We start from the raw sequence: 119470 nt of genomic DNA on the forward strand, positions 1-119470 counted from the left end.
AGATGCATTGTATTGCTTCAATTTACATTAAGGTAGTAGCAACACTATTTCATAGTAAATTTTTCATTATATTGTTCCACCACATAAGAGTGTAAGGTTATTATAGATTAGACACCAAATCGCGTAGCAAAAACCCCACAACATCTGAAGATTCAAAGTGATTTTATCTTAATTCCCTGCAAACTGAGATGTTCAGAATCATGCGTTTCAGTGCCCCCCCCCCCCCAAAAAAAAAAAAAAAAAAAACTAGAGATATGAAAGGCTATTTTTGTAGATTAAATTAAATTATTAAGATATGAGAGAAACAATAATTGCTGACCTACCTCTCCTGTAACCAGCCCTTGGTTAGACACCAGCCTGGGCCCTAGTTAAGACATTAGCCTGGGCCCTTGGTTAGACACCAGCCTGGGCCCTTGGTTAGACACCAGCCTGGGCCCTAGTTAAGACATTAGCCTGGGCCCTTGGTTAGACATCAGCCTGGCCCTTGGTTAGACACTAGCCTGGGCTCTTGGTTAGACACTAGCCTGGGCCCTTGGTTAGACACCAGCCTGGGCCCTAGTTAAGACATTAGCCTGGGCCCTTGGTTAGACACCAGCCTGGGCCCTTGGTTAGACACCAGCCTGGGCCCTAGTTAAGACATTAGCCTGGGCCTTTGGTTAGACATCAGCCTGGGCTTTTGGTTAGAAACTAGCCTGGGCCCTTGGTTAGACACTAGCCTGGGCCCTTGGTTAGACACTAGCCTGGGCCCTTGGTTAGACACCAGCCTGGGCCCTTGGTTAGACACTAGCCTGGGCCCTTGGTTAGACACTAGCCTGGGCCCTTGGTTAGACATTAGCCTGGGCCTTTGGTTAGACATCAGCCTGGGCTTTTGGTTAGAAACTAGCCTGGGCCCTTGGTTAGACACTAGCCTGGGCCCTTGGTTAGACACTAGCCTGGGCCCTTGGTTAGACACTAGCCTGGGCCCTTGGTTAGACATTAGCCTGGGCCCTTGTTTAGACACTAGCCTGGGCCTTTGGTTAGACATCAGCCTGGGCTTTTGGTTAGAAACTAGCCTGGGCCCTTGGTTAGACACTAGCCTGGGCCCTTGGTTAGACACTAGCCTGGGCCCTTGGTTAGACACCAGCCTGGGCCCTTGGTTAGACATCAGCCTGGGCCTTTGGTTAGACACTAGCCTGGGCCCTTGGTTAGACACTAGCCTGGGCCCTTGGTTAGACACTAGCCTGGTCCTTTGGTTAGAAACTAGCCTGGGCCCTTGGTTAGACATTAGCCTGGGACCTTGTTTAGACACTAGCCTGGCCCTTGGTTAGACATCAGCCTGGCCCTTGGTTAGACACTCTGGGCCCTTGGTTAGACACTAGCCTGGGCCCTTGGTTAGACATTAGCCTGGGCACTTGGTTAGACATTAGCCTGGGCCCTTTTTAGACATTAGCCTGGTCCTTTGGTTAGACACTAGCCTGGGCCCTTGGTTAGACATTAGCCTGGTCCCTTGGTTAGACACTAGCCTGGGCCCTTGTTTAGACACTAGCCTGGGCCCTTGGTTAGGCATTAGCCTGGGCCCTTGGTTAGACACTAGCCTGGCCCTTGGTTAGACACTAGCTTAGACATTAGCTTGGGCCCTTGGTTAGACATTAGCCTGGGCCCTTGGTTAGACATCAGCCTGGGCCTTTGAATAGACACTAGCCTGGGCCCTTGGTTAGACACTAGCCTGGGCCCTTGGTTAGACACTAGCCTGGTCCTTTGGTTAGAAACTAGCCTGGGCCCTTGGTTAGACATTAGCCTGGGCCCTTGTTTAGACACTAGCCTGGCCCTTGGTTAGACACTAGCCTGGGCCCTAGTTAAGACATTAGCCTGGGCCCTTGTTTAGACACTAGCCTGGTCCTTTGGTTAGACACTATCCTGGGCCCTTGGTTAGACACTAGCCTGGGCCCTTGGTTAGACATTAGCCTGGGCCCTTGGTTAGACACTAGCCTGGGCCCTTGGTTAGACACTAGCCTGGGCCCTTGGTTAGACATTAGCCTGGGCCCTTGGTTAGACACTAGCCTGGGCCCTTGGTTAGACACTAGCCTGGGCCCTTGGTTGGACACTAGCCTGGGCCCTTGGTTAGACACTAGCCTGGGCCCTTGGTTGGACATTAGCCTAGGCACTTGGTTAGAAACTAGCCTGGGCCCTTGTTTAGACACTAGCCTGGTCCTTTGGTTAGACACTAGCCTAGGCACTTGGTTAGAAACTAGCCTGGGCCCTTGTTTAGACACTAGCCTGGTCCTTTGGTTAGACACTAGCCTGGGCCTTTGGTTAGACATTAGCCTGGGCCCTTGGCCTGGGCCCTTCGTTAGACACTAGCTTGGCCCTTGGTTAGACACTAGCCTGGGCCCTTGGTTAGACATCAGCCTGGCCCTTGGTTAGACACGAGCCTGGGCCCTGGTTAGACACTAGCCTGGGCCTTTGGTTAGACACTAGCCTGGGCCCTTGGTTAGACACCAGCCTAGACCTAGCTCTACAGTAAAGAACTACTACCTTTGCCTGCCAGGCAATGAGAATTTTATGAGAATTTTATCCGATAGCTATAATTTTCTACAAAAGCAAGAAGATCAGTTTCGCTTGAAAACGCACTCTCTTCAAACAAAGAAATATTTTTAACCCATTTTACCCTCAAAAGCAACATATTCAAACCTTATATATCAACAACATAGCTCGTTCCCTGCTTGAAATAACTCAAACCCGGGATGCGTTTAACGTACGGAGAAATTCTACAAAGTTCTCTAGCGGAACATTTGCGCCCCTAGTTTCCTTAATTTTTAGAGTTCATGGAGTTATCTGGTGGTCAGATGAGACTGATGGCAGGCTATGAGATGCAGGACGAACCTCTGCCTAGTAATACGAGCGGGTTTTGTAGTATTGATGAGGATGAGCTGGGTGCTAAGATGAAGCGGTGTGTGCGATGTGGCGAGACGTACTGTAGTAGAGGCTGTCAGACCAAGGATTGGAAAGAACACAAAAGGATATGCAATGCTGTAGTTAACCAAGAGATTCCGGCTGATATGGTTACTAAGTGATTCATGGTAGCATAGTAGCTTCTAATTTTAACAACGTTATAAACAATAGAAATAAGTCAGTTTATTGCAAACTATACTTTATTCCTTAACAATAGTTGATATACATAATGTGGTACCGTACCTGGTATTTTAGACGCTTCTGTGACATCATGGCCCTATTGTAAACTTTACAGTCGTAAACTTGAGAAGGTTAATCTAGAGTTATGTCTATCTTATTAAAAAAAAAAATATATCTATCATCAGCACAATCCCATAGGTAACAGACCTGAGTACAGACTCATGTGCGTAGACCTGAATACGGACTCATGGGCTTCCAGGGGGATTTGTGCCACAAACGCAAACAGGCATAACCATAGTGACCTTTTGGTGAGGTACGAATTTACTCGAAACAGAAAATAGGCAAAATTAAAAAAAAAAACATTATTTTGAGAAGCCGAAATCTAGGGTTTAAATATTGAATACTGTATGTTAAATTACAAGCTGTTGGATTACGAGCCAAAAATAAAATAAACGGCTAGTGTTAACATAAAAATGTTCTTCAATCTCACTCAATCTGTTGACCTTGCGCTAAGAATTTCCCAGCGTCCGCCTTGCTACAGGCATAGAAGCCCTCGCGGTGATAGGCCCTGAAGAGCGACTTTGTGAAAAACGCGTTTGCGGTGGAATGGGATGGGAATGTCCCACATATCTTCTCCGAAAACCATTGTATGCACTTTTTATCACTATGGCAACATTCACAACAGCAACAGGTCAGTCTGTTAACCTCCTCTTCTGTCAGTGGAATGTCTAAGTTTTGGTGAATCTTCTCTTCTTCTGTCCCCCCTTTTGGCTGGGGCTGCTCAGTTCTCACTTCATTCAGGTCACCCGTCTCTTCACTTTGACATGATCCAGGTCTTCTTGGTACAACAAACAGAATTTCACCTTCTTTAGGATCATTTCTGTACTTCACTTTGAACCGAAAGCTTCTTAGCTTTTTCATCACCAGATTTTCCTTGATCGCCAGTATGACGTCATTTCCGTCTTCATCCAAAAAAGAGCAGTGCAATCGATCGCGCGCTAACTGCAGAGCCCCTAAGAGGTCGTCGCCGTACTTTTTCTCGTCAGAAATGCAGCTTCCATCGATCACTACGATCCTCTTGAGACGCTTTTTAAGGAGGGGAAGGAGAGCGAGATTTTCGAAATGGCCGCCGTCGCTGAGGCGTAGGATAGGTGGAGGAATGCTGCCGTTAGTGGTGACGTTCATGAAGCCTCGCAAGAAGCGTACGATGAAGATGTGGATAATACACCACCTGCGACGGGTAGAATACTAGATCATTTTACAAACTTTTCAATAGATAATAAGGGTGCTGCATGTATAACCAATTTGACAACGTCTATTGATGAGAATACAACTCAAAAGCAGTGGAACATCATGGCATCTACCCATACTATACTACCTCTCCCTCTCCTCCCGAAATAAAAAAGAGACATTTTGATTTACATCAACAAACCTTGGTTGTCAAACTTCATAACGTGACAATTGTAATCAGGGGTTCCTGTCCAACCTTTCAACATTTTGTAGTTAAACTGAAAACCCCGTTACGACCAACACTGTTTCTGCTTTGATTCACATCTAACGATTTTGTTTGCCTTGAATTGTATAGACTGGGCATGACGTAATCGTTCTCATAATAACTGTGTTGCTAAGGAACAGCGCTTACCTGACAAGAGGTTGTGTGGGCGGCGAGACGGCAATCCCAGCAAGGATAGCTAAAATACCGAAAAACACAAAGACTCCGAGGGCAATCCACGACTCGCCATAGCCAAGGAAGAACGGGATGCTGAGACCAACCAGAGGGACACCTAACAGCACCTCAATGAAGCATGGGAGAAAACACTACAAGCAAACAACAAAATGGTGATAAACTCAGAGTGTTTACAGCTGAGCGTCAACCTAGGTTAGTTTTTCGTTACGTAAACCCCGGTTAAGAAAAAAACTTGAAAATCTAACCTTGGTTGATCGTTCAGCTGGAACAGCACCGGTGATATCAATTTGAATTTTGAAGTGAAATTGCTGCTGCGATTATTGTAATTTTTCTGGCCGTTCTTGTTATTCTGTGCACAGGTCACCCAAGCACTCGGTTTGTATTCTAGTACGTTAAAGAATTTGTATAGTGATGAAAAAATGGGAAAAAAATAAAGAAAATAAACTTCATAGTAGACTCAATTTATTCTTGTTTCTTTGGGATCTCTCCTGTGAGTTATGGGCCCATTTTACTCACTAGTTCCCTGAAACCCTAATACAAGACAAGAGAAGGTGCGGTGAAAGGAAAACGAGTGAGTAAAATGGGCCCATAATACTCAGGAGAGATCCCAAAGTGACAAGAATAAGTGAGTCCACTATGAAGTCTATTTTCTTTACTTTTTCATTGTTTCATCACTATAAAATTATCTTACGTAATAAAATACGAGTTATTGGGTTACCTGTGATTCTGTGGTGGCTTCTGTTTACAAGTTTCACTATAATTCAAGATGATCTTTTAGAGACTACTTTGCCTGATGTTTTCTCCTGTTTGTCATTTTCGTTGAGTTGTTTGCGTTAGTACGTCAGGGATTCGCAGTCCCTTGACTTGAAAACTAGTTTGTTGTAAAGTATCGTGTAAAATATCCAGCAAAATGCCAGGATTTACAACCTTGCCTCCTGGAATAATTGAGCTCAACCGAACCTAGGTTGAGCATTGTTTGTAATTGCCGGCACATAAGTGGCCATTTGGAGCGTGTTCGCACACACTTCATGTGTAACCTAGGTTGGCTAGTTACTCAACCTAGGTTGGACGCTCAAGTGTAAACTCATCATCAGACGAATGCTGATCTACGGGTTTTTCGAAGCCTTTAGAGCACAAAACGGGTTTCCAGTCATTGGAGATTCTTTGACAGAGTACCTTACATTGTTGCAAAGTTTTTTTTGACAGAGTATCTTACATTGTTTTAGAGGTTTTCTTTGACAGAGTACCTAACATTGTTCAAGTTGTAGACGTTTTCTTTGACAGATACATTGTTGCAGAGTTTTTTTTTCGACAGAGTACCTTACATTGTTGTAGACGTTTTCTTTGACAGAGTAGCTTACGTTGTTGTAGACGGTTTATATGACAGCGTACCTTACACTGTTGTAGACGTTTTCTTTGACAGAGTACCTTACATTGTTGTAGAGGGCTATGTGCACGATGTTGGTACTCAACGGCGGATTAGTGAGCCTACTCGAATAAATTAACGTATATTTTGCCGAATGTTGCTTTTCACTATGAAATAATTTGCTCCAAGGGTGTTATAATGTTTACAAGGAAAAAGAATTTAGCTTAAACATATTCAACGCAAGAGTAATACATCGCATTTTGTCGGCCTAATTGTGACTATGACGAGAAAATGGCGTAACATTTGCAAAGTGTCAAAACAAACCAGCGCGATAACTTTTTTTTCTTGCTGCGCTTCATCGAGAACGTTACATGTTTCTAAAATCAACATTAGTTGCTCTTTCCATTGCTGTGTTACCCATTGATGTAGAATGATCGATAAGGGAGTAATTGAACGATGAATGCGTAACGACAACTTGTCCCACCGCGAGAGCACTCAAAGTTTGGATGTCAATATCGTCTATATTAAAACTTGTTAACGTCAAGACTTACCAACCCAGGGATTCAACATGAGATGATATATCCAAATCCGCTTAAATTTCGTTCTTAAAGCAACAATTTGTGTATATAATATGCAACATTTTCGGGAGAGAACGCTGTGTCCCCCTTATTCTGAGATCCCGTAAACAGCATGGCTATGACACTGCATCTTACCCGGTCGAACTCAGTTTCGAGTGATGAAAGCGCACAAAGTAACACGCATTAAGCCCTATATTACACCCTTATCCGTGTTCAAGCGCATAAGAGACCGGGGAAAAGTTGAACGCTTCAAAAATATGTATACCCGGTCGGGTACCGCATCTTACCCGGTCAAACTCAGTTTTGAATAATCTAAGCGCACTAACCAACACGCATCAAGCCCTATTCTACCCGCATCCGTGTTGTTATTGTGAAGCGTGTTAAGCAGGAAACAACGAGAACTGTAGCAACTCTGATTATGTCGACGCATGGGAGACTCGTGATCTAGAGCACGATAATTCTGCTGAGCGCACAACAACTCACACTCTCCGAACAGCCGACAAGATCGAAACGCTGATCTCTCTCAAAGCGGTAAAGCATGATCGCGGCGGTCGCTTCCGGTGACCCAGGTGAAGAATACTACTTGTTAAAAGTTACCGGTGATGGCCTCGAAGTTTTAAAAGAGGAAAAGAACAATCCGTATTCCAGCACGGGGGTAGCAGTTGAAAGTAGCATACGATGTGTGGTACTCATCTTCCAATGAATAAAATATTTTTCGTTGATACTAAAGAAACTGTAAGGTTAAATGTAAATTCAAGTATAAGGGATTTATACGTTAGCAAAGTTGTGAAGAATTGCTGGAACGTGTTTTGGCTTTTCTGAACTCTGAGAACGTAGTTTTAATTTTTTTTTTTCGCTCATATAAGCAAGCTGGATTTTTCACTTTCAACACGATTTTTATCAGCTTACTGTCAAATAATAATTAGAAAAACATTTCGGGCTGCATTGTGCTATCTCTCTAAAAGCCTTCAAAGTTTTATCGCACACTTTTGGTATGTGAAAAGCAACATTCGGCAAAATATACGTTAATTTATTCGAGTAGGCTCACTAATCCGCCGTTGAGTACCAACATCGTGCACATAGCCTGTTGTAGACGTTTTCTATGACAAAGTACCCTACACTGTTGTAAAAAGTTTTCTTTGACAGAGTACCTTACATTGTTGTAGAGGTTTTCTTTGACAGAGTACCTTACATTGTTGTAGGGGTTTTCTTTGACATAGTACCTTACATTGTTGTAGAGGTTTTCTTTGACATAGTACCTTACATTGTTGTAGAGGTTTTCTTTGACAGAGTACCTTACATTGTTGTAGACGTCATCTTTGACAGGGTACCTTACATTTTTCTAAAGGCTTTTTTCGTTAGAATATCTTTTATTGTTTTAGTGGTTTTCTTTGATAATTATATCTTAAATTGTAGTTTTTCTTTGATAGGGTAGAATACATTTTTTTATGTCAGAGTAGCTTACCTTGAAGCTTGCTGTCTTTGATAAAGTAACTTACATTGTTGTAGTGGTAAAAGAGCTTATTTGGTGTAGTGTTTTTCTTTGAAAGAGTAGCTTACCTTGTAGTAAAGGCTTTCCTTGTTAGGGTCGCAGCTGTCACACACGACATCGTCGCCAATGCCGACGCCAAGCACGTTAAACAAGTCCAGCACGCTGTCCATCTGAGCGTTATAGCTGCCCATGCTCGTACCTAGTGCTGCCGCTGACAACGCCATGGCATCTGCCAAACGCACGCGGTCCGGCTGAAGATAATTCTTGAACAAATTCACTGATGGCTCTTCATTGTTTAATTCTGCACTGACAAGTTCAACTCCAGTTGGCGAGAACGCGAGAAGTTGATAGTCAGGCTGGTTTGGGTCATCATCGTTAACGCGCCACTGGTTGACTGTGATGTTACTGATGTATTTGGGGTGGAGATCTTTGATGTCATCCATGAAGAGTTGACCATCTGGACGAGGCTTTTTCTTGTATTTTCCTCGTATTAGCATAAAAGAGTCTTGCTCGTATGGGACCCACTTCCATGCTTTTTTCATTTCATGCATTCGTTTAGTGCAGCAGGGAAAAAGGTCTTGCGGCATGCACCCGGAAGGGTTCTTGTAGAAGGCACTGGTAAGTTGGCGCCTGTGATATATAAACAAAGAATACCATGCATTGTAGTCTTTACAGAGCAATGTGCGCTAACATCATAGCCGTACAGCCTATTGGGGGAGGGGGAAGGGACGATACAGAAATATTAAGAAAACATTAAGGGGGGCAGCCACGCCCCCACTGGTCATTTCTATATAATTTATGATAATGGGAGAGGGGTGAAGCAATCACGGCGACGAGATAATTAATTATCATTTTAGTTAACAATTCTATGTTTTATTCTTTACATGAAGTAATTTTATGTTCCACTGTACACAAATAACCCAAATGCGCAATGCAAAGGAGAAAGTAGAATCTTATTATCGGTAATTTGCAGTTAGTATTCTTACCTGTTGTGAAGGTTCACTGCAGATTGCTGCATTGCTCCAGCCAAGGGAGAGAGCAAAATGAGAACCGCAGAAGCAAACAACACCCAGAAAAACACCTGGTCTGAATACACAACAATCCCAAATGCTGCGTTCTTATACACGCGCCAAGCCACGATTTCCGAATACACGAGAAACAACAAGAACAGACCCGCATAGTTACGAATGATAGGGAGGAAGAATGGCAGAATAAGGCATGCTAGGATGACGACGAGCTTGATCCACAAGGGGGCGCGTTGCATCGAGGATTCCATGAACCAAGGGATTGCCGTTAATAAAAATATCAAGCCACAGATAACAGAGGCGAGACGCCAAATACCTTTGTAGGTGAAGCACATGCTCTTTGTAATACGGTGAGGAAAGATTGAGTTGAGCCGAGAGAAAAGATAGAACAATAAACTGAAAAAAACTGTGAGGGTGAAGAGAAGGACACGGGATATAGGAGGTTTACATCTGCTGTACGCTTCCAGACCAAGCACAGGGATCTCCTCGCTGTTCGTGTAGTTGTAAGTTGAGATTGGGGATGGGCAAGTTAGCTTCTCCCTAAGGATGCTACCAAATACAAAATCTATCGCATATGCCAGAGGTACTGCATAAGGGAACCATACGGCAGAGGAAAGGACAATGTTAACTAATAGAATGATCATGACGAACAAGAGTAAATGGCCTAAGCCGGTGATACAACTTTCTTCAAAATTACACATGTAGCCGGCATTCTTGTGCATGTTTTCAAAGAATTCTTTTTGCCACTCAACCGATTGGTCCGAATCCTCAGGCTTCAAGCTAACATGATCGGCATACCATTCGAGAAAGGCAGACCCGGTGTAGCCTCCCCCTGATACGCAACTCAAGTTTACGTTTTCCAGGGTGGGGTTTTCGCCAAGTATTTGGCGGAGTGCCCCTGAACAGAGAGCAGCTGATCGAATGCCTCCACCAGAAAAGGCAAGACCAACTTCAGGTTTACTGGGTTTGGGCTCTATTGAGATGTAGCCTCTTTGCTCTGCTGGGTTAATAATCAGGTCACGGGCAGCTTTGTCAAGGTTGAATGGCTCCTTATTTATGAACCTCCCACTGGGTGTGTGAGTGCCATTTGGCTCGCTTATCTCTTCAATGGTTTCATTGATGGTGTCAGCCATGATTCTGTATTATGAAGACACCTACAAAATTGAATAAACATTCTTTTGTTTAGAAAAGTGGCCGCTTTGTTAGGGTGGTTCACAAAAAAACCCAAAGGACATATAATATGTTAAATAATGTATTAATAACTAATACATTACTATTTATTACGATATTACTACAATACATAAATAAATAATATTAATGTATTAATATAATATCAGATAAAGAAAAGTGCAGGGTGAGGTCTAGAGTAGTACTTCACTTGCCACGGATCAATTGATTTTAAATTGGCATTATTTGATATTGTAATAATTTAGATTTTTTTTTCTATCCAAATACACAAATAACATCATTAATCACCAACAAAATACCTCCTCTCTTGAAACACTCCTGTGGTATGCTAAATACATAAAACTTAACGAACAAATTTGCAATCTGGATTTAGTGTTTTGTATGACTGTTACACAGTAAATCTGTTGTAAGCAACTGATTCATATTTACTACAAATTTTGCTGCAACTTAAAGCTTTGATCCGAAAAAAATGTGTGGTTGTCTACAATGAGGCATGAGTATTTTAATTTTTAGTCAAGTCATTGTTGACATCATGCTGAGGTATGCAGTCCCCCCTGGCACCTACAAGGCATATGCCAAGTTTGGTTTTCTAAAGAATGTTTCTATTAGTCATAATTATAAGATTCTATTTATGGGTGACTTTGTTGTTACATCATGGTTTACACGGTTTATTGCATTTATTGGCGATGTGTTTTTGCATATACAACTTTTTTCATGAAAAAATAATTTTATGTAAGCCCACAATGTATTGTTTATTGTTGCCTTGTATTCGCGACCATAAAATTATGATATAATGACACACTGGCGCACTAGCAGAGGTCATAGCATTGACCCCCAACCAAGGGTGCATTGCCGGCAAGCATCAAGCTTTACATTCACTCGTTATAACATTTATGGGTGACATGCTATTACATTATTATGGTTGTTCTTACATTCATGGGCAATATTATATTTACACTAATGGTTGTTCTTACATTTATGGGTGTCAATGAGTGACAAAGTGGACAATGAAAAGCCCTTGTACTTTTTAGATGGGCAAATTTTACCGCCCAGAAGAGCCCACAATCAGTGTTTCTGTCTTTTTAACTAGTAACCTGTATGCATTGGGTTTGAAACCAGTTGTTGTATAACAAAAATTTTGAAACCAGATGGATGCAGGCTATTTGATAGGGTAATCCAGTTCCAGCTGCACATGCATGGAGGCTAGTCTCACCTGCACAGAACTGTGCACTTGTATTGACTGTAACAGTCTCCCCTTGTCATAAAAACAGCATAGTTCACAAAATTCAAAAGTTTTACAGAATACAAACAAGTATTTTCACTTCCAGTTATCATTTAAACAGGTATGCTTCAATTTGTTTTATTGTTGCATAAACTTGCTCAATAACCTTGGTATTTGGCACAGTTGTTTACCAGATCCAGTCCTATGAATAGATGTTGCTTGTTATCAAATTGTTTCCAGGGGGAGGAGAGTTTTTGGTCCTTTTGTTTAAATTCCCATTTTTGAGGCAAAAAAAAAAAATCATTAAACTAAATTAATGTGCTGGCCTTGTGTCCCACCAGGGAGGATGAGGCCTAACTAAGTAATGTGCAAAAAGTACAATCAAGCTGATAGACAAATCGCTGTGTTTTTCTCCGACAAAGTTGAATCCGCCCCCCCCCCCTCCCCAACACACAATTTTTTGGCGTCAGGGTACGTCTGGGGTGGTCTTGTTCATTTTCTTATTATCTGAACCTCTCAGTGCAATTTTAATTTAATAAAGTAAAAGTATAGATTATTTTACTAAATTACTGTGCAGTTTTCAATCCAAAAAATGCAACTCAGTGGAGATTGAATTCGATTTGGCTGACATCTTGGTCAAGTCTATTGTGTAACGGTGGGATATTCTATGATATCAAGTGATATCAAATGTACTACTAATACCTTGTTTTCTTGTAGCTCCGAATGTATAACTTTATCTTGCTCTAACGGGAAGTCAAAATGTGATCGTGCATTTGTGAGCGTCTGACTGATGCAGTAAGCTAATTATTCATACCTTTTTCAATAGCATGCTAGCGTTACCGTGAAAGTCAGCACGTTTGCTTGATAAACCTTCTTATCGTATCAGTCGCCTGAAATTTCTGTCAAAAATGGTAAGTATTTATAGGAACTTGTTCAGTTTGAGTCATAAATATAAAATATTTGCTTGTTTCGAGATCAGATGCTTCAAAATTCGATTGTTTTGGGGGCATGTCCCTGTGTGTGGGTTTCCTGTGTTTTACCCAGAATGCCAAGCAAAGTTCGGTGTTCTAGAAGCGCCGGCGCCATGGATGCCCAGACGGTGAGTCGTGTAGCAATCCGCGCTGAGATCTCCGTCACTACCGAAACACCTTACTCTGTATGCGCTCAGAAACCTGAAAGCATTTCTATTCAAACAGACTTACGAAGTTTAGCAAATGGGTGCCCTTCTTCGTGCCATGTTTGACTGAAATGTTGGATAGGGGTGGTTTCCAAGTTAACTTTATTAACTTATCATTCAGTTATACTTTATTGAATATATCTGGCACGTTTGCCTTTGTTCTCAAGTAAGTTGTATGTAAGCTTTCTTGTTGATATTATAAAAGAAACTTGCACAATAAGGTTTTTGAACACTTGATAAGGGGGTCCAGTTGTTGTGGTGTAGGAGTGTTAAGGCGCTAGCTAAGAATGCTATATAAATGCCATGTTTATAGATTGTAGTAAGCAATTCCACATGAGGAATCAAAAACATGGCAATTTCAAAAATAACATTTCTGAATAGATTTTTTTTTCACATTTGTACTCTCTTATGTCTAGTGTTTATGAATTCAACATTTTTATTCCTGATGCACATTCAGGGGGGGGGGGAGGGGCACCAAACATCTAGACCGCCATGGTTTATTGATTTGGGAAAAAGGGCCTCACAACCACTATGTGGAATTCTGTCTATAACACTCAACATTACAATCATAAACCATTTTTATAATTGTTTTGAAAAACAATTATATCTAGCTGGATCTATTGATAAAAATAGGAAATTTACCAGTAGCTAACTGAGAAAGTTGTCAAAATATATATAAAATGCAACAGATGTTTTCACAAATGTAACAAAACATGTTCAAGAATTATGGATGCATTCTTTAAAGTCAACCTTACATAGAAAACATCTAACATAAGCTTTATTAGACAAACAACAACATGATTTTAGATTCACATAATTTTTAATTTAAGAAAAAGTTTTTGACAAAAGCAGTTTTTCTGATGTAGCATCTGTAACTCTAACAAAACTACAATTTAAAAATCAGAAAATATAGCTTTACTTATTTTTTTAACATAGGCATCTAAGGTTGATATAGCCTTGACTTAAAAGAAACACAAGTATGATTTAAAAACTCAAATGCAATGAAAATATGACAAGATGAACATTGAAAAATGATTTCCAAATGTAACATCTGTAAAGATGAACTGCTCAGTACCTATCCACAATTAACTAGTTCAGAGTTTAAGAAAAGACGCGGGGAGACTGGGTTGAATCCATTGAATCGGACAAAATAAAAGATTTTAAAGAAGAGTTTGTATGGCGGTCTTGGAGAAAAATCCTTCCAACAAAGCTGTTTTACAAGATTTTATTTTTGCTAAACATCTAAGAACAATATTGATTTGCATTTTATACTCCGATTCGGAGTTCGCCAAAAACTTTTACAGTATTTGAGTGAAGGAATGACTCAGGATACTCAGAAAATCGCTTCATAGAAATACCTTTTAAGCCTAATTCATCCCAAATTGCCCCCTATACGAAGATTCAATAAAGTCCTCACGTGTAGCAATGAATGATTTCACCATATCTTTTAAACTTGTTTTGTAGAAAGGATTTTTCTCCAAGACCGCAATACAAACTCTCTTGAGAAATCACTCTTTTGGTCCGAAAGAGCCCAGTCCCTCAAGGCATTTCTTAAACTCTGAACTGGTTTATAGTTACAGGACACTGTAATGATCACTATATTTGTCTGAAAATAATGGAAAACATAGTCTGCATTATACACTGTAACTTGACATCTTAATTTGACCAAAAAAACCAGCACTTCAACACACAAATACTGAAATTACATCATTTCATAATTTGTCAATTTGCCTTTTACTGTCAAAAGTAGAATGACAGGGTTTGACAGTTAAGCGTTGTCTACCCTCAAACCAAGCATTGGTCTAACAACTTCATTGGAATTTTTTTTTTAGAAACCCTTGATCATTGGTGCTGGCTTGGCACTAGTTGTCGCCGCTATTGGACTTGTGGTTCTCCTTACAAAAGGTGCCAAGAAATCTCTTGTTGCCCTGAACCCTGAAAAGAAGATCCCTTTTAAACTTGTGGATAAAAAGGTAACTATAACTCCTATATCATTACTATCCTTTTTCAGGCTATAGATGGGTATAGTGTTTGTATGTCTCTAGTCAGGACCAGGATGCACTTGGAAGGGAGTAGGAGGTTGAAGAAATCTTCCTCTCCAGAAAGTTTTTGGTTAAGAATATTTGGGCACAAACTCTACTTGTGTTTTATAGCCATGTACCCCTCACCCCTAGATTTTTCACATATTGGCTGTCTTTATTCTAGTTATCCCATTCTATTATTGCTGAGTGTTGTGAATACTTATCATTTTTTTTTTATATTTGTTTGTTTGTTTTTTACACAGATTGTTAGTCATGACACCAGGAGATTCATTTTCCAGCTCCAGTCCCCAGACCACATCCTTGGGTTGCCAGTTGGTGAGACTGTTGATCCTTTTTTTTTATTTGCTCCTTGCCCCTAACAGATGATTACTTCATCATTTTCATCGCATTTTCATACAGTGTGCAAGTTATAATTACCCCTTGGTAAAAAGGGAAGGCTGTAACTTTAAGTTCAGGTTTCATTGTGAGACCAGTTATAGCTTGCATACTATTCAATGCATTTTATGAACAAGTGAGCCATCTAGTTAAGCACATAGTAGAATGTGCATCATTTTAATACTTTTCTGTAAACATAATTGGCCTATAATCCCCAATGTGATATTACCATCAAGCTAATGGCATCATTGTATTTGGGCCTATAACCCCCCATGTGTGATATCATCAAGCTAATGTCATTATTGGCCTATAACCCCCCATGTGTGATACCATCAAGCTAATGTCATTATTGGACTATAACCCCCCATGTGTGATATCATCAAGCTAATGTCATTATTGGCCTATAACCCCCCATGTGTGATACCATCAAGCTAATGTCATTATTGGCCTATAACCCCCAATGTGTGATACCATCAAGCTAATGTCATTATTGGACTATAACCCCCCATGTGTGATACCATCGAGCTAATGTCATTATTGGACTATAACCCCCCATGTGTGATACCATCAAGCTAATGTCATTATTGGACTATAACCCCCCATGTGTGATACCATCGAGCTAATGTCATTATTGGACTATAACCCCCCATGTGTGATACCATCAAGCTAATGTCATTATTGGCCTATAATCCCCAATGTGTGATACCATCAAGCTAATGCTGTTATTGGCCTACAATCCCCAATGTGTGATACCATCAAGCTAATGTCATTATTGGCCTGTAACCCCCAATGTGTGATACCATCAAGCTAATGTGTATCTGGGCCAGGTAACCATATGTACCTTTCTGCTACCATTGATGACAAGCCCGTTATCAGGCCCTACACTCCTGTCACCTCCGATGATGAAAAAGGATTCTTTGAACTGGTGATTAAGGTACATAACGACCCCAAACTTTTTTGCACTATTCTTAACCCTCATAAACTGCACTAGCATAAATGCAATCCATAAAAAAGCAGCCAATGTTGTGCATATTTTGATCAAGTAACAGTTTAAAGCAATCTGCATAATGTTTCTACCCATTTTCATTGTATGCGAGATGTGCATTCTCTTCAACCTTCAAGAGCATAGACTAATTTTTCCCTACCCTGTTACTCTGAAATGTTGAATTCCAGGTATACTTCAAAAATGTGCATCCAAAGTTCCCAGAAGGGGGAAAGATGTCCCAGTATTTAGAGTCCTTGAAGATTGGGGATACAGTTGACATCCGAGGCCCGGCTGGCAAGCTGATCTACAAGGGAAGAGGTGCATGATATATTGCTATTGTTTTCTCATTATTACACCTTCTGCTGTTCATTAACGGGAAAGGGACATTCATTTATGCCAAAAGTTACATCGATAGCGTGTATTGTACGTTCATCAACATCGCACGAAACATCATTTAGCGTGACTCGACTTTCAATAACAATAATTGAATATTCGTGAACATTCATTAGCATCAACGGAGAAACAGTAACGCACTTGGACATTCAATTTGATTGGAACGAACATTCTTTTGCGCACAATGAAAATTCAATTGCATGTTTGGACAATCAGTAGCATTTAATGACAATCAGTTATACGAAATAGAAAATTCATTAGTGCTATTAACATAAACAGCGACAATCAAAGCCTTTTCAGACAATCATGTTCATCAAGGTGACATTCATGAATGTGATTTGACAATCATTTGTTCGATTCAAACAAACATTAAAAGAAAAGAAAATATTAGTTTTAGTGTTATTTTTGATTTTTGACGTAACATTTATACCTAAATTTGATCTCTATTAACACCGCGAGGTATATAGGTTTGCATAAAACGAAACTATTGCCCACATTTCGCTCCCATGACTGTTCCTATGTTACGTTGTAATGCCTCTTGAGAAATGGGCTGTAGGGCGGTAACTTTTTAAGCGTGTTTGGGCCGGTATCTAGTGGGTTATGGTGCGCTGGTGCACCGTCGTCAATGAAAATGATGTTTTCGTTGGGGTCAAGATTCAGTTGTGTTTGTGAAGTCGTTGAATCTTTGTGCATTCATTCCCCCGATGTTAGTGGGCGAAATAGCCAAAGTGACTGTGATATTTCTTCTTCTTTGACCACAGACTTGGCGGTACGCTCTCTCCCCTCTTTTAGCTCATACAAACGTTTTCTTTTTTTTCTTGCGAGTGAGTTAGTATATTTTTGGGGGGCTTTTATAAACCCTCCACAAAAAGTGTTGTTTGCTTGTTTTGTGTTTTGTTAAAAAGAATTTATAGTTCTATAAATTCTCTTAATTTTAGGGTTCCTCTGTTTAAAGAAAAGAGAAAAATAGTAACTCTAATGAAATTGTATTTTTCCTTGTTGTTTGTTTAAATCGGATACATAGTTGTCAAACCACATTGATGAATGTCACATTAATGAACATGATTGTCTTAAAGGCTTGTTGATTGTCTTTGTTTATGTTCATCGCACTAATGAATTTTCTACTTTTTATAACTGATTGTCAGTAAACGCTACTGATTGTCCAAACGCGTAATTGAATTTTCGATTGCATGCAAAAGAATGTTCATTCCATTCGAATGAATGCCCAATTGCGTTATTGATTGTCCGTTGATGCTATTGAATGTGTGCGCATATCCAATCATTGTTATTAAAAGTCGAGTCACGCTAAAGTATGTTTCGTGCGATGTTGATGAACATACAATGCATGTTAATAACACAACGTTTGGCACAAATGAATGCACCTTTCCCGTTATTGAACAGCAAAAGGTGTATTATTTCACTCAATGTTGGGGGTTGAGACGCTACCTTGGGAGCCCCACAGTCTGCCTCTCAGGTGTTTTGGATATAATATATACATTGATTTATGTATTCCTAGGGACCATCTCCATCAAAGAGTCTATAAGAAAGCCAGAACAGCTCCGTAAGGCCAAGTTTCTTGGACTGATAGCGGGTGGAACAGGCATCACCCCCATGCTACAGATCATAAAAGCTGTGTTAAAAGATTCCGGAGATCATACTACTGTATCTCTGATCTTTGCAAACCAGGTAAGCATTTACTTGTACTTGAGGTGGTTAAGATTCTGGAGATTATACTACTGTATCTCTGATCTTTGCAAACCAGGTAAGCATTTACTTGTACTTGAGGTGGTTAAGATTCTGAAGATCATACCTACTGTATCTCTGATCTTTGCAAACCAGGTTAGAATTTACTTGTACTTGAGGCGGTTATGATTCTGGAGATTATACTACTGTATCTCTGATCTTTGCAAACCAGGTAAGCATTTACTTGTACTTGAGGCGGTTATGATTCCGGAGATCATACTACTGTATCTCTGATCTTTGCAAACCAGGTAAGCATTTACTTTTACTTGAGGTGGTTAAGATTCTGAAGATCATACCTACTGTATCTCTGATCTTTGCAAACCAGGTAATCATTTACTTGTACTTGAGGCGGTTATGATTCCGGAGATCATACTACTGTATCTCTGATCTTTGCAAACCAGGTAAGCATTTACTTTTACTTGAGGTGGTTAAGATTCTGAAGATCATACCTACTGTATCTCTGATTTTTGCAAACCAGGTAATCATTTACTTGTACTTGAGGCGGTTATGATTCCGGAGATCATACTACTGTATCTCTGATCTTTGCAAACCAGGTAAGCATTTACTTGTACTTGAGGTGGTAAAGATTCCGGAGATCATACTACTGTATCTCTGATCTTTGCAAACCAGGTAAGCATTTACTTGTACTTGAGGTGGTAAAGATTCTGAAGATCATACCTACTGTATCTCTGATCTTTGCAAACCAGGTTAGAATTTACTTGTACTTGAGGCGGTTATGATTCCGGAGATCATACTACTGTATCTCTGATCTTTGCAAACCAGGTAAGCATTTACTTTTACTTGAGGTGGTTAAGATTCTGAAGATCATACCTACTGTATCTCTGATCTTTGCAAACCAGGTAATCATTTACTTGTACTTGAGGCGGTTATGATTCCGGAGATCATACTACTGTATCTCTGATCTTTGCAAACCAGGTAAGCATTTACTTTTACTTGAGGTGGTTAAGATTCTGAAGATCATACCTACTGTATCTCTGATTTTTGCAAACCAGGTAATCATTTACTTGTACTTGAGGCGGTTATGATTCCGGAGATCATACTACTGTATCTCTGATCTTTGCAAACCAGGTAAGCATTTACTTTTACTTGAGGTGGTTAAGATTCTGAAGATCATACCTACTGTATCTCTGATCTTTGCAAACCAGGTAATCATTTACTTGTACTTGAGGCGGTTATGATTCCGGAGATCATACTACTGTATCTCTGATCTTTGCAAACCAGGTAAGCATTTACTTTTACTTGAGGTGGTTAAGATTCTGAAGATCATACCTACTGTATCTCTGATTTTTGCAAACCAGGTAATCATTTACTTGTACTTGAGGCGGTTATGATTCCGGAGATCATACTACTGTATCTCTGATCTTTGCAAACCAGGTAAGCATTTACTTGTACTTGAGGTGGTAAAGATTCCGGAGATCATACTACTGTATCTCTGATCTTTGCAAACCAGGTAAGCATTTACTTGTACTTGAGGTGGTAAAGATTCTGAAGATCATACCTACTGTATCTCTGATCTTTGCAAACCAGGTTAGAATTTACTTGTACTTGAGGCGGTTATGATTCTGGAGATTATACTACTGTATCTCTGATCTTTGCAAACCAGGTAAGCATTTAGATCTTTGCAAACCAGGTAAGCATTACTTGTACTTGAGGCGGTTAAGATTCTGGAGATCATACTACTGTATCTCTGATCTTTGCAAACCAGGTAAGCATTTACTTTTACTTGAGCTGGTTAAGATTCTGAAGATCATACCTACTGTATCTCTGATCTTTGCAAACCAGGTAATCATTTACTTGTACTTGAGGCGGTTATGATTCCGGAGATCATACTACTGTATCTCTGATCTTTGCAAACCAGGTAAGCATTTACTTGTACTTGAGGTGCTTATGATTCTGGAGATTATACTACTGTATCTCTGATCTTTGCAAACCAGGTAAGCATTTACTTGTACTTGAGGTGGTTAAGATTCTGAAGATCATACCTACTGTATCTCTGATCTTTGCAAACCAGGTTAGAATTTACTTGTACTTGAGGCGGTTATGATTCTGGAGATTATACTACTGTATCTCTGATCTTTGCAAACCAGGTAAGCATTTACTTGTACTTGAGGCGGTTATGATTCCGGAGATCATACTACTGTATCTCTGATCTTTGCAAACCAGGTAAGCATTTACTTTTACTTGAGGTGGTTAAGATTCTGAAGACCATACTTATCTCTGATCTTTGCAAACCAGGTAAGCATTTACTTGTACTTGAGGCGGTTATGATTCCGGAGATCATACTACTGTATCTCTGATCTTTGCAAACCAGGTAAGCATTTACTTGTACTTGAGGTGGTTAAGATTCTGGAGATTATACTACTGTATCTCTGATCTTTGCAAACCAGGTTAGAATTTACTTGTACTTGAGGCGGTTATGATTCTGGAGATTATACTACTGTATCTCTGATCTTTGCAAACCAGGTAAGCATTTACTTGTACTTGAGGCGGTTATGATTCCGGAGATCATACTACTGTATCTCTGATCTTTGCAAACCAGGTAAGCATTTACTTTTACTTGAGCTGGTTAAGATTCTGAAGATCATACCTACTGTATCTCTGATCTTTGCAAACCAGGTAAGCATTTACTTGTACTTGAGGCGGTTATGATTCCGGAGATCATACTACTGTATCTCTGATCTTTGCAAACCAGGTAAGCATTTACTTGTACTTGAGGCGGTTATGATTCCTGAGATCATACTACTGTATCTCTGATCTTTGCAAACCAGGTAAGCATTTACTTTTACTTGAGGTGGTTAAGATTCTGAAGACCATACCTACTGTATCTCTGATCTTTGCAAACCAGGTAATCATTTACTTGTACTTGAGGCGGTTATGATTCCGGAGATTATACTACTGTATCTCTGATCTTTGCAAACCAGGTAAGCATTTACTTGTACTTGAGGGGGTTATGATTCCGGAGATCATACTACTGTATCTCTGATCTTTGCAAACCAGGTAAGCATTTACTTGTACTTGAGGCGGTTATGATTCCGGAGATCATACTACTGTATCTCTGATCTTTGCAAACCAGGTAAGCATTTACTTGTACTTGAGGTGGTTAAGATTCTGGAGATTATACTACTGTATCTCTGATCTTTGCAAACCAGGTAATCATTTACTTGTACTTGAGGCGGTTATGATTCCGGAGATCATACTACTGTATCTCTGATCTTTGCAAACCAGGTAAGCATTTACTTGTACTTGAGGTGGTTATGATTCTGGAGATTATACTACTGTATCTCTGATCTTTGCAAACCAGGTAAGCATTACTTGTACTTGAGGTGGTTAAGATTCTGGAGATTATACTACTGTATCTCTGATCTTTGCAAACCAGGTAAGCATTACTTGTACTTGAGGTGGTTAAGATTCTGGAGATTATACTACTGTATCTCTGATCTTTGCAAACCAGGTAAGCATTTACTTGTACTTGAGGTGGTTATGATTCCGGAGATTATACTACTGTATCTCTGATCTTTGCAAACCAGGTAAGCATTACTTGTACTCGAGGGGGTTATGATTCTGGAGATTATACTACTGTATCTCTGATCTTTGCAAACCAGGTAAGCATTTACTTGTACTTGAGGTGGTAAAGATTCTGAAGATCATACTACTGTATGATCCATCATCCTTGTTTATTATGTATTTTCAATATCATCATCCTTGTTTATTGTGTACTTTAAATATCATCATCCTCTTTATATTACGTCTTGTCTTGTGGACTGAGAGTGACATCCTTGTTTATTATGTACTTTCAATATCATCATCCTTGTTTATTATGTACTTTCAATATCATAATCCTTGTTTAGTATGTTCTTTCAATATCATCACACTCTTTATATGACGTCTTGTCCTGTGGACTGAGAGTGGCATCCTTGTTTATTATGTACTTTAAATATCACCATTCTTGCTTAGTATGTACTTTCAATATCATCATCCTCTTTATATGACGTCTTGTCTTGTAGATTGAGAGTAGCATCCTTGTTTGTTATGTACTTTTAATATCATCATCCTTGTTTATTGTGTACTTTCAATGTCATCATCCTCTTTATATGACGTCTTGTCTTGTGGACTGAGAGTGGCATCCTTGTTTAGTATGTACTTTCAATATCATCATCCTTGTTTATTATGTACTTTCAATATCATCATCCTTGTTTTATTATGTACTTTCAATATCATCATCCTCTTTATATGACGTCTTGTCTTGTGGACTGAGAGTGGCATCCTTGTTTATTATGTATCTACAATATCATCATCCTTGTTTATTATGTACTTTCAATATCATCATCTTTGTTTAGTATGTTCTTTCAATATCATCATCCTCTTTATATGATGTCTTGTCTTGTGGACTGAGAGTGGCATCCTTGTTTAGTATGTATTTTCAATATCATCATCCTCTTTATTTGATGTCTTGTCTTGTGGACTGAGAGTGGCATCCTTGTTTAGTATGTATTTTCAATATCATCATCCTCTTTATATGACGTCTTGTCTTGTGGACTGAGAGTGGCATCCTTGTTTAGTATATACTTTCAATATCATCATCCTCTTTATATGATGTCTTGTCTTGTAGACTGAGAGGGACATCCTTGTTAGGGAGGAGCTAGAGTTTCTTGCAAGTCAGAATAGCGACCAGTTCAAGCTCTGGTATACACTTGATCGACCACCCGAGGGTAAGTGACCGCAAAGAAATGACAGGTGTTATTATAAGTTATAGCATGGCACGAGGGGAATTTAGTAACAAATGTCCCCGCAACCGAGGAATGATTAGTTGAAGTCCCGACGCCGCAGGTTGCTGGGACATTTAATCACTAAATGACTTTTACTTGGGTGGTCTTCACCGTTGACAACATTCATATTATGTCGGCGGCGCCGACAAAAAGTAAATGTTTACTGTTTGAGAAGTTAGCAAATAAGCGCTAAATCGGTATAGAAACGTTATAGAAACACATGATATTATTCCTTTTGTAGTCACATTTATAGAGCTATTTCCTTGTGTATTACATAGAAAATTGCAATCGTCTATACTAGAAACCAGACAAGTCTAGTCAATGTCTGGACTCTACTAGACATTAGTCTAGAATCCACAAAAATTACAGAAATTGCTGTAAATAGTTTTATAAATCATAATTAGTATTTATGATGCTTCTCTATCGATGCTAGTTGATTTTATTCGGTAAATGAGGTATTTTTATCATTTTAGCATTTTTTTATAAAGTACCCCCCTGACCCCGATTAGGAACTGACTAGGAACTGAGGAATTAGGAACTAGGATCACCGCGGTGGTTTAGAAGACAAAAGATTCTTTTGTCATTTTCTAAATTTCCTACATCATTAATACATGAGGGAAATTTAGAAACTAAATTTCCCTCATCATTTATGCATGAGGGAAATTTAGAACCGTCTATTGTTTTCGAGGAAATTTCGCTAGTAATCGTCCCTTAGAAAATAAAAGAATCCGAGGTGATCATGGCATTATTATTGTAATAGAGTTGTTGATGTTTCTAGTTGCTGTTGTAATTGTATTGTTTTCATTCTTTTGTTGTTCTAATGTTGTCGGTTTCGTACTGTTTTTGTTGCTGTTACTTGAAGTTTTTGTAATTGTAATGTTGTTTTTGTTGAATCTTTGTTGCTGTTTTGTTGTTTTGTTATTAAGAAAGAGCTGTTTTTATTATCTCCCACCAGTCGTTAGTAGGAAGAAAAGCAAGTGCCAAAATATTATATTGTCACCAAGTCTATAGTCCTAATTATTTATCCTCAGAATCGTTCCAATAACTTATGGTATTCGAAGGAATACAAACTTGTCGTTTTTGCAATTCGGTCAGTGCGATACCTAGTAAACCCAAGAACTGATCTGATTGATATTTTCCCACTCTTCCATAGACTGGGCGTACAGTGGTGGGTTCATTGACGAGAAGATGCTGAGGGAGCACATGCCGCCCGCTGGCCCTGACACTCAGATACTGATGTGTGGCCCGCCGCCGATGATCAATTTCGCTTGCATCCCCAACCTCAAGAAGTTGGGCTTCACTGCCGACATGTACTTCCCGTTTGGCTAGAGTAACGAGGAAAAGGGGCAGAGATGAAGCACTTCTTTATTCTCTCCCAATTTCTTTAAAGTTTATTTACCCATTTTGCCTGAAAATAATAATAAAAAAGATATCCATTTAAATAAGGTATCCATTTTATTAGTAATAAATCTCTCGAATCACGGTAAATTCAGTCTATTCCACAATAAAATAGATAATTATATCAAAGTATCAAGATAATACAGGAAAAGTTTTATTTTTAACGTGATGGTAGTTTTTCGATATTCAGCTAAACTAAACTAGCATTTTCACTTATACCGCTTCCAGTCTGAGTATAGATGATTGACTGAACATAGAGGCTTTGTGGCTAGGTCCAGTTTGAGAGCTTGTTTGAAAGGGTGTATTTTAAGGCTATTATTGACTAGCACTTTGTTTACAAGAACAGTTGCACGTGTCAAGGAGTGCATTTCCTTGAATATTATTTTAAAATGCTCAGTTTAGAGTCTTCTTTTCTTCTACCCTCTCTTGCTTAGGAATTTTGGATTTAAAAGCTTGTTTTTCTCTTTCTATGGTCAGCTTTTAGGTAGAATGAGTTTCTCCCACAACGCTCTAAACTATTTCCATGGCTGCCGTAGAATGGATTGTAGATTTGCATGAATGTGATAGACATAATTTATGATAACGAAATGAAATTTGGCTCTAAAGAGTAAAAAAAACGGCTGAACTTCAAGATTATTTGTCCCTTACAACGATATTTTCGTCTTCAGAATATCTTTTTGGCTTGTTAACACAGTATCGTTTTACTAAAGTTGAATCCTCCACGTATTCCATATCACAATTCACATATAGGGGGCGAGTGATTTCTTGGGGTACAGATATAGAATAACTATTTCCTCAATAAAACGACGATATCCTCGATGATCAACCTGCCCAGCCCAGCAAAAATACAGTAAAATGCATGGGGTGAATATTTTGATGTGAAGATATTTGGTATAACGATTAATATGTTTTCCAAGTGTAAAACCTATCCCTATATATAACGATTTACACAAAAGCAAGGCAGATACGCGGTTTGCCGTTTGCGGTTATTTCTGAAAACGCGATGCTAAATGTCTCTAACCGTTAACCGCGCAATCTAGAGAAACCGCGGAATAAAATAAGAAGAACCGCGCGAGATTTAAGCATCACCGCAAACCTTTACGCCCCCTCCTGTATGGCAGTTTGACCCCGGCCCCTATACAGTTACATTTACAATCTTGCACAAACGCGAATATCATTGTTGTGCCGCCGCTATTTTCTGTGTTATAGAGAATGCCGTCTTCATCATGAGCAGGGTAATATAGTATGATCAATATGTCGATCATCAACAAGCTTGATAGGACTGTAAATAAAGGCACGCTTTTCGGCTAGGCATACTACACTTTTTAGTATGCTGCGAGCTCTCGCCAACGATTTCCGCCAAGCTAAATCTCCTTCTGCCTTTCGTTATTCAAATTCCTCTTAGCGGATTCCTTTGCAAGCCCTCAAATCACACCACCCCTCCACAAGGCGCTCACCAGTCAAAAAGCTTCAAATACCGCTAGTTTGAATAACAGAAGCGAGTTTTAAATCGCTTAAAAGCAGTCGAAAGTTGTGAGAGTTCGCAAATATTGGAAGTTGCAGGTCACGCGGCTAGCCTTTGACGCAGTTCTCAAAGCACCTACAGTCGAAGTCATTTAATCAACTCGAATCCCTAGGGAAGACAAAACAGTTCGGCTTTGCAAGCAGCTCGAGTTTTCAAAGTAAAAATAATGATGATAGCATCCAGGGTGGCCGGGTAGTTCGACTTCCTGAGTTGGACATCGGGGTTCAAAGTGCGCGAACGTGTCTTTGTTTGGCAATGATTTTTGTGTATCATTAACAGAAACTACGAGCTTGGGCGTATTCATAATTTCACACATCACCGGTGCTGAAGCTTGAATGATTATCCTAAAGTAAGAAACCGGGGACTAGAATCTTGAATGAAAGTTTTTATATGTCAAATGATAAACAGAGTTTTCACTCACTGGACAATTTCCAACTTGCCTCAGATCCCAGACATCGCTCTCTTTATTGTGAAAATCCGTTAATATTTCATGTGTTTGCATAACGCATTTGAAATAAGCTCTTGTTTAACGCCGCAACACTAGTAGACAGGAGCTTGCCTTTGGGTGCGTTATCTGACAGGATTATTAAATGCGACACTCTGCTTGCTATGAAAAATAGGGTCATGGATGGCATCCTTCCAAAAAAGACCCCCTAATTGGAAAATGAATGCAGTCCGTTGAATGCGCTAAGCTCCCGCGGGCTGTATTATCCCAAGTCCTATGATTACTTCTCACCCATCGGCACGTCTGCGCGATCCAGATATTGAATAGTGAAGATATTGAGTACGATGAAGGTGCACAAACTCAGGTCTCTGTTCGCCTTGTGCGGCATAGCTTTGCTACTCGCAATGTCAGAAGGTAAGCGCTGCTTTTAGAAAGAAAAAAGGTAGAAACATACGATTTTTTAATACAATTTTATAGAATTATATTTTGAGTAGAAAATGCAAATAATTCCATATTATTCAACATTTTTCTGTATTGCTATCTTAAAGTGAGTAAGAAATTTTTCACAATAGCAAAAGGCATCCGTCTTTACTTCATACATAGCTTGTAGCTTGTAGGTAGTTTATGAAAATTGTTCACACGCTAGTTTTGCACCTTTTTCGCATTACTTTTTTAAGTCATGTACAAGAGGAAGAAAATTGTTTCTGGCTTTAAATATAGGATAGTTTTTAGTCTACCTGATGTTGACTCAACTTTTCAAGCATCAGTTGCCACATTAAGAAAAAAATATATTTTATCTATTTGTAGTTATAGTTTGAAATTGAATGTTTCATTTGTTGCCATGGGCAATGTTTTTATTTCAAGGAACATGAAATATAGGTCAAAATTGAGTATAATAAAGATTTGCAAAGGTTGTATTGAATCTCTTTACATTTGAAAACTTCCATGTGGGGAAGGGTAGAGGTTTATTCTATTTGGACCGTGGAATGGTTATTGGCCTACTTTTTTTGCGAGCCAGAAAAAGATTGCAAGGGAATCGGCAAATCACAGCCGTTTTCATGCATGCGAGTACTATAAACAAGACGAACATTGTCTTAATTGAATTTCGGAGGACCATTTGATGTAATCCCTTTCATTTTGTTGGTGTACAGCATTCTAGTAAACGGCTTTTCATAGATTCTACAGCATCTTTTTAAAAAAAGACCGAAAATTAAAAACTATTTGCTTGGGAAATATATGGGAGAACGTGTGAATTATAGTGCATCTCGCATGACGACTGACCTTTCAGCTTCAATTGATAATTGATGGTCTCAAGGCAAGATGTGCAGGGGGCAAAGAGGTATTCAGCCCCCAACTATACCCTCTCACCTACAAAACAATATTTTGTTGCTATCTCATCCTTGGCATCCTTGACACATAATAATGACACATAATGTTATTCCTTCACAAAATCAACAAGTCACTTTGCAGGATACACAACGCATCGCTTTATTCTAGATCTTGTTGTAAGTACTTGGCAAGTCAATATTGAGGTCAATGTTAAGAGCACAATATCGCAGACAAAGCAGTATCTGGTTAAAAATAATACTTTAGCACATAAGATATTATTTGTTTATATCTATTCGTTGCCATAGAAACTTAAACGAGGGAAATACTATGGAATGACCGAGAAAGCTATCGTAATATTATAATAGATTTTTCATATATCTACCAACGCTGAGCTAGTTTTCACAAGTTGTCAAGAGTTCTTTATCGTGTAGACAGGTGATACTGGCTTTGTTAAACAAAATATGTGATTTTGCAGCGATCTTTCGGGGGCGGATAACAGGATCTACGAACACAGGTTACTCGGACACAAAGGGGGCTGTGATATTTATTTTATTTGATATCTATCTTATTTATCGCACTAAAAACAGACACATTTTCAGTTTTCCTGAATTGCGGTCCTTTATACACCATCCAGCGCATCTCCTTTCTGAATATATTCATGCCCAGTTGTTATTAGGATGTGATGCTGGTCCACTAGCGTCAGACCCCCTAAGTGATGGCAGAAGCGGAAAAAAGGGATATACCCTAAAATAAAGGAAGATCACCCCCGTCTACTTTAATGGATAAGGGAAGATGTCACTTCTAGATGTCACTTCTTGTGAGATGTCACCGGTGTAAATTGTGCCACGCAAAAATAGTTGATTATTGAAGTGTCGGTTGTGCAAATAAAAAAATGTTTGTAAATGTGATCAATAGCTGAAAGGCTGTACAATCCTTGTGATCAATAGTTGAAGGTTTGCAAGCCACGTGATCAATAGCCGAAGCTTTGCAAGCCACGTGATCATTAACTGAAGGCTTTGCAACCTACGTGATCAAGAGCTTGAGGTTTTGCAAGCCACGTGATCATTAGCTAAAGGCTTTGCAAGCCACGTGATCATTAGCTGAATGCTTTGCAAGCCAAGTGATCAATAGCTGAAGGCTTTGCAAGCCACGTGATCATTAGCTGAATGCTTTGCAAGCCACGTGATCAATAGCTAAAGGTTTTGCAAGCCCCTGATTTTTAGTTGAAGGCTTTGCAAGCCACGTGATCATTAGCTGAAGACTTTACAATCCACGTGATCAATAACTAAAGGGTTTACATATTTGCTCGGAGCGAGCGCAGCGAGCGGGGATCTGAATTTCCAAATTTAAGAGGAGTTATGGATTGCAATAGCTGTAGCAAGGAATGTATTTTACCCTGGAATGTTTTAATCCAAAAGCTGGCATTGATTAGTTTAGTACCTCATGACGTGGGAGGTGGTGGTGCATGCTTTTTTCGTGCCTTTTCACATCAATTTTTTGGTAATCCAGAATTGCATCATCATATACGTCTTAGTGGTGTAAATCACTTAAGTAACCATCCAGAGCTCTATGTAGAAAGTTTTGGTGGTGATTCTTGGCAAGGTTACATAACTGAAATGTCCAAATCGGGGACATGGTGTGATAACCTTATTATACAAGCAGTGTCTAATACATTTAATTGCGTGATACATATAACTGACTCCACCCAAGGGTCACCTGCAACCATTATAACTCCTGTGTTGGTACATGTAGACACATCAAATACAGAGTGCATGGCAGTTTTCTTGGGATACATTAATGACCTGCATTATGTTTCCACTGTGTCCAAAGTGACAAAAGTTCAAACAAAAATACATATCAGAGTAGGACAGCAAGAGAAGAGAGACTGGCAAAAGATAGAGAACGGTTATTCTTTTATCTTTCTAAAGTAAAAAAAAAAAGAAATACAAGTTCGCATTTCGTTTGTGCACGGTTTGTCTCATTATAACATTCTCGCCTCTCTGCATGCCTAGAAAGTTGTATTTCCGTGTGTGCAGGATCAAAATGTATCTGAACATGGGCTCTAGGTGATGTGTAATGTCTTGTTAGTGCTGAATAAACCAAGGATTCCCATCCCAAGTGTTTGTCCCCCATGCTCTGTCCCTACGCGTTTACGACCTTCAACCATACGCTATATAATAAAATCGTGCGGAAGCGGGGGTCGGAAAAAAACGTACCGCTGGTGGTCGACTCTTTGGTCGTAACAAACGCATAGGGACAGCTCGCTGGAGGAGCCAAAACAAGGCAAACACAACCAGTAGAGGAAAGAAATGCGTAGTTTATTAAACACTAACAAGACATTAGACATTACTTTGGAGTAAAATTATCCTAGAGCCCGTGATCTGCCGATCCAATCTCCGAGCACTTCACTATCTTGAAGATACTTCTAGTTATTATCCAATTTTTCTAAAAATAACACTCTAAATGATCTAAATGATAAACCCCTACATGTATATGATACTCTTATACCATCATTTGATTCCCATGAAGCACTGCGGGCTAGATAACAGGATACAGGTTTTAATAATTATTGGAAATTTATTTAAAACATAAATAAACGACTGACTATCAGAAGTCCTAGTAGTTATTTTCACAGCTCCTATATTTCTTCAAAGCTATCTTGAAATGTTCATTCGGGCGTGATAAAGGTTTTTCTTTGCTTTGCAACCTTAAAGCTAACATCTTTTTTTTTCCTTTTTTTAAGGTTCCTCCGAATTCAAGGATGAAATCCTGGAATGGCACAATTACTACCGCAAAATACACCAGGTAAGGGGACAGACAGACACACAGACGGGCGGAGGGACGGACAGACGGTTTAACTGTGTCTTTTGTGTGTGTGTGTGTTTCTCAGGTGGATGACCTGACGTGGTCTGAGTCGCTTCAGAACGCATCCCAGGCATACGCTGAGCAGCTGGCATTAGAGGATAAACTTGGCAATGACGGGTCATCTAACGTGATCCAGTGGCCCGGTCTACCGTCAAACATCGGAGAGAAGTCCGTAAAGTTCATCTATAAAGAGCAAGCCAAGTATAACTACGACAGCCCGGGCTTTTCCTTCTCTACTGGACACTTTTCCCTTGTAAGTCTACCAACCACTTAACCCTTTAAATCTACTGGACACTTTTCCCTTGTTAGTCTACCAGCCACTTAACCCTTGTAGGTCTACCAGCCCTTGTTAATCTACCAACCACTTAACCCTTAAAATCTACTGGACACTTTACCCTTTTGTAAGTCTTCTATCCACGTTACCCTGTAAGTCTTTACCTTTGTAAGTCTACCAGCCACGTTACCCTGTAAGTCTTTACCTTTGTAAGTCTACCAGCGTAAGTCTTTACCTTTGTAAGTCTACCAGCCACGTTACCCTGTAAGTCTTTACCTTTGTAAGTCTTCCATCCACGTTACCCTGTAAGTCTTTATCTTTGTAAGTCTACCTGCCACGTTACCCTGTAAGTCTTTACCTTTGTAAGTCTACCAGACACGTTACCCTGTAAGTCTTTACCTTTGTAAGTCTACCAGCTTAAGTCTTTACCTTTGTTAGTCTACCAGCCACGTAAGTAAGTCTACCAGTCTATAACCAAAGTATAACGGAGTGTAACGGAGCATAACGACGACATGTACAGACGCGTACTTTGGAGCTCCGTGTTCTTTCTAAGTTTCACCCTTTACCTGCTTTCAACACATCCCGAACGCACTTTACGTGTATCTAAGGATGTTTACAGGAAATTGGTTTCTTCTGACTGGATTACATCACAAAATAACTACGCAAAATGGGATATTCTGACCAGCTCTCGAGATGGTTTCTGCGACCCATTTGCCTGGATTTGCTTAAGAAAACAAAGGGGGTTATCGCCATCAACGCTTCAAGACAATGGACACCAAGCCGAAACCAGCGAAGCGAATTATTCAACTCGACAACGAGTCAGGACAACTTTGAGCCTATTCTGGGAAAGTATACTGTTATACAAGACCCAAGCAGCCTCTTACAATCTTACGGTGAATAATTTTACTCATGTAGACTGTGGCAGTATCATTTGTCCTTTGGCACCACAGGATTCCCGTCTTCATTTGTCCCATCATTTGCCACAGGGTACCCGCCGAATGGCTGGAATGCTTCACATGGGTTCACTTGTTGATCATCGGGTGCGCATGGAATTCAGTATCAGGATTAAACGCGCCAAACGCCCGTGCGCGTATTATACTAACAGTACCGCTACTTTCCATTAATTAATTTTCAAACTGAATCCCGGCCCTTCCAACAATGGGAGCGCCAAAAAGGATTGCGCCACCTCCAAGAACAAAGCGTCTCGTCGAGCTCCAGCGCCTGTATGCCCTGTTTGCGATAAAGCAGTCAAATGCAATCAGAAGCGGTATGTTTGCGCGACGTGCAAAGACACAACTCACGCACGGTGCGCGTCAATCTCTGGCCTCAACATTAAAACATTTCGCTCCGATTCTCCACGCAGCTGGACTTGCTCTAATTGTTTTCTATCCGAAATGCCGTTCTTTGGACAGCGGTCTCTAAATACATCCGGACTATCTGATGGAAACCCTGTGGATGACGATTCTCACTTATGTGCTCTTAAGGAGAGGGAACATCAACTCAAGATCATGCATATAAATACCCAATGCATGACCTCCACTTTTGACAGCCTCCTCCACATGGTCAACCGCTATTCCCTTGACATTATCACTATGAGCGAAACCTGGTTAAAGGAAAATAAACTTCTTCTACAGCATGTAACTATACCTGGGTATGTTCATGCCTTCAACAAAGGGATAAAATGAAAGGCGGCGGCGTTGGTGTATATGCCAAGGAGTCAATTGAATTCAAAAGAAAAACTGATATAGAAAGGCGATATCCTGCACTGGAACATCTCTGGCTGGAAATCAAGGGACGCAACAGGCACAGTAATTTGCTGTTGGGTGTAGTCTACAGGTCTGGAGCTATTATGACATACTCTGACTGGTTAGACACCTTCGAGTCACTCTTACCCGATCTGACCATCTCCTGGCATGGGATGCTGTTAGTCACTGGAGACGTTAATGTGGACCTCTTCCGCCCGTCGGAATGCTATGTGCGCAAGTATATGGACGTGCTGGAATCCTTGAATTTAACGCAGCTTGTTACCAAGGCAACACGCACTACTCTACACTCTGGGACACTAATCGACCATAAGATTACGAACTTGCCTAAACAAGTGTCGTACTGTGACGTCCTCCCATGTCCGCAAATAGGTGACCATGATGCACCCTACGTGTGCATGAATATTCGCGTTACGCGTTTTACCCCCAGATACAAGTACATACGCGATGAGCGCAACTTTAATGAACATGCTTTCACAAACGATATTGAACAGCTTCCTCTTAGTATCGTTTATTCCACTAGCGATCCCGAGATGCAGCTCGAAATGCTTAATACTTAATTGCGCGAATGCATTGATCGTCATGCTCCGCTCAAGCGCACCAAGGTGACGCGACCACCCGCGCCCTGGTTGAAGGAACTTGACATCCAAAAGCTCCAACAGGATTGTCGTAACATGCGCACTGAGGCACGCAAAGATAAGAGTGATTCAATTTGGAACTCTTTCAGGGAGAAACGTAACCAGCTCAAGGCTATGATTGGCAAAGCAAAGCATAATTTCTATTACAAAGCACTGTCGTCAGTCAAAGCCAAAGAGGTGTGGAGGGTGATTCACCGGATACTCAACCCAAACCCTCAGCCTCTCAGGTTTGACCCTAATGAACTTAACACACATTTCGCCTCTACTGCTGAGCGTGTTACTGGTGCCACGCCCACCTCTGCTAATAACATCTCGGATCTTATCCAGTCTCTACCGGAAGATCCTGTTTGGGCTTTTACGCTGAAGCCTGTCTCATGTCTTCAAGTTCTAGCAGCACTCAAAAAATTAAGATCAGACTGTTCATGTGGCCCAGATGGGATCCCTGTGAAATTCATCAAACATGCCGCTGACCATCTGGCTTCACCATTGACCCACATTTTAAATACCTGTATCTCGCAAGAGTATTTTCCATCCGCCTGGAAAGTGGCTCGTATAAGCCCTATAGCCAAGCAGGCTGATGTAAAGGACAGGAATGACTTACGTCCCATCTCTATCTTACCTGTCCTCTCAAAAGTCTATGAGCGCTTAGTGCTTGGTCAAATGAGTGACTTTGTCTCCAGTGGTCCTGACAGCATCTTAAAGGACACTGTTAGTGCATATAGGAAAGGTCACAGCACAACAACAAGTCTCCTTGCAATAAAAGATGACATCACCAAAGCAATGAAGCGTGGCGAAGTAACCTTAGCTGTCTTAGCCGACTTCTCCAAGGCTTTTGACACCGTTGCGTAAAAAGTTGTGTTGAAGAAACTACACCATCTTGGTTTTTCAAAGTCATTTTTGATGTGGGTCACCAGCTATTTAACAGGACGAAAGCAGTTTGTGCAAATTGACGACAAGAGCTCTAGATTGGCGGACGTGTGTCTCGGTGTACCACAGGGATCAGTGTTGGGCCCCGTATTATTCAATCTATACGTTAACGATCTCTCAGAGCATCTGAGCCTTGTTACATGCCATCAGTACGCCGATGACACCACGTTTTATGCTCACGCCAAACCTTGTGACATCAGTGACTGTGAAAGACGCCTGCAGCTCGCTCTTGATCGGCTGTCATCTTGGTCGAGTGAGTGTAACCTCACTCTAAATTCCAAGAAAACCAAAACCATGCTCTTCTCAGCAGCACAGATGGCCCATCGTCACAAGCTCGTCGAGCGCCAAGTCCAAGTCACCGTTGATGGGCAGTCTCTCGAGAGGGTACAGTCCACTCGCCTCCTCGGCTCCGATGTCCATTACAACTTAAAGTGGAACAATGACATTAAAACAAACATAAGTTCCTGTCATTCCACTCTGTCCGTTCTCGGAAAACTAAAGAACCTAGCTCCTTTCCACGTCAGAAAGCAGCTAGTAGAGACTCTGGTCTTGTCGAGAATCGACTTTAACGATGTTGTAGCCTACCCTGCGCAGGATTATCTCTTAGCGCGCTTACAAAAAGTCCAGCCAGCCGCCGCGGGTTTTGTCACTAAGAGGTACGCTGGTTTAGAAGAAGTACTCAAACTAGGCTGGCTGCCTATCACCGAAAGACGGGATTTCAGTCTAGCTAAACTAGCTTTCAAGGCTGTACATTTTACTAATTGGCCGGCACATCTTCGGCTTCAACAATATGTACCTGGCAGAACTTTAAGGTCCAGCAGTGAATTTAAACTTAGCACGGCCCACACACCTGGTACTTTCTCGTATAATGCCTCTCAAATGTTTAACATGTTACCATCTGCAACGAGAGAGGCTCAAGATTTCACAATGTTTAAGCGGAGCGCTAAGCTCTACTTCAGCAATAGAGCCAGGACCAGAGTAACCACACTTAATGCTAAATAGGAACATGTATGTCTTCTTGTATATTTATATTTTTAAAATTTCAAGTTTATAGTATATTATTTATTATATTGTTAGTTAGTGTAGTTAGTTTCATTAGCATAGAAGAGCCTCTCATGTTGGAATTCTAATAAACCTTATTATATTATTATTATTATATTGTTATTAATATTAAATCTCAGCGATTTATCTTATCTTAAACATTGAACACTTTGTTATAATAGATAGAAATCTCCTGATCATGTATTATCACAGATGGTCTGGAACGCGTCGAGGCAGCTTGGAGGTGCTTGGGCAAGAAATACCACTTCCGGTAGAAGCTACGTCGTATTCAAGTACAATCCACTTGGCAACTCGGGAGGAAGTTCAGAGTACGAGAAGAACGTACTGCGCCCGGTCCTGCCCCTTTGCAATGCCACTCTGGACGTACCTACTACGCGAATGCCCTGCCGCTGGCCATCGTCATCGCAGGCGCTTGAAGCTATCACCGCTGTACGTTTGATGCTGCTTGCGGTTTTCGTGTGTCTCACTGTTAAAAATGTTCTGTGAGACGTTTAAAGAGGCTAATTCACTTTTCCATGCATCACACTTGGGTGGCTGGACTGAACTCTTTTTAAAAAGTATTGTTTAAAAACAATAAGGCAATTAATAGCAGAAGGCTGAATTTAAAGGCATGCACAAACAGTCGATGAACGAAAGGTACTTGCAGAACCGCTACGCGACAAGCCCTCATGTAATTATGGGTAAAAAAACACTAGGGCGCTTTTATCGCACTTTAAATCATAAAGAAACCAGCTTTTTGCGAGACAGATAAATTTAAATGTATTTTTTCTGTCTTTTTCCTATGAGATTAAATCTTTAGAACATTTGTTTTTCCTACTATCCACAAAGTTTTGGTCTTTTTGAAAAGATAATTCTAATTTAAATTAAAAGAAGTTCTTGCGACTCCTGTAGCTAACAAGAACCTTTCGTCAGTCGATTTGTTTCCAGTGAAACTGGATAATATTTCTAATCATAATGTAGCTAGATGTTTTTACTGGTCCTTGTACGCATAACACAAGTCTGAATTACCAACAGTAGTGAACGACTCTTTGATGAAAGTTTATTTTCCTTCTCTGTCTAATCAGTAATATTTCAGTAAATAATCGGGTTTTTTTTCATATAATTAATTATTCAACAAAGGAGATTTGGGTGTACACATGATGGCTGTTTAAACTGCTTCTTAGGCTTCGCGTGATCTTGAGAAGATTCTAGGACTTCAAAAAGGGTAAATGACTCTGTGGGGATCTATGCATCGTAATCGTAGCACGCAGTGCTTCATAATTTTCACTTAAACCTAAATGCGATACTAGGTTTGAAAATGTTAAGCTTTCTTGGTTTTCATGACCGAGATTTTCTGATGCAGAAAACGTTACCCATGACGCTCGGGCTGCGACGCGTGGATTCCAGAAGTGCAAATTTATCTAAAACAGGTGTATAAGCATGTTCTATAGTAAAGATTGTATTTAAATTCCCAATGCATTAGTCTGCTGTAGGAGTTGTTCACCTGGATAAACCCTGTTAACTCGATCCATCCAGGACTTCTAGGCACACAAGGCATACACAACAACACAAGGGGTGTACAAGGCATACACAACAACACAAGGGGTACAAAAGGCATACACAACAACACAAGGCATACACAACAACACAAGGGGTACACAAGGCATACACAACAACACAAGGGGTACAAAAGGCATACACAACAACACAAGGCATACACAAGGCATACGCAACAACACAAGGGGTACACAACAACACAAGGGGTGTACAAGGCATACACAACAACACAAGGGGTACAAAAGGCATACACAACAACACAAGGCATACGCAACAACACAAGGGGTACACAAGGCATACACAACAACACAAGGGGTGTACAAGGCATACACAACAACACAAGGGGTACACAACAACACAAGGGGTGTACAAGGGGTACACAACAACACAAGGGGTACAGAAGGCATACACAACAACACAAGGGGTGCACAAGGCATACACAACAACACAAGGGGTGTACAAGGGGTACACAACAACACAAGGGGTGCACAAGGCATACACAAGGCATACACAACAACACAAGGGGTGCACAAGGGGTACACAACAACACAAGGGGTGCACAAGGCATACACAACAACACAAGGGGTACACAAGGCATACACAACAACACAAGGGGTACAAAACAACACAAGAGGTGTACAAGGGGTACACAACAACACAAGGGGTACACAAGGCATACACAACAACACAAGGGGTGTACAAGGCATACACAACAACACAAGGGGTGCACAAGGCATACACAGCAACACAAGGGTTACACAACAACACAAGGGGTACACAAGGCATACACAGCAACACAAGGGTTACACAACAACACAAGGGGTACACAAGGGGTACACAACAACACAAGGGGTGCACAAGGCATACACAGCAACACAAGGGTTACACAAGGGGTACACAACAACACAAGGGGTGCACAAGGCATACTTACACAACAACACAAGGGGTACACAAGGGGTACACAACAACACAAGGGGTGCACAAGGCATACACAGCAACACAAGGGTTACACAACAACACAAGGGGTACACAACAACACAAGGGGTACACAAGGCATACACAACAACACAAGGGGTGTACAAGGCATACACAACAACACAAGGGGTACACAAGGGGTACACAACAACACAAGGGGTACACAAGGGGTACACAACAACACAAGGGGTACACAAGGCATACACAACAACACAAGGGGTGTACAAGGCATACACAACTACACAAGGGGTACACAACAACACATGGGGTGTACAAGGGGTACACAACAACACAAGGGGTACAGAAGGCATACACAACAACACAAGGGGTGCACAAGGCATACACAACAACACAAGGGGTGTACAAGGGGTACACAACAACACAAGGGGTGCACAAGGCATACACAAGGCATACACAACAACACAAGGGGTGCACAAGGCATACACAACAACACAAGGGGTACACAAGTTATACACAACAACACAAGGCATACACAACATCACAAGGGGTACACAAGGCATACACAACAACACAAGGGGTACACAACAACACAAGGGGTGTACAAGGGGTACACAACAACACAAGGGGTACAGAAGGCATACACAACAACACAAGGGGTGCACAAGGCATACAGAACAACACAAGGGGTGCACAAGGCATACACAAGGCATACACAGCAACACAAGGGGTGCACAAGGCATACACAACAACACAAGGGGTACACAAGTTATACACAACAACACAAGGCATACACAACAACACAAGGGTTACACAAGGCATACACAACAACACAAGGGGTACACAACAACACAAGGGGTGTACAAGGGGTACACAACAACACAAGGGGTACAGAAGGCATACACAACAACACAAGGGGTGCACAAGGCATACACAACAACACAAGGGGTGTACAAGGGGTACACAACAACACAAGGGGTGCACAAGGCATACACAAGGCATACACAACAACACAAGGGGTGCACAAGGGGTACACAACAACACAAGGGGTGCACAAGGCATACACAACAACACAAGGGGTGCACAAGGCATACACAACAACACAAGGGGTACACAACAACACAAGGGGTGTACAAGGGGTACACAACAACACAAGGGGTACACAAGGTATACACAACAACACAAGGGGTACACAACAACACAAGGGGTGTACAAGGGGTACACAACAACACAAGTGGTGCACAAGGCATACACAAGGCATACACAACAACACAAGGGGTACACAAGGGGTACACAACAACACAAGGGGTACACAAGGCATACACAACAACACAAGGGGTGCACAAGGCATACACAAGGCATACACAACAACACAAGGCATACACAAGGTATACAAAACAACACAAGGGGTGTACAAGGCATACACAACAACACAAGGGGTGCACAAGGCATACACAACAACAAAAGGGGAACACAAGTTATACACAACAACACAAGGCATACACAAGGCATACACAACAACACAAGGGGTACACAACAACACAAGGGTACACAAGGCATACACAACAACACAAGGCATACACAACAACACAAGGGAACACAACAACACAAGGCATACACAACAACACAAGGCATACACAACAACACAAGGGGTACACAACAACACAAAGGGTACACAAGGGGTACACAAGAACACAAGGGGTACACAAGGCATACACAACAACACAAGGGGTACACTAGGGGTATACACAACAACACAAGGGGTGTACAAGGGGTACACAACAACACAAGGGGTACACAAGAACACAAGGGGTACACAAGGCATACACAACAACACAAGGGGTGTACAAGGCATACACAACTACACAAGGGGTACACAAGGGGTACACAACAACACAAGGGGTGTACAAGGGGTACACAACAACACAAGGGGTACAGAAGGCATACACAACAACACAAGGGGTGCACAAGGCATACACAACAACACAAGGGGTGTACAAGGGGTACACAACAACACAAGGGGTGCACAAGGCATACACAAGGCATACACAAGGCATACACAACAACACAAGAGGTGCACAAGGCATACACAACAACACAAGGGGTACACAAGTTATACACAACAACACAAGGCATACACAACATCACAAGGGGTACACAAGGCATACACAACAACACAAGGGGTACACAACAACACAAGGGGTGTACAAGGGGTACACAACAACACAAGGGGTACAGAAGGCATACACAACAACACAAGGGGTGCACAAGGCATACAGAACAACACAAGGGGTGCACAAGGCATACACAACAACACAAGGGGTACACAAGTTATACACAACAACACAAGGCATACACAACAACACAAGGGGTACACAAGTTATACACAACAACACAAGGCATACACAACAACACAAGGGTTACACAAGGCATACACAACAACACAAGGGGTACACAACAACACAAGGGGTACAGAAGGCATACACAACAACACAAGGGGTGCACAAGGCATAAACAACAACACAAGGGGTGTACAAGGGGTACACAACAACACAAGGGGTGCACAAGGCATACACAAGGCATACACAACAACACAAGGGGTGCACAAGGCATACACAACAACACAAGGGGTACACAGCAACACAAGGGGTGTACAAGGGGTACACAACAACACAAGGGGTACACAAGGTATACACAACAACACAAGGGGTACACAACAACACAAGGGGTGTACAAGGGGTACACAACAACACAAGTGGTGCACAAGGCATACACAAGGCATACACAACAACACAAGAGGTACACAACAACACAAGGGGTACACAAGGCATACACAACAACACAAGGGGTGCACAAGGCATACACAAGGCATACACAACAACACAAGGCATACACAAGGTATACAAAACAACACAAGGGGTGTGCAAGGCATACACAACAACACAAGGGGTGCACAAGGCATACACAACAACAAAAGGGGAACACAAGTTATACACAACAACACAAGGCATACACAACAACACAAGGGGTACACAAGGCATACACAACAACACAAGGGGTACACAACAACACAAGGGGTGTACAAGGGGTACACAACAACACAAGGGGTGCACAAGGCATACACAAGGCATACACAACAACACAAGGGGTACACAACAACACAAGGGTACACAAGGCATACACAACAACACAAGGCATACACAACAACACAAGGGAACACAACAACACAAGGCATACACAACAACACAAGGCATACACAACAACACAAGGCATACACAACAACACAAGGGGTACACAAGGGGTACACAACAACACAAGGGGTACACAAGGGGTACACAAGAACACAAGGGGTACACAAGGCATACACAACAACACAAGGGGTACACTAGGGGTATACAACAACACAAGGGGTACACAAGGGGTGCACAAGGCATACACAACAACACAAGGGGTGCACAAGGCATACACAACAACACAAGGGGTGCACAACAACACAAGGGGTACACAAGGGGTGCGCAAGGCATACACAACAACACAAGGGGTGCACAACAACACAAGGGGTACACAAGGGGTGCGCAAGACATACACAACAACACAACGGGTGCGCAGGCTGTACCCCCTCCCACCCCTCCTCCTAGGCCGCAACAGTAGGCAATTTCTTATTGGAGGATCATCAAATACTATCCTATTTCCATATGACGACGCCTATGACTGCGCCCCCTAGCCCCCCCCCCCCACCCAGAACGTCCCCCCCAGGCAAATCCTGGGCACGGCCATATTGCATTTCGAAGCGCGAAAATGGGAAAACAGAACTTTGTCGCCCTCTTTCCCTTCTCATTCGGTCGCATGAGCAAGCAGGGTAGAAGGCTCGAAGGAGGATTACGCCGTTCTCTTTCCCATTTCATTTGGTTGCGTGCGCAGGCGGGGCAGTAAGCGACCAATGGCGGGGTAGAAACTCATCTCATTTGGTCGCGTGCGCAGGCGGGGTAGAAACTCATCTCATTTAGACGCGTGCTCAGGCGGGGTAGAAACTCATCTCATTTGGTCGCGTGAACAGGTGAGGTAAGAAGCTCATCTCATTTGGTCGCGTGTCCAGGCGGGGCAGTAAGTTCATCTCATTTGGTCGCGTGCGAAGGCGGGGCAGTAAGCTCATCTCATTTGGTCGCATGTCCAGGCGGGGCAGTAAGCTCATCTCATTTGGTCGCGTGCGCAGGCAGGGTAGAAAGCTCATTTCATTTGGTCGCGTGCGCAGGCGGCGCAGTAAGCTCATCTCATTTGGTCGCGTGCACAGGCGGGGTAGAAAGCTCATCTCATTTAGACGCGTGCTCAGGCGGGGTAGAAACTCATCTCATTTGGTCGCGTGCGCAGGCGGGGTAGAAACTCATCTCATTTAGACGCGTGCTCAGGCGGGGTAGAAACTCATCTCATTTGGTCGCGTGAACAGGTGAGGTAGGAAGCTCATCTCATTTAGACGCGTACTCAGGCGGGGTAGAAACTCATCTCATTTGCTCGCGTGCGCAGGTGAGGTAGTAAGCTCATCTCATTTGTTCGCGTGTCCAGGCGGGGCAGTAAGCTCATCTCATTTGGTCGCGTGCGCAGGCAGGGTAGAAAGCTCATTTCATTTGGTCTCGTGCGCAGGCGGGGCAGTAAGCTCATCTCATTTGGTCGCGTGCGCAGGCGGGGTAGAAAGCTCATTTTATTTGGACGCGTGCGCAGGCGGAGTAGAAAGCTCATTTCATTTGGACGCGTGCGCAGCGCGGTGGAAACTCATCTCATTTGGACGCGTGCGCAGGCGGGGTAGAAACTCATTTCATTTGGCCGCGTGCGCAGGCGGGGTAGAAAGCTCATTTCATTTGGACGCGTGCGCAGACGGGGTAGAAACTCATCTCATTTGGTCGCGTGCGCAGGCGTGGTAGAAACTCATCTCATTTAGACGCGTGCTCAGGCGGGGTAGAAACTCATCTCATTTGCTCGCGTGCGCAGGTGAGGTAGTTAGCTCATCTCATTTGTTTGCGTGTCCAGGCGGGGCAGTAAGCTCATCTCATTTGGTCGCGTGCGCAGGCAGGGTAGAAAGCTCATTTCATTTGGTCGCGTGCGCAGGCGGGGCAGTAAGCTCATCTCATTTGGTCGCGTGCGCAGGCGGGGTAGAAAGCTCATTTCATTTGGACGCGTGCGCAGGCGCAGTGGAAACTCATCTCATTTGGACGCGTGCGCAGGCGGGGTAGAAACTCATTTCATTTGGTCGCGTGCGCAGGCGGAGTAGAAACTTATCTCATTTGGACGCGTGCGCAGGCGGGGTAGAAACTCATCTCATTTGGTCGCGTGCGCAGGCGGAGTAGAAACTCATCTCATTTGTACGTGTGCGCAGGCGGGGTAGAAACTCATCTCATTTGGTCGCGTGCGTAGGCGGGGTAGAAAGCTCATTTTGTTTAGACGCGTGCGCAGGCGGGGTAGAAACTTATCTCATTTGGTCGTGTGCGCAGGCGGGGTAGAAACTCATCTCATTTGGTCGCGTGCGCAAACGAGGTAGTAAGCTCATCTCATTTGGTCGCGTGCGCAGGCGGGGTAGAAAGCTCATTTCATTTTGTCGCGTTGCGAGTTCATTTCCTCGGTGATCATGGTATTACAAAGTTTATAGCAATGCATCTCGGGGAATTTAGGGATTAAATGTCCCCTCAACCTCGAGATGACTAAATATAGTCATCCCTCGGTTTTGGGGACATTTAAATTCCCCTCGTGCCATGCTATAACTTACAAACACATCACTTTGCTGTGTAGACTTTTTCCGCAGTGTCGACCACAAGGTCTGACACAATCAAGTATAACAGAAGTTGTCATATTTGTCCTCTTATCGGTTCACTTCTCAACTTTAGTAGTAAGTTCTTTACCCTTCCTGTATAGGAATAAACCATAAAGCGCTTTCGACGTTTGCTTCTTCAGTTGTGTCCGAATGGGTGGGTTGCCTTCCACCCTCATCTCCCTCCAATATCACATCCATGTGGGACCATCGCGCATGCGTCGCGCATTTTCTAAGATCGACTCTAGCACAATTAGCCCTTCATTATGTTCCTGATGAAACTTCAAGTTCCCAACTCGTCTTCCCGTACGAATTGTACATCTGTGCTACCAAATTTTGTGAATATCGCCACAGTGTCCACTACAGTTGACCCCCCAAATAAAACCACACTTCATAAAAAAAAAACGTAGAAAAAATCTCATCCAAATAACCAGCTACCTAAGATCTTGGGACTACGAAGCGGGTATTTTTAGCACTGTTTGGATTACACAGTTAATTTCTCCCATGATGCCCCTCGGTTACGATACACACATCCGCGATAAAAAAGTGCAAATTGTTTTAAATAGGTGTATGTTTGCTCATTTTAAGGCAAGTTTACAGGGGTGCCCAGGATGCGCGCATGGTTCATGTGTTATGGTGATGGTAGTTCTCGCGATAAAGATGATGATGATAATGTCAGTGGTGATAGTGATGATGATGATGATGATGTCAGTGGCTATGGTGATGATGATGTCAGTGATGTCAGGGTGATAAGGGCCTTATCATTCGAAACATGCTTCATATACGAACCGTCTCCTTCGTTTTTCCCCTTTTACTTCCACCATCATCGCCGCTATTCCCCTAGCTTTCCCCCTAGTCTCCCCGCTTCATGTACCAGGATCGTATATGACCAACCAAACGACCTCGCCTCTGATGAGAAGTCTTGTTTGGCGTTATATGCCTGTAGTTCTATATTTCGCAGAGGTCTTTGAAATAGCCTACACACTTTTTTGTTATGTTTATTTTACGTATACATGCCGATTGTTTTCCTCATGCCTTTAGCCTTTTCCTCTACTATCTTACCACCATTATTGCTTCATCTAGGGTAAACAATTATCCCTGTCTTATCTACGTTTCCGTTTCATCTTTATTCTCGCCACACTCCCTTTATCGCCTCTCGCGCCCCGATTTCATCTTCTTTTTGCCATTTTACAAGCATCATTTTCCATTATCCACAATATTCCCTTTTACCGAATCCAGTATTTCAAACGATTTTTAATCCGCATTTTCGTAACACTTATTCAATCTCTATTATGTTTTTTAATTTCACCTGTCAATCATACCATACTTAGACACTTCATTAGATACATACCTTCACACGTACTTCACCTTTACCTCAATTACCGCTCACTATTTCCTCTCTACAATCTAAACACTTTTCTTTTTTTTATCCTACATATTACTTTCCTACCCTACATACAACACACTTTCTCAAAAACACTTCACAGTCTTGTCACATATTCGTACCCATCATTTTATTTACACTCTCATTATCTCCCCTTATCAGATTTCACTAATGCCGCCATCACCTCTTCACATCCGATACATAACACTCGCCACCAGTTACCGATCAGAACTGTTTTAAACATAATACCATATTTACTTACTACTTTCTCCACTCAACACAATAACCCCTTCATTCATAACTCTTATTCTGTTTTATTGTCAACCCCATCTCTTGTAATAACCTTAACTCGTTGTCTCATAATCCATAATCTCAACCACCCGCACATAACCCAATAACCCCATTACCTCTTTTTCTTCTATCACACTGTAACTTTACAAGCATAAATTAACTTTCACCAATTTCTACACAACCACCTCTCCACCTCCTTATCTCAACCTTTCACCATCTACATCTTCTATCACTACCTTCCTTCATATTGTAACATCACAATCACTCATCACTCTCTCATAACGATATATTATCAGCCACATTCACACAATAACCTCCCCGATTTCATATCTACCTACACACCACTACCATTGTAACACACACTATAACTGTTAATACACGTTAGATTTCATCACCACCATCTTTTACTCAACATCTCTAATTCAACCCCCATCACGCTTTATGGCCTTTATTATCAGCCTCATCTACACCACATCTCCCTCATCACCATTTAAACTCATACACTTTTTCCCCCACCACTACAGCCATTAGCCATATCACACCACAATTTTTCTATTCTTTCTTTTACACATCCATATCACACCACAATTTTTCTATTCTTTCTTTTACACCTCCATATCACACCACAATTTTTCTATTCTTTCTTTTAAACCTCCATATCACACCACAATTTTTCTATTCTTTCTGTTACACCTCCATATCACACCACAGTTTTCGTCATCTTCTTTTTTCACCTGCCCACCACACACTACCACAACCTGTTTTGCAACCCCACTTTATTTTTCCACCACCCACTCGTTTAGCCCATCTACCTTTTCACCGTAAAAACATTACTACCATACCAACTCTACATTATCTTACTAGCCATTCTTCACCATCACCCTCCTACATCACCATACTATATAATGACACCCACTTTACTATCACACCATTTTAGGCCCCTGCGTCTTGGTACGAATACCCGATCCAAACCAAAAACGTTATGGTGGGGATGATGATGATGTCAGAGGTTATGGTGATGATGATGATGATGATGATGATGATAATGTCAATGTTTATGGTGATGATGATGATGATGATGATGATGATGATAATGTCAATGTTTATGGTGATGATGATGATGATATTAGTGGTTATGGTTATGATAATGATAATGTCAGTGGTTATGGTGATGATGATGATGTTAGTTGTTATGGTGATGATGATGAGGCTAGTTGTTATGGTGATTATGATAACGTCAGTGGTTATGTTGATGATGATGATGTTAGTTGTTATTGTGATGATGATGATGATGATGATGATGATAATGTTTTATGGTTAGGGTGATGATGATAATGTCGGTGGATGTGGAGATGATGATGATGATAATGTCAATGGTGCGATGTACTCAAATGAATCGTCACATGACCTTGATTCGATCCATTTAACAAAATCCGAGACATACACCTATTTAATAAAACGCTGACAGTGCAATCAGCAAATGCAAGTTCTATTATGGGTCTCATTTTATTTCCACCGAATGCTGGAAAATATGAATCAGTAGTACGGTTATCCATTTATAAACTTTATGTTTACGAAATATTAGCACCCATAAAATCCTTCAGTCTTGGAACTGCAGTTCGTCATTTGCCGTATTCGCTGACAACGTTTTTTTAATTAGGATTATTCGCTAAGGCGCAATTCCACTGCCAAGCTGGTATAATCTGATGGTTACTTTGCCAAGAATAATTACGGCTCTCAAGATGTCATCCTTTATACGCGCGTCTAACAGTGCTTTGTGTTCTAAATATAATCATTTTTCATAACTTTTTTTTTTCATTTGGTACTTCCTTAAACAACCACACACTATTTTGCGGTGTCATATTCGAGAGTTAAATTGATTATTTTACCGCATGACTGTATGTCATATTCGGGAATTAAATATTTTGTCGCAAGAAAGTATGCTTAGTTCGTAAGTGTCATATTCCAGAGCTCCCAATACGTTATTTTGTCGAATGAACTAATGCTTATCCTTTGTTATATTCGTCGATAAAGCTAGTTGAGATTTATGGAAATAGTCGCCAGTAAATCAGAAGCTCAATTCCAGCCATAAAAATGGTTAATCTGTGAAAAGCTCGTATGACGCGTGTTCACCACAGACATCACTTGTTTACCCTCAACATATGTAACCAAAACTACGAAAAATATTAAATCAATTTAACTATATAAACATTCGGCTGCACTACGCCTAGCAAGCGCAGACCCAACAAATTTGCTATTAAATTCGAAAAGTTACGATTTTATAGTGTACACAGACAACGGAAAGCATTCAATACCTACAAGAAAGCTTTTAAGCTAAATGAATTAAAATTCAGATTCGCTTGACCTTTGTCAAGAAATATAGAATACGAAAACTGTTGGGCATTTAGTCCATCTAAGACCTGTCCCGACTGTCGGGCATATAGCCATTGCGTATTAATTAAGTGTAAAAAAAAACGAAAATTTGCTTTTGTGAATTGATTCAATCTTTACGCTCAAAATAAATTAGCAATTTCTATACAAATTTGCAATTATCATAGACTATATTAAATCGCTGATTCATTATTCAATCTTACGCTTTTATTCAATGCTACGAAAATCATTCGCACGGAACTGGCACGAATAGAAAATAAAACTTTTGGACGGACATGCCAAAACAAGATTGGAATTTCCTTAGAAATTTGCTCTCATAGACATAGCACTTTAATCTCACCGAAAAACAATCTTACAAGCTCCAGCGTGGAATGATTAAGCCCTGACAAAATTTACCTACGTCATTGAATCCGCGTCAATAGCCCCTAATTGCATTCCACTAACTGGTGCCTTTTGCACACGGCACCAATGAATTTGACATTTCTTGTGATGCAAATCAATGAATGACGGGAGTAACACCTGGTGAAATTAGCAACTGAGACACCGACGAGTGTTCTGATTGGACGCGGGTTATCAAAGGATTTTTTTTTACCACATTGTTTTTACATCACGGGGTCGATAGGCTGGTGTGTCGCTTCTATGTGTCTCAGGAAAAACTCACGCTGAACAAAACTTATTCATTACCATTCAAATCTAAAACTCAGAGACATTATTTGTATGTGAGTGTCCCTTAAGGTAAGGCTTAAACGGATTTCGTGTACGATTGATGACTGTTTATTCTATGTGTGATTCGAGCTTGTGAATTGCAATGAATGTTTTATGGCGCGAAGTGGACCAGTAGCGCTCTACTGGTACTAAGCGAACCCGAACTTCACCATAATATCATCAATCGTATATTCCTCCCGAATTATTAGAATACCATTGTAATATATTTAAATGACGTGGGTCAGTTTGCTATGAAAGCAATAAGTAGTTACAGCAATGGACAATGCCCCGAATTTGCTAGAAGCGTGCCAGCCACAACGAAACTTGAGTAGGGTTAGGAAAGATGACACGGCCGTTTGCCCCAAAATAAGCTATAAATAAAGCAAAACCACTAACGCTATGGCAGTATAATCATCACCGAGACAAGACCAAAAATAGACAGCCCTGCACAGAAGTATCAGTATGGTCTGTATGTCTTTATATCCTTACTGAATCATCTCCGGCAATTGTCTAGGTCCGCCTTGTTCGCAGAGCCTTTCCTGGTTCGCAGGCTATGAGAACGGGCGCCTTTACCTGGATTTGACTTGCAAGAGTTCGTTCCATGTTTAGTGTATGTGATATTTTTTTAATAGAATGCGTCCAGACAGATCAGGAAATGATGCTTGAAGGGATAAGTTAACATTCAGATTGAATTTACATAATTCGTTCAAACCAGATTGATATTGTTCCAATGACATGTTCCTTTCATTCTTGGCCAATGCATTATTAATACCATTCCTTTTAAGGAAATCGCGCCGCGCCTCGTTTATGGATGATATAACAACCTTCGCGTGGCATCGTCTCAATAATGCCATTAGTCAACTAAACGTCAACCAATAGAGACACAACAGATGTTACCGATATGAGACTTCCCCTCAATTGGCACGTTCAATAATGCGGCAGGGATTAGAAATGATTCTGTGGTTGCAATCGACCAGAAACTTTCAGGATAGCTAAAGCGTAGAAAGCTTCTAACAGGAAGATGATGTATTTGGTAAATGTCATTTCGAATTCACGCAGCTATCAAAAGCTAGAAGGATCTTTCTTTCAAAATTTACATTGAACAAAGATGTGAATTGATACCGAGATTTTCTTTTCCCAAAATAAATCGTTTATATCCATAATGAGACAGTGATTGTTCAAAAGCTTGTGGCTTTGCTGACAACCAACAACAGAGTAATTTATGCAGACGTCTCACACGTGGACAAGTCGTTTTCACAAGAGACAGGTCGGCTCTAATATCTGTTCAGAAAATGACACGAACTTTAACGAAATTTATTGTGCATAACATACGCTTTACTGCATTTGGTATAGTTATACCGTGTAGCGAACCGAAAGCGTGGAAGACCCCCGCTTAATTACAACAGTTTAGTGTTATTTTTGCTATTAATATTAGTTTAGTACGCATGTATTAACAGCGAAAAAACCGGAAATTAGAAAGCATTTTAGACCCGATGAGTATTGTCTAATAGGAAGTACCATAAAACAAAATATTGTAAGGGGAGTCCTGAGTGTAATAGTATTCCCCCTTGCATTAATGTCAATGATCAACATGAGGCCCTCTATCCTCATCTGTCTGTTTCTTGTCAAGTGTAAAAAGTCCGCGGCTTTGTATTGTTTATCTGTTCTGACGTTCTGACGGATGTTTGGCTTGCTATTTATAGTCCACGCAGATTTTAATCACATTAGTAAAGCATAGCGCTTCTACAAGACTCCCGCGGAACGATCCATATATGGATATTGGAAAATATTTATGTAAGCATGGCGTCTCTCTATAGTATAATAATGTGTGGTCAGAGGCTGTTATTTTGTTCGCCTGCGGTATTTTTGCTGACCCTTAAAAATATTTATATTTATTATTCGAGCTTGACCCAAAGTCATCTACTCAGAGGCTCATGTCAAATCGTCAGAGCGTACTATGACTGACATCCAAACTTAAACTAAACCACCATTATTAATTCATTATCTATCTCGTAGATATTTTTGATAAATGTAAAAAAAATCCGTCATGTATTTTAAAAAGCGCACGGAATCTAACAGAGACAAATGAGGGCGATTTTACGGTTTCTGTTTTACTTTGAATTTTATTTTTTCTCATATAATAGTGATAACAAACCGTAAGCGTTGTGAAGTCCCTACGGGGGGGCTTACAAACTCGATGAATTTAGATTCCGTTGCTTTGTAAAGCCTTGCCCTGTGTTTGCCATCCTTCTTAACAAAGGGATGCAAAAAGGAAGGTCGTAATCTTTTCAATGACAAGATATTACTTTTCTCTGAGATAAATAGCAGAGATCCCAAGCACCGGCTGTCATAACGCAGTTTTTAGAACTTGAAATGACGCCAGGATCTACTTGACCAGGCTCAAAAATGACTTGTTTCGTAAAGCGGGATTGTAATATATTCGAGGTGAGGTTGACATTGTTTTTCCTCGCTCTTCTTTTATTTTAAAATGAAAATTTTGGTTTGGCGAAGCATAGCCAAACGATATCAGTGTTTTGACGTTTTATTTTTCTTTAAAAGAAAAAGTCGACAACGCAGATTTTGTTCTTCAGGTTACGAATGAGTTACAGTAGTTATGCACAGATTGGGAATGTTGATCTTACGAAAAAAAATAAAAAATTATAATAAGGAAAGTTGTATGAGTTAAAATACAAACAACGGTTCTTAGGCTAACAGTTCTAAGTTCCAACGTCGTATTATCCATGAGCTGTTTCAATGAAAATGCATGCAACATTAAGTCGATTGTTTACACTTTCTTACCCAACTCATCTTTTTCCAGATACTTAACGATAGCAACCATGCGATGGACTCGTCCTTAACAGACAGGTAAAGTAGCGACTGAAAGTGCGCCGTCGTTAGTCCCTCCGCTGTCGTGTATCTTAAGTCCCCTACTATGCTGGATTGGGGGAGGGGGGAGGGGGGGGCAAAGTACAAACACGCCCCTTTGCTTGTGAGATGGCACAGGCCCCCCGGCCCTTATGGGCGTCACGGTAATGTCCGAAATAAATACTGCAAGCGCGAGTCACGGCAATGTAATCTGATATTGGTGCTGGTTTTGACTGATTTCGAGTGATTGATAATTCACTCATACAGAGTCCTGAAAGGGATGGGGGGGGGGGGGGGGTCCAAATCCCCTTTCCCGGCCGTTATTCTCTTAAAATCCCGGTGGCTACACTATATATTATACAGGGGAGGACGGGGGAAGGGGGGGTGGGGCTAAAAAGAGGGCCTAAATTAAGATGGGTTAGGAGCTTAGCAGTAAGGTGTGAAGTTTCATGCTATTATAATGCGATAAATTAATAGATCAACATTGTTTTCAGCATAAATAAGAAGAGATTTGAAAAATCCCGTTCCCGTTGTGGCATGTTAATTCCCGTTCCCGGTAGAAAAATCCCGTTCCCGGTAACCCTAATCCCATTTTCCCGGTAACCCTAATCCCATTTTCCCGGTAACCCTAATCCCATTTTCCCGGTAACCCTAATCCCATTTTCCCGGCCCAAAATAAGGCGAATCCCGGCTCCCGTTTTCAGGACCCTACTCATACTTTACTTTTTTCTTTAGATCAACAGAGGTAACAAAAAAAGACGATGGTAAGTGGGAGGAAGGGAAACCCGGTCACATCAAGGGTGAGGGAATGCGGCAGTATCGGGGGGGGGACGCGGCCGTATGAGGGGGGGGGACGCGGCCGTATCAGGGAGTGGGAGGGTAAGGAATTTCCTGTCCAATTAAAGGGACATTTGGAAGTCAAGCGGTGGAAAATAAGCATCGCAAAGGCTAGATTTTGTCAGTTCTGTAAAGGAAAGACTGGTAGATAAACCGTGGCATACGACTCCCGGGAAGCCCCTTTAAAGTACGTATTGTTTCATTACGCAAGACATATCTGATAGAGGCTTTGATTTGCTGTCGCAGGGGCATCTGAACGACTCCGCTCCACCTCCGCTCCTCGTGTTGTGGTCAGCAAACTGAGCTTACAGCCGGATGTCCTAAATCGCCTAAGGCGTATCTCGAGACTTGCCCAGGACCGGGTGAAACGGGAAGAGGAACTAGACAAAAACGAGCAGAAGGGAGCGACAGATACAAAGGACATGGCAGAAGGCGAGAAACCGAACAATGGACCAAAGGATTTACCTATAAGCAAAGATATAGAAATCGAGAGCGGAATGTCCAAAAAAAGAAAGCTGCCTGTTAGTACTGAAGAAGATGTCCTCGCTAAAAAGGCAAAACCAGAAGGGGAGGTTAAGTTTGCCGTACCAGTTACTGATTCACCCATCAGCGAGGAAAAGTTGCAAGATAAAGGTAAAATGAACATTAAATGTGGATCCAACTCCCCAGCTCTCGAATCCTTTAGAAAGAACAACCGCTTCACTTACAGGGAGGTCTAGTTATCCAAGTGGAATAAGTAAGAAACTAATCTCTACGAAACATGAAGTCGAATTTGAGTTGGTTATCCGAGTTGTGGAGGTTTCCAAACAAGAAAATGCGCAGCCCGTCTCTTCTAGAGTATCTAATCACTGATTTACATGTTACATTAACGACCAAGCTTATTTGAATCCGATTTATAATGTATGCTATATGAATATAAGGAGTTTATATGTTTGCTAAATGTTCGTCTTTAATAAGACTTCTTATTAAAGACAAACAGTAGTCAGACAGTAGGGCAGACAGTAGTCTTTTGGAATTATAATGTAGCTTTTCGCTGGTTCTCTCTTTTAGAGAGTAAAGATCTTGGAGAGGTTAAAGCAGAAGATGTGAAAAAAGACGAATGGCTTTCTCATCACCAAGGCATTTACCAGGTGATAAAACACGACTTGATTATATTCCCATTACATAGCACAAGTATTAAAAAAATCTACATTGACCATTATATAGACCTATTTCAATAAACGTTTTCATAGCAAACGGCAAATGGCCATTGTCAAATCGCAGTTCTATAAAAAAATACCACGAAACTTGTCAAACTTCTACTGACTGTAGGAACATGTGGATAATTTCTGCGATTATACTACTTTATCATCTTTATTCTTATAAAATTTTTATACCCATAATGAGTGAATGGTCTTATTACAGCCTTTTGCCATTTGCCATTTGCCATTTGCCATTTGCCATTCGCCATTCGCCATTTGCCATTCGCCATTTACACTGACGTTTATTGAAATAGGTGTATACAAGTAGGTCAGCAGAGCTTGTCAATAGTCTGATCTAGTATGGTGAACGTGCTTTTGGGAAGTCGACGCCTAATTTAAGATGAAGCAGTAATCCGGGCCGTAGCAGGGCGTGGGGCACTACGGGCTGCCCCCAATATTTTCAAAAATTACAAAGAAATGAGCAGTAGGGGCGTGGCTGTGCCGCCCCAGAATATTTTCCTAATGTGTCTGTATCGTGCCCCTCGAACAACTCGAGGCCTGCTACGGCTATAAATCCAGTAACAAGTTTAAAAACCAATGTAAACGATTTGTTTATATCGGTATATATGCACCTGTTATTATATATGCTTAATTGTTTTGTTATTTCTGATACAAACTGTTAACCTCTAGTGAGCTTACTATATTTACATCCCCATTTGCACCTAGCTTCTAAGAGATGTAATCAATAAGAGGGCAGTCGAGTTTGAGAAGGAAGTTCTTCTTGAGACTGAAAAACTCAGAGTGAAGGTTCAAGAATTGGAAGAGGAGAATAGAACCCTACAAGAGTCAAGCTTGAAACTACAGAAAGCGCTTGCGACGTTTATTAAGAACAAAGAAAAGGTAGCTAATACTTTGTACAAAGTATGCAACGGACTGAGTTATGCCGTTGTCAGAATGTTAACAACTACAAATATTCGACAAAATTGGCGTCTATGTCAGACGTTTCGAGACGTTTGCCTCTTCGTCATCGGTCTAGCTGTACCTTCATAACATTTATTCAAAAAAAAATTTGAGTACTATTTAAGTACTGATTTGTCTTTTCCTATTTGTCAATAGTCAAAAAGCTCCCGAGTTTCCAGGGGAACCCAAGTTAATGTAGGCCTGGTGAGTTCCTTATCAGAACCTTATTGAGTGTTTTTGTTTATTACATAAAAGTAACCGCTAACATTTATTATGTCTTTTGATCCAGACCCTGAGTCGTCACCAGTCCTCGCTTCGTCACCCTGGCTCCAGCAAACCATCGACTTCATCGAAACATTACCCGGCTACGATTGACCAGAACTCCCCGTCTAAAAATAAACCGGTACAAGCCATCACACCGGTGCCTTCTACCTCGCCCAGCGAGCCTCTTACTAAAGTCGCCGAGTCTTCAACAGCTGCCGATCACCCCTGCAACCCACAATGTCTTACTTTGTCGACCGAAGAGAACATGAATGTCGAGTCCTCTACAAAAGCCATTCAGACGGCTCCTCAAGAGCTGGAAAAAACAACACTTCCGAAAAGCAATAATCAGCCAGGCATGGGGCACTTTCGGATCTCTTCTAGTACCGGAATCCGGCGTTCATATCTTGACATTAGCGAAGATAAAGCTGAGACAGGGCACTTCAAGATTACTCCAGACGGGCTAAGGACTACTGGGGATCAAGAGTCTCAAATGCGTTCAATCCACAAGCAGTTGACGTCCACTCAGTTATCTGATCAACCAAGCATTGGTGGTGGGGGTGCTAAAGAATCCCATAAGCCAACGAATTGTCAAGGATCGACGTTTTCTTCCCAAACCATCCAAACAACCGTTTCCCCTTCTATACAGGCGTCTGGAACTCAGCCTAGCCCTCCAAGCTCACGTTTAATAGCCGCAAATAACTGTAAGGTAACGTCTTCTGAAAATGGTTCTCTAGCCAACGAAAGGCGAAGTAACGTTTCTGTAACTTCTCAAAACCGACGTCGCGAAGACAATGGCCGTAATCCACCTGCTGTGCTATTTGTCCATGACACAGAAATTGAAGAAGTTCCTGCCCCGGTGGCTAAAAGAAGTGACATTCCTAGCAGACCAGAAACAATGGGTGGTCCCCCGGCAAGGTCTTCACCAGGAGGCACGAATGGACTTGACAAGCGGTCCTTTAGGCCAACTATGGCAGAGCGCGTGATAGCACCGCCGACTAGTACAGAGAGAATGACGTCATTCGACAAGAATCAAGAGCTTAGACTGCCGATTGCATCCACATCGAGCGGGCCTATGCGTACATACACCGAGGTCTACCAGGTGAAAGACAATGTAATAAATCAGCAAAGACTTGATGATCAACCAAGACCTCCTACAGGAATGGTTACTTCTAGAAATAGGTCCACGTATCCTACTCACAGTATATCATCTCAACAACCTCAGCAGCAACCACAACAGCAGCAGCTTAATCAACTGCAACAACAGCATCGTGAAAAGCTACAACAACAAATGGCGGAAAAGCAACACCAGGAGTCGCTACTGCTGCTGCAGAAGCAGCAACAACTGCAACACCAACAACGAATACAGCAACAACAGCGTCTCCAGCAACAACAGCAACGCATACAGCTGCATCAAGAACAACTTAAGCAACAGCAACAGCTTCATCAAGAACAACTTAAACAACAGCAACAACAACAGCTTCATCGAGAACAACTCAAACAAAAGCAACAGCAACAGCTTCATCAAGAACAACTTAAACAACAGCAACAGCAACAGCTTCATCAAGAACAACTTAAACAACAGCAACAGCAACAGCTTCATCGAGAACAACTCAAACAACAGCAGCAACAGCGCCTTCAACAACATCTTCAACAACAGCAGCAACCTCCACCCCCACCTCCGCGGTATGTCCAGCAGCAAGAAGCCCAAGCAGGAAGACCCGTGGTACAAGTTGTGCAGCAAACCCAACAGCCCCAAAACGTCCGCTACAGTTCTCCGGCTGCCCAGTACCCAGCAGTGGAGCAGCTGCATCAGCAACAACAGCAACAACAACAAATTCACCTTCAACGGCAGCTACAACATCAACAGCAGCAAAATCAGCAACAGAGTGCACAATCTCAAGCTTATCGTCAGCGTAATCCACATGAGGCTAAACGATCCGGTTTGTCTGAACACCCTCCTATTGTAGTATCTGACCCTCGCATTTCTTCGAGAGCTGGTCAGCCAAGAGTACTATCTCCTGGACAAGTTCGATCAGATGAAATTTCACATGGTGCAAGAACAGCAATGTCGCAGTCCCAAAGAGAAGGAAACGATCGTTGTGTTGTTTACCAACCGGGAACAATAGAGACTATCAGCGATGGTCGGGAAGTGTTCCGAGCTCCCGATGGGAGCACTGTGTACTATCAAACAAGACAACCAGCAAGTGCGCCCCAGCAAACCCCCCAGCCTCCTCAACCAGCACAAATAATGCGGCCAGCTCATCCCCAGATGATCAGTCAACCTGTGTCATCCTTAGGACGTCTACCAACACGCCAGCAAGACGTACACCATGCGGCAGCCTCCAGTACTGCGCACCAACCCAATGTTATTACTAGGGTCATGCCAACTGCTTCTCCGAGAGAGCCAGTCTCGCTCCTACCCCCTCCGAAGCCAAACGCTTCAATCGCTGTGGTTCAGAACGGAATTGTACTTTCTTGGAACATGAACCTGGATAGCGTCCACGAACAGATTGACAATTACGAGCTGTTCGCCTGTCAGGACGGTACAGAGGCTAGCACTCCTTCAATAATGTGGAAGAAGATAGGAGTTGTCAAGGCCCTCCCACTTCCCATGGCTTGTACTCTGACGCAGTTTTCATCCGGGAGTTGTTACAAGTTTGCTGTGCGTGCTGTTGACACGCGAGCAAGAGAAGGTCCTTTCAGTGACCCCTGCGTAATTACCTTGAAGAAATAGTCGTCAGAAGCAGCAGCAAATATAGCCCTCACCCACAGAGTGGAACCAACTCGACAAGAACCACTTGCTAGAGTTTTAGTGATTAGCCCATTTTGAACAAAAAATATATACGAAAGTTTTATTGTTTTAGTTAGCGATATATGTATATATCTCACGTTTTTGATTAAATTTAGAAAAACTTGGTAGTTCTATTCACTTATGTAAATCACCTGTTTATGATTATTGGGAGGTGGGATAACAGAACAACTTTATGGACTTGGAAACAGAACTGGCGTGGTACCGGGGAGATAAAATATACCCGTTAAGGTTCAAACGGGTCAATAGGAAGTCAATGGCTGACCATAAAAAGCTCCCAGTTCTGGTAAATGTTTCACCAGGTCGGTTTAATTTCTCACTTTTTGGTGTCTATTTCCGTTAGGGGGAAAACCACCAGGTCAGAGTAAAACTGTACCAGGGAAGGGATACTGTGGTGGCAAAAATATCCACCATTTCAGGTTTCACAAGGTCATTGGTAGGGAGGGTATATTGAATATCACTCAAAGTCATCTGGATTAGAAATTGACTATTATTACCAACGAGAAGGTGAGCAAAGTACCATCTGGTTTGGCATCAACGTACCATCTGGACTGGCATCAATAGTCAATCAGCGGGGCAAATATGCTTCAATAAAAAATGCAAAGGAATCTTTCTAGTTTTAAAGTTCATGTCAATCAAGGTGATCCTCGCACCTGATTGGCCAGCTTTCTTAAGACTTGTTTGCTGCTTGTTTGGCCAGCTTTCTTAAGACTTTCTTAAGTCTTGGTTGCCATGGTTACGTCCACAGTACGTACACGGTTACATACCGCCAAAGTTTTATTAAGTTTTCATTTTACAAATTCAAACATAATAACTCTGTCTTCATGGAAGATCTTTTTGCACTGTCAACATCTGCCTAGAATGGCGTGCTGTTGCAATATCACAAATCATAACTACAGAATGTGATATCGATAAACAAAGTTCGGAATGCTATACATTCACTCTCTTTAACGATTTGGATGAGGATGAAAATGCTGGCGTATAATCCTTTTTTGTCTTCGTCAAACTGAAGTACACGAGACCGCAAAATTTCCCACATGCTTACGTTTGAATATGACTGACACAAAATCATGTTTGGATCCTGAAAGCGCGTGTATGTCTATTGCTAAATATCATTGGTCCAGAATTATCGTTGAATTTCAATTTCATCGATCCAGAATCATGATTGGATCTCGAACCGCGTATGTCTATGGCTGAATATCATTGGTCCAGAATCATGATTGGACATCGAAGGGCATGTGTCTATGGCTGAATATCATTGGTCTAGAATCATCGTCGCATTTGAAGGGCCAATAATGTTGTACTCCTTCTTCAATGCTTGTTGTTTTTGACTTTGTGGATTTTGCTGAGTTTCTGCCTCTTCATGCCCCCCTGCTCGGTGTTACTCATGGGCTGTGAAAACATGTTCATCATACTGTTCCCCATGTTGCCCATCTCGCTCATGCCGCCGCCATTACTGTCCCCCATCTGTAACATACCGCCGCCCATCCCACCTGAAAACAGTCAGCACAACTTAAGTGTTGTCATTACCCTAGGCATTAGAATCAGTACTTGCCAAACCCAAATCCCCTTTTAATGGGAAAAATAAATAACACCCCCAAATCTCTTCGGAATCTCGCCGAGATTGCTCTTGAATGACAAAAGAATCCACCAGCAAAATGAACAATAACATTTAAACAAAAAAAGAAAACAATAATAATAACCAAAATCTACTTAAATATAGGAAATATACTCAAAAACAACATTGATAAAACAATAAAAAGAAATGTTTTTTCTTTATATTTTTTATATATGCCTTTTGCCGGTTCTCCACCAATAACATATCGCACAAACATTGTTGTCGCCGGCGGGGTTTAAACTAAATAATCACCTAAATAAAAAATTAAACAATCCAATATACAACAATAAATATTTTAGCTTTCTTTGAAAGATTTATTTTCCTTGAAGCTGACATTGGTGGCGACGCGATTTGTGTTTGGGTACACTCGCGGATTTCGTATACAGATTATAAAAAAAACATATGTCGGTTTTGATATTGTCTTACCTTCTTTGCCGCCTTCTTCCATGCCGTTGAAACCCATACCTCCTCCCATTCCACCTCCCATCATTCCTCCTCCCATGCTACCCATTCCTTGCATACCTTCCATCATACCTCCACCCATACCTCCCTCCATGCCTCCACCCATACCGCCACCCATGCCGCCACCCATACCGCCACCGGCCATGGACATCATGCCACCGCCCATGGACCCTCCACCCATCATACCACCCATGCCGCCGCCCATGCCTCCCATCGACATGCCACCGCCCATACCGCCTCCCATCGACATGCCACCGCCCATACCTGCAAAGAAGAATATAGTGATCATCACCACAATACTGATTAAATTTTTGCGTTACTTAATTACCTTTTGGGTTGCTCAAGACGAAATTACGCAAACATCCTCTTAATTTTCACTTTTTTTTAACAATCGAATTGTGAGACAACCGCTCATACGTTCGATCGCTGATAAGATCAAGCTATAAATTTATACAAAAGTATGTACTCTCTGTGAAACAGAGGAGTTGCGCTGACGTTTCGAGCCATTCGTCGGAGCGAAAAAGACGAAGGGCTGACGCTCGAAAAGACAGCAGAACTTCAAAGAGAGTACTTACATTTTTAACCTTGTATTGATTTATAGCTTGCCTTCACCACGCCTACGCAGGCATTCTAGTTTTTCTACAGCTTGTGTGTAGCCTTTCTAGTTATACCATTTAGCTGAAAACGCTTGTTGTCTTATTACAGAGTACAGTATAGAGTGCAATGACTACAGGAGGAGACTACACTTTGCTATCTTGATTCAACTATGGCTCGTGAGGCAAATGAGTCCGTGCGAAAATTGCATGGCTGACCAAAACAGCCAACGTTACTCTGCTTGCACATCGTGTTGTATAGTGCTCTGAAGCAGTTAGCAAAACATTTTTTCTTCGTTTAGTGGTCAAACGAGCGTAGCGGTGCTAGGGATACAGGCCGTATTTTGCGTGTATTCGTACTCGAGTGGCGCTAGTGCTTCTGCTCGGCTTGTTAGTAACGAAGAGAGGGCGAGGGACCTTGGGAGTGCTACGAAAATATACAAACCTCCTTCACCACCCTCTATGAATTGTTTCTGCATGAGACCTCCTTCACTTGGCCCGCCTTCTGGTGCCATGGGCCCCATACCCCCCATCGGAGGGGATCCCCCCATCATGGTAGCCATAGGTGGCAGACCAGGGGCCATCCCGTTCATGCCCTCGAAGCTTGCCCCGCCGCCACCGGGTCCCATGGAGGTCGTACCAGCGCTAAATCCCATAGCCCCTGGCTGTGACCCGCCTCCCATGCCTTCCATTTCGCCCATACCGCCCATGGGGCCATTCATGCCTGAAAATTGAGAAGTATGTTTTCTTTAATCAGCTGGACTCGCCTCTGGCCAGTACCGCAATATTTTCAAAACTGATCAGCTAAAAAAATAGCAGTTAAATGCGTTTTTGTTCAGTTAACGAGTTATCCTTGACCCGGCGTAAAGGTGGTTTTTTTCAAGAGGCATGCCCTGTACTTATGTGACCTCTTAACTTGAATGTGCAGTTTTCACATACCTCCAAATCCTCCCTCCATAGCTCCAGGAACTAACACAAAAAACATAATAACAGTTACACACATAGACATGTTTATAAATCACAAGGCCTCGTTTAGACGCCGTATCACAGAAGTCAGAATTCAATGCAAATCGATGCAAATAAACCAAGTCGTTTCTTTCTTCTTTATTTGCATAGATGCATAAGACGTCTCAATTAGGTCGAAGCTAATAATAATTTCCACCTCCAACCCTGGTAATGTCAGCATGTTATCAGTTATCAGCATGTCATCAGTGTTTATCCAGCATGCAGCTTATTAAACGCATGCAGAAAAAAAAGAATAGCACAACCTTCTGGAAATTCATCCTCTGCTTTTTTGTTTGCCTTTGAAGCACCATCGGATGACCCTGTTTTGTAAAGCAGACATCTGTCATGCGGAAGTGTTCTTATCCATTCAAAGACACAGCGTGCGACTGCGTGTCACCACTGCTTTTCTGCCGTAAACAAATCTTTATAGTTGTGAAATAAATCCGATTGAATCGATTGGAAATTTAACTACCCTATCCAAATGTATCCGTTATATTTCTAAAAACAATCATCAAAACAAAACATCAAATAATAAGATATTTCAGTATTCCAAACAATGCTTTAACAATAGTCTCACGCATGTCGGATGAAGGGTCTTTTGAGCAAGTTGGAGGTGGAATTTAATACTCATTTTCACGAAGCAAACACGTGAAGATGTACGTGTCTCAGAAAGAGCTGGAATTTAATACCAAATGTGTCCAAAATTCCATACATATAAAAAATGAGATTTGCTATTATCCTTTTAGATCGGTTAAATTCCATCTCCATCTTGAGGCCATCGTGAATCATCAATATTTTTATAATCGCTCGCCTCGTCTCACCTCCTTGCTTTTTGGCCTTCTTTTCTACTTGGTTTTTACCTAGAAAACAATGATTCATTAGCAGAAGGCTGGATATTTCCCGGGGTACGCAAATCGAAGGTGGGAGCAAGACATGTTTGTTCCCCTGTGCTTGAGTTACGATGCGAATAGAGGGATACCTTTGTACTTCTTATATTTCATGTCATAAATTTCGTCATGGTATATTAATGTGATGTACACTTTTGTACGCTTACAAGCATGGAGACTTTAAGTCTGCTGCTAATCAAAAGTGAGCAAGGAATAAGGAAAAGGGGTGAACTTTCTCCCATCTTTTTCGCCGACATTTACTTTTTGTGAAGTGGAAAAGGATAGACTATAGTGCTTGACAATGCTCCGCGCTGTTGGCATTTAGCATTAAGATGATATTTACCCATAAGTATACGATGCTCTGCGCTGTTGGCATTTAGCATTAAGATGATATTTACCCATAAGTATACAAAGATGCCCAATGATTGCGCACAATAAACAAGTAAAATGGCAACATGATAAGCAGGGAAATAACAACACTTACTTATATGTCTTGTGTATGCTGCAAATGATCGAAAAACAAGGATTTTAGAAGAATAGGTATTCAAAAAGAGTCATAAAACATTACACTATCTATTAAGATACAGAGCGGGCCAGCAACCGAGTCCTTGGCTTGTACCGACAAAGGCCTCCCGATACATTTTTGCGTATACCTTCCGCTAGCAGGCTCCTCTTCCTGCCCGCGGGCTTAGGTGGCTTTGGTGGCTTAGGAGCTTCCGGTATATCGTAATCCACATCAACAGGATCCACTTCCGGTAAGTCTGCGGGGCCTGGGACCCGAGGGATTTCATGCCAGTAGTCTAGCACTTTTGGCTCCGGGAACCACGCCTTCCCATTGCAGGTCAACCCACAGGGATACTCAGGCGTATCCGGGGTGTCCGGCACCATGGGGACACTATCCGAGGTTACCGGGGTCTCGGGGGTTACTGGGGAGACCGGAGTGCTAGGTGTTCCGGGTGTCAAGGGTGTGTTAGGGGTCTTAGGTGTTTGGGGTGTCTTGGATGTTATTGGTGTTTCGGGTGTTTCGAGAGAAGGCGGTGTTCCTGGAGTATCGGGCACTGGGGGCTGGATCTGCGCATGCGCGGTTTCTATGGTTATCCAAAGGATTTTGATCACGCATGCGTGACACTTTTGAGTTTGCACATTTCGAAGGTGTACATATTTTTCTTCTTTTAGTTTATTTCTCGTTTCTTTTCACTCTTTCTTTTTCTATTTTTTTTTTAACTATTAAGATCTTTAAGCATGTGCATAGTTTATAATTTATCAACTCAGGCCTACTGCCTTGGTGGTACCGTCCCCTTGGTACCTCCCCCTTAGTAATGTCCCCTTGCGGTACCGTCCCCTTGGTACCTCCCCCTTAGTAATGTCCCCTTGCGGCACCGTCCCCTTGGTACCGTCCTCTTGGTAATGTTCCCTTGGTACCGTCCCCTTGTTACCGTCCCATGGGTACCGTCCCCTGGGTACCGTCCCCTGGGTACCGTCCTCTGGGTACCGTCCCCAGGGTACCGTCCCATGGGTACCGTCCCATGCGTACCGTTCCATGGGTACCGTCCCATTGGTACCGTCCCCTTGTTACTGTCCCCTTGGTACCGCCCCCTGGGTACCGTCCCATGGGTACCGTCCCCTTGGTACCGTCCTCTTGTTACCGTCCCCTGGGTACCGTCCCCTTGGTACCGTCCTCTTGTTACCGTCCCATGGGTACCGTCTCCTGGGTACCGTCCCATGGGTACCGTCTCCTGGGTACCGTTCCCTGGGTACCGTCCCCTGGGTACCGTCCCATGGGTACCGTCTCCTGGGTACCGTCCCATGGGTACCGTCTCCTGGGTACAGTCCTCTGGGTGGCTAAGGCCAAATGGGCGGAAGCCACCGAATTCCAGGGTAAGCCCAAACATGCTGACAAAATGCTTTCTTTGTCTTGTTGTTGTCTTACCTTGTGAAAGAACTGTTAGGACAAGGAGAGCAACCAGTGATCTCCAATACATGATGGCTACAAAGACAACGAGAAACATGTCAGCATAGCATTATTTGTCTTCCACGATACAGACAGAATAGAAATTAAACTTTCTTTTGCTTGAATCGCATGCTCCTGTTAATACTAGAATATGAAGAATTTGTAGTCTACCAAACTAGATTAAAGTGCAGAGGATTCGCCTACTCTTTTACATTTTATATTTCGTTTTTAACCTACATGAAATGAACACAAAATTTCAAGGAGTCATTGGAAATCAAGTATCCAAAGAAAATAGCCATTAGGACGAATTATTTGAACATTCAATTCACTATATTATGACTAGGAGAACAATTCATTTTTGTTTTGGTTTTACATAAAAAAAAATTACAATGGAGAATCACCTCTTCTTGTCCCTATCAACAATGTCCGCGATAAATATATCACAAAACGTTAAATTTCGATTCCTACTTTTAGAAAGCAGACAAAATAAGAAAATTATTTAAGAAAGTATTTACAAAAGCCCATTTAAACAGCATAACCGTTAGACTAAACAAGCGGAGCCAAGTAAGTGCCATACACGAAGTTTCAGGGTTTTACCTTTTTTGATAATTTCCTGAGTTAAGAGAACTTGTCGGCTTTTCTTGATTATTGTCGTTACTAGAATGAAAGTCTTTGGTCGCCAAGAAGAAAACAATTAATATTTATCATTAAATGCGATCATGATGTCTCCAACAAGCAGTGACGTAATTATTCTTGACCTCTCTGCTTCACCGAGTTGAACTCGAAAAGTTTACCCCAGAGATAGCTACAACTAAATACTGACAGCTGGAAAAATAACATGGATTAATCCTGTAATGATACATTAATGGTAGATGTAACTAATAAAAGGAAATACAGTTTCTTTTTACATTTTTTTGCAAAAGGGAATGAATCATTTATTGTACACCGTCTCTATTGAGCACAGGTTTCGTATTCAGGTGCTCTAGTGATTAACAGGTGTTTGACTCTGGCCGAGTCGCCCTGAGACCGGGCACCCAAACACCAGAAGTTGGTCACAGATCAATTTACACAAGTACCACGTTCCATTTCTATCCTTTACCCAGCGGAACAATTAGTTAAAGTGCTTTTCCTTTAAAATAACCATTAAATTTTCATCCCCGCAGTGTGATTGTTTCTCGAGGATGGAAAAGAAAGCAAAGAAACAGATGGAACAAGGATTGACCATATTTGGACTGCCTAGTTACGGCACACTGATTCTTGATTTTAGCCACTAAAATACACGGATACGCAGGCATTTCAAAAATCATACACGGACGCGCCAACATGGACACGAACGCACGGCACAAACATGCACGGACACGCAGGCATGGCACAAACACACACGGACACGCACGCATACCACAAACATATACGGACACGCACGCACGGCACAAATATACACGGACACGCACGCACGGCACAAATATACACGGACACGCACGCACGGCACAAATATACACGGACACGCACTCATACCACAAACATACACGGACACGCACGCACGGCACAAACATACACGGACACGCACTCTTGGCATAAACATACACGGATGTATTCGGAATTATGACGCTCGTAAGCACGTCAGGCTACATATAGAGCAAGGACCTTTGAAGGCTATTGAATAAGATATCAATAAGGTATTTTAGGCCATGCCAATAATTAAAAACACTAAAGAATTCTTGAACTACACACAACCAAGACTTGATGATATAGATGGAAACAAGCTCGCCTGTAGTAATAGCTTTGGTTCTAGCGTGTGCAATCCTCTTGTGATGGTTGGATGTATCGGATGCTGTTTAAAAAGAGGGCCCCCTTCAAAGATGTCTGCAAACGTCGGGGGACGAATGGAGCTTTAGGGTTGAGCAGCGTAAGGTTTGTCTTGAGTCGCCATGTCAAACGGCATCCGAGTTTCTTCCGAGGACAGACACCACAGTGTGTGAGCCGAACATGGCAGCCAGACATAACTCAGACAATTCATACTGTTAAAACAGTATGAAGGGCATCGAGGACTGGGCCAAGGATGACCTTACATGGGTTAGGATCACACCTTGAAGTCATCATGAAGGATGGAAAAAAAAAAACAGCAAAAAAAAAAAAAATTAGTTGTCTGTCGGTTAAGACAATGATACGCACCCGGATCCAAACTCAGGTCGTATTCATTTCGTATTTCTCGACATCCAACTAATTTTATGAAGTATCGATGTATTAATTAAGAGATCTTAATTTTCGTTAGGCTATCAGAGCCACTGATAACACTGATTTTAGCGGCCAAATTTTCCCGGTAACTACAATTATAGTAAACAGGTCTTAAAATAGCAAGCGGCGCTTTGCTCCGTATCCATATTGACAACACTGCTGGGCCAACCTAACAGGGCCGGCAACGCAGTGCAGTTTGTAAATCACATTGTATCGTGCAGCAATGTGCTTCATCCTTACCTTTTTTTTTTTGTCTTTTGTAATCGACGAGTGATCAACCGAGCGATCATCGTGGGATCAACCGAGCTATCGACGAGGGATCAACCGTGCGATAAGGAATGATCAACCGAACTACGACCGAGTGATCAACCGAATCAACGTAAGGCTGCGCTCACAGCAAATCCTTGGAAAACGCAATGCTTTGCTTCTGTTACCTATTAGACATACACATTTTTTTATTGTTTTCTTATTTTTATTCCTCAACTAATCTGAAATGAGGGTAAAAATCCCCATTTATTTTTTTCAAGGTAACAGCGTGTGATACATAAAATGCCACGCACCAATAAAAGTAAGAAAAGGAGCACATTATCCTGTTTTGCACGCACAATTGACTATTTCAAAGCAAAAAAACCCTCACCAAATTATAAACATAAACTGTTATTCATAGCAAACAGAAATAGCTAATTTTTGTTGTATTGCTTAGGAAAAAAATAATGGGTCTTTTATGCTGTATACTCCAATCTGAATTTGTTATGTAAGTTTAAATGAATCACAAAGGAATTGTCAAGTAAATAAACAGAAATAAAACGGTGAGAGATTTTCATTAATCATTGTTTATCAAAACAATTGTCTCTAGTAATTGCTTTTTCAGCAATGCGTAAACCGGTAGTCACCTTTAGCTATAAATAATACTCGTCCAAGAAATACATAAAAAAGGGAAAACTCATATAGATTTATTGGGAACAACAACAACAACAACAAAAAAACCCGGAAAGAATTCAATTTCGTACAGCGCCAGTCAAACAAAGAGATAGCTAGTGATAGCGAGAGATAGCTAGTGATAGCAAAGGACGGTTACAGGGCGAATACCCACGCAGCTCGTTCTGTTATTCATGGCAGCGGTTCCTTCTAGCTTCGCATGTTTAAATGGAAATATCCCTAAGGTCAAACCCTCTGTGGTCCTTCCGCTAGGGCAGTCGTAGATGTCGTACTTTTCTTTTGGCTCGGTTCGGGTTGCGCCTGTCGCCACGAAGTTAAGTCTTGCCCCTCCAAGTGCTTTTTGCCCGCTTTACAGCAATAAGCGCAAGCGATGACGATCAAGATCAAGATGACAATCAACAGGATGATGGCGATGATCATCGGGACATGCATTTCGTCCGCCATGTTTGGCTCGCTCTCCCCGCTTGTGATGGCACTCCGATATCGACAAGTACGTCACAGAAGCGCCTCTGTTCACGGGCAAAAATAGCAGCCATTAGAAGTTTTGCGAAAATAATATGGTAAATTCTCGAAATACTAAACATCTACTGAAAAGATATACTTTTCCTCAATTGATAATGTTCACAGATAATACATAGATAAAGTTTTATAACCCTAAATGAGTAGTTAGTAAAATGCATTCATTTAGATTTCTAGTTCGCTCTGTGTTACCTTGTTTTTTGCCGACTTTCTGTTCTCGATTGGCGAGACAATACTGCAAGGGGAATAGAGGAGCAAATGGGTTTCTACTTGATATAGTCAATGTCTTCGCCGTATATTGTATGGCTTGGGTATCGTGTTTTAAGTCCCCAGCTACGTTCTCATTCAAAATTAATGCCTGTTTTAATGAATTCTACAATAATTGGCGAACGATAGCGGTCCAAGTCCAGCAGGAACACAAGACACTTTGCTTTCATTGAATAATCACAACTCCTAAATCGCCAATGTGAGGGCATGAGAAGCCGCCAGCAGGCAAGTAGAGAGTTTTTAATAAGTACCTGGTGGTAAAAACAAACACAGTGCGAACTAAGGGCCGATTGTATTAGCAGTCATAACCACTGTAAAGAAGACACCATAGATCACATACTATAATTGTTGGGGTGATTAATTGAATTAGCAAAAACACTCCAACGTTTGCTTACAAGGTGTTAGATCATACGTTTTTCTCACCTATAGTTTTTACAGCTTGGTTTATGCAACACGACGTTGAAGACTTAATTTACGCTACATTTGTGTATTATTAAGGTAAATCTGATAAAGAAAACAGCTTACAATAATGACTGTAATTCGAATTTGCTCCAGAGAGCTGGCGTGACATCCACACGAGAGCCAGTAAGGTCTAGCAGTTGCTTGACTGATTATATTCCTTCCGCAATTCCTCTCGGAGCAGTGACAAATGTGCTAAACACCGGCCCTGTCTACGTCTGTATCGGCATGCGTTCGTAACAAATCTGTTGTTTCAACTTGATAATACAGATTATAGATAGCGATAATATGTTATGGGTTCGATAGATTTTTGTGTCTCGACAAAAACAAAGCGCTTGTATGTTGTGTTATTTTTGACATCTTCAAGTGGCACATAAAACATTCATTTCGCGTTGTTTTTTTTTTAGCGCTTATGTCTTTCGTCGCTCAAAGACAGAAGAGCAGTTTGAGTAGCATTACCTGAGGATCAGAGCGCGAACACATGGCAATGATACAAAAACTTCAACAATCGTTCTTCTTGGTCTTATCTGTCCCTACACAGACGGTAGAGGCACACAACAGACGTCTCTCTCTTTTAAACACAGAGCGCACGCGAATAACAAGGTGATAACTGCAGCCTGATAACTACCGCCTGAGGCCCGTCCACTTTGGGTGCCAGTTAACTAGCATGTCACAATATTGCGTACTTCTCACCAGTAAAATACGATGGCTGAATGGCACCGGCAGGCGGTGAAGACAAACAAGAGGATGAGAAATTCTTAATTGTTATGCTTAACGTGCATGCTTCACGGGAACATACTAGCCTGTGTTTTTTTATATTATCGGACTTAGAAGTTACAGTTGGTTTCTATTTGATATCAGATGCTGTACAACAATTTCAAAAACACTAATTTGGAAATGCACGGGATGGCCATTGAAAGCTGGTGATACAAATTGTGAAACCTTTCTGTGTCAATTAATAACTTACTGAAGTTGATCTCTGCCGTGGATAACGAGGTAAAAACGGTAAGAACGAGGTAAAACGATGTTTTGGCGGCTCCATACACTCGTCTGATAGAATGCGAGAATGCAAGAAATATATGTATATTTAGTATAATATTTAGTATATGTATATTTATGTATACTATCACGAATCTCGCAATTTGATTGGCTCCTGTACTCACTATCTATTGAGCCATAGATAGTGAGAAGCGAAAAAGCCACTTGAAGCGGAAGTTTTTCAAGTAAATGCATTTTCCATCCTTACAAAAGGACCCTAAAAGTAACGAAGACTGCAGGGATTTGAAGCTAAAGTCTTCAATTTTTGTTTATTTTCGCGCGCTGCAGACTCATAGAAAACTCGAACTCGTAGTCTAATTGTTAAATATATATTTTTTTCAAATTATTCGACTGCCTCGAAATCAGCGCGAAAGGTACATTTCACGGTAACTCGGAATTACTGTAATGCATATCGTTGTTTTCGACTCGATGAAAATCGTTTAAAATATTGGGATCGAAGATTTTTCTAGCGCACTCCACTGCTGTTAAAAGTCCGTAGATCCAGCTTGTGTGACAATAATGTTGTTTTGTTTGTGCTTTGAATATTCAAAACTCTCAAATTTGTTTAAAATACAATTTAAAATACAAATTCCCTGTATCATTTGATACTTTAGGAATAGAAGTAAGCTGTTTTAATTGTAAAATGAATTGAAATTCATCCAAGTGGATTCAATTCACTACTAGATGAGAACCTGATCTGGTTGTTTACCGTAAATGGTCTAAAAAACGCCATCTATCCAATCAACCCATTTCGGCCGCAAACAGCCTCGTGCTTTCATCTCTCTCGGTGTTTGGAATCCCTGATGAAACACTCGCACTCGTTTTTCATATTTTACATAAAAAAAGTCGAATTGCTAAATGAACTCTATAGATACCTTGCAATAGCATACTGACATAGACATCCTCTGAAAAAAAGGCCTTCTTGCGTGCGTAAAGCAAATAATTGAGGTCCAAAAGTTCAACATATTTGTAAACATCGTGAGTGAATCTCGCTACTCGGCCCTAGACATGGGTTGTGATGCGCATGCGCTTACAAAAAGTCACCCCCTGTTGGTTTTCTGGCTGTTTAACATCACCATCCACAGGAAACCCGAAACACCATTGGAAACCCGTAAGGAACAGCAAAGGGCATGCGCATGAATTCATGAAAGATACGACAACGAGGTTGTTTTTCTACACTGTAATAGCAATTTGTTGCCGTTTTTCTACAACGATGAGTTTCAATATTTATATTCAGACAGTGAGTTTAATTGTGTAGTTCCAGAAAATATCCATACCTCCCTTTTGAGAGGGTCGGAGGTATGAGCCCCCACCCTTCTGGAATTTTCAACCCCCTGGAAAAAAATAAATACAGTAACTGTTAAGGAAATAGGACATTTTACCCCCCCCCCCCCCCTCCGATCTGGAAGTTCCTGGGCGTTTAAACCCCCCACCCCCCACCCCGGAATTTCCAATCCCCTCAATGGGGGAGGTATGGATATTTTCTGGAGCTACACATTACGTAAGCTCACTTACTTTTAAGCTTACTTATTTTTTTACCTTCACAGTTGCTTCTGACAGTTTCGCTGATGTTCGTGAAGATTTTGTTCGCAATAACAATTCAGTTAAAACCTATTCGTATTTCCACAGTTTCCAAGTTCTAATTAAGACATTCTCTGAATTTGAACCAACAATATTGTGAAATAATGTATTCCCAATTGATCGTCGCTTTCCTCTCGAATTGATCGTAAAAATTTTTTCTTTCACTTGAATTCTCCACAGACAGTAAGATATGTTCACTAAAATACTTCTCTTGAATGAAGATACATTAGCAGGTAAATTTCTCGAGTAATTTGCCTTTATTCCCCGTATAAAGAGACGATTTGCTACCTTTTTTATTGCAAATAAAATTTCAGCAAACTTGAAATTTGTCGCGCGCGTTGCAAACATTATGGCGGGAAATTGTCATAACACAGGGAGTTTGAAGACGATTTTCTGTAAAGACAACTAATCCAAATGAAATAACATAAAAGAACGATGTTATTTTTTTTGTGAAGGTCGGTAAAATCGGCGTAAAAGTACTTTTAAAAGGTAATTTTACAAATCGACTCGTTATTTCGAGCTTTGGAGTTGAGCACTCGTGGTTTGTGAATCCAGAAAGGGTTCCTTCTTTCACTTCAGAAGCATTAGTTCGGCCTGCGGTCTCGCTCTGTACAAAAAGACCGCTGGCTATTTCTCAGTACGGACCTCGCGCTCGGTTAATAGGGATAAAAGCAGTCGGGGACTCGAGTAATTGCGCTATATTTGCAACCGTCTACTCAGCAAAGCAAAGGTACCTCAGGCTTTTGTATGCAATAAAAAATCGGCGTTTTACATTAAATAATTTCAAAACCAGAACAGTGAGCGCACTGAGCAACGAAGAAGCTAACACGATTTTCTGACCTCATTTTACTGACATTTAGAACCAAAATGGCTCACAGATCTAGCAGAGAAAGATACTGCTTGCTATGGATCTTGGCGATAAACAAGAACCTCATTGAATAAAAAGAAAGGGAGAGCGGGAGATACTACAAACTTGTCATTTGCATGCTTAGCGCACTGCTTATGACGAACTACCGTTTCCCTATCGATAAATTCACTCCTATATCTGCCGTGTTAATTCCTGTAAGAAGATGACAAGTTGTCGGTATACCTTAGCGGATTTCTGTCTAAAAAGTTGGAACGTCCACTCGAGCATCGTATCAGTTATTCCGTGCGCACTACGTCATATTGACATCACAGCAAATTTCCTTGTGTATTATTTCTGCCGTCACAAATTGAGCAAAGCACGAAAACAGCCGATATGACAAGCGACTAGAGCTCGCACAAGTCGCTGCTAAAACACAGAAAAAGCTCTCATTCAATCATGATACAAGCTGTGAGTGATTCGTGCTCTGTTCGATGGGCGAAGGTCAATCGCAAAGTCTACAAGTTCCAAAGCCTCGTATTCAAACAAGGTAAACGAATAACTAGTCGAATCTTCTAATCCCGATGGGGAATGGTAAAACATATCATAGAAATTTCTAAATTACCTTAACACACAAAGCGTTTGTTTCTTTCTTCAATAAAATGCAGTCCTTAAACTTTGAAAAAAGGAAAAATGGTATTAATGTTTAAAAAAGGCTATTGATTGAAAAAGGGGTCATAGCATTTACAGCTTTAATCTAAAATGTGTCAACAAGGCAAGTGTGTCATGGAACTAAGTCATAATATGGGCAGCTATTGCTGTTAATAATGGAGAAGAAATAGAGAGGAATCGGGCTGCGAGAGAATTAACATGAACAAAAGGTCACTTAGAGTAAGAGCGGAAAAATTGAGAAGCGGCTTTTGCTGCCGAAGGTGGCATCAAATGGGAAATTTCATGGAACAATAAAAGAGCAATTAGAATAGGGGAAACTCGCGTCGGTGTCTCTCCTTACGCTGTATTTCATTGAATTACTAAATATTAGACTGAACTAAATGTAAAATCTTTGTTTAAACATACAGTAAACTTTTACTTGCATTTGAGAAAAAAAGAAAAGTGAACCTAAAAATGAAGGATCGCGAATCGCAGAAATGTTAAATCTATAAAAAAAATGACAGTTTCGTAAACACAAATTGATTATTAGAGACACTGGATAGTTACTTCCCGTTCAGATGTATTTATTTTTCTGCATTAACCAAAACTGGATAGATTTCTTTGGTTTCTTCTATACAACGCAAAGGTAATATAATTAAATTACTTAAACAAAAAGCTTTTCGTAATGGTGGTAAAAGTGTTTGCCATTCAAATAATATTGCGGGGAATATCTACTTCTTGAGTAGGATTTGCTTTCATCATCAGAAACAAAATATATAAACTCAAATGCGAGATCAGTCCAATACTTTAAAATAAGTAAAAAGCTGCTCGAAAACTGAAGTGTTTTGGAATAGAATCTGCTTATTTGGCATTCTATGATAGCTTCTTTGTTAGTCCTGAGTGACCGAAATAATATTGAACCTAACTTACTGTATAGCAGCTCATTTGGGAAATTTAAATTTACTGAAGCTAAACACTTGAAATAAGACAGGGAAGCGAGGTTTTAGGAACGTAGATGATTGCAAATCATATTATGAAACTGAGAATACCTGAGAATTGGAAAAACGAGGATTGCAAGGAATGCCTCTGATTTTTTTTCTTATTCAAATCGCTCTGATATTTAGGATATTTTTATTATTGGTGTTGCAAGTAGGGTACAAGGTAGACATCGAGAATTGTGATAATGCTGTTATCATATATTTTATCGAACAGGGACAAAAGAGTGTTTTGACTGTGGCGAAACGCAACTTCTTTATTCAAAAGTATATATGAATTCCCATTAACTCTCGTCATATAGCCAGTTGCGTCTCTCTAAAAAAACATTGTTTTATTCTAAACAAATCTAGTACTTTAGAAAGGACTTATCATAATAATGCATGAGTTATGCCAAGACTACCTTGGGTTCTAGACACCGCTTCTGCCATTCACTGTTTGGTTATAAAATAATTTCCAGCGTGCAAATATGCGTACGTACAAATAATCGTGCAAAACATTGCTCTAGGGTAAATAAGATAAATTAGAAGATAGCGATTTGATATATCGCGTCTAGTTTTTACGGGCCATATCACAGGTGATTAGTTTTCCATAACAGAGGCATTAAGATCTAAAAAGCGCGATACTCTTTATTGGATGTGCTAAAAGGGAGATGATATCAGTAATACGTTTTGAGATAAAAAAAAATCAACATTTATTTGTTAATTATAACATGGTGAACTAAAAAATCGTGTTGTTGATTTTTGCCTTAGGGCGAATTAAATTTTACGAATTAAGACAATGAAATATTTCCTGTCGTTTATCCTACACATAAGTTAATGACGCGAGGCAAAATTTTGCCTGTACTTCTGGCTTCAGGTATAGGAGGTAATGTGTTCAAGCTTCCTGTTTGGTGAAGTACAACACAACGTCCCTCTTGTAATTCATTTGGTACACCAAATGCAATTGCGTTTTTATATCAAGTTATGTATTGTTGTATGTGTTTTTCTAGTTATACTATGTTATATTTAACTTCTTTGACATGAAAAAGGTGATGATTCTGAAGCGCAATCAGCGATCGGTGAGCAACAAGCAGTCCAAACCGATGACAAGAATACCGTCTGTACCGGGAAACACCAAACAGGAAATGAAGTCTTGGCCTTCGCCCAGCCTGACCGGGTGGAAATTCAGCTAAGTGCCGGGGCAGGAGAGCAAACTGATGACCAGCAACAAGAATCGCAATGTATCCCCGAGGAATCGAGAGGCGTGAACTCTGGAGAAACCTTAAAAAGGTACCCCTATTCCTTCTTGAATATAACCGCCAAACAAGCATCCACTCTCTTCGATGATTCCTTACTTATTAACACATATAAAAAATAAGACACCCTCCCAAATAAATGGTCATAGCCGACTTCCTCGCTCATAGTAACATTTTGTACTGCTATAAGCGATTCAGAACTGCCAAAAAGCATTCTCTCGAAGACATCAGACTCAGCCGACCAAACCAAATGGAAGACCGTGTACGGAGAGTACCTGGGCCCGAGCCACGTGACCACTAACCACAACAGGCCACCGTCACAGGAGGAGGAAACCAACTTTACGTCTGAAGAGTCTTCTAGTGCACGCCGAGCGCAGAGGAGGGTTCGATTCCAAGAGGCGGACGGGGGAGATGGACGTGAACTGGGGCCGAATGGAGACGAACACGAGGCAGTGGTGAGTGTAGAATAAGGGATGAACGAGAAGGGGGGGGGGGGGGGGGGGGAGACGTGATGATGTGCCTACAGGAGACGAAGATGAGGCAGTGGTGAGTGTAGATACCTAGCTAAACGAGGAGGGGGGAAGGGTCAAGGAAAATTATAAGGACAGTGGCCAGGTATTATGTATTATATTGCCCTATACAACCATCATAGGTCAAAAGGATAGAATGTCTACTTATGTTATATAACATTAGTGAGCACCGGCCAACTATTTCACACTCAAAATCCTAATACGAATTAAGAATGCCAAGTGCTGAGGAACACAAACTTCCATTAAGCCCACATACGTTCAACAAGTTGAATGTCGGGCCGAGAAACAGAAAGATACTTCCAATGTCTCGACCGGAAATCGACCCACCCCGTCACAGCAGAGGTGAGAGGCCCCATACGCTGACGCGCTAACACAATGGGCCACCTTGAGCCTGTGAAAAAGGGGGTGTTTCACGTGGATTTTATTTGTCGTGTTTAGAGTGCATCAACCTGCCCCACGTGCCGGCAACATATCGCCACTGGACCTCTCGTGTACACCGACCTCATGGAGAAAACGGTAAGTATGGCAACTTGATCGCTACACGATTGTTAACTTGAAGACTCGGTAGATTGATCCTCTCGTTAAGTCGAACCTCCCGTTAAGTCGGACCTCTCGTTAACTCGAACCTCTCGATAAGTCGAACCTCTCGTTAAGTCGAACCTCTCGTTAAGTCGAACCTCTCGATAAGTCAAACCTCTCGTTAAGTCGAACCTCTCGATAAGTCGAACCTCTCGTTAAGTCGAACCTTTCGATAAGTCGAACCTCTCGTTTAGTCGAACCTATCGTTAAGTCGAACCTCTCGTTTAGTCGAACCTCTCGCTAAGTCGAACCTCTGGTTAAGTCGAACCTCTGGTTAAGTCGAACCTTTCGATAAGTCGAACCTCTCGTTTAGTCGAACCTCTCGTTAAGTCGAACCTCAGGTTTAGTCGAACCTCTGGTTAAGTCGAACCTCTGGTTAAGTCGGACCTCTGGTTAAGTCGAACCTCTCGTTAACTCGAACCTCTCGTTAAGTAGAACCTCTGGTTAAGTCGAACCTCTGGTTAAGTCGAACCTCTCGTTAACTCGAACCTCTCGTTAACTCGAACTTATTTCCCCTTGATTTGCTTCAGGCGTTATTTCATCTTCCAGTAACTATAACTTAAGATCACTTGAACATTTTAAATAATATTTTATATTTGCGTTCTTTGCCATCACAACTGGCTTCCTCGCCACCTTGCGAATAAACTAGCCCGAGCGCTTTGGCAAACGTTTATTCTATTTTGTTTTTAGAAAGAGGAGCTGGTGAATATGGTTGTCAATCTCCACGTTAATCTGGACCAAGAAAGGCGCAAGTAGCAAATTCAGTGAGTCGTTAAGTCACGTGTCCTTCATCCATGCGAACCAAGGGAAGAATGGGTTACTGAGGCAGATTTTGATCCAATGTAGTTTGAAATAAAAGTTTAGCGATAAAAACAGAGCGACTACCCTTCCTAAGTGTTTTGGATAATATTTCAGCTCTTTCTTTCTAAGAGGCGGGAAGGGACGGGGCTCTACAGGCGATTGCTTAGTTGTATACGAGAACCGCAAACAACTTGATTAAGGAGGCAGACGACAAGCCTTCTGCAGTTTTAAAATAAAGATTGCCTTAACCAAATGGGCTGAAAGATATATGGGAAAGCCAAAATCTAGTTTCTGATCATTTTGATAAAAAATAATAATAATAAATACAAGACGTTGAGTTACAGACATGGTTTGGCGACATACATGATGACATAAGAAAAGAATCCAACCAACAAAACAAGCTTAGAACATATAAAATATTCAAAAATACATAAGAAATGTCCTCCTCCTCATCATCTGCGTTAAGAAATAGTCATTTTTAGTCCTTCATCGCATGTGAAGCAATCTCAATTTTATTTGGAATTCCGAGGGACTGGTAACGACTGGTATCAAGGGACTGGTTACTATGGTCAGATTTGAATGACAGTTGTCAATTTCCACAGGGAAATTGACAGCGAGCAAGGAGAGTTCTGCAAATTCCAATCATCGACGACCAATACAAGCAAACCCAAGGTTAATAAGAACGGCAACAAGAATCAAAACTATTATCCATAACGTGAAGGACCATCTATAGAGAAAGGCTTTGTAATACAGCAACAAATCCACGTAGAAAAAAAGACGGTTATCCAGATATAAAGAGTATAGGCGCACTTGACCCCAGTGGCGATGGCTTTCAGAACGTTAATTTATTCGTAAATTCTCCAGTCAAGTAGAAGATTTTCAAGGGCCCCCTGTCTTGTTATTGTGTTCAAACAATATTTAAAGGTAAATAATGACTTGACTTCGTCGCTCAGACAAACAAAACAGTCAAGCTATTCAGGGATTTAGCTTTCTGTGAGTATATTTGCCAATCTTGCTTATTTCAGTTAGACTTGTTTTCTTCTTCCGAATTATTTTACATGCTCTCTTTTTATTCCTATCGAGTAGGCAAAACAACAACACGCAACCCGCGGGGGAGTAGGACAAAATAAAAGGAGCAAATTCCACGCGCAGTGGTGGGGTGGTGGTTACCAAAAATAAGATTCGACATGGCGCGCGGGTAATACCAAAGTGTCTCTCTCTTATTTTATGCTCTCTTGGAGGATAGCCACTGTAGTCTAAAACTTTCTTATCAAAATTTGTTGTAAAAAGTCTGAAAGTCAGACCCTTTTTAAACGTTTCGTTTTTTCTCAGTTTTCTTTTGTTGTAAGTGCTGAAAAACATTTGTATTAGTTAACTATTTAAGGATGCAATATCTCAAGAAAAGTTTATAGAAATATTATTATCGTAGAAATAAGGGATTGGATTATGCAACGCTCGGCACAAAATATAAACAATATCACTATTCATCCTGATATAAGGAAAACGCTTTCACGATTTTTATTATTTAGTAAAATATGACGAAATTTACAATGATAACCGCACAAGGATGCCCTGTCCGTAAGGACTTCCATCCATATTCCCATAAATATGTTCTGTCCGTAGGAACTTAAATCCATATACCATTCACCCAAACTCGCGCACGCAATCATCACGATCTAGTTAAAATGCTGCCAAATGGAAAGAAAATACAATGACCTTTATATTACTTTCTTGATACCAGCTTCCTTGATAAAAAACACATTAGGCCCGTCAAAATATGTATTTGTAATCTTTGTACTTCATTTGTGTATAAAGAATTCTTTTGAGTGTCTACAAATGTCTAAAGCACATTATCTTTCTAATAATCTAACACCAAGGAAAGACTATATTGGACAATACGCTATAAAAAAAGACGGCACGCCACCGTTCATTGTCTGGGTTGTTTGTTCGGGGGTTTTACAGCGCATATTTTAGGTCATGTAATCAGTGAGCCTTGATTCCCCTTTGGTAATTGTCCGTTCAGTTTATCGAAGGGCAAAAGAAAACTTCGCAAACAGCACAGACAACGTAAAAATCACCGAGGTAAAGAGTAAGTCAGTTGAAGAGGGTATGATGATGTTTCCTCTAGACATCAGGACGAAGTCACTAATGTTCCTGGTACAGTTATCCTGGATACAATTTATTTCCTGTGTAGGATTTTTCTTAGAATTCTCAAGCATGCGGAGCCTATGAATATAAGCCCACACTTAGCATGGTACCATAACGTGTTTATACAAGCACGCGGAGCCTATAAATATAAGCCCACACTTAGCTTGGTACCATAACGTGTTTATACAAGCACGCGGAGCCTATGAATATAAGCCCACACTTAGCATGGTACCATAACGTGTTTATACAAGCACGCGGAGCCTATGAATATAAGCCCACACTTTGCTTGAATGTAGTCCAGCACTACCAACAGTTGTGGTAAATTCTCTCGAACCATTTTAGTTGGCGGGACGGGGTCGCATTGCTATGTTACATCTGTGTATCACTGGTTGAGTGGAATCACGCAGAGAAGGCGTGGAGGTTGCCCATCTGGCTAAGGCCGGACTGGATGTGCGCCACGTGAATTTCAACGTTATCCTGGAAGCAGCTGCAACGATAATCACAAATGTCGAGCTCATAAGCACAAGAAATGTCTAGATCGTTTAATTATTACACACCGACGGATTCTGTAAACGGGAAAACATATCTAGTCCTAGTTCTAGTCTAGTCCGAGTTCTCGGCGCTTATGCTGAGCAATGAGAAGACGTTTAATCCAGAATGAGCGCTTCAGCGCATAACATTAAAAAAAAAGCAAAACTGAAAGGTTTAGAATTTTCAAGGTTGTGCTTACGTTTCAACCCTGAAGCTCTGTAACAGGCAAATCCTACATGTTTTGTATCTGCTTTTACGATTGTTTGAAGGGAGCACTTATTTCGTCTTAGCGCGAACCCTGAATGCGAAAACGATTTGAAATGTGCGCTATCTGTATCATTCAAGCCCGTAAAATTGCACACCAACCTGATGTTACTTGGGTCAATAGTTTTTTTGATCTCTTCAACAGCGTCGGAGAGGGATTTAAATTCAAAAGTATTCAGGTCATTTTCAGCTAGGGACTAAAACACAGACACAAATAATCATTATGCAGACGTCTCGCTTCAGGAGGATAAGGGGGGGGGGGGGGTGCCTAGAACCAAAGTGATTAATGGACTCTCAAACAAATAAAACTAGAAAAGAGGTTAAAGGTAGTGAAAGATTTTTAAACCCAAACGGGACATTCACTTTTAAACCCCACATCTATCTTTAGGGGTTTCTAAGTTTACCCCTTGATTTAAGAGTAATGTGGGTATTAACATAGACTAATTTTTCTTGCCTAGTTCGCCACATCTTTTAACTCCTTTCGATTTATCTTTTACCCACTTTGTTACCAAGACTGCATTCATACCCCTCAAAGATATTCCCCTTTGGAAAGTTGAGCTCTTTAATAGGGAAAGGTGGTCAAATTGGGCAACGGCATTACAAATATGGGCAACAAAATACCAAGTATGGGCAATAGCATAACAAATAGGGGGAACGGCATCCCAAATATGGGCACAAGCATACCAAATATGGGCAACTCTTTACCAAAAATGGGCAACAGCATACCAAATATGGGCAATAGCATACCAAATAAGGTCAACGGCATACCTTGATCTGAAGCAAGATGGACGTCAGACCATTTATAACCTCAAGAGTGGGTCGATGCCTTACAGCTTGCCTAGAACAGAAACGTACATTTGCTCAGAAATATGGTAATGTTCACAACTTGCCTAGAACAGAAACGTACATTTGCTCAGAAATATGGTAATGTTCACAACTTGACAAGAACAGAAACGTACATTTGCTCAGAAATATGGTAATGTTCAAAACTTGACTAGAACAGAAACGTACATTTGCTCAGAAATATGGTAATGTTCAAAACTTGACTAGAACAACAAGGTACAGGCGTTCAATAAATATGGTCACAAAGAAAACAAGTTACCATTGCTTAGTCTAATTATTGTGTCTATTTTAAAATATACAAAGAAAGTTGTGTAACTTTCTGTTCCATTTTAATTTTGAGTTGCTCCACCATGAGAAAGTTGTATAACTTACTGTCCCATTTTCACGTTGAGTCGCTCCACCATGAATATGTTGTATAACTTACTGTCCCATTTTCATTTTGAGTTGCTCCACCATGAGAAAGTTGTATAACTTACTGTCTCATTCTCACGTTGAGTTGCTCCACCATAAGAATGTTTTATAACTTACTGTCCCATTTTCATTTTGAGTTGCTCCACCATGAGAAAGTTGTATAACTTACTTTTCCATTTTCACGTTGAGTCGCTCCACCATGAATATGTTGTATAACTTACTGTCCCATTTTCATTTTGAGTTGCTCCACCATGAGAAAGTTGTATAACTTACTGTCTCATTCTCACGTTGAGTTGCTCCACCATGAGAATGTTTTATAACTTACTGTCCCATTTTCATTTTGAGTTGCTCCACCATGAGAAAGTTGTATAACTTACTTTCCCATTTTCACGTTGAGTCGCTCCACCATGAATATGTTGTATAACTTACTGTCCCATTTTCATTTTGAGTTGCTCCACCATGAGAATGTTGTATAACTTACTGTCCCATTTTCATGTTGAGCTGCTCCACCATGAGAATGTTGTATAACTTACTGTCCCATTTTCATTTTGAGTTGCTCCACCATGAGAATGTTGTATAACTTACTGTCCCATTTTCATGTTGAGCTGCTCCACCATGAGAAAGTTGTATAACTTACTTTCCCATTTTCACGTTGAGTTGCTCCACCATGAGAATGTTTTATAACTTACTGTCCCATTTTCATTTTGAGTTGCTCCACCATGAGAAAGTTGTATAACTTACTTCCCCATTTTCACGTTGAGTCGCTCCACCATGAATATGTTGTATAACTTACTGTCCCATTTTCATTTTGAGTTGCTCCACCATGAGAAAGTTGTATAACTTACTGTCTCATTCTCACGTTGAGTTGCTCCACCAGGAGAATGATGTATAACTTACTGTCCCATTTTCATGTTGAGCTGCTCCACCATGACCTTCGCCTCCTCATCACACTTTCTCTTGACGCTAACGGTCTGGTCGATGGTGTGAAGACCATGGTCTGGTGCCAGCTGGGCAATGATAAACACATATCAGTGCATTTGGCTGTTACATAGGACAACTAACATTTAAGTTGGACTTCACAAAATCACCTTCAGCATCGTTGATATACATTTGTTTTATAATAGCTTACTGAAGCAAGATATGCATTCCAATATTGTAAAGATTATGGGGGTATGACGGATCCACGGATCGTCTCAAGGCTTGAAACTTAATCTACGGTTTGAGCAACAGATAAAAACTAACCGTCTGACAGTATTCCTGTACGCCCGTCAAGTAGTCGTTAAGGTCCTGTTGAAGAATCAGAAATGGAGTAAATAACATGTTGCTCGTTTTTCTTTCCTTTTTTTTCTTTTTTCCCTTTTTTAACCTGTTGCTCTAATAGCCACCAAGTCCATGAACATAAACATGATCTCAATGTACTTAACAATGCATGATGCGAATGCAAATACAAATACTGATAACCTTCTTATAATCGGGTCATCATTTATTGGAGAATCGTTAAATACAATCATTTTACCATATGTTACTACCCCCTTTACGACTCCCTCATTATCAGACAAATCTGTCATCTTTTGTACAGTATGGTTTTAATGCTGTACAGTAAGTCAAAACAACGACTGAAGACAGCCTTTCGTTCCTTTACTCGAACATTTCAACACTACGATTGTGTGTGTGTTCGCCAAAGCACGCGCGTGCGCATACGTTATTCAGCACTGTCGGGTACACGCCTATGAAATATTAACACAGACGGGCCAAGACAGACCGACTGATAGCAGCATAGAAAAAGGCAGGAAGATGTCAACAGAAACAGAATTCACCTTGTTTAGACGCTCAAGCTCCAACACAACACATGCATATTGTCTCTGGAAATCCTTGTCAATTGGATCTTGATAAGATTTCTATAATGAGGAATGATTTGTTTGTTGGAAAAATACAATGAAACACATGAAACACGTTGTGTGTCATATCATGAGCTTTTTGCATTGTCTTGTTACTTTTAGTCCCAATAGAAATATGTATGCAACGTTTGTATGAACATGTTGCGCTAAGCCACTTTATTAGCTGCACAGCTTCAAATTAAAAAAGGTTTCAGCATGGTGATAGCTCCAGTTGCTACATAGTAATGCTTTTTCAGGATGTTATAGTACTAGGGCCGGTTCCTGAAAAGCCGATTTGCGATAACCCAGGGTTAAATTAACCCTAACCCACGATTAAATTTTTACCCCCAGATTAGTTCCGTTCCCGAAACGCTGGTTAGCGCTAACTCTGGGTCAGTTTGAAGGTAAAATCTAACCCTGCTCGCGAGGTGGGTTAACTCGCTAATCCACTGTTTAGTTGGCGTAACACAGGCCTCCCAAACTTTGTAGTAGAACTAAAGCTTCATAAAATAAAGTTGTCGACAAAAAAGACGTTACACAAAACAATGTAGGGATCAAATATCCTAACATTTCGCTTTATTATGTGACCTTCGTTGCGATGCCGACTTGAAAATTGTGCTGGGACAGACAGAAAATTACATGAAATTTATACTTGAAATGAATCTGTCTCGCTAGTGTCACGCACCAACTCGAATCCTGCAAATGACACTTTTTTGGCCATGAAATGGAGGTAATTACAGGTGATGTAGAGATGTTTTGGGGCTTTTCTGCGAAAATAAAACCACCAAAGGTAAATTTAAGTTGCTTTCTGTTGATATACTGGGTACCCTGTGTGAATTTTACTCTTCAAACCAGTTTTTCACTCGTTTAATCCAGGGTTAGTAATTCGGGGGATTACTTGGCTTTCGGGAACGGTGAGTTATCCGTCGGTTAGCTAACCTACGATTAGCGAATTTTAACCCGGGATTAGGCGCTGATCGAGGGTTAAGTTAATCGGCCTTTTAGGAACCGGCCCCTGTTCTTTTTCAACTCCAGTTGTTACACAAGTAAAGCTTTTATAGGCTGCTAGACCTGCTGTAAACAAGATTGCTAAAGCTTTGTTGTTGTTGTTTTTTAACCTTTTTTCTTATCTATTTGATAGCCATGAGCACTCTGCAGGCTACGAGACATGTATTTTTCTTCTCTATTTGATAGCCATGAGCACTCTGCAGGCTACGAGACATGTATTTTTCTTCTCTATTTGATAGCCATGAGCACTCTGCAGGCTACGAGACATGTATTTTTCTTCTCTATTTGATAGCCACGAGCACTCTGCAGGCTACGAGACATGTATTTTTCTTCTCTATTTGATAGCCATGAGCACTCTGCAGGCTACGAGACATGTATTTTTCTTCTCTATTTGATAGCCATGAGCACTCTGCAGGCTACGAGACATGTATTTTTTTTCTCTATTTGATAGCCACGAGCACTCTGCAGGCTACGAGACATGTATTTTTCTTCTCTATTTGATAGCCATGAGCACTCTGCAGGCTACGAGACATGTATTCTCCGAGTTCAGGTTTATTGGCAATAGTTGTGTACTTACCATTTTCTCAGCTTTGGTGTTCATATCCCGCAGCTTCTCGATGCATTCCTTTTTAACCAACAAAATTTTTGATAGTCGGGTCTGCAAAACCAAAACATAAGTCACCAAAATATGCGGAACATCCTCAGGAACCCAGGGGGTCAAGGTCACAGGCACGAGAATGTGGCGTAGCAAGGCTGGCTGGGAGGGGGTAGTGTGGGGGAGAAGAGAAAGGAGCGTCTCCTTCCTTACTTTTCTATCTCGCCCCCTCCCCCTCCCCCCGCCTTGTTATCGCGCCTCGTTACGCTGCCCTCGACACCTTGGGTACCCGGGAATGCAAATATCAAACAAACACAGCGCACACTTTCTACGTACCACCCCGAAACACTAGCGCAACGTAGTGATTTCATTTGTGAACAATAAAAAAGCTTACCACTAGAATCAGGAACTTGATAGGAAAGCCTCCCAGTGTTCCACCAGTGCCCTGCTGATTGATGGCTTCCTGTAACCGCAGCCTGCAGACGTTGGCAAAGTTTACAACTCCAGACCACACTTGTGTGACAACTGTGTGACAGTTGGCGTTTTTTTGTTTGTTCAACATTTTAGCATTAAAAAAATTGTGTTATATATCACGCAGTAGTTGCGTCACGCAATTTACATCCGGGTTCTGTTTGTGCAATAAGTTTCAACATATTTTATCCAGGATCTTATGTACTCTAAAGCTATAAATTCCCTGGTTAATCCAAGCCTAGATTATCTAGAACAGTCCACTTGATAGTACCTTGCCGGTGATGCTCCAAGCAACGGGTCGTTCACCTGCAACGAGAGGCCCTTCAGGTACAATATTCAATTATTTAGGAAAACATTACCCCTGCACCATCACATACATTGGCATTTAACTTATGAGGTACGATTTGCACAAAGTTTGCTTCTAAAATGTCTATTTCAATTTTTACGCTTTTTTGTGTTATTTTTTGGCAGCAATCATACAATGGGAGATCAAGGTATCTTAGGCCAAAAGTTCACCATTTAAAGATTGTTTATTTCTAGTTTACAAAACATTGAACGCCTTTTCAAGGCACCAAAGCATGAAGACAAAAAGGAATTGCTGGTTTCTCTTTTTGTATCAATTATTGCCTCTGTCAGCATGTGTTTTATATATTTACCATGTTTGGACTTCCCTGCACACCACTGCAACAACAAAAAAAGAGGTATTTCACGGGCTATGGTCTAACAATAAAATATGTAAACTCATTTGGTTGGCGATGGTACCAGCTAGAAGACTTAATGTATCACAGAAAGCAAGTGAGAACAAAAAAAAAATCAATAACCGGTTAGCCAAGAATTATTACTTTCTATCAACGATTGTGTTAATAACGGGATATGGAAAACTGCATTCAGTAATCACTTTCATTGGGAAATTCATCACCATTATTTAGTGGCAATGCGTGTCTGGTTTCGGACAAAGACCTCCCGTTTACCCTGGTCTGCGTACTGTAATAAGGGAAGAGACACGAGTTGCGTGTGCTAAGGGCCCTTGCCGTCTACCTACCCCGTGTCTTTTTACCTGGGAGGGGTATAGGTGGGCGGGGTCTACCTCGTGTCTTTTTACCTGGGAGGGGTTAGGTGGGCGGGGTCTACCTTGTGTTCTTTTTTCCTGGGAGGGGTTAGGTGGGCGGGGTCTACTTCGGGTTTTTTTATTTGGGAGGAGTATAAGTGGATGTGGTCTACCTCGTGTCTTTTACCTGGGAAGGGTTAGGTGGGCGGGGTCTACCTCGTGTTTTTTTATTTGGGAGGAGTATAAGTGGATGGGTTCTACCTCGTGTTCTTTTACCTGGGAGGGATATAGGTGGGCGGGGTCTACCTCGTGTTTTTTACCTGGGAGGGGTATAGGTGGGTGGGGTCTACCTCGGGTTTTTTTATTTGGGAGGGGTATAAGTGGATGGGGTCTACCTCGTGTCTTTTACCTGGGAAGGGTTAGGTGGGCGGGGTCTACCTCGTGTTTTTTATTTGGGAGGGGTATAAGTGGATGGGTTCTACCTCGTGTTCTTTTACCTGGGAGGGGTAAAGGTGGGCGGGGTCTACCTCGTGTTTTTTTACCTGGGAGGGGTTAGGTGGGCGGGGTCTACCTTGGGTTTTTTTATTTGGGAGGGGTATAAGTGGATGGGGTCTACCTCCTGTCTTTCACCTTGGAAGGGTTAGGTGGGCGGGGTCTACCTAGTGTTTTTTATTTGGGAGGGGTATAAGTGGATGGGTTCTACCTAGGCTCTTACCGAAAGTGCTAGCACTTTTTGGGGCATTATTTGGCTTCGCGAGCACTTTTTTACATTTTTTCACAAAAAGCACTGCTAGCATTTTTTCTTATTATCGACTGATTATTTATATAATTTCGCGTTAATCAGCACACTCTGACTTCACATATGTCGTCCAAAGCCGCAATTTGCATTCATTTTCGTCAAAGGAGCCGAGGAGGCTGAGGAATATGTTTGATAGGTCAGCGGTTGCCTTCTAGAACCCGGTCCTTCTCGTCAGTCTTCCTCGTGACTCGTTCAAAGATGGCGTCATTCACTAGCAATACTGGAAGTCAGACAAGCAAGGCAGAGATAGCTAGAGAGCGTACTTTGCCATCAATCAGTGGAAAAAACAAAACTAGGGGGAACTGTGATGTAAAAAACATAACCATACATGATCGGATTCAGCAATATCCAGGAGAGGAACTAACAATCAAAGACGGGAAGTTGTTTAGTCTGGCATGCCGCGAAATAGTGTCTTCAAAGAAGAGTATTCTAACTACGCACTTGGCTTCAAAGAAACATGGAAATGGTAAAGAGAAACTGAAGAAGTCTAAGTTGAAGGATCAGACTATTATGGAGGCTTTTAGAGCGGCGGACATGACGCAGAAAGACAGCACTCTACCAATATCTGAACGGGCCTACCGACTCGAAGTGGTCGAAGAGTTTCTGAAGGCTGGCATCCCACTTGGGAAAATCGATAAGTTACGCTCCCTCTTAGAAAAGAATGGCCAACGTCTCACAGCAAGTGCTCATCTTGGTCAGTACATTTCAATTGTTCTCAAGCAGGAAGTCGAAAGGATAAAAAATGAACTGACTTTGCCTGGCCAGACTGGCACGACAAGAGATGTTTCGATGATCTTTGACGGAAGTACACGACAAGGAGAAGCAATTGCTGTCATCCTGCGTTTCCTTGACGAGAATTGGTCGATTATTAAACGTCTCGTCAAAATTGATATATGTTCCAAGTCAGTGAATGCGGATGATCTTGCACAAGTTCTTAATCAGTGCCTATCAGTTGATTATGGTGTCAAGTCCAATTCGTTACTCGCAGCCATGAGAGATGGGGCAAGTGTGAACCAGGCAGCGTTGGATAGGATTGCATTTATCTTTCCTAAGCTGCTCAACGTTGTGTGTTTCTCACACACGCTTGACAATGTTGGGAATCATCTTGTCATTCCAACTCTTCTAGAGTTCGGTAGCGTGTGGCTTCGCCTGTTCCGCCATAGTTACAAGGCAAAGCTGTTGTGGAAAGATCTGACAAGGCAAAGACCGAGATCATACAGTGAGACCAGATGGTGGTCAAAGTGGGAAGTCAACAAACAAATGTTACTGCAGTTTGGAGATATTGAGGGATTCTTGATAGAAGCAGAAGCCGCTAATATTGGTCCACAGTTACTCCCTCAACTCCAGGCAATACTTTCCGATCCTGAAGCTCGAGCTCGCCATCACCATCGATGTTGGGGAGCACTTTGTAAAAACGACCTATTTCTTGGAAGGTTATGGCCCTCTCGTATTCTCGTGTTATGAGAAACTCCATGCTGTTGCCCAAGCGTGCCACGCCCCTCACTTTCCAAACGTGCGTGCAGTCGCAGCAGCAATCGCTGAAGAAAATCCTGCCCAAAACGTAGCCGCCCTCGTACAGCAGGCAAAGGCATGTGTTCAACCAGCCATAGATTGGTTTCTGAGAAAGTTCAATGTCCAACTATACAACACAGTGTTAGCGTTCAAGGCTGCGAGGTATATGTGTCCGGTCAGCGTCCAGTGGCTGAAGCCAACTCAGCACTCAGTAGAGTCCTTGCGAATCTTCCCTTTTCTCAATGATGATTGCATTACCTGCTTACTTAGCTGCCACTGCAGACGTGGTAATCAACACAGAAGAGCGAAAGGTAAAATGGTGGCACGACCACAAGGAACAGCTCCCTCACTGAGCTTCTGCAGTGAAGAAAGTGCTGTTGGTGCAGCCATCCTCGGCTGCAGCAGAAAGGGTATTCTCTGTTCTCAATTCCGCATTCAACGACCAACAGGAGCATGCCTTAGTTGACTATCTGCAAGCAAGTGTGATGACCCAGTACAACAAGCGATGACTTACTTCTAAAATGGGTAATGATGACCCAATGACAAGCGTGTGTTGGACTTAAATGGAAAAAAACATTGATCGTTAAATTTTGATGTTAAAACATGTGAGCGAAAATCTGAAAATGTAAAGTTCTATATGATTAAAAAAAGTCTGAAAAAATGAGCATTTTTTTAATCAACAAGCATTTTAAAAAAAAATAGCATTATTTTAGCACTTTTTTGGCAAAAAGCAAGCACTGATTTTAGCATTTAATGTTTTTTTAACGAGCACTTTCGGTAAGAGCCTAGTTCTACCTAGTGTTCTTTTACCTGGGAGGGGTATAGGTGGGCGGGGTCTACCTCGTGTTTTTTTTACCTGGGAGGGGTTGGGTGGGCGGGGTCTACGTCGTGTTTTTTACCTGGGAGGGGTATAGGTGGGCGGGGTCTACCTCGTGTTTTTTACCTGGGAAGGGTATAGGTGGGCGGGGTCTACCTCGTGTTTTTTACCAGGGAGGGGTTAGGTGGGCGGGGTCTACCTCGTGTTTTTTTACCTGGGAGGGGTATAGGTGGGCGGGGTCTACCTTGTGTTTTTTTTTACTTGGGAGGGGTATAAGTGGATGGGGTCTACCTCGTTTTTTTTACCTGGGAAGGGTTAGGTGGGCAGGGTCTACCCCGTGTTTTTTACCTAGGAGGGGTATAGGTGGGCGGGGTCTACCTTATGTTTTTTACCTGGGAGGGGTATAGGTGGGGGGTCTACCTCATGTTCTTTTACCTGGGAGAGGTATAGGTGGGTGGGGTTTACTCTATTTTTTCACCTGGGAGGGGTATAGGTGGGCGGGAATGCTGCTGTTCTTGGCCGCTCTTTGAGTAGGAAGGATGAGATAGGCATCAACTCTTCATTTTCTTCACTCTGTATTAGGATAGGTGCAAATAAAGGTGACAACAGCTAACCAAAACAAGGCCAGAAGATACATGTATTTTAAAACTGGATGCATGCTAGATACATGTTTTATGAGTGTAGTGTAAGTACTGTAAATTCTTTGTGATCTATCAAGGGCCAAATGTGGTAAAAACCAAAGATGAACGCTGGTTCCCTCAAGTTTTAGCTTAAGGATGCCAAGAAGGGGTGGCCCTCAAGAGTGGCCTTCATCGACTCTCATCTCTGTTTCATAGTAACCCTGTTAGAGCTAGAAAGAGTGGTCTGATCGACTCTTATCTCTGTTTGATCGAGGTGACAGCTAGAGAGAGTGGAATCCTCATTGGCTCTCGCATCCATTTGGGGGAGGTTTTACTCACCAGTACTTCCGTGTCTGGCACTGTGTGTGTTCCAAGGCCTACAAAGGAGGACAGGAATTATCATCAGGCCTACTAATGATCTAGTGTGCAGGATAAGGACGTTTTTATTACAAGTAGGCTTTTAGAGGGACACTACGAGCTCACTTTGAACTCCAATTAGCAAAGCCACCGTATATTACAATAATATAACAATATATTATATATTATAATAATATTGTATTATAATAATATTATATTATTGTAATAATATATTATTACAATAATATAATAACATATTACAATATATTATCATATTACTTCCATAGTCAAACACATAAATTTATTTTGATATACTGTATGTTATCAGGTATCTTGGGTTCATCGATTGAACAAGGCGATGGAAATGAAATCATAAGAGCTGTTAGAGTTTAAGAATGAAAAAAAAGTGAAAAGTTGCAAGATTGTAGCAAAGCAACCATAAATTTAGTTCTTACCTGGTCCATCAAACGTGACTCGGTATGAGGCATTTTGGGTATCCACAGCTTCTATCTGACCAGTAAAAAGCCCATCTTGAGGCCAGCGTAAGCGAGCTGTGAGTACAAACACCAAACACTTTAAGACAAACGACAAATAATTAGAAAAAACACTTAACCTTAAACAAGTAAAGGACAATACAGCAGCCAAAACCAAATACTACGATCACAAACTGGTTTGAACAAGTCGAACCAAGAGTCTTTTTATTGGTAAATTTGTTTAGTATGAAATTATGTAATTAGAGTCGCCTCAACCATAAAGCATAGGGGATGAAGAGCATAGAGCTGTAAAGGACAGCACTATTAAGCATAGGAGACGAAGAGCATAGAGCCGTAATAGGACGGCACAATAAAGCATAGGGGACGAAGAACATAGAGCTGTAACAGGACAGCACCATAAAGCATAGGGGACGAAGACCATAGAGCCGTAACAGGACAGCATCATAAAGCATAGGAGACGAAGAGCATAGAGCTGTAATAGGACAGCACTATTAAGCATAGGGGAGGAAGAACATAGAGCCGTAATAGGACAGCACCATAAAGCATAGGGCAGGAAGAGCATAGAGCCGTAATAGGACAACACCATAAAGCATAGGGGAGGAAGAGCATAGAGCCGTAATAGGACAGCACTATTAAGCATAGGGGAGGAAGAACATAGAGCCGTAATAGGACAGCACCATAAAGCATAGGGGAGGAAGAACATAGAGCCGTAATAGGACAGCACTATTAAGCATAGGAGACGAAGAGCATAGAGCTGTAAAGGACAGCACTATTAAGCATAGGGGAGGAAGAGCATAGAGCCGTAATAGGACAACACCATAAAGCAAAGGGGACGAAGAGCATAGAGCTGTAATAGGACAGCACCATAAAGCATAGGGCAGGAAGAGCATAGAGCCGTAATAGGACAACACCATAAAGCAAAGGGGACGAAGAGCATAGAGCTGTAATAGGACAACACCGTAAAGCATAGGGGAGGAAGAGCATAGAGCCGTAATAGGACAGCACTATTAAGCATAGGGGGCGAAGAGCATAGAGCTGTAATAGGACAACACCGTAAAGCATAGGAGACGAAGAGCATAGAGCCGTAATAGGAGAGCACCATAAAGCATAGGGGATGAAGAGCATAGAGCTGTAATAGGACAACACCATAAAGCATAGGAGACGAAGAGCATAGAGCCGTAATAGGACAGCACTATAAAGCATAGGGGACGAGCATAGAGCCGTAATAGGACAGCACCATAAAGCATAGAGGATGAAGAGCATAGAGCTGTAATAGGACAACACCATAAAGCATAGGAGACGAAGAGCATAGAGCCGTAATAGGACAGCACTATAAAGCATAGGGGACGAGCATAGAGCCGTAATAGGACAGCACCATAAAGCATAGGGGAGGAAGAGGATAGGGCCGTAATAGGACAGCACTATAAAGCATAGGGGAGGAAGAGCATAGAGCTGTAATAGGACAACACCGTAAAGCATAGGGGAGGAAGAGCATAGACAGCCGTAATAGGACAGCACTATTAAGCATAGGGGAGGAAGAACATAGAGCCCTAATAGGACAGCACCATAAAGCATAGGGGAGGAAGAGCATAGAGCCGTAATAGGACAGCACTATTAAGCATAGGGTACGATGAACATAGAGCCGTAATAGGACAGCACCATAAAGCATAGGGGAGGAAGAGCATAGAGCCGTAATAGGACAGCACCATAAAGCATAGGGGAGGAAGAGCATAGAGCCGTAATAGGACAGCACTATAAAGCATAGGGGAGGAAGAGCATAGAGCCGTAATAGGACAGCACTATAAAGCATAGGGGAGGAAGAGCATAGAGCCGTGATAGGACAGCACTATTAAGCATAGGGGAGGAAGAGCATAGAGCCGTAATAGGACAGCACCATAAAGCATAGGGGAGGAAGAGCATAGAGCCGTAATAGGACAGCACTATTAAGCATAGGGGAGGAAGAGCATAGAGCCGTAATAGGACAGCACTATTAAGCATAGGGGAGGAAGAGCATAGAGCCGTAATAGGACAGCACTATAAAGCATAGGGGAGGAAGAGCATAGAGCCGTAATAGGACAGCACCATAAACCATAGGGGAGGAAGAGCATAGAGCCGTAATAGGACAGCACCGTAAAGCATAGGAGACGAAGAGCATAGAGCCGTAATAGGACAGCACCATAAAGCATAGGAGACGAAGAGCATAGAGCCATAATAGGACAGCACCATAAAGCATAGGGGACGAAGAGCATAGAGCCGTAATAGGACAGCACTATGAAGCATAGGGGACGAAGAGCATAGAGCCGCAATAGGACAGCACTACAAAGCATAGGAGACGAAGAACATAGAGCCGTAATAGGACAGCACTATAAAGCATAGGGGACGAAGAGCATAGAGCCGTAATAGGACAGCACTATAAAGCATAAGACAAACAACATTAAGCATAAAGACTTATGGCATAGGACAGGACTTTACAATCCCAAATCTACATATAGGCAACAAACGTTTACATCAGGAGTGGTAGCACCTGAGCATAAACTACTATACCTGCAACAAGAATCAATGTAGAAATAAATCAACACAAGCTTGTATTGGTTTGTTTCATGCCTCTGTAAATACAGATTAGTTTTGGTGTTTTGAGTGTTAGCTGTGCATAAATGCTCCAACACCGGGCTAATGCTTGAAACATCAGAAAACATACCATTTGGACCTTGTGATTTCCCATATTCTATTAGGCCTACTGTATACACACCAGCTATAGTTATTATACAGCTTGTCTGTTGTATTCAATTGCATTGTACCTGTGACTTTTGTACCAATGACCAGGGGGAGGGGTACCTCCTCCGGTAAGTCTTTGAATCGCCGGAGCTCTGTAACCTTAACAAGAAATGAGACAACAGAGACAGCTATAAGCTGACAGTGATCCACCATATGAAATAGTCAAACAGCATACAAAAAACGAACCATTTAGTACGAAACTTATTGTTTTATAGAAAAGAAATCTGGAAATCAGACAAAGTGCAGACATCATATAAAATATTTTAACCTTTTTCTGCTGTAGGAGGCGGATTTTCTTTCGCTTTTCTTGCAAAGCTTGCCTCTCTTCCAGGAAAAATGAGGGTGAGCACCTTCAAGTAAATTTAGAATTCATGATGAGATTCAATCAAACTTATTTTTGCATTATTTGAGGAAGTTGAACTTAGCAGATTAGTAAAATGAAATTTTATCATAAGATATAAACAAACACCTTTTTCATACATCTTCAAGGGAGCTTGAGATGTATTAAAATTGGTAATGGATTGGTATATATGGAAAGGAGTGGAAAATTTTTGTATGTACAGTAATGAAGGGAAATACATACAGTACATTGGAAGGAGTAAAATAATGCAGTGATGGTGTTAATCATTCACAACCTACTTCCTCTTATAGAGAGTAAACAAAAAGTTATCAAGGAACAGGTTACTAATACCCCAATGTTTTGATTTGAAACTTGTCTTTTAAAATTGGAAGCACAGAAGATTGCTTCTCCCTGATTCTTATTGAGTAAACAAATTCCATGGATGTACAACCTTCTTGGCTTCCCCATCAGTCTCCTGACCTCACGCCATTCAGCTCTTCTCATCTTTTTCACCTGGAAGATATCAATACAGTACATACCTCATTCCATGTTTCTAAAATATGACAAAGAAATTGTACATGAAAACTAATGATAAAATACAAATTTTAAGGTGCAATGTAACATTTGCAACTATTGCCTTACTCAACCATTAATACCCACACAAAATTCTGCTAATGGAAAATTTGGATTGCATTAATATGCAGAGAACTTACCTTTAGATTGGGAAAAGATTCTCGTAAGCATATGCAGAAGTCATTATCACCCTCAAAAAGAGCTCTAAAGAAAATTAAGAAAAAAATACTTTATTCAATCCATTGACTGCCTATTTTTTAGCTAAATTTAAGAAAAAAAAACAGACCTCCACTTATTTTGATTTTTTTTTATAGTCTGTCAAAGTGAAACACTGATGATGAAATATTATTTGGATAAACGTAAGAATAAAATATTTGTCTAAGTGCATTATTATAATTATTTTTTAACTAAGCATTATCCTCAAATATTATTATCTGTATTATATGATTAACTATTTTTTTTGTTAAATTTTACTCGATGTAAATAGTGCAATGCAATAATTTTTAAATAAGATATCACACTTGTGGTAGTTTTAGAAAATGTAAACAGCTCTTGGATATTTAACCCACACATGTTGTACATAAAAGTGTGGGGCCCCGCTTTAGGCGGTGCCTAAATATATCTAGTAGTTTCCCTGCTAATACATAAGTTTTACATTAAAAAGCAACGTAGTATACTTTTGAAAAAGCAAACCTACCTGTCCACACTAGAATAAAACCATTCATAATAACACCATTTAGCTGCCTTGGGGAGCTTCAGTAAGTTTTGCAGTTTGGAAAAAGCAGCCTGTAAACAAAGTATGGAAATTTGTATAATACTGTATGTGATGTCTTAAACATGTTTTTCCTATTAAAGGCAACGATATACTTGGTGCTTGTGTAAATAAATAAACAAGGCAAATACATATGTTTTTATTTGGTTTTGTTTTACAGTAAAAGTATGAGTGAATAAACGCAAGTCAATAATATATTTACACTCAAATAAAGCTCAAATGATATTCTATCTTATTAAGTGTCGGAAAACTGTTATTTGCAGGAAAATTATTAGGCAACCATCTTAATCTATTAGGCAACTGACTTACAGTTCCTTTGTGGATGGTTGCCTAACTAATTGGTTGACTAACGACCTGTAACCCAGTATACTGTATACCTTGTTGATAGTTACCTAATGACCTGGTTGACTAATAACCTATAAACGCATTATACTGTATACCTTGTGAATGGTTGCCTAATGACTTGGTAGACCAACAACCCATAAATGCATTACTGTATACCTTGTGGAAGGTTACCTAATCACTTGGTTGTCTAATGACCTGTATGTAATTAGCCTGCTTGCAGGCGCTACTCGGTGTTATCATCACGGAAAACACTCTCTGTTCAGTGATCGAGCTCCATCTTGTATTTTAAGCCGCATGGTTTCTGAGGGCGAGCGCAAAAACAGAAGCAGGGCCCTGCATCCGTTTCTCAACATAGCTTCACGGACCTGCGTCCGTTTTTGCCCTCACCCCCAGGAACAACGCGGCTTAAAATATAAGATGGCGCCCAATCACTGAGCGGAGATTGTTTTCCACGATGATAACACCGAGTACCGCCTGCAAGCAGTCTAGTATGTAATCCATTATACTGTACCACTGGGATGGTTGTTTAACAACATGTAACCAATGAACACTGTGGCTGGTTGTCTAAAGAATTGGTTGTTTTAAGACCTTTATCCCAGTATACCTTTGCTCCTTTTGTAGCAGGCCCATTAGCTCCAGTCTGTTAAGCCAAAAAGAATGATATTAAAAAAGGACCTGTAGTATAAGATGGCAGAGACCTGGTCTACGTCGTGCTAGACTTCTTCAATTGCAGAGGTCCATAAACTTAGGATAAGCAGAACCTCAGGTTACTGTAACTTCAATCATGAATCTCAGTTTAACCAATTTTGAAATATCTGTTTTTTAAACATTTAAAACTAAAACTAATATTTTTTTTATTTTACTGTATAAAGCTTTACTCTTGAAGTTTAGTGGAAATGATAACATGTATACATACATAGCCCAGTCATATATACAGTACCACATACCAGAGGAGATCTTGGAAATCGCCTGTCATAAATAAAACATGAAAGATGTATATAAAACAATTTTTTACCCCAAAAATATTTCAAGTTTCAACATCAAGACATATACTCAGTCTTACACACCTTGAACTCGGAGAAGGAATAGTGAAGTCCTGCAAAAAATGGAATTGTAAAAAAACATTCAGGTGGGCTTACATATGTAATTGCATTACAAATGTACAAAGTTGGTCAAATTTTCTTAAGCAAAATATAGACAGTCACATTTCGTCTGAAATGTGCTTCAAGTCAAATAAGCAGGAATAAATAGAGAAGCTTAAGGCCTCTTTAAAAATCATGTAAAATACTCGAGTCGTGTGAAATCAGTTAAACAACAGGAAGCAGACAGTGAGTTTCAAACTAAACATTGCTTGGCTTTGCCTTATTAAATTTATGCAGGAAAAGAACAATAAGATGCTATTAGTGGACAGTAATGCAAAGCTCAGAGATGGTTCAGCCTTAAACTGTGTTCTTTTTTATAGAGCTTCACCTCATTAGATGATATCTAAATTCATACAGTTGTGACCTCTTCTCAAATACCCGTCATTTTTGTAAAAAAAACAAAATGGTTTATGCATCCAATCAGAAGATTTGTTATTTCAATATATATATATACACACACACACGGACACACCCACCCAACCGACATGATCAATTGTTTGACTGTTTTTTTTTTTCAAAACATAAAATCAGATAGACAAGGTAAGATAAACAAAGTGAGTCTTTATATTGCTTCAAAAGGGCTCAATTTTACCATTTGCAAGCCATATTCAAGATATACAAGATATCGAGCCGCGCTTCTTCCGTGCCAAACCTAATTGTTTAGTATTTGAATATATTGGCACAATCTATACACAGCAGACAAAAGCACCAGAATTGGTAAAAAATATGGCCTAGGGGATCAAAATCAATACTGAGACCGGTGTCCACCAGTACCATTAGCGGATCCATACATAAAGAGCAATTAGTTTTTAAGATTTTCATACCTTTTCATGAGACAAAAAACGATTAAAACGCACATATTTGAAAACGATTTCTATCATTTCAGCTGTATTCTATCGAATTCCGAGCATAAAAAAACATATAAATAGCTTTAAAAGCTACATTTGAAGAAGGAAAACCTGCTGGTACCCAGGCCCCACGCGGCTTTATTTACATTCCTTTTGCTAACATGCGAATATGACTGATTTTTGTTCATCAAATAAGCACAAATAGGTGGTGCACATTAATTTTCCTAGAAATCAATGGGTTCTCTAAGTATTATATTAAGGGCTACAGAGCTTAATTCAACCAGCGCGGCTGTAATTATCTGCTACCGTGTCTCATGTATGTACATTGTGGAGCTCGGACATCAGAAAAAAGGTACGTATACCATTTTCAACAGCCTCCATTTATATATTCTGTTAATATATTATATTCTATTAGCCTGACACTTTTTATCATCCTCTCTTACTTCCCGGAGTCCTTTCCTTTTCTTATGCTCCACAGCCTTTTTCCATCCCTGAGGTCATTATTAAGACATCTTTAAGATAATAACATAGTCCTAGGGATTCGTTGGAGGTTGGTTGCTATCCTGTTAAAATCATGCGATGTGTTCAACCTCATCACTATAATGCACACGTAGCGAGCAATAAGCACAGTTTTTTTGTAGTGCCTCTGCAGGCCCGTAGCCAGGGGGGGTCGGGGGGTCCGGAAGAACCACCCCACTGGACTAGAAGGTCAGCTCCAATGAAAAAAAATTGAATACCACTGCAAGCTACGGCGAGTTATCTAAGAGAAAATGGGCCGCTAAATGAGTAAACGACCCCCCCCCCCGCTCAAAATCCTGACTACGGGCCTGCTCTGCTAGTCAGCTTTTTTCGTTCTTAAGTGCTTTCGAGCATTAATACTGCAAATTTGTAACAATTCCTGTGCTATTTTAAGAAATTTGTGACAAAGAGTTTCTACAGGTGTTTCTTCTGCTGAACATCCAAATCCTCTATTCTCAAGCATCACAATATGATAACTTTGATTGAGGAGGCATATCTAAAGCATCTCGTTGATCTTTGGTGTCTAGTTGACAGACACTTACAAAGCTTACATATTTATTAGCATCCTCTTGTCTATCTTTATGCCAAGTTTGGTGCTTTTGTCCGCTACGTAAAGATTGAAACACGAAGCGACTGGACTACTTGTTGTGCCCCATTTGTTTTGGTTTTTGCAAAATGCAACAGTAACTTTTTTACCCATTGGAACGACTCAATTGGTACGGCATCTGAATCAACATTGTGTCGACCTAAATGAATTAGGGACCTTGCAACGATGACGGTAGAAAACAATGGAATATGATTAAGAATTCAATAGCAGCATGTGGAAATGCATTCTGTCTGATACATATTTTCTTTATCCCTTTTAAGTTTCACCTTCAGTTGAGGACTCAGACGTTTGCACTGTAAACTCCACTCCACTAACTACGTTCGCTACTGTAGAAATAATGTCATTAGTTAATTTTTATCTGTCTCTGACGATAATGTTTTGCTTTTTCTATTGCAATAAAATTTTGATTGATCACCACGTGCAAAAACATCATCGATCGTGTTGTCCTAGCTGTCATCATCGTCCTTGCTTTCAAGTGGTCAGTTTTAAATATAAGAAATCAATAAAACCCGATATTAAGGATACCGTAGGTCCAAGCGGTAATTACCCCGATCGTCCCGGCAAAACAGCTAGCGCTCGCGTTGGATTAAAGCAAATGCCAAAAAACTATATATCAATTTAAAGCTTAATGAGTGTTCTTTCCTCCTAAGATAATCATTTTTTATACACGCTTAATTTTAAGTGCTTTTGCCTGGTCCGAAGTGCGAAATCGACCACTTATAAACATGCGAATTATTTATACACACCAAAAGCGCTTAACCTCCCAGGATCTGCTTAATATCTTTCATCATATACTGAACTGACAAACCATGTCTACATTTGAAGTCACACAGCCTCGTTGATTAATAATCAAGGGTCAAAGTTAGGCGTGGAATAATTTTGCTTCTTTGGCTACAAGGAGCTAATTAAATCCGTAGCAAAAAAAGCTATTGATTATCCGCGGCACAGTGTGACAGAACAATATTTATACTAGACGCTTGCCAAGTTGCGCAGGAATCAGGCGGTTAGAAGTGTACCTTTAATTCACATATTTAGAGTAAGATGGGGTGAAATTTGATTGCAAGATATCGGGGATTTAAGTTGTGTAAACATTAGAGGCAGCGTGACAGTAGTGACAGATGAAGAGCAAATGGAGCCGTGTATGGCAACCAATCACATTGCACGCTCTACATGCAGCGGGAAAACTCTTAGGCGCTCAAATGTCAAAGCGCTAGTCGTGCAAGTGAAGGAAGATGCCTAGACCAAAGAGAGCTAGCACCGAAGAAAAGAAGAGCGTAGAAAACTTAAAAAGAACAGAGACAACTTTATGCTTTGGGCTTTCTTTCTCGCTTAGCCTTCTTCGAAGAAAGCCAAGGATTCTTACTTAATCTTGGCGTAGTTTACAACTATGCAAAATTTAGAGTAAACGCTTATAAAGTTGATATAAATACGGATAAATCTCGGATAAAACGTTGATAATGATACTGACGCGCTTGTATGCTAATTAGAGGGAAAAGCCTCCCCAGATGTTGATCACGGGACTTTGAGCTAAGTAAACAGGATTATGGGATTATTGACGCCTTCAAGAATAACGCTACACTCGTTCAAATTTGGTTTTTCTTGAATATCTGGCGAAGTATTTAAGATTTCGGTGGTTTTTTTTTGCTAACATCCAGAGTGTGCCTATTGTCATCGATTGGCATAATAAAAAAATTTCACCCAAAATGAAGCCATTTGGGTCTACAGTACATCTATGATTGAGTACTCTTGGGCTGTGAGTATCGATTATTATTGATTTCCAATATCAATCAATAATAATCAACTGATTAATATTGATAAATATTGATTAACCCAATTAGTTTCCGATGATCGATTTTTATCGATTGGTAGGGCCGGGATAATTTGAGTGCTACTGTAGGTCAAAATCTGACTCTTTGAACTGTATGAGACTAATTCCCATTTTGGCCCCAAGCGTAAAGGGTGGCCATTAAAGTACTGTACATGTAGTTAAGGGCCTACCTCTTCTGGCATCAGTTCAGTGTCTTCATCACCTGGAATTTCCTCAAGTTGTCGCCGTCTTTTACCCCTTGTCTACAGCATAAATAATTAAATCACTGTAAGAATATTATCTTAAAATATCATCTGTACACTGTAGAAGTGACAGGCTATCATACAGTAATGTGAAGAATAGAGGTACCGGACAGGTATGCAAGCTTATTGTGTGCAAACAATTGAAAGCATGTAGCTCTCACCATTCGCTTGGATGGAGAATTGAAAGGAGATGCTTGTGATGCGATTCCTGTAGACAAAAGTAGAAAGTAAGCTAAAAATGCAAAATATTTGTAGGTGTTTCTGTAGGTGGCATCTACATATAAATGCTTATACCTTTAAGGCTCACAAGTGCTTCTGCAGAAGTTTCTGAAATCATAAAAATCAAATAATTGTGAGGGTGAACCTCAAAGTTGATGGTAGATACAAGAGAACAACATTATGTTCTCAAATAATATCATTCATGGCTATGTTGGTATGACACATGATAAAAAACAGCCTTCGCTCTATGGACAGAACAATGAAAGTTTGGGGGTATTTTGTGGACAACTTTTATGATTTTAGTGAGAAAACTTGCATGTTAAATAGCAGGGTCATTAATTTGAAAAAAAAGATTCTATTATCATCTTGTTTTGATTTACAAAATTTTAATTGAAAGATACTGCAACCAAGCATACAGTAGTACTGTGAAATTTCTATATGTGAATGTCACCCTAACCATAACCCTAACCCTAACCATGACCCTAACCATAACCCTAACCCTAACCCTGACCCTAACCCTGACCATAACCCTGACCCTAACCATAACCCTAACCATGACCCTAACCCTAACCATGACCCTAACCTCACCCTAACCCTAACCTCACCCTAACCATAACCCTAACCCTAACCCTAACCCTGACCCTAACCATAACCCTAACCCTAACCCTAACCATAACCCTGACCCTAACCATAACCCTAACCCTGACCCTAACCCTAACCCTGACCATAACCCTGACCCTAACCCTAACCCTAACCATAACCCTGATCTTGGTCAAACATACCCAGAATAGCAGTGTAAACAATTTTTTAGTCAATTTGGAATAAAAAAGACAGCTTTTAGATGAATCGTGGTGATTCTAGGAAAATTATTTTCTTATCAGGTCAACCAAACAACATAAAATCCCTATGAATGCACTTTACAGCAAAGTTCAACCAGATTTCATGAAACTGATTGTTCAAATCAATTATTCTGCTTCCCTACCCAGTATTATACTTTACCAAATGTTTCATCTCCCTAGCCCTAAACATTAAATTTAAAACACTTTACCTTACTAAAAATAAACATTCACATAATTTGGTAAACAATAAATTTGGATATAACATCACTAGATCGAAGTCAGATATTTTTTTATTCGTACCTTACAAAAAAAGAAAATATCCCGGCCACTAAACTGTGTAAGAGAGTGGCAAGAGTTCCTAAGAAGTTCGACTTTTACTCCCTAATTTGTCCAGGATTCGTAACACATTGCCAGTATATATTCAATTAGATCTGCTTAACAGGGAAAGCAAATTGCTTATTTATAATAATGTAACGATCGATTAAATACGAAACGATCAAAAGTTTAATACCCTCGAAAACAAAGAAGAAATAATTTTAGTTCAGTTTCAAACATTACACCAAAACAAGTCGAAAAGTGTATTATTTTCTTTTAGGAATAAGGATTAATCATACTAAATTAGCTCTGGTATGAGCAATAAGAGCTTGGCTAAATGATGTTCAACATTTAGTTTGATAGTGTGATCGCTTGGGCAAGTAAATACAGAGCTAAGTTGAGCGAATTGTCACTTACCTTCCTCCGCCATCTTGGATCAGACGCGCTCTTTTTCAAAGTCCGCCTTAGTGCATCATGGGAAAAATGGATAATTCCACAGGAGTCCCGAAAACGATGGAAGAATATTCACAGCTGCTCTACCTGACATATAATAGGGACGTGACATATAGGGACGCGTAACTTAAAGGGACGTTCGTCAAAATTACCTATACGGACGCAAATATCAAGCCACTGAGCGCCTGACATATAGGGACATTACGAATACGAGACCCTTGGAGACAAAGGGGACCACGGTGATCAATTTAATTTTTTGGGAGAGGGGAGGGTGGGCGAAAAAAGTTCACATGACCTATACGGACGCTCATAACAAGCCACTGAGCGCCTGACATATAGGGACGTTACGAATACGAGTCCATAGGAAACAAGGGGGAACACAGTGACCAATTTAGTCTTTGTGGGAGGGGAGGGTGGGTGACAAAAGTACACATGACCTATACGGACGCTCATAACAAGCAACTGAGCGCCTGACATATAGGGACGTTACGAATACGAGTCCGTGGGAGACAAGGGGGAACACAGTGACCAATTTAGTCTTTGTGGGAGGGGAGGGTGGGTGACAAAAGTACACATGACCTATACGGACGCTCATAACAAGCAACTGAGCACCTGACATATAGGGACGTTACGAATACGAGTCCATAGGAAACAAGGGGGAACACAGTGACCAATTTAGTCTTTGTGGGAGGGGAGGGTGGGTGACAAAAGTACACATGACCTATACGGACGCTCATAACAAGCAACTGAGCGCCTGACATATAGGGACGTTACGAATACGAGTCCGTGGGAGACAAGGGGGAACACAGTGACCAATTTAGTCTTTGTGGGAGGGGAGGGTGGGTGACAAAAGTACACATGACCTATACGGACGCTCATAACAAGCAACTGAGCGCCTGACATATAGGGACGTTACGAATACGAGTCCGTGGGAGACAAGGGGAACACAGTGATCAATTTAGTCTTTGTCGGAGGGGAGGGTGGGTGACAAAAGTACACATGACCTATACGGACGCTCATAACAAGCAACTGAGCTCCTGACATATAGGGACGTTACGAATACGAGTCCGTGGGAGACAAGGGGGAACACAGTGACCAATTTAGTCTTTATGGCAGGGGAGGGTGGGTGACAAAAGTACACATGACCTATACGGACGCTCATAACAAGCAACTGAGCTCCTGACATATAGGGACGTTACGAATACGAGTCCGTGGGAGACAAGGGGGAACACAGTGACCAATTTAGTCTTTGTGGGAGGGGAGGGCGGGTGACAAAAGTACACATGACCTATACGGACGCTCATAACAAGCAACTGAGCGCCTGACATATAGGGACGTTACGAATACGAGTCCGTGGGAGACAAGGGGGAACACAGTGACCAATTTAGTCTTTGTGGGAGGGGAGGGTGGGTGACAAAAGTACACATGACCTATACGGACGCTCATAACAAGCAACTGAGCGCCTGACATATAGGGACGTTACGAATACGAGTCCGTGGGAGACAAGGGGGAACACAGTGACCAATTTAGTCTTTGTGGGAGGGGAGGGTGGGTGACAAAAGTACACATGACCTATACGGACGCTCATAACAAGCAACTGAGCGCCTGACATTTAGGGACGTTACGAATACGAGTCCATGGGAAACAAGGGGGAACACAGTGACCAATTTAGTCTTTGTGGGAGGGGAGGGTGGGTGACAAAAGTACACATGACCTATACGCACGCTCATAACAAGCAACTGAGCGCCTGACATATAGGGACGTTACGAATACGAGTCCGTGGGAGACAAGGGGAACACAGTGACCAATTTAGTCTTTGTGGGAGGGGAGGGTGGGTGACAAAAGTACACATGACCTATACGGACGCTCATAACAAGCAACTGAGCGCCTGACATATAGGGACGTTACGAATACGAGTCCGTGGGAGACAAGGGGAACACAGTGACCTATACGGACGCTCATAACAAGCAACTGAGCGCCTGACATATAGGGACGTTACGAATACGAGTCCGTGGGAGACAAGGGGAACACAGTGACCAATTTAGTCTTTATGGCAGGGGAGGGTGGGTGACAAAAGTACACATGACCTATACGGACGCTCATAACAAGCAACTGAGCTCCTGACATATAGGGACGTTACGAATACGAGTCCGTGGGAGACAAGGGGGAACACAGTGACCAATTTAGTCTTTGTGGGAGGGGAGGGCGGGTGACAAAAGTACACATGACCTATACGGACGCTCATAACAAGCAACTGAGCGCCTGACATATAGGGACGTTACGAATACGAGTCCGTGGGAGACAAGGGGGAACACAGTGACCAATTTAGTCTTTGTGGGAGGGGAGGGTGGGTGACAAAAGTACACATGACCTATACGGACGCTCATAACAAGCAACTGAGCGCCTGACATACAGGGACGTTACGAATACGAGTCCGTGGGAGACAAGGGGGAACACAGTGACCAATTTAGTCTTTGTGGGAGGGGAGGGTGGGTGACAAAAGTACACATGACCTATACGGACGCTCATAACAAGCAACTGAGCGCCTGACATTTAGGGACGTTACGAATACGAGTCCATGGGAAACAAGGGGGAACACAGTGACCAATTTAGTCTTTGTGGGAGGGGAGGGTGGGTGACAAAAGTACACATGACCTATACGCACGCTCATAACAAGCAACTGAGCGCCTGACATATAGGGACGTTACGAATACGAGTCCGTGGGAGACAAGGGGAACACAGTGACCAATTTAGTCTTTGTGGGAGGGGAGGGTGGGTGACAAAAGTACACATGACCTATACGGACGCTCATAACAAGCAACTGAGCGCCTGACATATAGGGACGTTACGAATACGAGTCCGTGGGAGACAAGGGGAACACAGTGACCTATACGGACGCTCATAACAAGCAACTGAGCTCCTGACATATAGGGACGTTACGAATACGAGTCCGTGGGAGACAAAGGGAACACAGTGACCAATTTAGTCTTTGTGGGAGGGGAGGGTGGGTGACAAAAGTACACATGACCTATACGGACGCTCATAACAAGCAACTGAGCGCCTGACATATAGGGACGTTACGGATACGAGTCCGTGGGAGACAAGGGGGGACACAGTGATCAATTTATACTTTGTATGGGGAGGGTGGGTGACAAAAGTACACATGACCTATACGGACGCTCATAACAAGCAACTGAGCGCCTGACATATAGGGACGTTACGAATACGAGTCCGTGGGAGACAAGGGGGAACACAGTGATCAATTTATACTTTGTAGGGGGAGGGTGGGTGCCAAAAGTACACATGACCTATACGGACGCTCATAACAAGCCACTGAGCGCCTGACATATAGGGACGTTACGAATACGAGTCCGTGGGAGACAAGGGGGAACACAGTGATCAATTTATACTTTGTAGGGGGAGGGTGGGTGACAAAAGTACACATGGCCTATACGGACGCTCATAACAAGCCACTGAGCGCCTAACATATAGGGACGTTACGAATACGAGTCCGTGGGAGACAAGGGGGAACACGTTGACCAATTTAGTCTTTATGGCAGGAGAGGGTGGGTGACAAAAGTACACATGACCTATACGGACGCTCATAACAAGAAACTGAGCGCCTGACATATAGGGACGTTACGAATACGAGTCCGTGGGAGACAAGGGGAACACAGTGACCAATTTAGTCTTTGTGGGAGGGGAGGATGGGTGACAAAAGTACACATGGCCTATACGGACGCTCATAACAAGCAACTGAGCGCCTGACATATAGGGACGTTACGAATACGAGTCCGTGGGAGACAAGGGGGAACACAGTGATCAATTTATACTTTGTATGAGGAGGGTGGGTGCCAAAAGTACACATTACCTATACGGACGCTCATAACAAGCAACTGAGCGCCTGACATAAAGGGACGTTACAAATACGAGTCCGTGGGAGACAAGGGGAAACACACTGATCAATTTATACTTTGTACCTACCTGCCTGGCATCAGGGCGTCTTTTTCCCGATGGTTACAACGTAAAATCTCAGCCGTCCCCGTCCTTTGTGCGGAAGCTTTTTTTTATTTTTATTCAACTAGTGGAAACTCTTTTTATTTTGAGCAACTGTAAGCTTTTGTTTATTTTTAGCTACTATGAGCTCGTTTTATTTTATTTTTTATTACTGTGAGCTCTTTTTATTTTTTAACTACTGTAAGTAGTTAAACTCGAATTCTCGAATTCTAAAGAAGACAAAAATCAGTTCGATTTGGCTGGGTCATGAAAATATACTACTTATAGGCTACTATATAGTTTCATATTATGGAAAAAGTCCATTTTCTGTGTTTTTATTGTTAATTCCTTTCGCCTTTCTTCCTTTTCTGGCTTATTTGTATAAGGTAACAGCCCTGTTAGTCTGCTATGCGTTATTGAAAAACTTACACCTGCTGCACAATTTGATTAATTGTGATTAAAAAGACAAATTTCATGACTTCGATTATGAGCGCTCTCCAATCAAATCCGCTGTTAACCGGACAACAAGAAGCGTTTGAAAAATGTGAGAGGATTTTGTTTTCACTGCTGCCAGTAGCACGACTATTAACAATTTATCAACCATAGCCATTGTGAACATACAATACAAATTTATTAAGCCTTTCACGGGAATAGATTTGTTGTTTGTTCGCGCGCGCACCTGAATGACGCCATTTCAAATGACCGCTGTTTTTGAATGTTATTTTTCAATGCAAACGATTTTGTTCTTGTTTTTGTAGAGAATTGCCTTCAAACACTTTCCAGAATATGCCTGATAGTTCTTTGACAATCTATTGTACTTTTAAGTTTTCGTAAGGCTTTACTTTTTGCTATGTTTTCTTGTGGCAGTTTCAGAGGTCCGCACTCAATGAAGTCTAGCTTTGAATGGCTACGGCTTGCGAAAGAGGGGGCGGTGCAATCCCTTTTATAGCGCGCTTTGTGTTTTAAACCCTTTTATAGCGCGCTTTGTGTTTTAAACCCTTTTATGGTGCGCGCCTCCAGCAACGCGCGCCAATATCGTACCAAACTCAATATACCAATTCCTTTTTTCATTAGGGTTGAATGTAGTTAAAAAGATTCAAAGATGTTTTTCAATAAATTTTTAATTTTCAAACACTCTCTCACTGAAACAATGACTTTACATCTTTACAGTTTGTTGATGTCATTCACATGTAGTCCTAATCAAGAGATAACCTGTAATTACTTGATTCAGCTGGCAATAGTACTTTCTGGCTCTTGTTGACACAGTCCCCAATCTACGATAAATGTTTAAAAAAAATTTATTTCAAATTGGGTTAATATGAATATAAAAAGAGCAAAGGCTATACCTCTGCACCAGACAAGCCATGGCTCTGCAACAAGCCCTTTGTCTTTCCATTGCTTTGGGCTTTGCCCTCACAGTTGAAGGTATGTATAATAGCTACACTCTGATTTCATAAGAACCTCTTTTCGACGCGGCATGTACCGTGTTCTACTGATCAGAAATTAAAGGTTTCCAGCTTTCTCTGCCTTAACGAACATCAAATTTAAGAACCTGTTAGTCTAAAAACACCGACTTAAATTTGAAACAGGTTCTTATTAATATAAACACAGAACCTTTAAGATCTCCCAGCAATAATGAAAGTCATGATTCTCAATAAGCAGTAAACTAAGACATTTATTATTAATTCCATATTTTTAACATGATAATGAGAGTTAAATAAGTACTGTATACTAGAGGTTATCGTGTGCTCCTAGATGCCATGTTTAGGAAGTTTCGGTATTAGGCAATGTCAGCTTGGATATTGCTTATGATGTACACAGCCATCCACTGAGTAGTAATTAGAAGAAACATTTTCAATGTAACATATTAATTTTCAAAAAACCGAGGCTGAAGAAAATTCCGGGCTGAGCGTTCTTAAAAGGAAACAACAATAACAGCAAAAAAACAACAAGGATTTTATATGAAAAAGAGTGGTGGGGATCTTCTGAAAGGCATTAAGAAAATGGTATTTGGTCCTTTTTTCAAACGAGATCTGACTTAAATACGTCTGAAATTTATTATAATTTCTCAAGGATTCTGTTGAATGTGTTTTAGGTTGGTGGACAACTCACCCGCCGCCCCAGCCAACTCCATCTGCATACACGGCACCAGGTGATTGAGAGCTCCATCTTCATACACGGCACCATCTTTATGCACGGCACCATCTTCATACACGACACCATCTTCAAACACGACACCATCTTCATACACGGCACCATCTTCATACACGACACCACCTTTATACACGGCACCATCTTTATACACGGCACCATCTTCATACACGGCACCATCTTCATACACGGCACCACCTTCATACACGGCACCATCTTCATACACGGCACCATCTTCATACACGGCACCATCTTCATACACGGGACCATCTTCATACACGGCACCATCTTCATACAAGGCACCATCTTCGTACACGGCATCATCTTCATACAAGGCACCATCTTCATACACGGCACCATCTTCATACGACATGACGGAAAAATCTGGAGATTACGCAATTCTAGATAGTTAAAAAAGACAATTTCTTACAATGGCCATCGGTTCCTCGTATTACGGACTAATTTTCAAAAATAACGTGAGACGGAAATGTACATACCGAGATTTTGGCTTTTTAGATATTTTTTCCTTGATCATCCTTGTGCTATGCATGGGCTCAGGGGCTCAATTTAAATCGTATTTGATATTTTGCTTGCTATTACTCACGAAGTACTTAGATAAATTTTCCGCCTTATTTAAAGCGAAATGAGCTTATTGGAAACGTCAAGTCTGGTTTTCCGTCATGTCTCTTCATACACGGCACCATCTTTATACACGGCACCATCTTCATACACGGGACCATCTTTATATACGGCACCATCTTCATACACGGGACCATCTTTATACACGGCACCATCTTAATACATGGCACCATCTTAATACATGGCACCATCTTCATACACGGCCCCATCTTCATGAACGGCACCATCTTCATACATGGCACCATCTTCATACACGGCGCCATCTTCATACACGGCACCATCTTTATACATGGCACCATCTTTATACACGGCACCATCATTATACAAGGCACCATCTTCATACACGGCACCATTTTCATACTCAGAACCATCTTCATACACGGCACCATCTTTACACACGGCTCCATCTTCATACACGGCACCATCTTTCGAACGGCTCCAACTTCATACACGGAACCATCTTTATACACGACACCATCTTAATACATGGCACCATCTTCATACACGGAACCATCTTTATACACGGCACCATCTTAATACATGGCACCATCTTCATACACGGCCCCATCTTCATGCACGGCACCATCTTCATACACGGCACCATCTTCATACACGGCGCCATCTTCATACACGGCACCATCTTTATACACGGCACCATCTTCATACACGGCACCATCTTCATACACGGCACCATATTCATGCACGGCACCATCTTCATACACGGCACCATCTTCATACACGGAACCATCTTTATACACGGCACCATCTCCATACACGGCACCATCTTCATACACGGCACCATATTCATGCACGGCACCATCTTTATACACGGCACCATCTTCATACACGGCACCATCTTCATACACGGCACCATATTCATGCACGGCAGTTTAACAGTTAAAAATTGTTGAGGAGAGCTCTTAGAATACTAAAAAATTCCAGTAATTCGAGACTGAAGACATACAAAAACATAACAAACATAGCAAACACAACAAACCCAACGAACACAAAAAACTCAACAAACATAACAAACACAACAAACATGACAAACATGACAAACACAACAAACACAACAAACACAAACAACACGACAAACATAACAAACATCACAAACATCACAAACATCACAAACACAACAAACACAACAAACATACCAAACACAACAAACATGACAAACACAACAAACACCACCAACATGACAAACACGACAAGATCAAAAAACACAACAAGGATAACACACAACGAACACACACAGAACTTACTCAACGAAATACAGTTGCTGTACTTATACATGTACGTGTATGTATTCACAATTTACACGTGACTACAACAAATTTCTCTGTATATAGTGATAAAAGAATTGTCGATGTCTAAACCAAGGGTCGAGAATGGCAGATTATTTAAAAAAAATCTAATGTAATGTACAAAAAAAGATTTCCAAACCAATAGAAGAAACACTTCGATTTCGGTTTTGATGTTTCTTTTGATCTCTTTAGTGAGATTGGTAAATGGCAGTCGTTACAACGAAGGTCGTGTAGAGATCTTTAAATACGGGAATTGGGGATCCGTGTGCGATGACAGCTGGGGCAGAGAAGACGCGAACGTCGTCTGCCGTCAGCTGGGGTTCGAAGGGGCGGTTTCTTGGCATGGCTCAGCTCGCTTCGGAGAAAGCTGCGGTCCGATATGGATGGATGATGTTCACTGCATGGGATACGAAAGATCTTTAGACAGCTGTTATTTCCCAGGCTGGGGAAGACACAACTGCAGACATGGCGAAGATGCGGGTGTCGTTTGCCAGACACGAAATACAACCGCTATCCCTCCCCGCCCAACTACCTGGTGGCCCCCATACACGACGCCATCATATAACCCAGGTAATAGTTTTAACATTTAGAACTATACTTGCCTACTCGATCACTGAATCCTACCAGCGCTCCCGTAAGTTTAGCATTAAAATCGTTTATCTCCTCAGTGAGGTTGGTCAATGGCAGTAGTTTCAACGAAGGTCGTGTAGAAATCTATCACAACGGTAACTGGGGGACAGTTTGCGATGACCGCTGGGATATAAGTGACGCTCAAGTTGTTTGTCGCCAACTGGGATATCCCGGAGCGGTATCAAGTCCTGGTCGAGCACACTTCGGACGAGGTAATGGCCAGATCTGGATGGATGATGTTCACTGCATGGGATACGAAAGATCTTTAGACAGCTGTTATTTCCCAGGCTGGGGAAGACACAACTGCATACATAGCGAAGATGCGGGTGTCGTTTGCCAGACACGAAATACAACCGCTATCCCTCCCCGCCCAACTACCTGGTGGCCCCCATACACGACGCCATCATATAACCCAGGTAATAATTTTAACATTTAGAACTATACTTGCCTACTCGATCACTGAGTCCTACCAGCGCTCCCGTAAGTTTAGCATTAAAATCGTTTATCTCCTCAGTGAGGTTGGTCAATGGCCATAGTTTCAACGAAGGTCGTGTAGAAATCTATCACAACGGTAACTGGGGGACAGTTTGCGATGACAGCTGGGATATAAGTGACGCTCAAGTTGTTTGTCGCCAACTGGGATATCCCGGAGCGGTATCAAGTCCTGGTCGAGCACACTTCGGACAAGGTTATGGCCAGATCTGGATGGATGAGGTTCGCTGTGGAGGATCGGAGAGTTTTCTGTCAATGTGCAGTCACTTCGGCTGGGGACGACATGACTGTTCACATAGCGAAGACGCGGGTGTTGTCTGCCAGACACGAAATACAACCGCTATCCCTCCCCGCCCAACTACCTGGTGGCCCCCATACACGACGCCATCATATAACCCAGGTAATAGTTTTAACATTTAGAACTATGCTTGCCTACTCGATCACTGAATCCTACCAGCGCTCCCGTAAGTTTAGCATTAAAATCGTTTATCTCCTCAGTGAGGTTGGTCAATGGCCATAGTTTCAACGAAGGTCGTGTAGAAATCTATCACAACGGTAACTGGGGGACAGTTTGCGATGACAGCTGGGATATAAGTGACGCTCAAGTTGTTTGTCGCCAACTGGGATATCCCGGAGCGGTATCAAGTCCTGGTCGAGCACACTTCGGACAAGGTTATGGCCAGATCTGGATGGATGAGGTTCGCTGTGGAGGATCGGAGAGTTTTCTGTCAATGTGCAGTCACTTCGGCTGGGGACGACATGACTGTTCACATAGCGAAGACGCGGGTGTTGTCTGCCAGACACGAAATACAACCGCTATCCCTCCCCGCCCAACTACCTGGTGGCCCCCATACACGACGCCATCATATAACCCAGGTAATAGTTTTAACATTTAAAACTATGCTTGCCTACTCGATCACTGAGTCCTACCAGCGCTCCCGTAAGTTTGGCATTAAAATCGTTTATCTCCTCAGTGAGGTTGGTCAATGGCAGTAGTTTCAACGAAGGTCGTGTAGAAATCTATCACAACGGTACCTGGGGGACAGTTTGCGATGACAGCTGGGATATAAGTGACGCTCAAGTTGTTTGTCGCCAACTGGGATATCCCGGAGCGGTATCAAGTCCTGGTCGAGCACACTTCGGACAAGGTTATGGCCAGATCTGGATGGATGAGGTTCGCTGTAGAGGATCGGAGAGTTTTCTGTCAATGTGCAGTCACTTCGGCTGGGGACGACATGACTGTTCACATAGCGAAGACGCGGGTGTTGTCTGCCAGACACGAAATACAACCGCTATCCCTCCCCGCCCAACTACCTGGTGGCCCCCATACACGACGCCATCATATAACCCAGGTAATAGTTTTAACATTTAGAACTATACTTGCCTACTCGATCACTGAATCCTACCAGCGCTCCCGTAAGTTTGGCATTAAAATCATTTATCTCCTCAGTGAGGTTGGTCAATGGCAGTAGTTTCAACGAAGGTCGTGTAGAAATCTATCACAACGGTACCTGGGGGACGGTTTGCGATGACAGCTGGGAAATGGATGATGCCCATGTCGTCTGTCATCAGCTGGGCTTCAGAAGAGCGGTATCTAGTTATGGTAGCGCAAGGTTTGGGCAGGGACGTGGTCCCATATGGATGGATGATGTTAGCTGCACAGGATACGAACCATCCCTGGCAAGCTGCAACTTTACAGGCTGGGGAAGACACAACTGCAGACATAGCGAAGACGCGGGTGTGGTCTGCCAGGTCCATGGCAACACAACAACCATCCATCCTCCAGGTGTGCATTACGCTGTGCGAAGGGTGGAAAGAAAGGGGGGGGGGAAGGGGGGCATCCCACCTCTTATGCTGATAGGGCGCTTAAGCAACGAAGAAAATGGCAACGAGGGCAGAACCGTAACTTGCATTGGCCACGAGGACACCTTCCTTCTTTCCCAATCCCGGTAGAGCCCTTCATTTACATATGAAAGAGAGTGGCACCTACCCTTTCCCACCCCAAGAATCTACAAGGAATGTCTGACGCTTGCCTTTGAACTAAGTAAGCTAAAAATCCTGACATTATCACAGCTCCCAGTAGCATTCAAAGAACGAAAAAGGAAAGACCGAATCTCTAACATGCGCTTTTGACTGAGCGAACAATTATTCTAGTTTACATGCCAAACTTCACCGTTAACAAAACAAATGTTGTCCCGTCTTTGTTTGAAGAAAATATATCAGATAATGATTGGTGTGTTGATTGTTTTTTCTTTCTCTCTCGAAAGGGGCAACTGTTCGTCTAGCCGGTGGAAGGGGTCCTTACGAGGGTAGGGTAGAGGTTTACCATAACGGTGCGTGGGGAGTGGTCTGTGACGACAGCTGGGACCTGCGAGATGGCCATGTGGTGTGCAAGTCTCTTGGGTATTACGAGGCCAAGGAGGTCTCCTGCTGCTCAAGGTAGCTCCGCTTAAGGCTCTGCCAAACGACACAACTGAGATAGTTTTGTTGCTATAGCTTGCCATGCAATGGTTTTTTTTGTCGCACAACAAATTGTTTTAAACAAAAGTTCAGACCCATGTGGGATTTAAAGCTGCGACAGGGCCAGCGTGATGGTTTTACTGTATATTATAATTCAGCAACTGCAAATTTCGATGGTTTATAAATTTATTCAATTAACCCAGTAAACTGTCGACTAGTAATTTCAAAGTATTATGCTGTATAGAGCATATGCTGTGTAGAAAATTAAAGTGTCACTAAAATTACGATGTTACTGTGTACATAGACGACGGAAAACATTAAATACCGACAACAAAGATCTGCTTGCCCTTTCTCCATAAATATAGAATGAGTTGAACTCAGTAGGTCGAAACATTACTGGGTTATTTAAATAAATCGAAAAGTTCCGGGCATCTAGTCAATTGAGGACCTTTCCTCTCGGGCATATAGCCACTGCGAAACAAATGTGCCCCATGTTGCATAACACTTTGAACTTCGTCCATTGAGGACCTTTCCCAAATGTCGGGCATATAGCCACTGCGATTTTTTTTGCTGGTCCCAGTAAGTTTTTTTAACAATCCAGTACTTTTGTAATTTTTATATTACACTACTCTACTGCCATTATCCTTGCCTGATTTTTTTCACTCAGGTATGGTACAGGCAGCGGAAACTTCCACTTGGACGACGTCCAGTGCCGGGGCAATGAATCAGCTATCGAGCAGTGTCCTCATCTAGGGTGGGGCAGTCATAACTGTGGGAGTAGTGAAGTAGCCGGGGTCAGATGCGGGAACTATACTCCTACATTCAGGCCAACCCCTCCACGTGAGTTATAACCACAGCCCCCCCCCCCCCTGGAGCTACATTTTCCAATTTTATACTATCAACAATTTTTACCCGCGCACAATGCCTCATAGGTAAAATAACACAGGGAATCCGTGCAACATTTCTGGTTTTTTTCCGTGCAATATTTTTTGGTTTCTTTCAGATATACCAGTATGTGGCCACAGGCCTCATAGATAAAATAACACAGGGAATCCGTGCAATATTTTTTTTTAGATGTACCAGTATGTGGCCACAGGCCTCATAGGTAAAATAACACAGGGAATCCGTGCAATATTTCTGGTTTGTTTTCAGATGTACCAGTATGTGGCCACAGGCCGCTCTCGCGTATCGTTGGTGGCAGCACCGCGCCGCCTGGAGCGTGGCCATGGCAAGTGATGCTCATCTATAACAGCGGACGACAGTTCTGTGGCGGGACTCTGGTCACACCTGAATGGGTCATTACGGCGGCTCACTGTGTTGTGGGTAAAAATCCCGCAAGTATCCAAGTGCGGTAAGAGGTCAGCGGTCAGCAATGTGAGAACAACGAAGTGCAATAATGAACTTTCCTTTGAATAAGCGCCTCCTTCCCAATGAGAGGCCCTCACGAACTTTGAAGATAAGCCCGCTCCCCCTGCAACCAATCTAAAGCACCCGCTGTTTGTGATAGCCTATTCTTCTCCTTACCAACAATTGTTTTTCTTCAAAATAAATTTGAACAGCCCCCCCCCTTTAAAGCGTCACTCCCCTCTCTTCTCTGAAAATTTTTATATTTAGTTTTTGGTGGGTAGATGTGAGTTTTGCTCTGGCTGTTTATTGTTATTCTAATTAACTTCGTTTTTGTTCGCCCCAGTCTTGGAGCCCAAAACAGAACCAGTCCGGACCCGTCGGTGGAAATGCGAATCAGCATCCGAAGCATTCATAATCACCCATACTATCGCAGGTATTGGTTCATAATCCCCCCTACTATCGCAGGTATTGGTTCATAATCACTCCTTCTATCGCAGGTATTGGTTCATAACCACCCCTACTATCGCAGGTATTGGTTCATAACCACCCCTACTATCGCAGGTATTGGTTCATAACCACCCCTACTATCGCAGGTATTGGTTCATAATCGCCCTTACTATCGCAGGTATTGGTTCATAATCACCCCTACTATCGCAGGTATTGGTTCATAATCACCCCTACTATCGCAGGTATTGGTTCATAATCACCCCTACTATCGCAGGTATTGGTTCATAATCACCCCTACTATCGCAGGTATTGGTTCATAATCACCCCTACTATCGCCGGTATTGGTTCATAATCACCCCCACCATCGCAGGTATTGGTTCATAATCACCCGTACTACCGCAGGTATTGGTTCATAATCACCCCTACTATCGCAGATATTGGTTCATAATCACCCCTACTATCGCAGGTATTGGTTCATAATCACCCATACTATCGCAGGTATTGGTTCATAAACACCCCTACTATCGCAGGTATTGGTTCATAATCGCCCCTACTATCGCAGGTATTGGTTCATAATCACCCCTACCATCGCAGGTATTGGTTCTTTTCAAAACAAAATTGATAGATACGAAAATTTCGCTCAACAGCCCAAAACGATCGAGTAACGACATCGCCCTGCTCCGTCTGTCACGCCCTACCATCCTCACCCATCGTATCAACCTGGCGTGCATGCCAAACGACACGGTTCACTTCCCTAATGGCACCATGTGCTACATTACGGGCTGGGGCACCCTTAGCTCCGGAGGAAGCCAACCAGAAGCACTAAATCAAGCTGTGGTAAGTACAATGAGCAAGAGAAGTAGGTGGCGGTGTGGTAATGAGCAAGGGAAGTAGGTATGACGCTGTGTTTTAAGAACTGTGAGCAAGGGAAGTTGGTGGCGCTGTGTTAAGGAGAAAGAGCAAGGGAGGTATCTGGTGGTTACCAGAGGACTGTGATAAAACAGTGAGCAAGGGAAGTAGGTGTGACGCTGTGTTAAGAACTGCGAGCAAGGGAAGTTGGTGTCGCTGTGTTAAGAAGAATGAGCAAGGAAGGTAGCTAATGGTTACCAGAGGACTGTGATAAGAACTGCGAGCAAGGGAAGTAGGTGTGTCGCTGTGATAAGAACTGCGAGCAAGGGAAGTAGGTGTGTCGCTGTGATAAGAACAGTGAGCAAGGGAAGTAGGTGTGTCGCTGTGATAAGAACAGTGAGCAAGGGAAGTAGGTGTGTCGCTGTGATAAGAACAGTGAGCAAGGGAAGTAGGTGTGACGCTGTGTTAAAAACTGTGAGCAAGGGAACTAGGTGGTGGTTGCAAGAGGCACTCGTCCATGTTGTATCTGACTCTTGTAATTCGGCATTCAAGCTGCAAGAAGGGTGATGTAACTGTATTTATTTGTTTATTATTGCACCTGGCAGCACAGTGCGCCTTAGTAGTTCACGTCATGAATAACCAATCGGTCATACCTATTCTGCCATAGGTCCCACTGCGTACTCGCTCCGAATGCGAGAGGTCGTATCCGGGTAAAATCAGTGCTGATATGATCTGCGCCGGAAAACCAGAGGGTGGGGTAGACACGTGCCAAGGTGATTCAGGCGGTCCTTTGGTCTGTCAACATGGCAACCAGTGGTTTTTGACCGGCGTGACGAGTTGGGGTCATGGTTGCGCGTTTGCTGGCAAATACGGCGTGTACGCAGGTGTACAGCAGCTGAAGCAATGGGTCTTCCACGTGATGACCAACGCCCCTTAAACAAAAGAAGACACCCGAAACAAACAGAGGCATGAACCCAGGCGTTGTACTCGGAAACGGCGATTTAAGAGAATATATAATTTCATACCCAAAACATACCCGGTTTAAGAATTGTTATCCACGTAAAGAAAAAAACCATGACCTTATTTTAAACCACAAATAAATGCTTTTATATTCCTACGTAAGAAGTTCACAGCCTGACTGATAAACGTCGTGAAAAGATCCACCCATACACCATCCTTCTTGCTTCAATTTGGCACAAATTTGTTTATTCTAAAGCTGGGTGAAATGTTGAACCTCCAAAAGATACCCTGTTAGTTTTGTACACACACACACTCTTCCCCTCCACAAGGCATGTTTGTATCCGAGTACCTCCCTGGCTCAAATAGAAAAATAAAATCATCACTCGTGGAGACAAGGTGTTGGGATAACGAAATATGATTTGTAGACAAACTGTAGCATATTAAACGAGCATTCGAAAATCACGTTTTGGCGATTGTTTTTCCCTTTTTGAGTTTATTTATACCCTTCAGATCTTCATAAGAAACATAACATAAATAACCATAAATTATATATACATAATAATATTACATACATAATGTATCTATACGTATATATATAAAAAGAGATAGAGGGGGAACAGCAAAGTGGTATTCCTATATATTGATGCAATTAGAAAAAAAAGGGTAACGACAAAGATCAAATCCATTCTTCCAAAAGGCTTGGGTATGTCCACAGTTGATAATCTAAGGTTGTCAAGTCTTCCGATTTGCCTTTGCACCGTGATCGCTTTAAACAAAGCACTCGAGTTCTTTTCTCATCGAGGAAAGGTTGTACCTCACCCCATTTATCTTGACGACGTTAAGTTTTTTTTCAAGCTTTCTACAAATGGCGTTTCTCCTCTTCCCGGAAACGCGAAGATACTCGGTCAGCTCTGTTGAGTAGGGCGTGGCTCCATACTTGGTCAGCTCCTTTGAATAGGGTGTGGCCATATACTCGGTCAACTCCTTTGTGTAGGATGTGCCCCGATACTCATTCTGGCCCTTCGAGCAGGGTGTGGCCATATACTCGGTCAACTTCTTTGTGTAGGGTGCGGCCCGATACTCATTCTGGCCCTTCGAGCAGGGTGTGGCCATATACTCGGTCAACTTCTTTGTGTAGGGTGCGGCCCGATACTCATTCTGGCCCTTCGAGCAGGGTGTGGCCATATACTCGGTCAACTCCTTTGTGTAGGGTGTGCCCCGATACTCATTATTGTCCTTAAAGCAGAGTGTGGCCATATACTCGGTCAACTCCTTTGTGTAGGGTGCGGCCCGATACTCATTCTGGCCTTTCGAGCAGGGTGTGGCCATATACTCGGTCAACTCCTTTGTGTAGGGTGCGGCCCCAATCGTTTCACTCCCATTAGCTCCTCGTTTCCCGCGAGAGTGTAACATCTCGTCCTCTTGCCTTCTATATCTTTTCTTATCCTCTTTATTTTCAAGCTGTTTTCTAGGATCAAGTTCCTTTCCCTCCGTTTGAGGAATCGGAGCATGCTTCGTATCTTTATGTTTTGTTAAAGTTTGAAGACTTTCTTTTTTAGAGTGCGTAAGCTTTTCAAAAGAGCTCTTGAGGTCCATCTTTTCTTCTACGAAGCCATGTTTCGTGCTTTGGTCCAGCGTGATGTCATTCGTTGCGCCATTTTCCCTTTTTTCATACTGGGTGTCTACAGCAGGGGGGTGCAGCTCACTTCTTTTCATACATCAGGGGGGTGGGGTAGAATGGACAATCACTTTGTTAAGGTTTGACTAGTCGTCGACCAGGGCGACTTGATTTTATTTGCTTACTGTATTCAACTTCATTTGAACAGTCTGTCTGTTGAAAGTTTTCATAATTGCTTACCGTGAGTCCAGGTTTGGATACTTCCGAGAAGACAGGCTCACTCCTTTGACTTTCGCAATTGAATAGTTTGGGGTTTAACTTCGATGTCGAATATCTTTGATTTGAAGTGTCCACGAAAACCAAATGGGGTCGGACTCGTGAACTTGATAAGACGGGGCATCCCAAGGACTTGTTCGGTTTTTTTGC

At 41.7% G+C, this 119470-nt stretch overlaps 8 protein-coding genes and 1 long non-coding RNA gene across 14 annotated transcripts; 5 read left to right on the top strand and 4 right to left on the bottom strand.

The window, feature by feature from the left end:
* Positions 1–3113: 3113 nt before the first annotated feature.
* On the bottom strand, positions 3114–12620 carry LOC116617811. Of its 2 annotated transcripts, none has more exons than XM_048729523.1 (5): positions 12484–12620; positions 9221–10413; positions 8303–8864; positions 4754–4929; positions 3114–4342 (listed from the first exon to the last, which is right to left on the bottom strand). In XM_048729523.1, the coding sequence occupies exons 2-5, from the start codon at positions 10390–10392 to the stop codon at positions 3598–3600; spliced, it is 2655 nt and encodes an 884-aa protein (XP_048585480.1). In that variant the 5' UTR covers positions 10393–10413; positions 12484–12620; the 3' UTR covers positions 3114–3597. The 2 variants fall into 2 exon arrangements, with proteins under 2 accessions (XP_048585480.1, XP_048585481.1); XM_048729524.1 differs by having other exon boundaries at positions 12372–12501.
* A 17-nt stretch (positions 12621–12637) lies between these two features.
* LOC5511501 (NADH-cytochrome b5 reductase 3) lies at positions 12638–24613 on the top strand. Its single transcript, XM_001631821.3, has 8 exons — positions 12638–12768; positions 14679–14819; positions 15131–15203; positions 16091–16197; positions 16437–16566; positions 18158–18327; positions 23015–23114; positions 24325–24613. The coding sequence occupies exons 1-8, from the start codon at positions 12649–12651 to the stop codon at positions 24498–24500; spliced, it is 1017 nt and encodes a 338-aa protein (XP_001631871.2). The 5' UTR covers positions 12638–12648; the 3' UTR covers positions 24501–24613.
* A 1569-nt stretch (positions 24614–26182) lies between these two features.
* On the top strand, positions 26183–36851 carry LOC116617812 (Golgi-associated plant pathogenesis-related protein 1). The gene is made up of 4 exons (XM_032380813.2): positions 26183–26953; positions 30612–30673; positions 30759–30986; positions 35590–36851. Exons 1-4 carry the CDS (start codon positions 26884–26886, stop codon positions 35881–35883), a joined length of 654 nt encoding a protein of 217 aa, XP_032236704.2. The 5' UTR covers positions 26183–26883; the 3' UTR covers positions 35884–36851.
* Positions 36852–48308: 11457 nt separating this feature from the next.
* On the top strand, positions 48309–57460 carry LOC5511483 (daxx-like protein). 2 transcript variants are annotated; one of them, XM_032380815.2, is made up of 8 exons: positions 48309–48464; positions 51253–51299; positions 52035–52063; positions 52383–52769; positions 53187–53266; positions 54044–54217; positions 54434–54481; positions 54567–57460. In XM_032380815.2, exons 2-8 carry the CDS (start codon positions 51277–51279, stop codon positions 57273–57275), a joined length of 3450 nt encoding a protein of 1149 aa, XP_032236706.2. In that variant the 5' UTR covers positions 48309–48464; positions 51253–51276; the 3' UTR covers positions 57276–57460. The 2 variants fall into 2 exon arrangements, with proteins under 2 accessions (XP_032236706.2, XP_032236707.2); XM_032380816.2 differs by lacking the exon at positions 48309–48464 and adding an exon at positions 48498–48899.
* Positions 57461–58114: 654 nt separating this feature from the next.
* On the bottom strand, positions 58115–64742 carry LOC5511504 (tapetal oleosin GRP-17). Of its 2 annotated transcripts, XM_048728653.1 has the most exons (9): positions 64465–64742; positions 63846–63904; positions 62400–62417; positions 61850–61888; positions 61292–61348; positions 60963–60992; positions 60469–60747; positions 59395–59694; positions 58115–58843 (listed from the first exon to the last, which is right to left on the bottom strand). In XM_048728653.1, the coding sequence occupies exons 2-9, from the start codon at positions 63895–63897 to the stop codon at positions 58662–58664; spliced, it is 957 nt and encodes a 318-aa protein (XP_048584610.1). In that variant the 5' UTR covers positions 63898–63904; positions 64465–64742; the 3' UTR covers positions 58115–58661. The 2 variants fall into 2 exon arrangements, with proteins under 2 accessions (XP_048584610.1, XP_048584611.1); XM_048728654.1 differs by lacking the exon at positions 61292–61348 and having other exon boundaries at positions 64465–64711.
* A 1809-nt stretch (positions 64743–66551) lies between these two features.
* Positions 66552–68243, bottom strand: LOC125567873. Its single transcript, XR_007311851.1, has 2 exons — positions 67752–68243; positions 66552–67549 (listed from the first exon to the last, which is right to left on the bottom strand). It is a non-coding gene; the product is annotated as an uncharacterized LOC125567873 (long non-coding RNA).
* A 3161-nt stretch (positions 68244–71404) lies between these two features.
* On the top strand, positions 71405–77234 carry LOC116617813. Its single transcript, XM_032380819.2, has 6 exons — positions 71405–72298; positions 74423–74663; positions 74820–75084; positions 75598–75675; positions 76429–76502; positions 77142–77234. Exons 1-5 carry the CDS (start codon positions 72208–72210, stop codon positions 76492–76494), a joined length of 741 nt encoding a protein of 246 aa, XP_032236710.2. The 5' UTR covers positions 71405–72207; the 3' UTR covers positions 76495–76502; positions 77142–77234.
* Positions 77235–78034: 800 nt separating this feature from the next.
* On the bottom strand, positions 78035–102184 carry LOC5511484 (protein lin-9 homolog). Its single transcript, XM_048728652.1, has 25 exons — positions 102116–102184; positions 100620–100652; positions 100487–100533; positions 100254–100325; positions 96207–96235; positions 96087–96108; positions 95744–95779; positions 94720–94808; positions 94163–94226; positions 93901–93962; positions 93378–93459; positions 93133–93208; positions 90296–90391; positions 89823–89860; positions 89342–89436; positions 85344–85368; positions 84959–84993; positions 84611–84692; positions 84199–84279; positions 82554–82634; positions 81979–82023; positions 81634–81743; positions 80251–80320; positions 79585–79679; positions 78035–79174 (listed from the first exon to the last, which is right to left on the bottom strand). Exons 1-25 carry the CDS (start codon positions 102126–102128, stop codon positions 79087–79089), a joined length of 1566 nt encoding a protein of 521 aa, XP_048584609.1. The 5' UTR covers positions 102129–102184; the 3' UTR covers positions 78035–79086.
* Positions 102185–107448: 5264 nt separating this feature from the next.
* Positions 107449–117885, top strand: LOC5511506 (deleted in malignant brain tumors 1 protein-like). 3 transcript variants are annotated; one of them, XM_048728931.1, is made up of 14 exons: positions 107449–107572; positions 108243–108299; positions 110434–110811; positions 110910–111287; positions 111386–111763; positions 111862–112239; positions 112338–112715; positions 112814–113149; positions 113631–113802; positions 114491–114663; positions 114976–115174; positions 115514–115603; positions 116265–116454; positions 117134–117885. In XM_048728931.1, the coding sequence occupies exons 1-14, from the start codon at positions 107512–107514 to the stop codon at positions 117401–117403; spliced, it is 3438 nt and encodes a 1145-aa protein (XP_048584888.1). In that variant the 5' UTR covers positions 107449–107511; the 3' UTR covers positions 117404–117885. The 3 variants fall into 3 exon arrangements, with proteins under 3 accessions (XP_048584888.1, XP_048584889.1, XP_048584890.1); XM_048728932.1 differs by having other exon boundaries at positions 110434–110633; positions 111110–111287; XM_048728933.1 differs by lacking the exons at positions 111386–111763; positions 111862–112239.
* Positions 117886–119470: the final 1585 nt, after the last annotated feature.

The sequence above is a fragment of the Nematostella vectensis genome, chromosome 6 (genome assembly GCF_932526225.1).
Source record: "Nematostella vectensis chromosome 6, jaNemVect1.1, whole genome shotgun sequence".
NCBI classification, from domain to species: Eukaryota; Metazoa; Cnidaria; class Anthozoa; order Actiniaria; family Edwardsiidae; genus Nematostella; species Nematostella vectensis.

Excerpts from the sequence above, each read along its gene's own strand:
- LOC116617811 (XM_048729523.1), bottom strand. The coding sequence starts at position 10,392 with ATGGCTGACACCATCAATGAAACCATTGAAGAGATAAGCGAGCCAAAT. Across the intron at positions 4,930-8,302 it reads AGGAAAGCCTTTACTACAAG|TGTTTTCTCCCATGCTTCAT; the intron begins GTAAGCTACTCT and ends GTTTGCTTGTAG. Across the intron at positions 4,343-4,753 it reads CCCACACAACCTCTTGTCAG|GTGGTGTATTATCCACATCT; the intron begins GTAAGCGCTGTT and ends TACCCGTCGCAG.
- LOC5511501 (XM_001631821.3), top strand. The coding sequence starts at position 12,649 with ATGCTTCAAAATTCGATTGTTTTGGGGGCATGTCCCTGTGTGTGGGTT. Across the intron at positions 15,204-16,090 it reads CATCCTTGGGTTGCCAGTTG|GTAACCATATGTACCTTTCT; the intron begins GTGAGACTGTTG and ends TATCTGGGCCAG. Across the intron at positions 16,567-18,157 it reads GCTGATCTACAAGGGAAGAG|GGACCATCTCCATCAAAGAG; the intron begins GTGCATGATATA and ends ATGTATTCCTAG.
- LOC116617812 (XM_032380813.2), top strand. The coding sequence starts at position 26,884 with ATGAAGGTGCACAAACTCAGGTCTCTGTTCGCCTTGTGCGGCATAGCT. Across the intron at positions 26,954-30,611 it reads GCTACTCGCAATGTCAGAAG|GTTCCTCCGAATTCAAGGAT; the intron begins GTAAGCGCTGCT and ends CCTTTTTTTAAG. Across the intron at positions 30,674-30,758 it reads ACTACCGCAAAATACACCAG|GTGGATGACCTGACGTGGTC; the intron begins GTAAGGGGACAG and ends TGTGTTTCTCAG.
- LOC5511483 (XM_032380816.2), top strand. Across the intron at positions 52,064-52,382 it reads GGTAACAAAAAAAGACGATG|GGGCATCTGAACGACTCCGC; the intron begins GTAAGTGGGAGG and ends TTGCTGTCGCAG. Across the intron at positions 53,267-54,043 it reads ATCACCAAGGCATTTACCAG|CTTCTAAGAGATGTAATCAA; the intron begins GTGATAAAACAC and ends ATTTGCACCTAG.
- LOC5511504 (XM_048728653.1), bottom strand. The coding sequence starts at position 63,897 with ATGTATTGGAGATCACTGGTTGCTCTCCTTGTCCTAACAGTTCTTTCA. Across the intron at positions 60,993-61,291 it reads AGAGGATGAATTTCCAGAAG|TTCCTGGAGCTATGGAGGGA; the intron begins GTTGTGCTATTC and ends TTTTTGTGTTAG. Across the intron at positions 58,844-59,394 it reads GGAAGAAGGCGGCAAAGAAG|GTGGGATGGGCGGCGGTATG; the intron begins GTAAGACAATAT and ends GACTGTTTTCAG.
- LOC116617813 (XM_032380819.2), top strand. The coding sequence starts at position 72,208 with ATGATACAAGCTGTGAGTGATTCGTGCTCTGTTCGATGGGCGAAGGTC. Across the intron at positions 72,299-74,422 it reads AAGCCTCGTATTCAAACAAG|GTGATGATTCTGAAGCGCAA; the intron begins GTAAACGAATAA and ends GACATGAAAAAG. Across the intron at positions 75,676-76,428 it reads CCGACCTCATGGAGAAAACG|AAAGAGGAGCTGGTGAATAT; the intron begins GTAAGTATGGCA and ends TTTTGTTTTTAG.
- LOC5511484 (XM_048728652.1), bottom strand. Across the intron at positions 94,809-95,743 it reads CTGCTACAAAAGGAGCAAAG|GCTGCTTTTTCCAAACTGCA; the intron begins GTATACTGGGAT and ends CTTTGTTTACAG. Across the intron at positions 94,227-94,719 it reads TTTTATTCTAGTGTGGACAG|AGCTCTTTTTGAGGGTGATA; the intron begins GTAGGTTTGCTT and ends AATTTTCTTTAG.
- LOC5511506 (XM_048728931.1), top strand. The coding sequence starts at position 107,512 with ATGGCTCTGCAACAAGCCCTTTGTCTTTCCATTGCTTTGGGCTTTGCC. Across the intron at positions 113,150-113,630 it reads AACAACCATCCATCCTCCAG|GGGCAACTGTTCGTCTAGCC; the intron begins GTGTGCATTACG and ends CTCTCTCGAAAG. Across the intron at positions 115,604-116,264 it reads AATCACCCATACTATCGCAG|CCCAAAACGATCGAGTAACG; the intron begins GTATTGGTTCAT and ends TTCGCTCAACAG.